General features: G+C 40.5%; 2 protein-coding genes across 14 annotated transcripts; one reads left to right on the top strand and one right to left on the bottom strand.

Annotated features, from left to right (window-relative positions):
* The first annotated feature begins 54,402 nt into the window (after window positions 1-54,402).
* On the top strand, window positions 54,403-106,529 carry ANKRD26 (ankyrin repeat domain containing 26). Of its 12 annotated transcripts, none has more exons than XM_051610818.1 (40): window positions 54,403-54,774; window positions 57,282-57,396; window positions 57,638-57,811; window positions 57,924-58,030; window positions 58,518-58,655; window positions 59,327-59,475; window positions 61,582-61,632; window positions 64,524-64,557; window positions 64,640-64,709; window positions 65,932-65,992; window positions 66,309-67,339; window positions 68,035-68,182; window positions 69,704-69,765; window positions 71,125-71,236; window positions 72,884-72,912; window positions 73,015-73,081; window positions 73,173-73,217; window positions 75,978-76,063; window positions 77,710-78,696; window positions 79,530-79,765; window positions 80,963-81,112; window positions 81,979-82,012; window positions 82,243-82,381; window positions 82,759-82,972; window positions 85,031-85,214; window positions 85,643-85,789; window positions 86,967-87,920; window positions 88,527-88,547; window positions 89,094-89,246; window positions 91,836-92,011; window positions 92,216-92,309; window positions 92,972-93,049; window positions 95,259-95,393; window positions 96,243-96,355; window positions 96,750-96,891; window positions 98,360-98,641; window positions 99,083-99,318; window positions 99,805-100,051; window positions 104,838-104,883; window positions 105,796-106,042. In XM_051610818.1, the coding sequence occupies exons 1-40, from the start codon at window positions 54,572-54,574 to the stop codon at window positions 105,942-105,944; spliced, it is 7,599 nt and encodes a 2,532-aa protein (XP_051466778.1). In that variant the 5' UTR covers window positions 54,403-54,571; the 3' UTR covers window positions 105,945-106,042. The 12 variants fall into 12 exon arrangements, 11 of the variants coding, with proteins under 11 accessions (XP_051466778.1, XP_051466804.1, XP_051466795.1 ...); XR_007888644.1 differs by having other exon boundaries at window positions 54,406-54,774; window positions 64,637-64,709; window positions 102,148-104,883; window positions 105,796-105,849; XM_051610872.1 differs by lacking the exon at window positions 105,796-106,042 and adding an exon at window positions 102,148-102,163 and having other exon boundaries at window positions 54,406-54,774; window positions 64,637-64,709.
* An 8,529-nt stretch (window positions 106,530-115,058) lies between these two features.
* Window positions 115,059-119,580, bottom strand: LSM8 (LSM8 homolog, U6 small nuclear RNA associated). 2 transcript variants are annotated; one of them, XM_051644094.1, is made up of 5 exons: window positions 119,496-119,580; window positions 118,483-118,523; window positions 116,914-117,041; window positions 116,034-116,142; window positions 115,225-115,310 (listed from the first exon to the last, which is right to left on the bottom strand). In XM_051644094.1, exons 1-4 carry the CDS (start codon window positions 119,524-119,526, stop codon window positions 116,046-116,048), a joined length of 297 nt encoding a protein of 98 aa, XP_051500054.1. In that variant the 5' UTR covers window positions 119,527-119,580; the 3' UTR covers window positions 115,225-115,310; window positions 116,034-116,045. The 2 variants fall into 2 exon arrangements, with proteins under 2 accessions (XP_051500055.1, XP_051500054.1); XM_051644095.1 differs by lacking the exon at window positions 116,034-116,142 and having other exon boundaries at window positions 115,059-115,310.
* Window positions 119,581-144,179: the final 24,599 nt, after the last annotated feature.

Genomic DNA, 144,179 nt, shown 5'->3' with positions numbered 1-144,179 from the left:
AAATTCTGCTATTGACTTTAAATATTTTAAGAAAAATAATTTTGGTAACTAATTTTGAAATAGCTTAATTTTTATTTTTTTAGCCCATGTTGTAATATAAGAAAATATTTAAAATTAAAGGCTAAGGGAAATATTTCTTTTTTCTTGAAATTAAATGTTTAGTATTAATCAAATAATATTGGGGTGGGTATGTTTGGCTTTTCTTTCCTTTATGAAGTACTTTGACATTTGGGAGTGCATTCCACCTTAGAAATGTAGCCAAATTTTGCAAATCTTGACATCTTTTGAAAACAGAAAGTCTACCATACCATACCAAGAACTATAGTCATTCCCTCTCTGCCTGGCTCAAATCCTTAGTCTGTATCTTGCATGTTGTGCTTTCTAAGCTGTACAAACATTAGCTAACAATGTTTGAGGATCCTCAAATCCCTTTGAATAAGACTGAATGTACAGCAAGCTATGTGGAGTCAGAAAACACATGGAGAAGGAAGGGAATGTGCAGGGAGGAAATTATAGTCACCTGGGATTAAAGTAATTTAAGAACTGAAAAAAAGTAGAACTTCAGATTACAGAGGTTTTATATTGTAGTAGAAGCAATTGCTACTGTAGCTCACTTTAGTACTTCTGAAAAAAATTCACCTCTACTAAAAGATGGTTCCTTCCTAGTAACTCTCCTTATGTGATCCTACAGTTGGATTCATAGAATCATAGAGTCATTAAGTTGGAAAAGATCTTTAAGATCATCAAGTCCAACCATTAACCTACCACTGCCAAGTTGACCATTAAATCATGTCCCAAAGAACAACACCTACACCACATATTTTAAATGTCTCAAGGGATGGTGACTCAACCCCTTCCCTGGGTAGCAGATTCCAGTGCCTGACAACCCTTTCACTTCCCTACTCCTGCTGGCCACATTGTTTCTGATACAAGCCAGGATGCTGTTGGCCTTCTTGGCCACCTGGGCACATTGCTGGCTCATATTCAGCCAGATGTCACCCAGCACCCCCAGGTCCTTTTCTGCCAGGCAACTTTTCAGCCACTTTTCCCCAAACCTGTAGTGTTGCCTGGGGTTGTCGTGACCCAAGTACAGGACCTGGCACTTGGCCTATTAAACTCATACAGTTGGCCTTGGCCCTTCAATCCAGCCTGTCCATATTCCTCTGTAGAGCCTTCCCACCCTCAAGCAGATCAACACTCCCATCCAACTTGGTGTCATCTGCAAGATTGCAAGTTATTTACCACAAAAGCACTATGAACACAATAATTCATCAGACATACTGGATTTAATAAGTGGTTAATTCATTGGTCTAGATTGCAAAGATCAGTGGTTTGGTTAAAATTAAAGCTTCTGACCATAAAACCACTTTATTCCAATGTGCTTAAATTCTTTAAGCTGTACTTCTCTGTGCAATATGCTTAGGACACCTATTTGTTCACTGATTTAGAAATTTCAAATGAAACATGCAATGGACAGATGAGTGATGGAAAGTACACTGTTTCTAACACTCTGACTTGAACAACAAAAGACCATGGAAATACAATCGTGTCACATCTGCTAAGATATTAAAACATCAGCAGTGTCTCATAGTTTTACCATTTTGTTTGGGATTGTTTGTTTGTTTGTTTTACTTTAAACCACAGCCAAGCCCTCTGAACTGAAGACAAATAAATAAAATAATTTTCATTTTCAGTTTCATCTGAAGGAGAAAAATACACACTTTTCCAAACTTTTTCTTTTCAAAGAGATTGAGCACCTGAATATGTCAAGGCACCCCTTGCGTTCCTGCTCCTCAAACTCGTCAAACTGGAGGACCTCACTATTACACTGCAGTTGCCTCCATGTGTGTGAAGCAAGGTTTCCTTGACATGAGAAATAGCATGCACAGAGGCAAAATGGGAACATGTCCAGGTCTCATCCTTATAGATAATGGTCACATGAACACTCAGACCTAGAACTAGGAAAGTTTCTAAGGACACATAAACTTGGTGTAGCCAAAAACAGATATCTGGCTTGGAAATAACTAAAAATATGAATAATTAAGAAAGAAAGGCTCATTAAAAAAATATTAAAGTCTTTTGTGATTCCAGCCATTCTTGTGATCTGGTCCTGGGCAGGACTGTTTATACTAGGGGCTAAAAACTGTAGGTCATCTTCCCCTGCCACACCAATGATGTGATGCAGATTGCGTCAATGCACAGCTCAAGTGGGTAGATGAGGAAAGCTGGATCACTCTCTGCAGTTCAAAGAACTCATGCTGCTTTCTATTCTGTGACAGCATAATGTTTGTGCTTCTTGCCACTCTACCAGCCACACTAAGTTTTCTGCAAAATTCCAGTGTAAAATGCACAGGATTTTTCAAACATTTACTCTTGCCCTTCCTTTTTTATAATTGTAAGACTCACTTGAAGTTGGAGAAGGCATTCGATAATTGACTGTATTTTTTTTCAGTCACAGAAAATAGAACTTCTCTTTAAAACATAGATTACAGGCTCCTCATTCTGTCTGATAAAAAGTGAGTTAATTATCCCAAAAAATATATTGCAGAAGCTCACACTGACATCTGGTGGCCTTTCATACCTGCTAAAATATCTCCCTCAAATTTCAGGAAATAATCCATGCAAGAATGGTAACAACACAACATACATTGTGGTTGTGCATCCACCTGGGTTTAGAGGGTATTATTCAAAACCTGAGTTAAGAGGCAATGAGTCCACTCCTCAGTACCACGCTGAAATACTGCGTTTTAATTAGCTGCCAAGTTGTCACTTTTGCTGCTGGCCCTGGCTGCAGGCATTAGAAAGCCACAAGCTTTCATAAACAGCAATTAAAGGTGCCAGAGCTGCCACAACCGCTCTGCAGCTGCTCTGGGAATTACCAGATTTCACAGTGACACGTTGTATTAAACAGAAGTACAGCCAGTGGGAGGAAAAGCATCTTATTGCTATTACTGCAATTGTAAGATCTAGGCTATTGTAGGATCTAGCAGATCTAACCATACAGCAGAGCCCTGTCACAGAAAGCACTATAAAAACCATGAAAAAGATAGGCCTACTCAAAGTAGGCTATAATCTAATTATAGGACAAGGAACAGCCAACAGATCGAAAGTGCTGCAGACCAACACATAAGACCCCAGCCCTTCAAGTGATGTAATTAAATAGGAACTTAAAAATAAAAATTAAAAAAAGTGTGTGCACCTGTGTATTTATATATACATACAAAAAAATAATGTCTCCATATGTTTTCAGGTTATCTTCAGACAGCAACTGTGAGAAGGAAGAAATGACTCCTTGTTGAGAAAGTGTAAATTTTGAGCAGAAAACATGTCAGGCTCATCTTTGGGGAGAATTACTTATATGACAAGAGGAGAAGATCCCCTAAAGATCTCCTGAGAAAGTGTCCATTTTGAGGGGAAAACATCTCAGGTTCATCTCTGGGGAGAATCATTTATGTGATAAGAGGAGAAGATCCCCTGAATTAGGTACAGAAGAGTTCTTGGGAGACACATTGTGCCATTAGTCCTGTTAAAAGAGAAAAGAAAATACTGCCTTTCCCCCTCTAAAAAAAAACCAGTATTGCGTGGTTTTGTGCTCACTATTGTGAGGGAGACTGCTATGATCATAGAATCATAGAATCATAGAATCATTAAGGTTGGAAGGGATCTTAAAGATCATCACGTTCCAACCCCCCTGCCATGAGCAGGGAACCCTACCACTAGATCAGGTTGCACAAAGCCTCATCCAATCTGGCCTTAAAAACCTCTAGAGACCGGGCATCAACAACCTCCTCCAGTTCCTGACCACCCTTATAGTGAAGAATTTCTTCCTAATATCTAACCTAAATCTCCCTTCTCTCAGTTTAAAACCATTACCCCTTGCCCTATCACTATCTTCTCCGATGAAAGAGAAACTTCTATGATGTTTCTATGGTTCTGAATATCTCTTCTTGGAGAGAGGGAGAAAAGCAATATAGACCACTTCTGCATTAACAAACTGGAAAAAGAAAACCAGATGAGCCTCTGCTGTTTGCTGTCATTGAGAATTCCATTTTAGCTCAAGAGAACAAAGTCCGGTCAGCAGAAGTTTTTGTGCCACTTCCCAGATGCTGAAGCTATCATGAAAAATTATCAAGAACTGAGGTGTCCATCCCAGAGAACCAGTGGTCTAGCAGAAATAGTATTAATCAATGACCTAAATGTCATTCTGAATCTGGCCAAGGAGACATATGTTGATATTTCCCACAGAAAGGACATTCTGAAGGGTATCTCACAGAGTTAAAATTCCTTGTTTCTTTTATGTCATTTTGGTTACTTTGATTTTCCCTTCTGTGATGTTTTAAGTCCAAGGGTGATGTAGCCAACCTATGGTTTATGGACTTCATCTACAATAATGCCTGAACATGCAGCTTGCAGCCTACCAGACTTTTTCCCCAGAGTCCTTCAGATGCATGCAGAAAGCAGACCACAAGTCTGAAGAAATTGTTCTCATAGCCCAGCACTTGCTTCCTGAAGCCTGTCATCATGTGGTCCCCCTTCATATGATCAAAGTGAAATCCACATCTGACTGCAAAACCCAACACCTACAAACACTTTCATCTCAGGGCTGCTATGAGTCTATTGCATGAAGGAACAAACACTTCTTTGTGGTGGCAGGACAGACATGTCCAGTGGAGTAACAGAGGAAGGATGCACCATTCTTTGCCCACAAGCAACACAGTGCCAGAGTGAGCATAGTACAATCCTAGGTATAGACTTTCCTTTGTTGAAAAATGTCACAAAAATCAGTACCTTTCTGGAAAACATTCCAATTTTGATAAAATCACCTTTTTGATAGAAAACAGTTCTGTTTAAATTGTTTCATCTAATTCCTGTTAATTTTTCAGCAATACATTAAGCATTTTATTATATATTAATACATTTTAAATGCAGGCATAAGACACAGCCATTCCTCAGAAGACTTTTACAATCCAGGTACACAATACAAATAGAAAGGGCAGAAGTGTCAAAAAAGTAGGATGAATGTACAAGAGGTCTACTGTTTAGTTCTGTGATTTAGTAAGGACTGAGAAAAGTGGGAAATCCTTTCAAAAACATGGACCATTCCCAGAATGGAGAAAGCATTAAAGCCTTTAAATTGAAAGGATTTGATAGGAAGGTGCTGGAAAGTGTGGCTGACTGGGAGAAGATGTGAGGTCAGGTTTGTGGGAGCAACTTTGGCCAGCATGAAGCAAGCAAGGAAAGGAAATAAAGGAGCTGAGAGGAGACACAGACTGCTTTGTTGGGGCCAATGGCCATGAGCCTGTAGTTTAAATTGAAAGGAAGCCAGTAAAAGGGCTGCAGATGATCCCAGGAGTGAGCACGGAAAATACTTTTGAAGCAGGGAAAAAGTTCTTCAGCCAGAGAAAAACAGGAGGCATGGCACAGTATCAGAAAATCAAAATCATAGAATGCTTTGAGTTGGAAGGGATCTTAAAGATCATCTAGTTCCAACCCCCTTGCACGGCCAGGGTCACCTTCCACTAGATCAGGTTGTTCAGAACCCCATCCAACTGGCCTTGAACACTTCCAGGGATGGGTTTTGCACAACTTCCCTGGGCAAGCTGTTCCAGTGTCTTACCACCCTCAAACTAAAAAGGAAATCTAGAGATAGACAACTGGTCTTTTAATGGGCATGAAAGGGAAACCTTCAAAGTAGGTGCTGATGTGATTGTAGAATATGACTGCATATTATGATTGCCCTTCAGGCAAATGACCAGTGACAGTTCTTCAGTTAAAGCAAAAAATAGGGATGGGGGTTTTTATAACCACGCACTGAAACAAACAGATTTAGCTTATTACCTAATCCAAATAAAATATCCTAGTTACTCAATCAAAATCAAAATGTTTGTGAATTTTCTGAGACCCCATTTCATGTTACCACATAGCACCTGCACCTGCAATAATCTTTTGCATTTAGTTAATCTTTGATTCTTACTGGTCCATAGGTTTTTTAAATCTTGTAGTTTGTACTATGTTACCTAGTTGATACTTATAATAAATTTATGTGCTTGTCAATATAAAACTACTTCTAAAGTGACTTTTTAAAAACATATATGAAGTTACCTTATTTTTAAAGGCTAATAGCAAAATCTTTGTGGTACATTCATCTGATGTATCTACTTTTTAACCAAGACAGTTCACTGGCTGTACATTTACAAGCTCTGAGAATCATTTTAAGTTATTATCACTAGTGTTAAATTCAAAGGTGTAGTGCAGTTGAAAAATGAATGTGTTTTATTCATGTGCTCATCTGCTAAAGCAGCAAAGCTGTTAGCATTGGTGAGAGACTAAATCACAGTAGGAAAACTGTGAAGATTTGTATTCATTGGGGAACACCTTCATCATTTTCAACATGAATATAAAACCAGGAAGTCTTCAACAAAATGTAGCAGATTAGAAACCAAAAATCAAACCTGAAGAGAACTTGAAAGTCACAACCACCTTCAAAAATCTATAGTAAATTTATAAAGAAAACTAAAAGAATTGGATACAGATACATTAGAGAAGTCCAATTCTTGCATATATCAATATACCGCTGCCTCAGCAGTATTTCTAAAAGGTAAATCTTGTACATAGATACTGATTTTCAAAGAACAACACAGAACACACCTCACAGAACCTGTAGTTCCAGCATCTGGAAAAAGAAAACATAAGGTTGAAACCACTGAGGAAAGTAGCATGATTTAATAGCTCTTTAACTTCTATAGCCTGAAGAGACTGCTAGAGAGAAGCTTTCGGCAAAATATACACTGACTTAGTCAGGAAATTCATATTGCTCCTCATCTCAGCTCCTCATCAACAAAAGTTCGTTTTATGGGCACTTAGGACAGCATATCACTCTGAAGCTCTTAAGACAATGAAGAGGGTTGTAGCTGAGTTATCTATGTGTTTTCTAAATGAATCAATTAAGAGAAACTACATTTGATAGAAAACTTCAGGCAAATATGTATCAAGCATTACTGAGCTATGAACATACACAGTAGCAGGGCAAAAGGGACAGCTGCCTGTATCTAATTGATATCTCATTAGGACAGAGTACTCAAAGGAACTTGCAGACATTAGTTGCATTACTTGATAAGGCTTCTTTCCCTTCAAAACTTAACTCCAGAAAGCTTCTTGAACTACTCAGGAGCAAGACAGATTAGACCCACCAGGTAGAGAACTCTTGCTTATAATTCACTGCAATGAACTTCTGGGCCTCTTTTGTTTTACAGCTTATACTGGAATGAAGCCACTGGAGTGCAGACATTGCCTCTGGCAGTCACTGATACAGCAAATATGGGTCACTCCAAAGGTCCAGCAGCACACCTGCCCACAAGACCTGGCTGCAGGACAAAAAGGCCTTTGAGCACCAGCTGAGTACCTGGATATTTTTATTTTCCTCTTTTACAAAAGCAGTTCTTTGGAGAACATCCACGCAGATTACCTAAAAAGCTGCACCTACAATTGCCATGCTCACGTATCTGCCTTCAAACATTAAAACCAGACTAAGTAAATTCTTTGAAAGAGAAAAAATTTATACAATCAGTCTCCCCATTATAAAAATTTATGTTACTCCAGGGGTATGTATCACACACACCACAATAGCAGAGTCTGTTTTTTATAGAGCGAGCTTAGATAAAAGACAACTATGGGTGAAAATTCTGTGGATCAGAGTGGATCAGTGGCCCCAGAAAAATTAAAAAATTGATATGTATGAGTAGCCACTTTATTTATTGATTACTCAATGAGAATAGGGCAAAAAGATCAGCTACCAGGAATTATTACCTCTTAGACTGCACTTTAATATTCACTGTGTTCAGTTTCTCAGAAGCAAGAGTGCACATTTTCCCCTGCTCTACCTCAGGACATTAGTTCATAAATTCAAATAATGAGTGTTAGAGCAGCATTAACCTCGGTGTACTTTCTGTTAGAAAACACTCCTCACACCTTCTTAACTATTATCATTTGCATTTACACAATATGGTAGAATTTTTAGCATTCCCAAATTAAGAATAATCTTTTATCTTTGGAAAATTTAAATTTCTCCTGTATAGCTTTATTTAATGAGATAAAGAGTCCAGGTAGTGCAACAATTTAAAAATTTACATCAATCAGTGTTTAAATTTTTAAGCATTAGACAGGTACCCATAAGTGGCAATGAGTAACCAGAGGCCAAAGTACAGCATCATGCATCAGTTATAAATCAGTTTAACATAAATTGATCTCTGCTTAAAATGGGTGAGAAAATTTCCTAAGAAAACATTCAGACTTAGGCCTCTATTCAGCCTGGCTGAATAGAAAGATTTGGCTAGAGCTCAGAAAGAAAAGGAGAATTTATGACCTCTGGAAGACAGGACAGGCCTCTCATGAGGAATACAGAGATGTAGCAAGGCAATGCAGGGAGAAAATTAGGAGGCCTAGAGCCCAGCTTGAACTCAACTTGGCTACTGCTGTCAAAGACAATAAAGAAAAATCTTTCTATAAATACATTAATAACAAAAGGCAGACTAGGGAGAATCTCCATCCTTTCTTGGATGGAGGGGGAAACATAGTGACAAAGGATGAGGAAAAGGCTGAGGTGCTAAATGCCTTCTTCATCTCAGTCCTTAGCAGTCAGATTGTTCCCTGGATGCCCAGTCCCCTGAGCTGGAAAATGGGGAGGTAGGGCTGAATGAGACCTTCATAATTCAAGAGGAAATGGTCAGTGACCTGCTACACCACCTAAACTTCTGTAAGTCTATGGGGCCAGATGGGCTGCACCCAAGAGTAATGAAGAAGCTGGCGAATGCACTCGCCAAGCCTCTTTCCATCATTTACCAGCAGTCCTGACTAACTGGGGAGGTCCCAGTGGACTGGAGGGTGGCAAATGTGGTATTCATGCACAAGAAAGGCCAAAAGGAGGATCCAGGGAACCACAGACCTGTAATTCTGACCTCAGTGCCAGGGAAAGTCAAGGAGCAGATCATCTTGAGTGCCATAGGGCACCAGGTAATCAGGTTCAGACAGCATGGCTTTATGAAAGGAAGGTCCTGCTTGATGAACCTGATCTCTCGCTAGGACAAGACAATCTGCCTGGTTCATGAGGGACTGTGGATGTTGTCTACCTGGACTTCCATAAGGCCTTTGACACTGTTTCCCATAGTATTCTGTTAGAAAAACTGGCTGCTCATGGCTTGGATGGGCATACACTCTGCTGGGTAAAACACTAGCTGGATGGCTGGGCCTAGAGAGTGGTGGTGAATGGAGTTAAATCCAGCTGGTGTCCAGTCACAAGTGGGGTTCCTCAGGGCTCTTTTTAAAATCTTTATCAGTGATCTTGATGAGGAGATAGAATGAACACTCAGTAAGTTTGCAGGTGATACCAAGTTGGGAAGGAGTGTTGATCTGCCTGAGGGTAGGGAGGCTCTACAGAGGGTCTTTGACAGACTAGATTGGTGGGCCAAGGTCAATTGTATGAGCTTCAACAAAGCCAAGTGTTGGGTCCTGCACTTGGGCCACAACAACTCTATGCAATGCTACAGGCCTAGGGAAGAGTGATTGGAAAGCCACCTAGCAGAAAGGCACCTGGGGGTTCTGATTGATAGGCAGCTGAATATGAGCCAGCAGTGTGCCCAGGTGGCCATGAAGGCCAACAGCATCCTGGCCTATATTAGAAATAGTGTGGCAGGTAGGACCAGGGAGGTGATCATCCCTCTGTACTCAGCATGGTAAGGACACACCTCAAATACTATGTCCAGTTTTGGGCATCAAGGTGCTGGAACGTGTCCAAAGAAAGGTGACCAATGTGGTGAAGGGCCGGGAGAACAAGTCTTATGAAGAACAGCTGAGGGAACTGGGGCTGTTTAGTCTGAAGAAAAGGAGGCTGAGGAAAGACCTCATGGTCCTCCACAATTATCTGAAAGGAGATTGTAAAGAGGCAGGCACTGGACTCTTCTCACAAGTAACTGGTGATAGAACAAGAGGAAATGGCTTCAAGTCAAGATTTAAAATACCCACTGCTTTTTACCTCCAGTAGTTCTCTTCTAGAATGAAACAACTCACGTGTTCCACCTTTTATTCTAAACCATGTCTTTTAAACTTCTGATTATTTTTATACTCTCTTACACGCTTTCTCCATTTTCACCATCTTCTTTAACATGAAATACCCAGTACTGGACACCAAACTGCAGCTGAAACATTACTACTGCAAAGCTGGCAGAATGGTTAGATTCCATGCCCTCCACACTAAACTTGTGTTAGCACATCCCAGAACTACACTTCCTGTTAATGGTTAAGCATTATGCTGTTTAGTCAAAGGCAGTTTGTTCTCACTCAGATCCTTTTTCCATGTTAAGTGTAGTACTTTGCTTTATACTAATTCTTAGCTGAGTCTTTGTTCTGGTATTTTGTGTGATGTCTTCTTGATATCCATCATTAAATCACCCTGACACAGAACAGTCGTATTCTCCTTATCTTTGCTGTGCACCCAGATGTATCACACACAAGGGAAGAGTGTTTGCAACATAATAATTTTACTTCCAAAGCAGCTTTAGCAGAATAATGAGTAAAATGGTAGAAATTACGCAGTCCAATAGATTCTAAGCCAGGGAAAGGAATGACAACCCATGAAGCAAAATCTTACCCAAAACAGTAAGCTTTACAAATTCATGAATATACCTAGACAACCAGGGCAAATAGAAACAGTGAATTGTTTGTTACAAAATGCAATTGGAAGCAACAATTTAATTGCTTTACATGATTACTTGTTCATGTGTAAAATATAAACCATGTTAAATTAAAACAATCTGAGAAAAAGGAGAGAGAGGCTTAATGTTGAAACACAGGTACATATCTCTAGTACATGTCCAGAATAAGGAATTTTATATCAGGATACCCATAAAACAGAACAGAGAAAGAGAGCTATAATAAAATGGAAGCGTCTTAACCAGAACAAGAGGTAATTAACCCCACTGACAAGGTAACAGTCTGCAGCATGGAGTTCAAAAAGAAAGGACAGAGAGGTGAAGGTGCGTTTAAAGACACAAACCATGTAAACTTCAACTTAAATGAAAAATAAATCATATAAGTCAGAGTTAGAATACAATCCAAGGATTATTTCTTGATATCACTGATACAGGAGCGAACATAGATAGATAGATAGATAGATAGATAGATAGATAGATAGATAGATAGATAGATAGATAGATAGATAAGCAAACATGTTTTCTTCCATGCACAGTATGGAACAGATGACGAACTACTAAAGTACTAAAGAGCATGACTGGCACACAAAATAATCCAGTGTCAAAGTGAGGATTGTATTATAATCTTCTATATCATGCAGTCCAAATATGCAGAAAATCTCACTGTAGTCAGCATACAGTAAATTGCCAGGGAGTATTCTGTGTCTTTTGAAAAGCAGACCTAGAAATGCCATCAAGACACAAAGACCGTGTTTCTGGCTATTTTCCTTTTACTTAACTATATTTTTCCTCTTTTTAGCTTTACTTTTGTTGTAAATTACATTCACTTATGCATTCTGGTAATTAAATCTTATCAAGCAAGAAAATATGCTTTTATTTTATGGGGGGAGACAAAGAAAGCAAGAGGATATGTTTTCTTTTTTGTAACTTATATTTGATACAGTGAATCAAACCAAGGACTTATTTAATAGTGTATAGGCTGCATAGCCCAGAGAACAGAACAATTTACTAAAGTTGTAAAAGAATAAGTTTCTATAGGATCTCCTCCAAAAATGCATTTACAGGAATCCTGAATGTGGATGTGTGGGTAAGAAGTAGATGTCATTTCTGATAATACAAATACACAAACATCAGGACTTGGCATAGTTAATTTGCTCAAGAACTGCTATACAGAAATATTTCTTTATGTCCCCATTTCAGTGTGCAAGTAAAGGCACTAAGATGAAACTGGGAGGTTCAAGGCTACACAGATATCAAAATTCAAGAATATTCAGCTCCACACAGCTTTCTTCAAGTCAGATGTTTTGGTTTAGCTATTAATCCAAAAGCAAAACTGGAAAAAAGTGGTTCTAACTCTAACAAGCTAAACTGGAATGCTTAAAAGCCTTCAGCAAGAAAAATAATCTGTTGTGTCAGGGTTAAGTCAAATTCACAGCTGAAATAGATTCACTAACAGCAGTAGTGACCAACTTTAATTTCTTAATGTCCAAGTGCCAGGGAAGCTTCATTATTTTCTCCAGTGTAGGATTTTCAGGACTCAACTATTATTTTACATTAGCTCCTAAATAAATCAAAGAAGACTTCAACCAAAGTTGAACCCTCAAACTGTGGGTTTGAGGATTTTTGCATCACAGAAAAACCCACAAGATTTCTCCATTGTCTCGTTGCTCGTTTAAGCTACATCTGAAGGTCTTCCTACAACCATGTTCACTCCAGAAGAGCAACAAATAAATTTACAATATTGTATTTCAGGTTACCATATCTCACTGGTCCCAATAAGATCTAAATTATTGAACTGGGAAGTCAGGAAAATGGAGAAAAATGAAAATACTTTGCTCTTGATCACAGAATTTAGTGTAAATTATTGGTGTATTCAAGTCACAGATTTAATATTGACCTCAGTGGAGCAGAAACAGATGCCTCAGAACAGTGATTTATAATCAAACAGGTTAATACTGTTGAAGACAAACCATTATCAGTCATTAAGTTCTCCGAAGAGCAGTGAGCTACTTTTTATCTTTTCTGTCTCACTATTTACTCACCAATTTGCCTGGAGCCTCCTATGAAGTACTGTGACTTTCATCCCAGCATATGATTTGTCAGCTGCAAAAGACTTCTTAAGTCTTCCTGTAACTACAGTTGGAACTGACAGATAAAGTTAAGTCCCTGCACTTGCAAATATTTTAAATGTTTCAAATTTTATTAAAATTCACTGTTTTATTCAATTTGTAAAACACAGGCTGAACTGAAATAATTCATAAAGTCTATGGAGATTAACTGTTTGTTTAAATCCTAAAGCAAAAAGTGTGTTTATGGTTTGAAAATAAGTTTAGCTGCATTTCATCTTAACATACATCAAAAGAAAAGTCAAAGCATTCCATTTAGCCAATGCTGAACAGAAACTGTGCAGCCTTTTACAGTTCTCAGCCATTTATCTTTATTGAACTATGGAATGGAAGCTGGAATGGGTTGCCCAGGGAGGTTGTTGATGCCCCATCCCTGGAGGTTTTTAAGGCCAGGTTGGACGAGGTTTTGTGCAACCTGATCTAGTGGTAGGGTTCCCTGCTCATGGCAGAGGGGTTGGAACTTGATGATCTTTAAGGTCCCTTCCAACCTTAATGATTCTATGATTCTATTTCAACTCATTTGGGGAAGGTTTGCACTTGATGTAACCAAAACTGCAGCAAGGGTGAAGTGCCTGCTTTTCAGGCAGGCATCTACTAATGTCATCTACCTCTACTCATGCACAAGAGAAATGGACTCATGGCTCTCCGTATCACCAGTTATCTACTGCACAGCATTTTCAGGTGTTCACTGAACCCCGTATTTCTAAAGTTATCATTTTGGCATGGGCAACAATAATGTGTAAGGAAGATAAAGGGAGAAAGACATCTGACATCAACCATTTCAAGCATGAGAATAGATGCCTTCAACAAGAAAAGAAGTTTTTAATGTGATGCTATTAATCCATACCAATGTCTTCTCTCTGTGACTATGACAGATTACAAAGAAGTCAAGAACAAGGAACCTGAGAAAGCTTGTAACATCTGGTGTTTATTCTGATTACATTAGTCACTCCTTGCACTGTGATAGCTACAAGTGGCATGTAAGTAGAAACATATTTCAGGAACCTCAGTCCAAATATCAGAATCTGTTCCAAGATAGCTACTATCTACTTGCTACAGATAAAGCAAAAATATTCTGTTAAAAAGATAACAATTGACATTTTTTTTTCAAAAAACTATTGAGCTTCTTGAAGATTAAGACATATTCAGTGTCTAACATGCTATCAACACTTACAGTAATATCTGCATAACTTGCATTTATTCAACACACGAATTATGTGTCTTGAGCAAGCCCAGTAGTACTTTGCAGTAATCAAAGGAGAGGTATATTCTATTGTCACTAGAGGCTTACTGAGCCTCTAATGACTTTAAGTTGCTTGTTAGCAACTGCTTGCTAGTAAGAAATTACATCATTCCTACTGCTAGAAACTTAAAATCAGACTGCACAGAATACTACAAAGTGCACTGTAGGAATCAATCCTGAATCGGCAGAAAAACTGACTTCAGAAAGCCTGATATACCATTTCATCTCTAACTTCTACAGTTCTTTGCTGTGGCCTTCATTGTTTCTTGTGGTAAGCCTGTAGCTGATCCTTAACACCATGTTTTCATGTGTTTGATCTGTGATGTTAGCTTTAATACTTCTCTGAATCTACCCTTACTTTTAAATATACCACTAGCTCTGTTCTGCAAGATGTCTTCCCCTAGGAATTTCTTATGAAAATTTTAGTTTTTTAAAAAAAAAATTAGAAAAAAACAGCATTCAGACAAATCTTCTCTCTCCCCCCCCCAAGTTAATCTCTTCTTACTTTGTAAGACCTACATGGTCATTCTACAAAACTGCTGCTAACCACTGGGTCCCCTTCAGGATGGGAGAACTGAGGGAAAACACTGAGACTGAAAGCAGTCTCTGATTACATTTAATTTCAATTAATAGTAAATTCTACCTCTATAATATATATTAATTAATAAAACATTTAAGCAAAACTATTTTAATTAAGATCTTATTATACTTGTCATACCACTTGACTTGATCCCACACATTAACGGAAGAATCTAACAAATCATTTTGCCAAATATATGGCAGAATAGGCTGTTGTTCATGGAAGAATCACTCTCAGTCAGTATTTAAAATTGCTCAGGGAATTATTTGTGACTTGATTTTAGCTGTAGAGATTTCTTATGGTTAATTCATTAATAGTTACCTAATGCTCAGCATTCCAAATTTAAAATTGTTAAGTTAGCAAAACTAGCAAATGTTAAAACTAAAAAACGTTATTATTGTGGTTTAGTGAGGGTGAAGAAATACTCTGTACAGCTTTGACTGCATGCTAGTAGGAAAAAGCAGTGCTCAGAACCTGATTTTGTCCCAGTAAAGTGGACAGGAGTTTTGACACTGAGTTCAAGCATGTGAGAATCATGGCCCAACATGATCATAGAATCATAGAATCATAGAATCCTAGGGGTTGGAAGGGACCTCGAAAGATCATCTAGTCCAACCCCCCTGCCAGAGCAGGGTCACCTAGAGTACATCACACAGGAAGGCATCCAGGCGGGTTTTGAATGTCTCCAGCGAAGGAGACTCCACAACCTCTCTGGGCAGCCTGTTCCAGTGCTCTGTCACTCTTACAGTAAAAAAATGTTTCCTGATATTCATCTTAAACCTCCTATGCTCCAACTTGTATCCATTACCCCTTGTCCTATCACTGGTCTTCATTGAAAAAAGCTTAACTCCATCGTCTTGACACTCACCCTTTACATATTTGTAAACATTGATGAGGTCCCCCCTCAGTCTCCTTTTCTCCAAACTAAAGAGACCCAGCTCCCTCAGCCTTTCCTCATAAGGGAGATGTTCCACTCCCTTAATCATCCTTGTGGCTCTGTGCTGGACTCTTTCAAGCACTTCCCTGTCCTTCTTGAACTGAGGGGCCCAGAACTGGACACAATATTCCAGATGTGGCCTCACCAATGCAGAATAGAGGGGGAGGAGAACCTCTCTTGACCTACTAACCACACCCTTTCTAATACACCCCAGGATGCCATTGGCCTTCTTAGCCACAAGGGCACACTGCTGGCTCATGGTCATCCTTCTGTCTACCATGACCCCCAGGTCCCTTTCACCTACACTGCTCTCCAGCAGGTCAGCCCCCAACCTGTACTGGTGCATGGCGTTTTTCTTCCCCAAATGCAAAACTCTACACTTGCTCTTGTTAAACTTCATCAGGTTTTTCCCCGCCCAAGTCTCCAGCCTGTCTAAGTCTCTCTGAATGGCAGCACAGCCTTCTGGTGTGTCAGCCACTCCTCCCAGCTTGGTGTCATCAGCAAACTTGCTGAGGGTACATTCTGTGCCCTCATCCAGGTCGTTGATGAAGATATTGAACAACACCGGTCCCAGTACCGACCCCTGAGGGACTCCACTAGTCACAGGCCTCCAACTAGATTCTACCCCATTGACTACAACTCTCTGACTTCTTCCTTTCAACCAGTTCTTGATCCACCTCACTGCCTGATCATCAAACCCATACTTGATCAACTTATCTACAAGGATGCTGTGGGAGACGGTGTCAAATGCTTTACTGAAATCAAGATAGACCACATCTACCGCTCTACCATCATCTATCCACCTAGTAATTTCCTCATAGAAGGCTATGAGGTTAGTCAAACATGACTTACCCTTGGTAAAACCATGTTGACTGCTCTTGATGACCCCCATCTCCTTGATATGTCTAGAGATAGTGCCAAGGACAAGTTGTTCCATTACCTTTCCAGGGATGGAGGTGAGGCTGACCGGTCTATAGTTACCCGGGTCCTCCTTCTTGCCCTTCTTGTAGACTGGAGTGACATTTGCTATCCTCCAGTCCTCAGGCACCTCTCCAGTTACCCATGACTTACCAAAGATGATGGAGAGTGGACTAGCAATGACCTCCGCCAGCTCCCTCAGCACCCTTGGATGCATTTCATCCGGACCCATCGATTTATGGATGTCCAGATTATGCAACTGATCCCTAACCCAATCCTCATCTACTATGTCCTCACCTATCTTGACTACTTCTGGGGTTATATGAATCTGGGGCTCATGGGAAAAGCCTGCAGGAGTAAAGACAGAGGCAAAGAAGGCATTCAGCACCTCTGCCTTCTTCATATCCTCTGTCACCAGGGCACCCACCTCATTCAGCAGTGGGCCTATATTGCCTCTGGTATTAGCTTTGTTGGCTATGTATCTGAAAAAGCCCTTTCTACTGTCCTTAACCCGACTTGCAAGGTTAAGTTCCAAGGAGGCCTTAGCTTTCCTAGTTGCCTCCCTACATTCCCTGACAACATTCCTATATTCCTCCCAAGTGACCAGCCCCTCCTTCCATGATCTATAGATTTTCCTCTTCCACTTGAGTTTCCCCAGCAGTTCCTTTTTTAACCACGCTGGTCTCCTAGCTCCCTTACTAGATTTTCTACCCATTGGGACACACTGATGCTGTGCTTGCAAGAAGTGGTCCTTGAATATTGTCCAGCTATCTTGAGCCCCTTTACCTTCTAGCACTCTGTCCCATGGAACTTCCCTTAACAATTGGTTGAGGAGGCCGAAGTTTGCTCTGTAGAAGTCCAGGGTTCTGGTCCTGCTGGAAATTCTGTTCCTCCCACACAGGATCCTGAACTCCACCATCTCATGGTCGCTGCAGCCAAGGTTGCCATTGACCACCACTGCTTCAATAAGGCCCTCCTTGTTGGTGAGCACAAGATCCAGCAGCGCTCCTCTTCTAGTCGGCTCATCCACCATTTGCATTAAGAAGTTGTCATCAATGCATTGGAGGAACCTCCTAGACTGTGAAAGGCTGGCTGTATAAGTCTTCCAGCAGATATCGGGATAGTTAAAATCTCCCATGAGGACCAAGGACTGCAGTTGTGAGGCTGCTTTCAGCTGCCTGTAGAAAGCCTCATCAACTTCCTCATCTTGATCAGGAGGTCTGTAGTAGACCCCCACAACTGTGTCACCCATACTACCCTGTCCTTTAATTCTTACCCACAGAATTTCAACTCGCCCCTCATCAGCCCCTGTACAAAACTCAATACATTCTAGTTGCTCTCTCACATAAAGAGCAACTCCACCACCTCGCTTCACCGACCGATCTTTCCTAAAAAGCACATAGCCATCCATGGCCACATTCCAGTCGTGCGAGCTGTCCCACCATGTCTCTGTTATTGCTACCAGATCATAACCCTTAGACCGCACACAGACCTCTAACTCTTCCTGCTTATTCCCCATGCTGCGTGCATTGGTGTACAGGCATTTCAGGAAGCAAGTAGAGCACACTGGTGGGACCAAATCCTCCTTAGCCCATCCTCCTACAGGCCCTGGTATGTTCCTCTTGGGCTTGTCCCTAACAGACCCAGTTTTCTCCCCTTCCCCCTTCACATCTAGTTTAAAGCTCTCTCAATGAGCCCTGCTAAGTCCTGCCCCAAAAGCCTTTTCCCCCTCTGGGACAGGTGCATCCCACCCGCCACCATCAGGCCAGGTGTCTCATAGAGCAGCCCATGATCAAAAAAACCAAAGCCCTGCCTTTGGCACCAGTCTCTTAGCCATTCGTTCATCATTAAACTCTTCCTGCTTATCTCTCCACCCATTCTTGCAGGAGGTATGGAGGCAAACACGACTTGTGCTCCAGACCCCCTAACTAGCCGTCCCAGGGCCCTGAAGTCTCTCTTCATTGCCCTTACATTTCTTGTAGTAATTTCGTCACTGCCAACCTGAAAAATCAGCAGTGGGTAGTAATCAGATGGATTTACCATACTAGAGAGTTTCCTTTTAACATCTCTAATGCGAGCCCCAGGGAGGCAGCAGACCTCCCTGTGGGATGGGTCAGGTCTACAGATGGGCCCCTCTGTTCCCCTCAGAAGGGAGTCACCCACCACAACTACCTTCCTTTCCTTCTTAGTTGAAGAAGTCCTAAGTCGTGGAGCTGAGCGACAAGTCATAGGCGGTTCACTAGACAAATCTGTCACTCCAGCTTCATTTTCCTTTCCCTGAAGTTCCAAGACCTCGTACCTATTCTTCAAGGGCAATTCGGAGGATGGACGGAGTTGGGAGGGTTTTTTCTTGCCTCTCCGAGGACGGACCTCCCTCCATTCCTCCATGTTCCTAAAGTTCTCTCCTTCTGTCTGAGAACAGGAGGGGAGGGGATCCATCACTTGTTCTAGCATCTCTTCCTCCTGCCCTTGCCTCAGGGTTTGACTCCACCAATCTATTTCGTTCTCACATTCTCTGATAATTCTCAGTCTTTCAACCTCCTCTGTCAGTCTAACCACCTGCCTGAGGAGATCATCGATTTGCTCGCACCTCACACACGCGGTGCCACTGGCTCCCTCTGGCACCAGTGCCAGGCTCAGGCACTCGCTGCAGCCAGAGACCTGCACGGCTGCGTGCCTGCTCAGAACCTCCGTCTGAGTTCCCATATCCTTCTTCAATACAGTTTTAGGGCGTGTTGCCACCATGCTAGAGAAATTTACTGGTGTTCTCTGCTTCCTGCCTCCACTCACGCCGCTCTCCCCCTGCCCTCGCGCTCCCTGCCCTCGCGCTACTTCACTTCCTGTGACAGCTAGCTGCCGCTCTGCGCTCTCACCGCTGCCGCGTGCTCTGAGGGAGCTGCCGAGATGGCCGCTTTTAAACCTTGCCGCGGTTCTCAGCCACACCCCCTGCCACGTCAGCCTTCCTGCTCCTCTCAGGATTCCCGCTCAGACTCGGGTCTCCTCGCTCTGCTCCGGCTTCGCCGTCTCCGGGAAGCCCGGTCTCTTCTCTAATCCTCAGTAATTAAAGGAGCAGCTCTCACCGCTGCCGCTCTGCGCTCTCACCGCTGCCGCGTGATACACACCAATTGTCAAGTGCACAAATTCTGAATCATAGAATCATAGAATCATAGAATATGCTGACTTGGATGAATATGAGCTTGTCAGTAAAATTTTATATCCTCACCCATAAGACAATGGACCATATCATGGTTTTTATTCTTCTTGCCGCTACTTCCAAGAGAATGGTGTGTCTTAATCGTGATATATTTTGTGCGAGATATTGTGCATCATGTACTCCATATGCTCTTTAGTAGCCTAAACTGAAAATCAGGCAGCCCTTTCTCTTCAACTAAGGCTGAAACCTAGCTATGGCAGGGCCAGATTTTTCTAGGCCTTGCAGATGCTAACATAAAATCAATTAATAAATGCAGTCATGATGATGAAGTCCATCATGCAAGTGAGACCAAAACTGTATATTTGGGGTGTTTTTTTCTTAGTACGATGTCTATTTTTTAATGCTCTAGCAACTACACCGTCACAAAACGATAATTTATTATTCGTACCATTGTCACCCATTAATCAGCAGTTGTTTTCATCTTCCAACATAAGAATAAGGAGCTGAACAAACCCTGTCTATAAATTAAAGTAACTCATTGAAAAAGAGTATTATTTTGCAAGCCTGAGTGCATAGGCATGAAAGTAGTCCCATTCTAAATGGGACATATGGATTCATATAAATGGGATATATGGATCATGCAACAGTTCACACTCCTGCTATGGCACAGAACCAGCAGGCTCCGATAGGGAAGCCAACAGCTTCCTGCTTTGCTCTGGAAGTTCCCAGAAATCCTGCAGATATGTTCACTGTTGTGCGTATATGCATGTACACCCGCACCAGATCAGGCCTCCTACATTGCATGAATACTTTGTATGAAAAAACGTAAGAGCCTGCCACGGCTGCCCCTTTGTTTCCACAGGTAGTAACAGAGGAATATATTTTTGAAGCCTGTAGTATCTTTCTTTCCTTATTTAAACTTGGAATACTCTGATTAGCACATCCTAGAGAGTACAAAATATTGATGTAATGCCCCTACTTCTAACAATCAATCAAGTCTTCAGTGTGATACGGGTATCTATTAATTATGTAGTGCTCCCATTTTACAAAATCTGTTTGCAGACTCCCTCTGGAATATTAATTAATTAATTAATTAATGCAGTACATATTATAGGCTTTAGTTCTCTCCAACCTACATACAGTCAGTCACTGTTGTTCACTTTGGTTATATCTATATTCCATTTATATTGTTTAACCCTTAGCTCTTCCCTCATTGTATTGTAAACCCTCAAGGCTCAGCTACAGGATCGCTAACCAGGGTTCCAGAAAGTGCTGAGGGTCAGTGCCTGGTTGATACTGGAGTGTGAAACTGAGGCTAAGGAAGGAGAACTTTACAGCTAGGAATACCTATGAGGAGGATGGTAAGATAGGAATACACATGAGACTGGTGGTAAGACCCATGCCACACCACAGAGGCAAAAGAAAACATCATCATACTAATCAGGCTCTAGTTCTTCAGAAAAATTGATATTTGAGATGAGGAAGAAAGAAGTCAGCTATTAACAAGGTTAAGAAATCCCACCAGAAACAACAAGGTCTGATTATTTAGTTAACAAGGAGCAGGAATACCACTTAAAATGCTTTTAAGCCATATATATGACACATAAGATATTACTGCAAGAGTTAGCTTGTTTGCACTATGTAATGTGATCACTCCAAAAGTCATTGTGGTGCTTTCTTTTAATCATTCTCCATTTAGTTAATGGATTTAATGTTACATACAGAGCAACACACAGCTTTAGTGCTACATGGGAAGCACAGATTTCCCCATAATTTCTTTACATTGGTGGATGCAATTAATTTAATTGCATCTCATCTTATGAAAAGTAGAGTTTTGTACTATATCAATTATATCAGTACTGTAATTTACGTGGAAGATGTCTTAGAGGTGTCACCCTTGACCACCTCCCCTTTGCTACAAGACACATTACTGAGAAATCTCTGATACAGTAACTTGTCCTAAGCATTTTTTTCAAGCTGTTTTCATGGAAGAACTCTTCAGGTATGCAGTTCTCACCTCAGTTTCCATTTTCTTATTTATGTTTTCCAACTCGACTTGCGCAGAAGTTTAATTTCACTAGGTCAGGGATCTAAACGTCTTTCTGTTCCATTTATACATCTGGAATATTTACAATTGCTCCCTCAGAGATATACAGATAGGTTCTCAGTCTATTTGTCCCTTGACAAGTTGTTAACACTATCTAAATTGCAGTATGTTCTTATTTTAGGTCTCCAGCTAGGTCTATGCCATAAGGTTATAAAGAATCACTAAATGAGCTAAAATTCAATGTCCCAGTTCCTCATTTCATAGGACCTGCACACAGTTAAGTTTTGAAGACTTGTTTCATTGTGTTCCTGTCAAGAAGGCATTTAAATTCCATAAGGAAACAATTGAATTCTTTGTGAAAACAGAGACCTATTAGTTCTTTCCCCTTCTTTCAGTGAGGTATTAGGTCAAAATTAAGCACTTCCGGCCAAGACTGACATTCCCTTCTGCCCTTCATTTCAGACACTATTTTTACTTTCTAAGACCATTTCTGGCAGCCTTTTCACAACCTGTGGGCATGAATATAAAATATTCATTGATCAATTTTCAGTCCAAATAGGACAGGTTACCAGAAGCTGGTGCACTTCTACATTATACCCTAAACATTAAAAGCCTTTCAGGGACTGCTCTTTCAAACACTTAACTGTGCAATCAAGTTTAATGGAGTTGCTCACGTGCTTGAAATTAAGCATCTACTTCAGTATCATACTGAACTAGACCCTAACTCTTCTTTATTACCAACAATTACTGAAGCCCCATTTTTTTTTTTCTTCTAATTTTACCTAGTCTGTCAGATAAACATACCCATAAAACCCAAGCTGTTATTGTCATTCCTGTGAACAATAATCCCCAGTTGATACCACCTGAACCTGGAGTAGATAATAAATAAAGAAGCTTATAACTGCCAGGGATAAAACAAGTCAGTTACACCAATGATTTTGGCTTTGAAACATTTTCAGTCTTTTTAGAATACAGCAAGTATAGAGTAAGAAAAGGAAAGCAAATGAATGCTGCCTTAGAATCACTGCGCAAGCTATCAGAGAAATCTCTGACATCATCAAACATACATTATGCCTGCAAAAAGGGCTCTGTGATGAAGATACAATGCTTGATGGTGTTGTTCATATATGTGCAAAATTAAACATTAATTTGTATAAAGTCATGACCCTGCAAATCTGTGAAAGTAATCAATTTATATTAAATTTCTGTGAGTTTATGAGAATGGAGAGCACCTGAATATTGAAGGAGGCACTCCGTGTCTTTCAGACCATCTAGTAATTGCCTGTCATACAAAATCACATATCTGAAAAATCAATGGGGCTTTAAATTCACCTTTGTGTTTTGCAAAAAGTCAGGGATGACATTTAAGGATCGTTCTTGTTAGATGCGAGCCAATCTACCGTTATACCTTCTCATTTTGTACTTTATCTCTTCAGGCTTTTCTCAAGCTTAATAGGCTGATACCTTCCAAAATATATAAATTCATACCTGCCAAAACACATGGAGTCACACTGCTGCCTCTTTTCACACTCCATCTGCTGCATTTGTAATTTCTGACCACACTTCCTGCCATGCCACCTCCCACATGGGCCTATTTGCCTGTAAATTGGAAAACATTTCTAACTGGGCTCAGCTCAGAAATTAGGAGTGATTCTTGCCTGCTTTTCTGCTCTACCTCTGCCTACGTTTCTGCCATTAGATGAAATATACATTGTCATCAGCCTTCTTTCTTCTGTGGTATAACATAGGATCTTAATCGTGTTGCTACACTAGACCTTCTGCAGAGGTAAGTGATGGCTCATTATGAAAAACTCAGAGAGACAAAAATGTGAGACCAGCCAGACCACCAGGCAGCTCAAGATATCACTCATGCCTAGCTCATTACTCCTCTCAACTGAAGTATGCACAGGTCTACAAGCAAATAATCTGTTTCCCAATTCCATCAGGAATCGTTCAAACTGATCCAAGTTTTGCAATGAGGATAGCCTTTCCACTATTTTTAATATTACTGTATTAAAGTGATACCCGTAAAACCACACAAAATTCAGTGTAATGTCTTCAAATAGTTACCATGGCAATACTCATTAGATGTTCTACACCAAAACAAAATGCTTCAGGGTACTATGAAATTGTGAAAAAAGCTTGAAATTGTTCAGTTTTGTCCTAATTCTGCCACTATAAGTATGACACAAAATAGGCAGAGCTTTGATTTTATTTTTTCAATCAACCTTTTACAGTACTATTTTCTCAAAATAAAAACTTTGTTTATGCCTCAAATTAAAAAGAGATGGAAAGAAATGAGGATGTATCATTAGGGACACAAAAGCAAAAGTCAAAATGGCACTAAAAAGAAGGAAGAAGTAGAAAAAGCACAGCAGTAGCTGAGAGAAAAGAAGTCTTATTTCACAGTGACATAAAAATAGAAAATCCTCTATAAAGGTAGGATATCCTTTGATTTATGTTTATGAGAGAGTAATTCAAATGGTAACAGGCTCAAAGAAGCAACATCACAATGATTCTGAGAATGAAGAATTAATACATCTTATGAAACAGGTTAAGTTCCTTTCAAATGCTTAACCTAGCAAAGCAACTACTGAAAAGGGGTATGATAAGCCTTTGTAAATACATTAAGACATTGCTATTTAAGAGGGAAGAGAATTATCTAAAATAAAGGATAATAAATAATACAGATACAAAATGAACTGCCTAAAAATTGGCCAGGAATGTGTTTGCACAGAAAATTAAAAGATTTCTTGTCTTGTGCGGGGCTGATCACCCTAAGATCCTATGATCTTTTCCAACAGGAAAACTAAGATGTTTAAAGCTGAGTGCAGGACAGAGATCCCCCACCTCATAACAGCTGCATGGAACCTTTGTTTTCCTCTATCATGGGATGCCAGGTTAGCAGCCATGAATCATCACACATGTTTTCCTTTCTTCATTTTGATCAGAGGTGAGACTGTTTCTGTCCCATGCAGAGTCAGGAAATTTTGAAAGGTGTTGCCCAACAGGTAGGAGCTCTAGCAAGGAGTCAAACTCACTTTGGAAAAGGCTCATTTAAGGAAATCTATGGAGGTCCTGTTAAGCTGCAGGTATTTTTCTAATAATGGGTTTGTATTAAGTGTGAAGGTTTTGTTAATGATTGCCACCAGGACTGTGCTATGACAGAGCAAAAGCCCCCAGTGATCCTAAATCTGATCTCACCAAGATAAACTCTTGAATATGATCTCCCAGAGCAGCAGAGGTCAGAGGCAAATGCCAGCTAACCATGGGGATATTTCTTGGGGGGGGGGGCAAGGAGGGTAGAGAAGGGGAGGGGAGTGTCAGATGGCTCCTCTCTGAGTCTAGGGTAAAGTTAAGGATTCCCAGCTGTGCCTGACCAAGCAGGCCCAGGACCTCTTCCTTCACTGGTCAACAAAACAAGCAAAAGAGCTCAGGACACATCTTCTGCCATAAATAGAAGGCATCCTCCCCTATAGGAGGATGTCTTCCTACAGCTGTGCTCATGCAACAGAAAGCACTGCACAATTCTAACAATAATGCACTCAGGTGAGTAAAATCCAGCTGACACCTCTTATATTGGTTTTGAAGTGCTAGCAAGACAAAAAAAAAAAAACAGAAAAAAATATTTGTAGCACTAGCAGGCATGTATATGAATGCAGAGGGGGATCAGACTTGCTGACTATTGAGGTTCTGTCAGGCTTCAGAGGACAGCTTCTTGTGCAACATTGAGAACCCCTAAATTTAGCACCCACAGTATTGTCCATCATCAATGCAGCAAATACTGCATGAGTGAGATCAGCACAAGCAATTTCTCTACAAGAGGCAATCTTTAATGCAGTGTTGGGTGAATAATACTTTTCTCAAATTATTCTCAGATCAAGAAAATGTTTCTTATTTACAGACAACATCACTGGTCACTGCTTTAATCTTCACCTTTCATTTTATTATGGATAAACCACAGCACATGGCCATAGGTCTCTCAGCCTGGGGATCCATTAATCTGGTGAGTTGAGAGGTGATTTATCAGTGGAATAGAGGAGTCAGCTGAGCTCCCAAAGAGTGACAATGCTACCACTGACTTCCTCACAGTTGTTCAGGCACAGTTATCCCCCACAGCTGTACACAGCCAAGCCTGCACCTCTCCTGCCAGCAATGTAATCTCCAGCCACAAGGCCGCAATGCTCAATTACAGTCCAGCTGAAAACTGGTTGTGTGAGGCAGAGAAATAAATCCCAGGCTCTGCCTCAAACCTCAGCAGCAGCAGCCTGCCTATACAGGACACACTTGCAGAAACATAGGCCACAGGTATTTTGCACCATAAGATACCAGACTTCTGTTCCCTGGGCTGCTGCTTTTGTTGAGGTGCAAGATCACTGAGGTAGTCCCTTGGTGTCACATGCCCCCAGTGTCCTCCTCAGGCTGTCTGCATCTCCCCACTACTGCAGCAGCACAGGTCCAGAGCAAGTTCTGCCAGCACAGTCCTCAAGGCTTCCTGGAGGTTCGTAGGTCCCAAACCATTTATCTTTTTGTTTAATGCATGAATCCCAAGCAGCTGCCTTCCCAGCCTTCCTAAAATTCCTAACACAGTTCTTGATGGACAAAAAAATTATGTGCGTTGAGTTGTCTAAATATACATAACCAAGAAGAATAGGCTGGATTTTCTCACCCAAAAGTACACATATTATTCAGTTTTTTCACAGTTTATGGCCATGTCAGTTAACTTTCCTGTTGTCTGCTACTGGAGCTGAAAGTGCTGCCATCCCAATTGCAAAGCCCTGGGTTAGAGCCATTCATGCTAGAAGCTTCTTTTATTTGAAACGGGGACTAAGCCTTGCTCCACAATGCAGCAGTCAGTTCTTTGGCTGAGTATCAGAAGCAGCTGTTTATGTAACAGCTTAATTTGCAGCTACCTCCTGATTTTACTTTAGCTTTCCTGCAGTGCCTGAAGTGTAATGAAAATAATAGCAGACAGCTGCCATGGAAAGGTTTGCAACACACAAGAACAGATTTAATCAATGGAAGGAAGGGTATATTTTTCATTTTCCATTAAGATAAATATGCCTTCAGCTCTGATTGAATGCAATAGTTTACCTGCAGCTCCTAAAAACTACCTCCAGCCTGAGAATTAAAGATTGCCCTGCATCGTTACGGATCTGATTTTTCCTGAGGCTTAAGGCCAGAGTTCATGTTGACTCTCCCATGAGCTCTGACTGGTCAGGGCTTCCTGAAAATATCTGATCCTTGAGACACAATTTAAGTAAACGCCGGTAATGGACTCAGTGGCTGTGCGCTGCTGCTCTCTTGTGGTCTAAAACGATGTGTCCTGGGAGAGAGCTGTGAAGCCACCCGAGTCAGGGGCGGATGGGCGGTGGACCTCTTTGGGAAAGAATGCTGTATATGGGCAGCGTCAGACTGCCAAACAGACACCAAAAACCCCTTCTTCTGGGGAAAGGAGACTGGAGGAGCAGAGGGCCAGGTGCAGAAGGAGAGGCCAGTGCTGGGATGACAAGCCCTCTCCTGTGCTCCCTCCCAAAATAGCAAGCAAAGGGCAGAGTACCCCGAGGTCGGGAGGAGCAGGAAGGGGGTGGGCAACCCATCACCCCAAACGAGCAGCTGCAGCAGCAAATCGATCTCCTTAAGATGATTCTCAACAGCCAACTCTGCAAAACTGCCCCAGCCCTACCTTGCCCTGGGCCCTATGTTGGGCAGACACTGAAGTCCAGCCTGACTCACAACTCCCTTTGTGCATGCATTTGTGAAATTGCTGCAATGAATTCCATATCCAGTGTTTTGCAGGAAACAAATGTGATTGCTGTTTATAAATTAATAAACACAATTGACTACTGAATTGCTTTGAGCCATGGTGGGTACAGTTAGTGGTAGAGCCTGGAAGGAGGTAGACAGCAGGAGAGTGAATTATCATTTTGTACCTGATGTTCTCAGAAAGATAAGTGAGTTAAGGGAGGAGAAACAGGGCATGTTAAGCTCCTGAGTGGAGTTATAATAGGAACTAAACAGCTTAGATAAATCTGGAGCAAAGAGGCAAGGTTGTAATGGACTGTTATATTTTAGGTTGTGCTCTGGCTTCAAATGGGACCATTTATTTAAGGAAGATATTATGACTAAATATGAGAGGAAAAATAAGGAATTTGTTACTAAGAGGTATAAGGTATATTCAAGTGGACTTCACTTCTACACATTCAGCCCACTACGGACTCCAGGTAACCACAGAAGGGCTGCAGAACAACAAGCATTTGCAAAATGTAAAAGACAGATACCAAAGTCACAGAGGAGAAAATCTGTATTTGTGAATTGGACTTCAGCTTCAAATTTGCATTTAATGAGCTTGTAAGCACCTGAGACTATTGGGCAGGAGACTGCAGCACAATGCAAAATATGGACATTTGGAAGCAAGGAGAGGCAAGCAGTTAAAATTCTTCAAACGGTAAAACAACACCGGGAAACTCATCATTCTTTGTAGTGTAGGTTTTCTTTTTACAGAGATTTTATTTATTTATTTATTTTCAAAATATACTGTGTGCTACTGCAAGCTCATGAATCCTCATCTATTCATTTTCCAATTTGTTTCCTAACTCACACAGAAAACAGGATACATTGACTACCTGGACATATAGCAGTATGTGCCCACTACACCTTAGGAAAAAATTTTGGAACAAGAGGGAGTGTGCCTGAAAATCCAGGTTTCCGTCTTGCTTTGGACTACTCACAGAGGAACCAGCATATTACTCCCTGAAGCTTGTTGCTATATGTGCTTCCAGCCACCAATTCCAAATGCAGAGGCGAAGCAGGAAGGGAACTGTGGCTCCGTGTGTCTCTAATTTAGAGCATCACCCACGTATCCATCATATTAACAAACACATCATAAGGTAGACTGCTCGAAAGCTGCTACAGTTTAAAAAAAAAAAACAAAACACCTAGAATGGTGATAAGTGTGAGTAAAATTATTTTATGACATTTTACATGCATAAAAATGTAAAATAATTTAAGAGTAAGCATGAAAGAAGAAGAAATTCCTGCATTTCAACAGAATATCTATCCTTGGACAGAAGCATTAAAGTAATAAAAAGCCTTTACTACATCAAAAGCACACAAAAGCTTTCAAGTATTGTATAGTACCATACTGGACTCCCTCCTCTTTCTAAAAAGTAATTGTCAGCAGAATAGGAAACACAAAGAGAACCCAAACATTCTCCTCCCAAAACTAGATTACTCACACTTCATGGATTTACCAAAAAAATCCTGGGCATTTTCAATTAGCAGAGATGATAAGTTTCATTATAGACAAGAAAGAACACATCTAATTATTGAATCAGTTACACAGATGAGCATGGTTTGCAGAAAATGCTAATTTGACTAATGCCTTGTTGCATATCAATATCTCTGCCATATGGTGAGGGTTGAAGATGAATTGTTGTTCCTGTTTTGTTAACAAAAGAGACATGGTTGAACTATGACATCAAATTATGATGAGACTTAAGTAGCACAGTGAAAATAGTGCACAGTTTAAAGTAATCTCTCTGTGTTGTCTGCAATGATAATTTCCTTAATCTCAAAAGAAGACAGCTGGTACCACATTTAGAGCAGAAAGAACAATTATGCCCAGAGGTACAAACTTATGCTGAAATGATTTAACCAAACATTTTTAAAGATTATTCTGAAATTGTAAAGAATTCTATAAAAGCAGAAGCCAGCATATTTGCCATTATGATACCCACTCAGATACAGCACATCACTTAAACTCAATCCTAGATGCATACTGTGATGTTTCATAACTGCCTCAGTACTCAAAAATCAAGCTTATTTTAACACAAATCCTGACTTGCAGAATTTTATAGTCCTATGTTTAAATAAAAGAGACTGACAAACACAAAAAAATGTTTAAAATGTTTTTATAAAAGTACAGGTATATATATAATAAGAGTACTCAGAGGTGTTAACTTCAGATTCAGGAGACTGAATTCCATGAATTCCAGAAAAAATCTGATGAGACTAAATAAATAATACAGACTGGGGAGAGTTTCCCATTCGCCAAATAATTCTCCCTTACAAATATAGATAAATACATATATGGGGGCAAAAAGACCTATAAAATATTGGGGTGAGGGAGATAAAATCAGACATGGAAAAATTAAGGAATGCCAGAACAAAATTATTTTGGCAATACTTCCTCTCCCTTATATCTGCATACTATGACATATTCTTAATTATATAGTCACCAACCACATTGCTCTAGGTTCTTACCTCTTCCATTGCACAGGCCGTACAATTTCCAAGGGAAGGATTATGGGAAAGAGAATGTAATTCTTCTATATGGAAGATGTACTCATGAAAAAGCAAACAGACCATCTTTACCTCTTTTCACATAGGTCCTTAAGTGGAAAATAGCTAGTAATTTAATTGAGCACTTTTAATGGAGGACAAATATAATAGATTCAAGCTACAAAATTCAGTTTGAATGTACTCATGTACAGAGTGGGTCAAAAATATAACAAGGTTACACCATGGCACAAGGTCACCAACAGAGATCAGAGAGCCTGATAGATCTTTGACATGATTAGCAGTTCACAAAATCACTTAGCTTGCTTATTTTTGGGAAGGAAGATGAGAAATCCTAGAAAAAGAATTTGTCCTGCACAAAGGAGAAGATGCCGTTGCTGCTGGTGTAAGCATTGAGGAGCAGTGGATGCATATGGAACTTTATGAGATGGCCACTATGGTGGCCTTTTTGCAGACATTGGAATACAAAGATTTACAAGCTCCATTTTAATTTTAAAGAATATAAAATATTTGTTTTTACAGCATACATGATGAAAAAATTGTGTAGGAAGTATTCTTTATATATCTACAACTAAGAACTATTTTTCTAAGAGGCTGTTCACTGATACATAAGACATGCTATATTTTTATATGGAAGTGATCTTATATAATGTCACCAAACACTTCAAGTGAAGGCTTTTCACCTCAGAGATTTGCCCATTTTGAGTCAGTATGTGAATGATAAAGAGAAAAAAGGACCATCCAACCCACATTTTTGCTATCCAAACTGTTTTTAAAAACTCTTTTCAACTGCTAAAATATGCTTAATGAAGGTGCACAAAATAGTAAATCAGATTAACTTTGCCTTTGTATTTCATAGAACAGGTATTTTTTGCTAGAAATCACTCATTACACTCTCACTAGCCAAAATATATCCAAAACCAGGTTCTCAAAAATGATTCTTAGTTGCTGTGTTACAGCAATCACATGCAATTGTCTTTAAGTGAAAGTGACGTAAAACTCATCACAAGCTTTGGAATACACTCAGATGTATCCCAAGAAATAATTCCTTCCTTCAACCAAATTTTGATTCAGCACCATATACCTGCCAAGCAGGGAGCTTTGTTCAATATCTAAAATTACTTTAATTATTCATGTGTGTTAAATCTGCAGAGACTCCAATGAGAAGTATTACGTGAAAACAACACAGGTGGAATATTAATTTCTACACAAGACTTGGTTGGGCAAAGAAGATCTATTACATCTTCTGAAGTGAAGAGCAGCCCAACAGCTTACATTTTCGATGAACTGTCCTGTTTTCTCCTTTTTAACCAAAACAGAACATTTCCTCCAAAACCAACCAATAAAAGCCTCACAGGGGTACCATCTCTGCCCTCTATCTAACATTTCAGAGAATGTGAAGACTTTGAGTGAGATTCTTTTACGTATGTTCACAAGACAAACATTTAGGAGAACAAAACTATATGGGAATTAGTTCTCATCTGTAAAGTAATCATTTCCAGTGGTAATTCTCAGTAAAATGAATGAGTTTGAGCTAAGAGTGGAAGGAACAGTCTGGAAAGAGATCCGCATCACTGCTTTACACTTAGTTGAGCTTTAGCCTTCCTTTCAGCTGACACATTTTTCTGCATGTATCCCAGTTAGAAGACTATCCAAACCCTGCCACATGAGGTAGAATCACAGCAATATAAAGTCATATTTCTGCAAAGGGAATAAATCCTGTAACAGATACTTACTCAGATGGTTCGGGATATTTTCAATTCAATGATGTACCTTTCACATCTATGTGTCAGAGGTGACTTGTTAGAAGACCAGTAGATATATTAGAAAATAAAGAGATAAAAACAGAACCAATTCACCCCTGACAGGCTTTGAAGGCTCTAAACATCTCTAGGAAAAGTTTGATTTGGTATTATCTATCATGTACTCTTAACCAGTATAATCTTCCCTGTTTATTAATTATTTACTCTTGGACATATAAATCCTTAGCACCACAGTAATAATATTCTGACATGACTTATAATTGAATTATACAGCTTATACAACTCTAGCTGATCTTTTAAAACATATGTTGCACATCTGGGAAAATAGCATACTGCAACACACACAGTTTAGTAGAATGGATATACACAGAAACAATAAATCAATCAGTGAAGATGATAAATTCAGTTCTCATGATGGGTGCATACAAACTCTTTGCTTTATGGACACTCTCCAAATAAAATAATGCTGACATTTAAAACTGAATCTCATAACATTACATGCACGTATTGCTTCACCAAAGCAGGTATTTCACTGCACTTAGCTGACTTGGAGGATGCTATGTTAAAAACTAATTTTGAAACTTCACTATGATTAATAAATGTCTGGGCTAATTTTAAATCACATATGACATTTTTGAAAAGTTAGATACCTTCTTTACCACCTCTACTGTCATAAATTCAGTCACAAGCTCAGAATTCAGCAAAGAAACCCAAGCATTTCCACATGAAACACAATTCTCAAGCAAATCAGAAATAAATATTTTTTATTTTTTTTTATCATTAGAGACTGATGCTTGTGAGTTTCTCCAATAGTTATCTTTCATGCTTAAGAAAGAGAAAATCAGAGATAGATACAATATGTTTTTGGAATTACATATTCATCAGTGACTACAAACTCCTGGAACTACTGACAGCAATCATCAGTTGTTGTTACAGGTGCCCTGATAGTATTCCTAAGGACCACTACTATCCATTCTGCAATGAAAATAAAACAGTGAGAATGATACAATGAAAAGAGTATTTACAAACTTATATGTAAACTCCAGAGGCTGCATTCTTGTTCTCAAAGAAACATTAACACACTTCAGCCCACTTCAGCCCAGTTCAGACTGGACAATGTTTTTTAGAAATAATCTGATGGATCTTCCCCTAGCAAATGCTTAGAAAAGCTAATAAAAAAACTCACTTGCATGCACCAAAAAATACTCACTCTTCTCTGTTTATTACTTGCTCTTAGTAACCAGGCTATTCATGATCCATTTGCTCCTTAAAATTTTCAGCTGTTCAAGTGAGCAGAAACAATATTGCATGACAGTGCCCAATCCCAACAGGAACAGGAGCAGGGCAGCTACCAAAGAGAACACTTTAGGGGTGATCCATGGGAGGAATGCCTTTTATTCAGTGTATCCAGATCATCAGCAAAAATCATGGCTAACTTCATCCTTATGTGAGGGGGCAGAGTGATAGGTAGGCTGTACATCCACATAACCAAGGTCACATGGACTGATGCAGGAGAAAAGTGCTACAGCAGCTAATGCTAAAATGCTAAGACCCTTGCAGCTTGTTCCACCTTGTATCTGTTCTTCACACTAGATTTGTCTACAAGCTGGTGGAAAATTTTCACAGCCACAGAGGAGTCTTGAGGTGATGTGGCAGAGCACTTGTGTCAAAACAGAAATGGGGCCACAGAGAGTCAAACACCATGTCCCTAGGGTTGGAAGATGGGGGTAAAGGAGAAAGAGATTCCCCAGGATTGAGGATAAGGAGCTTATGGAGACAGAGAGTTTGTAAAGGAGGGAGACAAGGTGAGGCAGCAGCTGGAAAGACATAGGAGAAATGCACGCTGAGGCTGCACTTAGTAACTTAAGTGAGCTCAGCCAACGGAAGCTATGAACTGTGCAGCTCACTGGTATTTAATACAAATAACTCTTAGAACAAAACTATTACAAGTCAGTGAGAAGGATCCAAATTTGTCAGGTTTATCCTAGTCCACCATTCCTGGTCTGAGCTGCTCTACTCCTTTCCATGCAGCAAGGCAGAAAAATACCAGCCATGGCTCAGCAGTTCTCAGTCTCACTGGTGTTAATACCAGACCCATTCTGCTGCTTATCCTTTTTCTGCCTAATGGAAACTGATCTGAGAAGTGAGTAGAGACATTGTGAACCAACAGATCTTGGGTTCCCAGAGCAGCAGAGCCATCTTCTTCAGTAGGAGCACTTCATAACTGTCAGTCATGGAAAAGGACATTAAGGTGTTCTTGCTATATAGCCAGAAACCAGGAACGCAGCACAGGTAAATTGATGCAGATAGATCAACATGCAAACACACTTCCACACCTGAAGCAAATCCCCAGTAAAGATTTCTTCTAATCCCATCACAAATTGTCCAACCCACATTGCCTTCTGCCTAAGAGGTAAAGATGTAGGTAAAAGTGTGGAGGCACAAAGCTAAAAAGAAAATAAGAGATCAAGGTCTGGTTGATAGCAACTCCCCTATAGCTCCTTCAGCAATCCAAAAATGAGAGTTCCCTCTTCCCTTAGAATTAACTTTCCCTTCTGTGGTGGAGGGAAAAGCTACTCCTCCCTGAGTAACAAAATATTTTCTAGCAGCTTTATTTTCTTTCCTTTCAATGTTTTATTAAGAACCTGAGCACCAGTTCTGCCTCCTTTAGCTCAACAGGCTCAGCTTTGTTTTGTGAGTACCTCAATTAGCTATTCGTACATTTCTCACATCAACTGCTTCTTTTAGATTCATCCTTGAAAGATCTCTGATGTATAGGAGAAGTTGGAGGGTGGAAATAGAGGACTGAGAGTCCTTTGTATAACTGAAGTATTCACAATAAATTATGTTGTTTCTTATTAGGCATGAGCACAGGTGTACTGGGGGAATCTAGCAGTGACTCTCCATTTAATCACATACTGGCATTCTTACTGACTTGCTGCTGCTATGGTTTTTACCATTATAATTAATGCTAATAATGGTAATAATAATATTACCTAGAGCTAGATAGAGCTCTCAATTAGTAGATCCCAAAATACTTTCTAGGACCCATTAAGTCCTTAGTTTGCTGTAAGAACAAATGGGACTACCTAAAGAGCCATTTATTTCTCAACACACACCACTGTGTGACACCATGGGACTGACAATGGACATTATCCATGTGTGTGACCATAAATACTTATGGTTGTTGTCTGAAGTGCTGCCATAAAATAAGAATTTTGAAATCTCAGATAATTTTTAATAAGTTGCCTGCCAGAAGAATCAGAAGGGAAATCATCATATTAACTCTTTAGAGATGTCATTTAGTCAGTAAAGTGTTTCAGTCAGTTCTTCATATACTTTTTTCTCCCAACTTGCAAGCTTTCCATAATTATCAAACTACTGTCTTATCAAATGTTTCTGTTTAAAAGGTTCCACATATAATTAGCCAATATCTGGTGCAAGGCCAGTGGCACCTCTAGGTTTGGGCAACTATGCACACCAGTCCTGACAGCAGTGCTGGTACAGGGTATCAACCAAATCATCAGTGACAGCCGCTTCCACAGGGGCCAGCCCAGCTCTGAAGATACACAGCTTGATTGCCCCTAATATGGTCTGCCAGTGAAAGTAATTAGCTGAAGTATAAGGCCACCTGAATGCAGGCTTTGAAGCTAGTGGGAACATTTTATTTTACACAAGTTAGGATATAAAGATACTGAAACAGTTTTGAAAGTCTAACCTATTGCTCCTTTTATTGTTGATATAAGAATGTATATTAGAAGACTAATTTTTGTATATGTCCTGTAAGATTACCTACTGGAAGCATGTTGCCAAGCAGAGTAGTAAGTTTAGTAATGTGTTAAAGTTTGCAGAATTATTCATACTATCTTCAATTCTCTTTTACAGTCAAGTAAAATTTGTCTTTATTATATTATGGTCATATATCATAAGCAGTAATTACATTTTTAATGAACAGTTGCAAAGTTAATTATACATTACAGGATTAAAAATAGACTAATATAACTAAAGTACCACACTGTTATGTGACTTATGTATTTCATACTGTAAAAACACACACTGAACATGGGGTTATAAAATTTACCCTGGGAATAATGTCGTAAAAATGAATACACAGACTGCTAGCTCAGTCACTGCTAAAGAAAAACAAAAAAACAAAAACAAACCAACAACAAAAACCCCAACAACAACAAAAAGCCAAAACAAATCAAAATAACTTTAACAGGAAGAGTGTAACAACAAACGCTCAGTTACGTGAAGGAGCTGGACTCGGATGAGGTTGATCTCTATGACCAAGCACTCAAGGTGTCTTTTTCTTCTGCAAATGAATAATTTTTACACCCTACTCATTACAGCTACTTAAAACATTTATTGTTTATATATATTTCTGCACACAAACTAACATATATATATATATATGTCCCTTCCAATCCAAACCATTTGATTTTATATATATATATATATATACACACACTGTATTATGGCCTTGGCTGTATCAAGTGCACTGGAATATCTGATCTGAACCATGAGTTTGTGAAGTGATACAAGCACACAGGTGAGTCTTCTGTAGACTCATCACAAAGCCCAACAGTGACCTAACTCTCTGTCTTCACACCAGCAACAAACATTAGTAAAATTTGCTCACAAAAGTTGTGGGACACCTGCATAGGACCAGACACAACAGGAAGGCACATAAGTGCTCTCTTTGTGTACTAAAAGAGCCACAGTACTTCCTTCTGCTTTATATATTTTGAATTGCAAGACTGGGTGTTCCATTAATGTGAATGTTTCCCCCAAATCTCTGTGCCAAAACTGCCCCCTCAACACCTCCCTTGATTATGCGTGTCACACTGAACTGGACTGCAAATAGGAAAAGTATTGTGGGAAGTAAATGCTGCAAAAGGTAATACTTAATTTTTTCCTCATGGACATGCTCTGGTTCTCGTGAACAGTAGAGCCGCATACTGCATGTTACGTTCTGGATGTTTTTTAGACTGAAATAGCCTATTACTAGTAGTTCATTCATTCATTTAGCACTGTGGAAACCATAACTCTACTTGTATGCATCACCCCCTTATGGGCACTAAATATTGACAGCACCTGCATTTAGCAAATTTCATTGCTTCCTCACCACTCCTGATGTGTAGGAAAGCACTGTGCACATCTAGACATACAAATGTTTACAGGCTTCTCTTTCTTTTATCAGACAAGGGCAGTTAATCCCCGGAGCAGAGGAGGCACAGTGGTTTTTTGGTTTGTTGTTGTCAGTCACAAACATGATATTCTTTCATTCTTTTCTATTCCTTCCCAAAGCAAACAACAGTTTGCCTGCTTCCTATTTGCCCATGGCTCTGTTATTTCAGGCTGCTTGTCTGAAATTCCTTGAGGAATCCTTTTTCTTCCAAACAGTCAGACTTCAAAAGAAAAGTATCAAGAGAACAATGGCTGTCATTCTGTGTAAATAAAGATTGCTCTTTTGCTTAGCATCATCCTCGTGTGTCCTGGTTTGAGCCAGGATGAAGCCAGTTTTTCTTTTGCTGATTCCTTTTTTCATTTCAGTGAGCTTTCTTCAACTAGCAACTGCGTGTTCTGCTAGGTTGATAAGACACTGGAATGTTTTTGTAATTGCTGGGCTCTCGAGGTCGTGCCTTTGCTCTTCCAGCTCAGACACTACGGGGGGATTTGTGGCCCCCCCGTGGGAGGCTGGATTAGACGGACAGCAAAACTGGCCAGAGATATTTCATTCCATATATCTACGTAGGCTCGGGGGAAGGTCAGAGATGACAGAAGAAAACTTCCTTCCTTCCTGCTTCGCTCTCTCTCCGCTTCGCTTCGCCTTTCTGTCTGCCTTCCTTCTTCTCTCTCTTTCTCTTTCTTTTGTTCGTGGCCAGCGTCTGGGAAAAACACCATCTGCCCATCATCGTCGGCCCATCGACCTCAAGCCCTCCTGACCCTCGTAACTCTCTGCCTTTCTCCACGAGCAGCTTCGGGATTCCTCGGAATTGTCTCATCTGAGGGGAGTGCTGTGGGAGTTGCTGGGGGTGGGGGGAGGCGAGAGGCTTCTACCACACCTTTGTATAATCACATTATAATCACATATATATATATATATACACACTCTTATATCACATATTAGTATTCTAAATAAAGTTGCACCATTCAGTTTTCAATCTAGCCAAGTCTCTCTCTTTTTTTCTCTCTCTCTTTCCCTACCTGGGTGGGAGGGGGAGGGGATCGAGAGCATTGTTGTCAAACTGAGTCAAACGTTGACATCATGCTTTTCCATACACTGAAATTTTTTCAAAACCTCAACTTCCTCTGTAGTTTGAAGAGTGTCTCCTCTCTCTGACTTATGTTTGTCTCCAGTTGCATGGAGGCAGAATATTGATGGGGGCACACAACTCTGATGATTACTGAGGGACCATCTAAGGAAGGGGTTGGAGATGATGTTCCTAGCACAAAGAGGCTGTTGTTGACAGATGCATGAGGCGAGGTCCTGAGGGACATGCTTCTGCTAGAAGGAGTGCTAAGGGGAGCAGGACAAGAAGATTTAAGGTGGGATTTTCAGAAACTGAAAAAATAGAGAATGATTAAGAGGATAATATGGTGGTGAAACTCAGTGTGGGGTGAGGAGGTGATGATAAGTACAATTAAGTTCCTGAAACAGGAATTAAGTGCTATTTGAGATACTCTGTGGTACTTCAGAAATCTTCATGGAACTGGCAGATAAAATACAGGACATGAGTGAGCTTTCCTGGACTTACAGGTGAAGATTTCCCAGGACATTCTATAGAATCATAGAATCATAGAATGGTTTGGGTTGGAAGGGACCTTAAAGAACACCTAGTTCCAAACCCCCTGCCATAGGCAAGGACACCTTCTACTAGACCAGGTTGCTTAGAGCCCCATACAACCTGGCCTTGAACACTTGCAGAGAAGGGGTCATCCACACCTTCCCTGGACAACCTGTTGCAGTGAATCACCACCACCACAGTAAAGAATTTCTTCCTAATAGCTAATATAAATCTAACCTCTTTCAACTTAAAACTGTTCCACCTCATCCTATTGCAACACACCCTTGTGAAAAGTACCCCTCCAGTTTTCCTGTAGGCCCCTTCAGGTATTGGAAACCCACTATAAGGTGTCCCCAGGAGAGGACTGTTGTTGCGGAGAAAGCTTGCTATATGACTGTAGCTATATAGGCCAAAGGACATAAGGCATAAGGTATAAATGTGTTGGGTGCAGGTGATTCCTCTATTTATGCATGAAGGAGTAGCAGGCTTTTGTTAGGAATGGCAGAAATTCTAATTTAGAATAAAATGATCTGCTCCTGTAAAGACGATGCTGAGTATTCCAGAATGTATTTTTTCTGTTCTAATATCCATTTCCATGTTTGTCTGAGAGGAGATTTACAGGGATGTAGGTGAAAGTCTTGGGTTTAATATTATACAGTTTTTCTTCTGGGGTGTTTTTTACATACAGAATTTGATATTTTAAAGACTGTTTTGTAAGGCCTAAAATATTCCAAATATCCTGAAAGTATAAAATACTGGTTTTACAAAATCATCCTTTTCTTCTGTACCATTATTCCACCTCTCCCAATCCTGAAAGGGTTTTGCTTATGTTTCACTTTTCTTTTGAACAATCTCACTGAAGACAACGCAATTCTTTGTATGTTTACCTCACTGCAAAATCTCATCCTCATTTCAGCTATTCGAATCATGGATACTACAGAAAACTGTTAGAGCATCTCGCTCCTATAACTGAACTTCAGAAAGATTGTAAGTAGAGATGAAAGGCTGGAAGACAGGTGATTAGGCTTGAAGCACATACTTTGCTTATGTCTAAATCCATCTTCCTTGCCAGCTGGTAAGAACAAACAAATGAAGGATCACAGAAAGTCTTTTCCTCAGCAGAAGGAAAGGGACAGTGGAAATGGAGCAGTGTCATTCTTTCACCTTAGATCAAGTGGGCACAGCTGGAGACATTGTGTATGGTGTTGGCTGGGAGTGAAAGAAAGCTTCACCTGGAAGAGAAGAGTTCAGGCATTCATGGCTAGAAGACCCAAACCTGAAGCTGCTGTATTTTCCCGCTGGAAACAAGAACTGCAGCGATATGGTCTGATTCAGGCCTGAATTCAACATTTTTCCCTGTGATTTGCCTTTGAATATTCAATTCAAACTCTGTTTTGATTCTCTTTTGATAAAGAACTTGGAAAATATGCTATTTAATAGCAACTCTGTTTGGATAGACTAGGAAAATAAAGAAAGATGGCAACTTAATGGAGTTTTTTTCGTTGCCAAACAGCATTTATAGATTTCATTACTACATTCAGTGCTAGTGAACCTGGTAAATTTTTTCTTTTAATATTCTTACCTTGTTCTATTAATATTTACAGACTATGCCTGTTTCAACATTTTTATATTTTGGTATTCACCAGACAAATTCAGCAAGGAAATAAATCATATTTAATACATAAGATTAACTAGAAAATCCTTGACTTCTTCATGGAAATAAGAAGGTATTTGAGATGCGAAAGAGATTCTAGGGGCTCATATTCAGTGGCTGCAAATTGTTTGCCCTAGTATTAAGTCTGTACAAAGTGCTGGTGTACTGGAAGACAAAACATGTTATGTATTGCAACCCCTAATGTCTCACAAAAAAACCAAAATTCTGTAAACATAAATTGTTGTGTTTAAGGCACTTTAGCAGGATACTGGATCTAGCATTGACCTAGCACTGGCAATTTCATGATGTGCAATCTGGACTTCATGGGCTTGTTCTTATGCACCTTTGTCCATTTTCCTTTCACTGCAAATCAGCTGTGGGGGAACTACAAAGTGTTTTGTAGCGCATGGTACCTGACAGAAGGACAGTCCCAGCTCTCGTGAGACATGTGACAGCAGCAATAAAAATAGTAAGGAAGGGTCTCCATAGTACCAACTATACGATCCTAATTTAGCCTAGGCGGCTACTCTATTAGTCAATAAATCTGAACTGCCTCCAGCTCTCTAATTGATAGGCAAGCATGTTCAGCCAAGGCAGGTGCTGTCCTGGTTTTAGCCAGGATGAAGCCAATTTTCCTTTTTACTGATTTTTTTTTTTCCTTCAGTGAGCTTTCTTCTAACTAGCAACAGTGTGTTCTTCTAAAGCTGATAAGACAATGGAATGTTTTTCTAACTGCTGGGGCTTCAAGGTCCCACCTTCACTCTGCCGGCTCAGACACTACGGGGAGATCTATGACCCCTCCGTGAGAGGCTGAGTTAGACAGACAGCAAAACTGGCCAGAGATATTCCATTCCAGGTATCTACGTAAGCTCAGGGGAAGGTCAGAGATCACAGAAGACAACTTCCTTCTTTCTTTCTTCTTCCATTCTCTTCCGTCCATGGCCGGTGTCTGGGGAGGACTCCATCCATCCATCACCATCAACCCCCAGCCTCAAGCTCTCCTGACCCTCATCACTCTCTGCTTTCTCCAGCAGCAGCTCCGGGGTTTCTCGGGACTGTTCCAGCTGAGGGGAGTGCTGTGGGAGTTGCTGGAGGTGGAGGGAGGCGAGAGGCTTTTGCTCATACCTGAACATATTTGTATATCATTGTATATATTTTCTTATATCATTCATTAGTGTTTAATTAAAGCTGTGTAGTTTAGTTTTCAATCTAGCCAAGTCTCTCTCTTTTTCTCTCTCTTTCCCTAAATGGGTGGGAGGGGGAGGGGATCGAGAGCATTGTTGTCAGACCTGAGTCAAACGGTGACAGGTGCCTACTGCTCAGCAAGGTAATACCCTCTGCAGTGAAATGCACCACATGTTTGGAGATGCCCTGTGGGCCTGAGTTGAACCAGACCAAAAGTAAAATAAGAAATTTATTTCAGCTGTTGGCTTCCTATTATGCTCCTCACTGAAGAAGGAGAGTGAGAAGAATGATATTGAAATAGAGTTTCTATTTCAGAATAAATGAGAACCACCCACAGATTCGGCAAAAAAAAAATCACTGTAGCATACAATCGTTTGATTCGTGTGAACAGCACTATTGGTGCCACCAGAACCACTGCCTGAGAACACAGGCAAATCTTTCTGGTTTTAAGAGTTTCTGTTTTCCACAAATAATTAAAGTAACATTAATTCTTAATAAATTAAAATGTCTTATAAATAATACCAACATGTTTAATTTGTTTTAAAAGCTCTTCCTTTTCACCAGACTATAAATGGGACAATATGTCTGTCAGAGTGTCACTCAGCACAGAACAATTGCTGAATATCATTGATAAAGAAGTGTCTAATTAGTTTACATTTTTCAAAGAATAATTGCCTGTCAGCCAGCTAAACCATCTTTCTGCAAACACATTTCCCAGGACAGCAACTGAAATTACAGGTATGTTCATGTGGATCCCTGATAGTATAAATCTTCCTCAAAAGCTGTCTTATTTATATTGTTTTATAGAAAACTGTGTTTCCAGTGCTATTTTATATTTGAAGTGTAGACCATAAAATTAAGGTAAAAATATATTTAAAGGTTTATCAGGGCTCCAGCAACAATACTGTGCAACTAATGTACAGTAGTGCATTTCAAATAACAAGGCCAATGACTTATTTTATGGCATATGATAAATGTTCTTAAACATTGCTGTTAGTTTTTCAAAAAGAGATAAAGCCCTTACATTAATATCGGTATGAATAATGTGAGCTTGAAGAAAAAGGGACTGAATATTAATGCTGTCACTCCAGGTAAAGATGGAAGCTATTTTTGGATCTTCCTTTTCAATTGTGCTTCAAGCAATAATGTTTTCATTATCAGACTCTCTGGGGACTTTTGCTCAGTAAAACTTATTCAGTCTGCAGTGGTACAGAGGTAAAAGTACCTTAGAAAACATAAAGCATATTTCAATAAATATTAGTATCTTTAGCAAAACTCAGAGGAGGTATTTTCCAATACCTCATTATGTATCATGCCTTCTTATTCTAACAGTAATTAGGCACCAGGGAAGGAATAGATGTGAAACTGGGATAAACAACTAAATTAGAGATGCCATATACTTGTTTTGTTCTAGTTATATCCTTCAAAATGAATCTGATATGATGTAATCAAGAAACTGCTAAGAACATAGCAGAGAACTCTGCTTATTTCTTGAACGTTGTTTTATATGACTTAGATTTGCATAACTCAGCTCTTCATGTAGTATAACTTTTACACTGTGATTTTACAAATCACTCACAGTGAATTTCTGTTTTTAATAAGGCCAGTGTTTTACAAACTTCAGCTTTACAAACTGAGGAAGTCTGCATGTTCAAACTTAACAAGACTGTCAGCAATTCAGCTTTCTACTAGATGTTGATTCTCTCGTCATTATCACCTAAAGCATTATGATATTTAACCACAGGCTACTAACATTTGCTGAGAAAAAGTCAAGAGTTTTTTGGTTTTTTACCTTATTGAAAGGCTAATTACAATATTTGCCTTCCCAATATATATAAGCAGAAATAAAAATCTCTAATTTTAGTAAATCTTTGAAGCACAGAACTAATCACTACTCTGAGGATTATATATTAGAAGCCAAAAAAACTCTTCCTTTTGCCATCTGAAGTGGCAGACACCACGTGTGGCTTTTTTGTGTTCATTTGCTGTTCCTTAGTGGAAATTTCTTAATGTCAGTGCTTAGGAGTAGTTCTGTCACTCTTATCTGTGAAGCAAGAATCCTGATTTTCTTTCAGATTTTCAATATAAAAAAGATTGCAGTGAGCTGAATTAAATTAGTGATTATTCTACTACAAGACCTAATGTGAACATTTGTCAAAATACTATGTTCATTCCTTTTGCTAATAAAAACCCAACAATCTGACCTTTGTATATTGCTTGTAGGTACCCATTCAAGTTTTACCTATGCTAACTTCAAAAATTTCAAATGATACCCCACTACTTATATGGCAAATACACAGTATAGCCTTGTAATTTCTTTTATTTGAAAACTATTTCTAGGAAATACTTTGAAGTGGTTTACATATGTTTTTCATGTGCAGGATCATTCAAAACATAATTGATTAAGAATTAATGGCCTCTGGGAAGAAAAGGTGATACTTAGTTAGCAATAATAAAAAATAACTTATTTCCACTACCTCTAAAGTTTTCATTACTGACTAACAAAACAATTAAGTCCACAATTGGACTTCTCTTTTCTGAATATTGATAGGGTATTACAGTATTATTCAGTAAACATCCTCTACTTCAGACTGTTTATCAGTATTTTACAATCTATTTAATTTCCTTAAGATAAATAAGTATGAAACCAAGCAGCAGTAATCTTCTCCCTGCCTCTGTCTTTCATTTGAGTTTCCAGGGCAGTATTTTAGCCATGGATTCCCTGGCCTGACCAATAAAGCCTCCCAGAGGAAAGTGTTCAGTAGAAGCTTGCCCAGCCACCTGAGCTGATACTCAGCATCAAGTTCCTGGCTCTGAAAAGGCATTTCCCCAGTTGTCTCTCAAAATTGTCTAAAACAGATGCCTCCTTTGCTCAAACTTTGCTGCAGTCACATCACTGAAATCAATCCAGACTTCAATAGATGCTGTTTGGTTAAAGCTGAGTGCTTTTCCAATCAAGAGGGGGTTTTTTATTGTATGAGAATATCCCTTTTTACTCCCCAGACAACTGATAATAAAGGATTTATTAAACTTGTTGATTATTTTGAACAAACCTAGCTTTCTTCCACAGAGAGGCATGAAAAAGATCACCTTTATTTAGCAATATTTTCGTTTTTAGGAGGCATGTCGCTATCAAGAAGACATGACACAGACAATCTGTGTCAAAGCTATTTAATTCCTGGAGCTGTAATAGCAGGCTGTCTCCACATTGCCAAATTAAATAGGTCATAACAACCTATACATACAAAAATTAAAAGAGGAAGAAACTTCTGAGGAATGCCTCACAAAGACTGCATCTGAAACTCCGTTACTTCTTTACACTGACAAAAACATGTACTTGCTTTGGGGCTCTTGAGTGAAGTGCTGAAGTAATTTACAGATTAATCTGAGAATTGAAGGGATAGTGAAAGTGGTGACATGAGTTTTCTCTCTTTGTTGAAACTATCAAAATTACATATAAGAAAATGTTGCAGAGTTCTGCCCCCAGACTCGTACACTTACTGCTAATCTGTTACCAGAGAATTTGTCTTTCCTTTTCTGTGCTGATCCCCTCAAACTAATGAATCTGCTTTTGAAACTTACCAAGACCATAGCACTTGACTTAGGGCCATTATCAGAGTATTTTCAAGGCTGGCTGTCAGCGCTGTCATTGCAAACTCCAAGCTTCACTTGAGGCAAGCAAAAATCCAGCACTTAGGTTCCTTCATTATTTGTCAGCTTGCATGCTGAGTTATAGCATTGTGTAGATGGGCACCCACTCATCAAATTGTCAGCACAGAACTATGGGTATTAACTGAATGAGGATTTATCGGTGAAGCATACCATCAAACCAAGGAGTAAAATAGCATAGTTTTTTTTTTTTAAAAAAAAAAAAAAAAAAGTGTACTACTCAATTAGAGACTTCGGAATAAGATTAATCCACTTTTCTCAGATTTTAGCTCATTTTTCTCTTCATGATGCATTTGCTTTTCATCTCTTCAAACTTCAGCGGTTCTGAAAAGAGTTGTTCTTGTCTCTTCTTCTCTTTTCCTTTCTCTGGTTATGTATTTTAAGAAAATGATAAAACTTTTCCCCAGCTGAACTCCTCATTACTGGGTTACTCTGTTCTTCATTGGCTGAATTTTCAGGAACATGTATGTCTGCCCTGTATCAGTCTTATCAGATCAAGTAGATATGGACTATGCCTACAGAGCACAAGCTATACCCAGCTTGTCCTGTGACTGAGGACAGACAGATTTTCAGGACGGTACATTTTTTCCTATGTAATCTCTTCACACCAGAGAGACCAGGTTTCAAGTCTAACTTCACAGTGAGTTGGCATCACTATGCCAAATCCTCAAGACAGGAATGTGAGCTGGGTCAGACAGGTGCCCTACAACTGCTGCCACTTTAAGTGTTTCCACCCATAGAGGTTAGAGGCTGGCTTCATCCTGATCTTCATAGGAGATCTCTTGGATGTTCCAGCTGGATTCCAAAGTGTTGTCACTGAGGACTTCTGGGTTACCCACACTTGATCAGAAGGCAATTCAGCTGGTAACAGATCAACACCGTTTGTAGCCCTTAGATGTCACCGAGTCAGGAATGCAGCCTAATTTTAAGACGCTACCAAAATGGAAACACCTATAAATAAATCAGTGCCTAAGCAGTGAGAACTCTGTCCCCCTCCATCCCTCCGCATGCCTCCTTCCATAGACCTCATGTCATACTTCACCCACCCACTGGCTGGTGTGAGCTGGGACTGGCCTAGAGCTGCCCATCGGCTGCCAGGCAAAAGTCACCATCCTTTTCCTCAGTAATGCAGATCTCTCTCCTCTATTTAGGGACCAGTCAGAACCAGACTTGTGGGAACTTAAAACTTGAGGGCTCATGCCCTGAATTCTTCAAGATGTGAACCCTGATCAAAATTTTGAAAAATTTTTAGGAAGGCAGAGAAGAACATAAAGAAAAGCCATTTATATTTTTTTCTTATAGGAAATCAGGCTACAAATATTTCAGATATTTTATATATAACATACCTATGTATGTACTAAAAAAAGAAAAATACTGGATTTATAAATATAACTACATTTTTTTTCATGTCAGGTGGACCATCAATTTTCCATCACAAACACACCAGTGGTATGACAGACACTTTGCTTTTGCCTTCAGAGGGAGCAGAATCCAGATGAGAATGGACAAATACATCAGACAGCATCAGGTCAGACTGCTTAGGTGAATGTTCAGCTGTAACTATACTTTGCATATAATACATATACATCCCCCTGGGGCTTACATGCTATTAACAACTAAAGTGGTAGACTTCATAAACAGACAAATTTGTAGGGGAATAGTGTTGGTTACACCAACAAAAGCTGAGAGCCTAACTGAAAAATACTGGCATACTACATTAAATGTAATGAGCAATATGTTAATAAAACAAACTAATCAGAAGTTATTTTTGCTGCTGTGAACTATGGCAGCAGGTTGCACACTGCTTTTATATAATTTTTAGAAGGAATTCTGGGGATGTCTCCCACTGTCATTCAAACGTGCCATTGGCAAGGCTTGGGATGTCTCTGATGTCTAACAGCAAATTGCCTGTGTAACGCAGTTCTGCTAGAGCCCACTAACTTGAGCTCTACTTTATCAAAGTGTTTATTACTAGTCTGAAGTTAAAATTATTGATTTGGTTCTCAACAGAGATGTTATAAATCCTCGGATAGCACTGAATTTTCTAGGTCACACATGGCCCTTCTGAAGAAAAAAAATCATAAACTTGCAGTCCCCATCAGAGTCCAATTTCTAGAAACAATTGTTCGGGCAGGAGGAGACAACAATAAAGAGTGGCATCCCATCCAAGAGATGCTACATGACACAGGGGTGTTAGCACAGGGAAAAGCACAAGAAACACTGCAATCATCCATGTAATTTCTCAGAGGACATACTTCACTATTATGTATTACTATTAATAATAATGAAAAACAAAGAAAAAGAAAAATACTAGAGAAGGAAAGTTTTTTTCAGTGACTGAGAATGAAGTTGACAGTGAATATAAGAACCAGTAAAAAGTCATGCCTGAAAGGAGTTACTGCGCACAAAATCAAATAGATGAGGAAATTGCCTTTTAGAGATGTTTCTATGCCCCTATTATAGAATCATCAACAATCGAGATTTAAATCTCAGGGTTTTTCACATTTATTGCTATGTAAATTGCTAATGTTTCGATAGGGGAAAAAAAAAGCCTTCAGTGCAGGTGAAGGAAGAGAAAGGCATGACATTTCTTAAAATAGGAACTTCTGTATTGCATCATGTAATGGAGCAATTATCTCACCACCGGGGCTCATGTTAGACTCTTACAGCTCCCAACATAATTGAAAAGGTTTATCTTCTGACAAAGAAGACAACTTTCACTGCACTGCTGTAAAGAGCACTTCTCACCTCCAGGTTCCTCTTGGCTGCTGTCCAGTAGATCACAGATAGCTGCTGTGCTGCACTACGCAGTGGAGTTGTAAGCCTTTTCTTCAGGGACCAGTAGCATGTACACTTTTGCCATTGCACTGTGTCATTACAAGGAGAGTAAGAGTTGATGCACATTGCACTGGCATGTATCTTAGATGAGAAAATGGTGTTTACTGCAAAATTGGTTTTACGATCCATTCAGTTCCTCAGAGACACACCTGGCATTTGCCTCACATGGTTACCTCAATCTCCATTTTTGCTTCCAGAGTACAGGCTGTATTCATAGCTGTAATATACTGTGCCAAACATCACATGGTCCCTGCACTAGGGAATACACACTTGCTCAAAAGGAGCTCTAGAGATTTAAGTAATCAGTACAAGTACAGAAAAATACCTGTCAGCTTTGCAAATGTTCTATGGGTCCCTTCTTGTTTACTGATTCACACCAGACAATAATGAAAATCTGCTTCCACTTACAGTCAAATAGAAATATGCTTTACAGTCAGGGAGCATGTTAGCATTCAGATTTGGATTTGAGTTTAAGCTTAAAGATCAAGTTTCAAATCAGACTCTGTAGAAAATGTAAACATCGATCTAATGATATTGAAATAACAGTGTGTGAAATGATGCTCCAAAATAGCTTAAGCCTCTACAGCTCGCCCACATGCTTACATCAGACTAGAAGTAAGGAAGACATTGTTTACAATGAGGGTGGTGAAACACTGTAAAAGGCTGCCCAGAGCAGTGGTAGGTGCCCCATCCCTTGAAACATTCAAGGTCAGGTTGGACGGGGCTCTGAGCAACCTGATTTAGTTGAAGATGCTCATTGCAGGAGAGTTGGACTTTGGAAGCTATTCCTCACGCATCCAGCACTGCAATAAAGAATGCCTGCTTTCTAAAACTTCAATATGAGTTTTAGAGAGTTTTCTTTGGATGGCTTTTATGGTAACAGTCTTTTCTTATCTACCTTTTAATTACATGGATAAAATGTAGTGGCCAATTGCAATCCTGCAATTTGCAGGAATGTTGGGAAAATCTTTCTTCAGACACCTTAGTATTCATTGCTAATTTACCTCTTACTCTACTTACTGAAAAGACAGTTGTCCTTCCAATAATTTCTGGTAGGCCAGTAAAATTATAAATGTCCATTTTCCCTCTAGTTATGGGTTAGACTTCTATAGGGAAAAAGCCTGGAAATGTACAATAGCATTGAAACACTCCCTGCCTTTTGCAGGGAGCTCTGGACAGACATTGCAAGCTAGTTTGCAATTCAAATATGAAATGAGAAACAAGTGGTTACAGTAACTGAAAAGACAGGGAAAAGTGGTAACAGAGAGCTAAATGTGTTCAGCACATTCTTCCTTACCAAAAAAACCATCAGAGCAAACCACCAGAAAACAGGGTAACTGCCTACCTCTGAGAATACCAAATACAGCCAGCTGAGCACCAGCCATAGAGAAGGGTTCTTTTACCATTTCTATCTACTTATTTTAATTTGCTATTAAAAAGCCTCTCTTCAAGAGAAAAATTTGCCAGTTCTTTATATCACTCCTACAGGTACCTGACAGTTTCTCAGCTTCTCTCAGATACTTAAAGGACCATTATCAGACTATCTCTGTGGGCAAGGAACAGAGCCTGAGACTTAAACCAGCACAAGATTTAATGACAACAAGCACAAGGAGCCTTTTACTTTCATTCTACAAGATTATAACATTAAACTAGGCAGCTTGAAAGTTTTTTATAGGGGAAGATTATTTTAAGAGTATTGTAAATCAGTATCCTGGGACAGAAGAATAAACTGAAGCTGAATTGAAAAAAACAAACAACCCAAAAATCTTAGATATTATGCACTTAGAGGCTTTGAGGCACCATAACAACACTTTAATGGGGCATTAGGTGCAGGTAAAAGAACACCATTCTTTAATCACATGACACCACTTAAAGATAAGGAAAGGGCTCTTCCCCCACCTTGGCACACTATGAAACCATGTCCCACAATAAATAAAAGAGGAAAGATGATCCAGAGTGGGCAATTTGGCTTACTTATAGGACTGTTTCTGTGGGCAAATATGCAACATTTATGTTTGTTGGGAACATTCTGTATTAGCACGTGCAGTCTTTGACATATTATGAAAAACATAGTATACCAATAATAAGCTTCACATTCCAGGTATCTTTGCTTTTGGTATGGTTTTTCTTTCTTCCTTTGCTAGCCTTCTCAAAATTCAGCTGAAGTTCTTATCTGGCAGTAATAGATGTTTAGAAAAAAATGCTTTTCTCAAGAAGGAGCATGGAAAAGACATTAATTCTTTATATTGTCCAGTATTTGGGCTATGAGTATTCACCCCTTCCTGGGTTCAGCTACAGTGGTGGACTTTGCCACTTCCAGCTCTTGGGTACTGGCCCTCTCTCAGAGTTACTATCCCATAGCTGGTGTAAGCAGAGAGTAATTTTGCAAACGGCAGCCAATACCCCCATCTACAGCTACTACCTGGAGCCTGTGGTTTTATTTGTTGAGTACTTCCTTCTGCTTCAGGCAGAATCCAGTCGATCACTTAAAAAAGGAAAGCCCATTAGGGAACTGCTTACAGAGGTGAAAGGCAACCTGTTTCCTTCTGAGTGGAAATAGCAAGCAGAGGACTCCTACAGCACAGACAACTTTGTACCACTCCTAAGAAGCGCGATTCTGAGTCAAACAGTACACTGATACGTTGCTACCACCAGATGGCAAAAAGCGCACATGGAAAGCAACAACAGCTTTCTGAGAGGACAACTGCTAGGCTCTTTCGTGCGTGAACTTCGTGCCTTCCTCGGGCGGCACAGGCAGGAAGGCAACAACAAGGCATCACAAAAGCTCTGTCCAAGCGTGCACGATACCTTTGTAAAGCTGCATTTGCCAATACTGCCTAATTATCTGTCTCCCCCTACATTAAGTTGTACCGTAAAGCTGGCTACAAAAACAAAAACAAAACAAAACAAACAAACAAACAAAAAGCTACCACTGGAGCCCCTACAGGGAGCACAGTTTGAGGACAGGGCTCAATATGGTTCAGAAATCTGACTGCAAGAGACTGTGAACCTCTGGGGAGAGTGCAAAACAAGGAGGAGAGCAGGAATGTGGACAGAAGCTTCACTAGCGAAACTAACAAAATCATCTCGCCCAGCCTAGGCCTGTGAACAGACTGCACTGTGGGGTGACCTGGGAAAACACTGGCACCAAACACTAATTACCACAGTGATGATGTCACACCGAATTTTCCTCAAACATACAGAGGAAACAAATTCCCGAGCCTATCTCCCCCTTCTGTACAGAGCCATCTCCTTTGAATGCCAGGCTGGATGGTGAGTCCTACTGCCATTGCATCTCTGAGGCCACAGAATGAGTGATCCTTGGGGGCTGAATGCTTGCAAGGCTCACAAGTTACATGGCACCAAGGACTTGTGCTATACACCCCAGCAGGTGTGCTACAAAGGGCCATGTTACTGGTAAGCTTCATTTCACATGGCACAGTGCACCAGGCAGAGCACATCTGTCCTCTTTTTGCACCTGCTCGCTTTCTTCACAGCAAAATGCCCTTTCCATACTTCTGGGTTTAACAGCCTCTGCAACACCTTGCAGAGCACAATGACACAAGAAAATGCAGATTGAAGAGATCCAGCTCTCATCTGCACTAGAGCCATGCTAGGACAATTGCAGGCATGTCAAAGGAAAGACAGCTGACATGAATCTAGTTTCTGATTTGTGCCCTCCATGACACCCAAGGACTACATCGCACCTTCCTCGTGCTGCCCCTGTACCAATGCAAAAGCTGGGTCCTGAGCTTCCCACTGTGCAGCTGTGTATAGTCCTGACACGAGTGTCTCAAAACAGCTGCCTTGAAAACTGGACATTGTGCTCTGTATTTGCATGGGTGGGGTCCTCCTTCAGTAGCCACCCTGACAAATGGGACACTGTCTGTATTCGATGAGGTCTTTAACTCATGTGTAAAAACATATGTTGAGAGAAAAAACATCGCTTTTGGAAATTACACAAAAAGAGTTAAAGTCTAGCCCAGTGTCAGGCAAGGGAATGCAATTGTGGTTGACAACTGCAGACAGATTGGGCAAGGCAATTGATAATAAAGCAGGAATCCATGCAGAAGTGATTGGCCCAGCTCCAGAGTGAAAACCTATTCCACCAGCAACTGGAAGATAGGCACAACAAGGAGATCATCAAAGAAAAAGAACTGAAGAACCAGTTTCATATTAAGTGCCAGGTATACTGATTTAAGAGAACAAGTCTTTAGATATGAGACTGACAAAGTAGAAATAAAGTGTGACAGTCGAGGACAGCAGGGCGGAGGCCTGCTGCAGTGCTCTGGATGCACTGAGGGCACGTATGTGAAGAACCAAGCATTCACTTTGAACTGCAGAAAGACTGCAAGAGGTGCTTTTCAGAATGGTAGAGATGTACCCCAAGCAGAAATCAAGCTTTATTGAACTCTGATGTAAGAAGGTGACTTGTTTAGGAGGCTACTTGATAGAATCCCTTGGGAAGTAGTTCTCAAGGGTATAGGAGTCCAGGAAGGCTGGGTACTTTTTAAGAAGGAAGTCTTGAAGACGCAGGAGCTGGCTGTCCCCATGTGCCATAAGGCAAGCCAATGTGACACCCATAAATCAGAAGGGACAGAAGGATGATCCGGGAAATTACAGCCCTGTCAGTTTGACTTTGGTGCTGGGGAAGCTGATGGAACAGATCATCCTGAGTACTATTATGCAGTACATGCAGAATAACCAGGTGATCAGGCCTAGTCAGTATGGGTACACGAAAGATGTGGTTTGGGCCTAACACAACAACAAAGAAACAGCCCCTTGGCTGCTCACTCAACTCTCCCCCAACACACACACCGGGATGAGGAGGACAAGGCTCATGGGTCAAGACAAAGGACAAGGAGGGTTCTTCACTGATTAAGGTCCTGAGCAAAACAGACTCAACTTGAGGAAAAAAATAATAATTTAATTTCACACTAGTCAAACACACACAGGACACAGATAACAAAAAGAGCAGGGCTTGCATATGTTACCCCACCCCTCCCTTCTTCCTGAGCCCAAATTACTTGGGCTCAAATTACTTTGCTCCTGATTTCTCCACCCCCCCAGCAGCACAGGGGGACAGGGGATGGGGTTTAGAGTCAGTTCACAGTCTGGTCGTTCCTGCCACTCCCTCCTTTTTAGGAAGAAGGATTCCTTACAGTCTGTCCCTGCTTCCCCACAGGGTCCCTCGCATAGCAGAGTCCTCCACAAACCTCTCCTTCATGAGTCCTTCCCACGAGGTCTGGAGCTGCTCCAGCCTGGGCTTCCCACAGAGTCACGGGCTGCTTTGGGAACAGTCACCTCCCCTGGCACCAGGGTCTTCCACAGCTATATAATCCCAGTCCACTAGCCACAAAATTCAAGCCCACTGGCCAAGTTCACCCTTCCTGGTGCTTTCAGGGAATGCTCCACCACATTCTTCCATTAGTGCATGGGGACAGCTGCCATCTCGCCACAGGTTGCAGGGAAACTTCTGCTTGGGCCCCTTCTTCACCTTCTTTCTCAGCAAACACCAGGATCTTCACCCCAGCACTGCTTCTTACGCCTCTAGCACAGCTCTTCTGTGTTTTTTTTCTGCTTGTTCTGCTGAGGTCTTATATCAGTTCTTTTGTGTGTTAATCACTGAGGTGCATCTATTGTCCCTCTAATGGCTCCTTGATTGGTTTTGGAGCAGAGGGAGCTTCTCAGCTTTTTATAAGAGCCACCCCTGGGCCCATCCCCCACTGCAAAAAAATCCCACCAAACCAACACAAAAGGCAGGTCCTGTTTGACAGATTGATCTCCTTTTACAACAGGGTCACCCACTTACTGGATGAGGGAAAGGCTGTGGATATTGTCTATCTTGACTTTGTAAGGCATTTGACACCATTTCCCGCAGCATTCTCCTAGAGAAATTGGCTGCTTATGCCTTGGATGGGCATAAGCTTTGTTGGGTTAAAAGCTGGTTAGATGGCCAGGTCCAAAAAGTTGTGGTCAATGCCGTTAAATGCAGCTGGCTGGTCATGAGTGATGTTCCCCAGGGCTCAGTACTGGGGCCACTCCTTGTTTAACATCTTGATCAATGATCTAGATGAGGGGATTCAGCGCACCCTTAGTAAATTAGCAGATGACACTAAGCTGGGTGGAAGTGTTGATCTGCCTGAAGCTCTACAGGGACGTCTAGACCAACTGCCTACAGGTCCTGCACTTCAGCCACCACAACCCCCGGCAGCACTAGGTATGGAGGAGTATTGAAGAGCTCTATAGACATAGTACTTAGGGATACAGTTTAGTTAAGGACTTGTCAGTGTCAGGTTAGCGGTTAAACTCGATGATCCTGAAGACGTTTCCCAATAACGGAAACTCTGAACCGCCCCGCGGGGCCCAACGGCGCCCGCCACCTCCTCCCGCCCTCTCCAGCCCGCGCATGCGCGGACGCGCCCGCGCTCCCCGTCCCGCCGCGCCTGCGCGGGGGCGGCTGCGGGGGCCCTGCCGGTGCCGCCAGCCGGGACGCCCGGGGCCCCGGCCCGCGGCCCTTTGCTCCGCAGCGGCTGCACCGGGCCGAGGCCGCTGCCGAGGTCTCCGCTCCCCTGTTCCTGCCCGGGGCCCGACACAGCCGCCGGGTGTTTCCCGCTGTCACTTGCCCTGCGGCGGGACAGCGGCCGCATCCCTGCCGGAGGATGAAGAGGATCTTCGGGTTCGGGAGGAAGAAGAAGGGGCAGCCACCGCCCGGCAGCGCCGCCCAGCCCAGCCCCGCCGGTGCCTACGAACTCCGGCCTAAGGACCTGGGCAAGCTGCACCGAGCCGCCGCCAGCGGCGACCTGGCCCAGGTGCGGCAGGGGCTGAAGAAACACGGCATCGACGGGCGGGACGGGGCGGAGCGGTAAGGGGGGAGCTGCGCCGGGTCGTCAGTGCCAGGGAGGCAGCTGGGGGTTTTGGGTCTTAAGTGTGTCCGACCTTTAATGCCTTCTCTGAAAAGACTCAAAACCTTCGTGGTACTCTGAAGAGATGCTGGGTTGGCCAAAGTAGCTCAGATTCCCAGGCTGTCTGTCCTGAAGACTGGACTTTTGTCAGCCGGGTAGCTGATTGCCTTGAAAACACCTGAAACCACCTAGGTTGGTAGGAGGGGCAGGGAGGAGCGTGTCCTTCGGAACTGTGAGCTGTCTGCTGAGTGGTACTAGTCAGTATGTTTTATGCAGCTGGAGATGGAGGATGCAGCTTTAAGGTGGATTGAGTGTGTTTTGTGCGTACCGCAGCTGCCTGAGGCAAGGTGCCTCATGGCTTTCTGGAAGCAGCTGCTCATTGTTTCTCTCTTTTTCTTTTTGGCGTCTTTATTCTTTCTCTCTGGCAGATGCAGTTGTCAGGTCTTGGCAGGCTCTGGTATGAAACTTAGTTTCTGCATTTTAAGTTCATCTTGTCTATAAAGCTTTGTTTCCTCTGGAAAGGTTTCCTCCGGTGTGCTGTATCAGTGTTAACACTAGTTAAATAAAGTAAAACACTGTAAAAAACACAAGAGACAAGGCACTGTATGAATGATAGAGCACTGCAATGGTTCGGGCATGACAGTGCCCAGTGCTGGACAGCTGACCTGAGGGAGATTAAGTGGACTGAGTCTGCCTGCTTTCTGCAGTCCCTGTACACAATACTAGTCATGAGGGCTGCTGGCCCAGCTGTGCCCTCTTGGTGCTTGTGGGTGCTCTGATTTGTGTCGTGGGTGACCACCAGAAGCAAGTTGTGTTTCAAAGCTTCAGCCTGTCCCCCAGGCACTGTAAGAGTCAATGTCCTTGGAAATAGAAGTAAAGAATAGCAGATGTGGGAAGTAATGGAGAAAATACCTGCATTGTTCATGTGAATATTTTGTCTGTGCTCCTCAGAATTTCCAAATGCAAAATCCTGTACAACTCCAGCAGGCTCCATGCATAAAGTGGGTCCTCTAGCCTGTAGGACCTTCCAAAACCTGTTCTTGGAACAGCATCAGTTAGGAGCAGGCAGCTTTTCAGAGGTGGTCTAGCAAAGCCTTCAGCCATACAGAAAGAGGTGGGCAAAATTCCACACAGAGTTGAAAGCACTTTAGGCACAGTGGCAGCTGGTCATGAATCCTGGTTCAAAAGTAGTCACTGAGAGACACTCGCCCTGTTAGCTGCCTGTCAGAGTGAACTGTAGAGCTTTTCGTTTTTTATGTTGTAGCTACTGGGTTGTCAACTCAAGTGCTGGAAGTATGTCCCCCCAACCTGTTTTGCCTTGTGATCTCCTAGTGGGGTTGTTTTGCAGCTACTCAGGCATCAGCAGTTCTGCCCCATGGGTGATCAGCATAGGATTGCAGCAGGAACAGAGTCGGACCAGCGTCCCCAGGTCTGGGTGGGCAAACAGCTTTGATGTTATTGGAGACCTTTTGCAGGGACAGGTGGCTGTGAACACTCTGATGTTCTCTGCCAGCCAGTTCCCTGAAGTGAATCTTCTGTGGAGCTCAGCAGGCCTTGATCCGAGCAGAGCCACCTCCTTTCCTGTTGGCAGACCTGGAGACTTGGCTGAGGAGGGCAGCAACAAATCTGCAGGTTTTCTGAAGGCTTTTCTGGTTACAAAGCTGGTAGTGACTTCTTCAGGTTTCTCATGTTTCCTAGTGCTTGCTTGTAGCAGCTTTTAGATGATTGTGGACCAGTCCTGGTTAGCTTTCAGATAATCTCAATCAGTTCTTTCTTCAGAGATGAAGAAGTATTACATACTTACATGGGAATTTCTCAAAAAGTGGTAGCAGTGGCTCTTGAGGGGTTCTTTTGTTGATGCTTCAGTGGGTTTCCTGTGGGTGGCGAGACATTACAAGTTCTTTGAAGTTTTATGTGTTTTTCTTGTCCTCATCCTTGTTGCAAGTATGTTGTTTCTGCTGCAGTAGTAAGCAAGCTAGAGAAAAAGCAGAAAATCTGCAAGTGCAGGGCAACACTAATATTCTTCCTATAAAATCCATCTCCTACATTCCTGATGCGCTTCTGGCACATGAATGATCATAGAAGAACTTAGAAGTTGCCACAGTCATCAGATTTCCAAGCCTTAGTGTCTGTTGCTATGCCCCCAATAGTTGTGCTGTGCTGTAGTAATTCTGTGCTGCATAGTCCTGCTGGATACAGTGACGAATGCCTGGGCACAGGAATCTGTTGGTGCAGATTTAGTTCTACAGTGAAGGAAATCTCGAGTTTACGAGTGGACTCTGTGGAGGTTATTTCCTCTGTAGCCTCAGGCATTTGGTATGCAACTGCTATTACTGGGAATGGGATGAGAAGTCCCATTAAGCTTGTTTTTGTGCAAAGCGACACTTCTGGTTATACCCATTTATCACAGCCTGAAATGATTTCTTTAGTTCTCTGTCTGTGCTAATTTAATACAGGTATTTTTCAGGACACCTGTGCATCTCGCTTGTGCAAATGGCCATGTGGATGTTGTTGCATATCTGGTAGAAAACAAGTGCCAGCTAAATCTTTTTGACAATGATAACAAGTCACCACTGATGAAGGTATGTGTGAGATGTTATTTTCTTCTAAGTGGGGCTTACTGATGATGCACTTGAGATGTATATTGCAGGATTCTTTAGACAGACCTGTGTAGAAAAATACATACCGTGATTGGCACCGAACAGGCTTATGTTAACTAACTTTTGAAAATGCTCTGTTTTCCAGCATTGAGGAGCTGGGGAAATGGTAATAGAGGGAAATGTAAATGCTGGAATCTTACCTTTTTGTGTGTGTTGTTGCCAGGCAGTACAGTGCCAGCAAGAAAAATGTGTGGCTGTTCTTCTGGAGCATGGTGCTGACCCGAATCTGGCAGACACTGATGGCAACACTGCCCTGCATCTGGCTGTGTTGTCTCCTAGTACAACTGTAATGGGGCTGTTACTTGATCACAATGCCGATATTGATGCCCAGAATAAGGTATTTTTAATATTTATTAAGGAGATTCTCTCAGAAAGTTGCATTATTATTTCTCTTGAAGAATTTTTTTTTACTTTGATTTTCAGTTTGATTTATTTTTCTGTCCTATCAGGAGGGATGTACTCCACTTATTCTTGCTGTCTCCGAACATCAAGAAGAGATAGTAGAGTTTCTCCTCAAGAAAGGAGCTGATGTGCATGCCCGAGATCAGTGTGAAAGGTAAGGGGTTTATCAAAATGGGTCCCTTTGGTATTCTTTAGGTTGAATTGCAGAGAGGCATGGGAATGAGATCTGAAAAAAAAGCAGAGACACACACATGGAGCTATTTCTGTGTAATTGATGAAAGCATGTCTGCACTTGGCTGCTGTCATACCTCAGTTGGATGCTTTCTGCACTGAGGATTGCAAGAGGGCATTGTCTGTCAGGAAGTGTTTCATAAGCTTAGCAGCATTGCCTCAGTTCAAAAAACCATATGCATAGCAGCATAGTTTGCAGGTAAGTGCTGTATATTTGGAAGGTTTGTGTGAACATTTAATTGTTTTGACTCCCTCTCCTATTTTATTGTTGCTTTTAATGGAAACTGCTTTTTCTTTCCTTCACTTTAAAGTAATGGGAAAAATACTTCTTTTCTGAGAGCAAACAGGAATGAAAAAAATCAGTTTCTGTGTAAAATGATCTATTTCTTGTCATATTTTGGATCTTTCAGAACCCCACTTATGACTGCTGCTTCTGCTGGGGAGCTTAGTCTGATAAAAGTTCTTCTTCGGTATGGTGCTGATGTTACCCATAAAGACACTAATGGCTGGACAGCTGAGGATTATGCTGTTATTCATGGATATTCTAGGTAAATTTTCAACTTTATAATTAGAATAAGTTGGCAGTTATCAGTGTGGCTTTTGAATATTTTTGGTAACAGCAGCAAGGTTTAATCATATGTTTAGACCTTTCTTGAAGCTGTGCTCAGTGATGTGTTCTCATGCATATTGTTCCCATGCTAGTGTTAATTTGGAAGTTGAGGAAAATTTCTACCCAGGATTCTCTGTTACATTTCAAGTTTTGTTGTCAAGCTCACATCTGCCCAGTGTCCTTACTGACTTCTACTACAATGAGCAAGAACTGTCTGCCTTTGGTTCAGAGGAGATCTGACTGATACCCCTTTTGTTAAAATCTTAAGCAGTTTATTCATCTTACGCATAGCTTTGTAGCCGTGGGTGTTCCTTCTCTAAGGTGGTTATGTGTGCTTAAAAGCCAGGCTGAAAAAATGTACTAAGCAGGAGTTAATGACTTCAAAGATATGAATATGCATCTATAAGATGATTGTAACTGTAGTGCTTATTGAAGTATGTAACAGTTCTGTGTGTATTATATTTAACAAATGCTTAAGAGTTTATGAATTTGTATGGCTATGAATATGTGTAGGGTGGAGAATAAGTGGCTGTTAACTATTCTGCTAAATGGTCCATTAAAGTATGTGGTTATTTTTACCAAATACATTTAATCTCTTTCTCCAAACAGTCTTAGTAAACATCTGGCAGAACATGCAGACTGGGAAAACACAGGAGAAGCTTCTGCAAGTGGTGCACAAGGCTTCACAGTACTTGGCACTCCTTACCGGGTAGGAGCCGCTGGCTTAACTTTGGGTGCACCTGCTGTCGACAGAGGAGGTAGGATCCTTAACTGTGGAGAAGCTCGTGAGGAAAATCTCAGTGGCCTTTTTTTTAGGTGGTTTGTATTGTTAACGCTTACTGTGTTCAATGTTGACTTGAGTGCAGGCATTAGATGGAGTAGCACAAAATGTTTTGGGAATGTGCTTATTTGTTGCTAGTTGGAGATGCTTCTTGTCAGGCTGTGAAAGCAGTTGTGATTTGTGTGCTACATGTCCACACACTGTGGTGTTACTTCCTACCTGTCAGGTTGCCCATCTCTATAGGTTTTTCTACAGAGAGAAAGAAGAGGGGCAGGGAATGAACTGGGCCAGAGTGGTTTTATTTTTTAGGTGTGTACTTTTACCTGTAAATAGCCGTTCAGACTATGCAAATGCAATTGCAAAAGCAGTAGATTCATCCCAAGTAGTTCTTCATCTTCCTGTAGTTGGGAAGCAGCAGATGAGTTAGCAGGAAGATACGTCTTGTTGATCTCCACGGAGTTTTTGTGTCTTTGTTTTAACATTAATAGTTTCACCTGATCTAAGCTTCTTTTAATGAGTCACCTCCACAGAGTCCACTCATAAACTTAAGATTTCCTTCACTGTAGAACTAAATCTGCACCAGCAGATTCCTGTGCCCAGGCATTCGTCACTGCCTCCAGCAGGAGTATGCAGCACAGAATTACTACAGCACAGCACAACTATTTGGGGCGTAGCAACAGACACTAAGGCAAAGATTCAGATTTCTAGTGTGTCTGCAGTGGCACCTTTTTTTATCTACTGCACTGCATGTTAATGTATTGTTCCCTCAGTGTTTCCCAGAGTCCCTGCGTAAACTGATGGTTTTTCAGTGTAAAGATATTGGAAGATAAATTAATGTTTCATTGTGATTTACAGCTCCTGAGGTCAGGAAAAGATGTCCTGTATCACCTTTTAAGAAAACTGAAAAATGGAAAAGGGATGAGAAACCACCTTGAGGTCTCTTTAAGTATATGTTTTTAATAGGAGTCCTTTTGCCACATCCATTCCAAGTATTTGTGGTAAATTCAATATAAGCAGCATTCCCTTCTGTTCTGAGACAACTCTTATGGCCTTGTCATGAAGAAATATAGTCGTGTGTAGCTGTAAGAATAGAACCACACCATTCATTTACTTGAAATACAACATTTAACTAGGCAGGATGGGTAGAGCAGGTGGATAGTGATTTATATTCTGAAATGTGTGTTCCATACTACACAGACACACATATGCACACAAACACATGTGCATGACTCATGCACCAGTCAGTGCACCCATTTTGGTCCAGTTGTGGCCTGCCCCGTAGCCCAAGGGGAGCAGGGTAGGGAGTAGACTGCTTGTCACGTTTGCATTCAGGCTGGTGGGCATAGCTTCTACATGGTCAAGTCAATATATGCAGGACTCTCTCATCTTCAGACTTAGGTAGGAGGGACCTATGTTTGTATCAGGCACCAACTGACACAACTGGTAAGGTGTCATTTAAGGCAGCAACTTTCAGTTGGCAACAACCTTTTTAGTGAGGGATAAGAGTTCTAAAACTGTAACTTGATTGAGTGTTAATAACATAGGCGCTCAAAGCTGCATGGTGGTGTGAGTAGTGAGAGCCAAGATTTCCTCCAGAATTTCTGGATAGTGTATCTCTAATGTTTAGTTGTTGGCACCTAAGGATTTTAGGGATGCTTAGAGGGAGGGATTTTTAGTGTGCAGTATGTATAAAGCACTCTGCAAATAAGAAGGAATTACATTTGCAGTCTGTGCTAGATGAGGACTAATCAAGTTGAGGGAAATAGAAAGTTGGCAGTGGAGTAAATTTCTAATAATCTGTTTCAGTATTTCACAATATTGGAATATGCATATTTTACATGGAGCAAGTAAATTAAGTTTTAGTGTTTGACACTGTCCCTTGAGAGTAGAATTCTGTAGATTGTGATTGCTTTTATTTCTAGCACTTAGAACTGTAAAGTAGGCTGATAGTCACAGTGCATTCTCCCATTGCCATAGCTTTGTTGGTGTACTGCTTATGTTTTCCACATCTCTGGAAATTCAGATTTGTTCTGATGTCATTGTTTCATCTGTCCTTTCCATGCCTTTTCCTAACTGGATATAGGAATGCAACAATCTCCTAACCAGACATCAAGAACAGGAAAATCAAGGAAAGGTATTCCATGCAGTAGCATTTCAAATATGAAACATGTTGTACAATCTATAAATATCAACACATCTATGATGTTAACTATCCTACCGGTCCCTGTTTTGATGGTTCTGGCTTTATAAATTAGATTTTAGAGCAGGCTTTGAGTACTTTTTGTTTGTTTGCATGTTTTTGCGTGGGTCCTTTATTATTGAATCGAGCATTTCCTTTGTGTCAATAGTGATAGTAAATAATTAAAAAAAAGAAATGCTCTTCTGGTACTCCGAAATGGAAATGGACTTCAGTTGAAGCGGAAACAAGCAATACCCAGAGACTTATTTTTTAGATCTCATTTGTATAGTAGGGCATCAAGGTCTGAAAGCTAGCTCGTGAACTTTCTTGCCTTGTAGAGGACAGTGTGACCTACTTTGATAATTGTTTAAAGTTACTCTACATTGAAAGCAAAAGTTCAGATAACTTATTCAGCTGGTCTGATCAATAACTGTACTCATTAAAAATAAAACAGAAATCACCTGTCAAGAGTTTATAACTGATTGGTCCACAGTGTCCACCTAGTTCTTAGAGACAGATTTTCATTCAGCTTGAGAGGTTAGCAGGTAGATTAGACTGCTAGTACTAAGTGAGTTAACAGAAAACTGCAGTATGTAAAACTAAGTCATATTTTTAAATGTTAGGTGTTTGTAATAGGAAACATTAAAAATCAGGGGCTGTGTTGGTATTTTAACTGTTTTAGCTTGTCCTGGCACTGGAAGTTTCAGCCTCTGTGTTTTGTCTACATGGTATGTGCACACTGCACATGTACACTGTATTTCATTGTCTGAAAGCCCTGTTCAGGTCAGGAGTTGTACTCATTAAAGTCTCCACATAAACCCTCTCTTTAGGACAGATAACCTTTCCATGCTCCTTTGTGGTTTACTGTTTGTAGAGGAGATGCCCTCAGGCATTACATAGGTCTTTGTTTTCTCTAATTATTTTTTCCAAGACCTCAGTTTAGTTCTCATCATGCGACTTCAAAGAAGGTCACCCATCTCCTGTTTGTAAGCAACTTCTTTTTGTTATGATAGCTAGCAAGAATTTGTTACTGAGAACCTGAGAAAGCTGAAATGGCTACTATGTGGAGGCTATTTTGCTTTGTTTTTTCCCTTTTGTCTTGGGAATTGAAGAACCCTTTAACTTCATTGTAGTTGGTAATTGAGAGGTTTTAGCACTCTTCAGGCTGAGTTCCTGGAATTCAGATTTCTTTAATACATTGGAGAAGTGCTGGAATGCTCTGCCATCAAGTTTGCAAATGACCCCATTTGGGGGAATCAGTAGCTACACTTGAGGGCAGCGCTGCTGTTCAGAGGGACCTTGACAAGCTGGGCAAGTGGACTGTCAGGCCTGTCTTATGAAATGCAGCAAGGGCCAAGTACCAAGTCCTGTATGTTGAAAGAGACAAGCACTTGTTATAAAACATGCTGTAGCTGCCTGGGTGGAGAGTTGCTTTGCTAAGACGGCCCAGAGGGTCCTGGCAGGGAGTGAGCTGAGAATGGGCCAGCAGGTTGCCCTGGCAACCAAAGTCAGCGGTGTCCTGCGCTGTACTAAGACCAGCACAGCCAAGGGACAGAGGAGAGTGGTTGTCCACCACTAATTGACACTGACTGGATTGTGTCCAGCTGCCTGGGTATAATTTTGAGCCCCCAGTGCAAGAGAGATTGGTCTTTCAGCAGTAAGCAAGTTCAGCAGCCCCAAGGGGGGCCATCAGACTTGTCAGGAGCAGGAGTACTTGCCCTTTGAGGAGTGGCTAAAGAAACCAGGCTGCTTCAACCTACAGAAGAGGTGACTTTGAAGGGGACCTAGCAGCAGCTTCCAGTACATAGAAGGAGAAGACAAAGCCAGGTGCTTCCTAGTGGCTCATGATGGGAGGTGTTGAAACAGGAGGCATAAATGGGAACAAGGAAGTTTCTAATTGGATGTGAGAAGCTTCACCGTAATGGGGACAGTAATACAGAGAGGTTGTACAGTCTACCTCCTTGGAGGTATTCAGGATGGGACTAGGTAAAGCTCTAAGTGACCTTATCTGACCTCACAGCTGAGCCTTCTTTGAGGAGGCAATTGGCTAAGAGACTTTCTGAGGTCCCTAAATGACCTGACTTATCCTACATTCAAGTTGCCTTCATGACACTGTTGAAAGCTTGACTGTAGTATAGGATGCCCTCTTTATGCCCCTTCTGTCTGTTGTAGAAAACTGCTGTTCTTCTTTTTAGTGTAGAAAACTGCTGGTGGTTCCTCTGCATGAGGTTAAGCTGTAGATCTTGATTATGCTTTCTGCTTTTCTTTACCTTTTCAGAATAATCTGTAACTGGGTAGAGCAACAGATAGTGTAGTGTATATAGCATAATGTTATACATGATGTTACATAAAACAGTAAAATCTCTGCATGTGAGGTGTATTCCTGTGTCAGGAGTGCTTTGAAGTTCCCTTTGCTGACTATCTTGCTAAATCACCACCTTTTTGTTAACTGTTTACTCATATAGCATATTCATGCTATGCTATTTCTTTGTTTTGCAATTTAAAGTTGTTTCTTAAACTTCTAAGTATAAGAGTCCAGAGAAGATAGAACTCTGGTTTTATTTTATGTTGTGGTTTTGTTGTTGTGTTTGTTGTTTGTGTTGTGGGGTTTTTTTGTTTTTATTTTTGTGGTGATGTTTTGGTTTTTTTTGTGTTTTGTTTTTTTAACTAAGTATGGCTTGGAAAAGCAGTTGTTTTAGAAATGCATGCTGTCTGGTGTTGAATTGGCTACCCAAAGTTTCATTCTATTATGACCTGTAGAGGTGTCCATGTTAAATGTTTATATGTACTGGTTAATTTTTAGCATGCCAAATCTAATTTCAACATGTCAATTAATGTTTGAACAGCAATAGATGACGTTTCCCAAGGAGACTCAGTAAGGTGAGTCATTAAAAATATCTAACACTTCTTTGAGGGATGATTTGAGAGGGATAGTACTCACTCTGCTTTGCTTTTTAAGAAGCTCTGAGAAGGAGAGGAGTGATGACAGTTGGCATACTTCTGAAGAAGAAGAACTTGATTTTACCCCCAAGGTATGGTGCATTTAGAGGAAAAATATCCTTTAAAAATAAATTATTTGAAGGCAAATTTTCTCGGATAGAAAGAAACTGGAGTTCCAGCCAATATTGTTTTCTCCTTAGAAGCAGTGTCTGGCCTGCTTGCCTTTCTTCTGCTGTGAGTTTTTTCTGAAGGACCTGTAGCTGTGGCAGAGCATGCAGTAGATTTCTGATTTGGGGCAAAAGAGCAATAGTTAATGAGATAAACACCCACATTGTTTTATTTCTTCTTGTTCATCTGGGTCAGATTTGCAGACCCTGAAAGTATTTAAGTAACTATTGTAATCTGTTCTGTTCTTCTCCAGAGATTATTATTGTTTCATGCAAAATTTGTTGATAAAATTCTAACAGACAAAGGGCATTTACTTATCAAGATCTGCTGAAATGCTTCATCACCCAGTTCTTTCCTTCTCGTGAGGTTCCTCAAGAGCTCTCAATGGATGAGTTACACAAATGGGTTGTCTTTCTTCTTCTATGAGATGGCATTTCATGGTTGCATGTAATCTCACACTCCATGTTCTCCCTCTTTTTTGAATGCTCGGGTAGTATTCTTTTTGTCAGCTACAAGCTCTTGCCCCTACTATTTTCCCTAATGTTCTGAAGAATTGCCAACTTCTGCAGTGATGTTAGGACCATCTGTTCTGTTGCACTGGGATTCTGCAGTGATGAGGAACCTGAGTGTGGTAGTTCAATCCACTATGTAATGCTGAAGATGCCAGCATGTTTAGTTTTAATGTTATTTCATTTTCTTGCATTTATTTAAATAGAAGTTATGCATTTTTCTGGCATGATACTGAAATGTAGGGATATTTTGGTAAGTGTATTTGCAGGGACTAATTTATGCATTACGTCTAGGGATCTTAACAGTTACTTAAGTTGTGCACATTCTGAAACTGCCATCTTAAAGATAGCTGAATTTTACTAAGTTTTAGATTAAAAAGTGATTTTTTGAACTGTTTCGCATGTAAGCATAGTTTTGTAAACAATTTGCAGAAGGGTGCCTGCACAATGTTTTGGGGTGAAATACTGAGTTGGATATGTGAGGAGTGTTTGTATAGCCAGAAGTATAGGATGGAGCCAGCACCTGAGCACTATCAAAAGGACAGCCTGATTATATCTATACTGTTCAAAGTTTGATGTGAACAAAGTATTTGTTGTTGTTACTGGGTTTTTTTCTTAAATAAATCTTCATTTACAGAAGCTGCAGAAGCCAAACTTGACTCTCTTAATGAATGCTTCCCAGCAGCTCAGGAAAAACAGTAAGCTTGTGATATACTGATCTATAAAAGTAGACTTGCTAAGTAGTTCTTTAATGTTTTTTTCTATAGTAAACTGAAAACACAGCACTTAGTCATTTGAGAAACAAATAAGCCATATCATTAAGATATTAATCCATCCTAAACCTTTGTCCCTGGTCAAGTCTGTCCTCCATCCTGCCCATCCCTTAGCTGTCTCCTTTTCCAGACATTCCCAGATGATTCCTCTCCTGTGCATTAGTCTGGAAACATACTAATTGCAGTTAATATAAATAACTCCTTTTGTTCACATGCATTTTTCCTTTTCTTGTGCTTTAAGTTGATGGTGACAGTTCGAAAATTGAAAGTCCTAAGTCACCAAAGAAAACCCCCAAAGAAAGAGCCTCGTCAGATGTAAATCTGAGCAGAGGAAGAGACAGAGAATCGCTGAATCAAGATGTCTCGGATACAAGCAACCTGGAGGAAGAAGAATTGGAGGAGGAGGAAGAGGAGGAGGAGGAGGAAGAAGGTGATGAAAATGACAGTGGAGATGATGAGGATTATGAGGAGGAAGAGGAAGAAGAGGAGGAGGATGAAGAACTTTCTCATAATGAAAAGGAGGAAGATGATCTGGAAGAAACTCAGTCTAATGACATACTGGAGGAAGAGCAAGGGGAGAAAACAGAGCCTAAAGAGGAAATTAATCAGAAATTGGAGTATTCCAGTAATGCAAAGTATGAAGGAGAAGCTTGGTGTGGAACTGGAGATGTCAGTGATGTGAAAATAAGTGAAAAACTTGATGAAAAGGTGGAGGAATCTTTTGATACTCCTGTGTCTTTTATAGCTGGGTGTTATGAAGGGTTGCAAGAAGATACAACTCCTGTGTCAACTGCTGTGTCTCCAAAGATAATGAATAATGAAGTATCTTGCAAGTCAGTACCAAAACAAGCTGTCTTTCCGAATCTAAATAATTTGCAAGATACACAAGAAAGCTGGAACCGGAAAAGCGTGATTCAGGAGGAGTTTCACAGAAATGCTGAGTCCTGTTTTGCAGAGTCTGAAATGACAGACTGGAAAAAAGAGATACCTCCATCTCTCACAGATAATTGTGATCGTAATGAGAGAAAGTCAAGTCTCAGTAATGACTCTGAAAGTGATACTAGTTCTTGGTCAGCAGCAAAAAGCCCAGTGCTTAAAAGTCAGAGAGCGAACTCTGTTGTTCTTGAACATGTAAACAATGAAGATACTGAAGCAGAAGAAGATGAAGAAGTAGATGATAAAGTCTGTGAAGCACTGACACATGAAAGTGAAAACTTGCCCTTAAATGGGTACAAAGAAAGATTAAGAGCAACATTTCACTCAAGCACCAAAGTAAGTATATAGGGATGATTCAATCACATGGGTATTTTCCAGGGGTAATATAGGTAATAAAAAATGGTAAACTGAATTTCTCTCAGTACTTATTCTTCACATACACACATCTTTGATTATCCTTTTTTGATATTAAAAAATGTTGTACTTCTAGCCAAAGCAGTTTCTTAGGTATAAGAATAGTATCAGGCAGTATTTACAATATTTTTTTCTATTGGTTACTGTGGTTTTGCAGGAAAAATAATAGGCAGTAGAATTTTTCTGGTGTCAGCTAGATTTTTCTCAGTTGTATTTACAGTTTTTATCTGTGAAGATGTACTGCCATTTAGTAAAGTTCATGATATGTTGGCTGAAAATTTGAATGAAAGCAGGAAGCTAGTGATTTTTCTTGGAGCAAACCAGGGGTAAAGAAGGAATGTGTTCCAGAAAGATGTAACTTAAATGAAGCTGGAGTTAGAATGACATGAAGAAGTCCTTGTCAGGGGCTTTGCAGAAGCAGGGGTGAGACTTAGGGCACTAGGCTTTTATTTCTACTCATATAGATTTCCATGGAAAAATGGAAGGCCCGGTAAAACAATGCTCAACAGAGTTTGCCTTTTGTCTTACACAAAAAAAGTATTGTTCAGGTTGTCAATGGATGGCAAACAACATGCTCTTTTCAGCTTCTTCCAGCTGTTTTGGCTTATCTCTTTTAGGAAGAATCACCTGAAGAGGAAGAAAAGGAGGAGGAGCAGGAGAGTGAAGACAGTGGTGAAGAGCTACAGACTGCAGTTGTTGAGGGTGTAAAACGTTCTGTTTTAAATGACAGCCATCAAGTCCACACTGCTTCAAAAGACAACACTGGTGAGAGAAATTATTTAGTAAATTCTCACCCAGATTCTTCTTCTGCAAATATTAATGCACAGTAAATGAACTGAAATGGTGACTGACTTCTGAGGTAGCAAATTTTTCCCTCACCTGTGAATCCTAGTGGACACTGGCAAAGTGGGAAAGCAGCTTTTGTTCCTTTTTAGTTCATGCCTTAAGAACTGAAATTGTGGTGTTGGATTCCAAATGAAGCAAGTGCCATTCTTGTTTTTGTTGCTGTGTTCCCCCTGAAATGATCTGAACAAAACGTGCTGATGAAAAAGAGGAAGACTAGAATGTCTTGGGTGTGAAAGTAGTATTCCCCTTTCTGGCCCATACTGTTGGATTGAAAAGCTGTGATTGCTCTTGGCTAAAGCCTGGGCAAGATTAGAGTCAAGCTGATTGCAGGCTGTTCTGTTCCAGTGCCTCACCTTGTCTGGTTTTAAAATGTAGGAGGTGTCTCCAGTACCATTCCTCTGTGTCAGAGTTCAGCGCTTTTGGTACTCAGCTCAGGTCTCAGCAGAAGGAGAAGGCACTCTTTCCATTGTCTGTCTCCAAAGAGTAGTTTGGTGTGGTTGTACCAGAGCATGTGTAGCTGCTGATCAGATGCTACACAGGGACCTTGGCAGAACCTGCTGTATTCAAGATTTGTGCCTATACATCCTTTTCTCTCTGTGTGCTTTTGACTGTACATATGCATTTGGCACAGGGTAAGTAGTGAGAGCCCAGGCTGGAACTAGCAGTTGCCCTCTTCTGGGATGGGTGCCCTTGCTCTCCAGCTCCTTCCCCCTCCTTTGAGCTCATGTCTCCACATGAGTGAATCCTCAACCAGTTTTACCTAATGAAGTAGCTTAAAACAGAGAAATGAAGATAGTCTAATATGGCCTGGAACCCCCAGAGACTGAGCCTTATGTTGGTCTGCTAGAGAAGAGACTTACATGTTAGCCCCCTGAAACAGGGTTTTTTTATGTTTGGGGTAAGTGTTTTGGGCTGTGAGCCTCTACTTATTTTTAAATGGCAATGCTTAGGTCTAGCTTCTGGGAAGGTGCAGTGTAACGCCTCACTGTCAAGGAAGATCTTTCTCAGTTGCACTATAAAAGGAACGTTGTTTCTTGGTGATTTTAGTGATATTAGTGTGAGGAAGTTTTGAGTAGTGTTTCTATGGTACCTCCTGTACAGTGGAAAGTGACAGTAAATGCCAAATTCTGGAACTGTAGGCTGGTTAGCAGGTGCCTAAACTCTATATACCACAGGACTGCAGCTTCCTGAATGTTACCCAAATGTATTGGGTGTTGTGCGTAGCCATCTGCTGGACAGGAGGCAAGAGGGGAGGTAGCAATGTAAAGGAAATACTATGGTGTGGCTGGGTGTGAAGAAACCCTTGAATAACACACATTTCTTAGTTTGTCCTTCAGCAATAGAACAACTCCATATCTTTGGGATGCAGGGCTTGACTTGATGGGGACTAGAAGAGTGAACTACAAACTTTCAGTGTCCCACTTGTTACCCCATTTGTAGGTGCCCTACCAGAAGTGGGAGCAGAGGAAGAGGAAGATTCTGATTCTCCTTGGGATTCTGAGGTACTTTCTGTGAAGGACACGGAGGTTCCCACCAACGGGAGAGGGTAGGAGTAAGATCCAGAAGCACTTGAGAGCTTACTTTTGACTAGGGTGCTACTGTTGATGGGCTTATTTCTTCATTTCCTGCTTCTGCCATTTTGTAACTGGGACCCTTTGAAATTCTCTTGCCCCTTGGCCAGCTGTTCAGTTAAGACTGGAGTGAAGTTAGGTCAGGCTAATGACTTGGGTCTCATAGCAACTGGCCTTTGAGTTTGGTTTCTAGTATAGTGTTGAAGCAGTAAAGTTTCTTGCTGCTTAAAATACTCTGAGCTTTTCACAGGGGCCAGCAGGATTGTTGGTTTTTCACCGTACAGCTCTATTCTGCTGACTTGGTCAGTGGTTGCCCTTAAGGTCTCCAGCCTAGGCAGCTAGCTGCTTTTGAATAGCTCCTCTCTACATTTTGTAGGTTTACTTTGGTCCTTTTTGAAAGTTATGTTCAACAGGTACACCACACATGCTGGCTGTGTTTGCCCTTTTAGTTCTTTCAGGCTGTGGTAACGGGCTATGAAAAAATGAGCAGGATCTGTAGCTAACCTGCTCTGGCTTTTCTTGTGAAGAAAACTGAATTCTTCTCCGGCCCCTTCTTAAAAATACAAGGCTAAAATATAATATATAATATGTATTTTTAGGTAGCCTTAGTTTCTGTAAGCTTTGCCTTGCTCATCTTGGTTCAAGGCAAATTGTCCTTGTGCTTGGGAGTAGCAAAGAGTTCACTGACCACTGCAGGATACATGCCTCAGGAACATGAGCACAAACCTGAATGTTAGGTACAACTTCAGTACAGAAGTTGAATCATCACAGACCTGCAGTTATTGGTTCACAACCCAAATCTTGAGTTATCATGTTAATTCTCTTTTATGGCTGGCTAGTTGGTCAAGGTTTATTAACATGACAGAATAGAATCATAGAGTGGTTTGGGTTGGAAGGAACCTGTAAGACCATCTACTCCCAACCCCCCCTGCCATAGGCAGGGATGCCTCTCACTAGACTGTGTTGCTCAAAGCCTCATCCAACCTGGCCTTGACCACTTCCAGGGATGGGATATCCACAGCTTCACTGGGCAACCTGGGCCAGTGTTTCAGCACCTTCACAATAATTTAGATGGTTGTGAGGATTTTGCCTAAAATCTGAAAACACACCCAGCTGCTGTGATTTTCCAATATACTCTGTCTTGATGTGTCCTTTCCAAGGTTCATATCCAAGGTTTTTGTATCTCTAGTACACTTGATAACCATGCTATGCAAGTTGGTTTAGCAGGAGCTTTTTGCACAGAATTGAGTTGAAAATGCATTTGTACCCATTCTCATGCATGTGTTCTAGATTATACAAACGGATTCTGAAAGTCTGAGAAAAGTATCATCCAGTGTGCTGCTCCCAGCTGCAGACCAACATGGAGCATGCTCACAGATTGGTTCAGGGGAACGCAACAATGGTAACATCCTGGTGGATTAAATGTTTGTCTGTTGTAAGCATTTATAGGCTAAAGTGAACAGTGTCTGTTTTGGAATGCTGTTACAATATGGGTGTGCACTACACAAATGCAGTGCTTAGTATTTTTTAATTAACACCAGTTATCACAGCTGACCACCATGTGAAGGAAGTTGTCTTGTTCGTGTTGTGTGTGTTCTTTGAACGTATTTGTGGTCTTTTTGGATTCAGGTACTTCTTGCATAGTGACAAAAGTGTATGTGGTTTAGGACTGAACTGTCTGAACATTTAAATGTTCTTAGATGACAATGCAGCAGAAGAAAGATGTGATCTGGCAAAGCGTTTTGTTTTGTTTTTCCTAGCTTAATATTTGATAGCTTTCTGTTGTGCTTTGCCTAAAAGCTAAAATGTGACCAAAAGTTCAGGTTTTGTTGCTAAGGGTTGCTGCCTGTATTTTGTGACACTCATCTCCTGAGCGTCTGGAGCACAGGAAGTTTTGGCAGAGAAGTTTTGCTGTAGGGGTAGAACTCTTTTCTGAAGGATTTCTCTCTTTACAAGTGGTTTGTCAGTCCTGCTTGTAGTATAAGTACAATGGAATAGCTGAAGAAACTATTCCAATTTTGGTTTAGTTAGCTGGAAGCAAAACTTTACAAGCTCCTAGGAGCTTGTAAATGTATGTGTTGAGTGGCTATTCTAGAACTCTTCTATGAATGATGCTACTATAAGTTTAAAACCAGCATGAAAAGGGGGTAGAAGGTGACTATGGTAATCTTTCAAAGGTATTTCCATACTGCTAGACCACCAGGTTTACTGAAGTAAGATACTGGAACTTTTAATGTTTTGGTTTGGTTTTTTAAAATATGAAATACTTGCTGTGGAGCCATTCTGAGTAACATTTCATATACTTCCTTCGTGAGAGGACTTAGACTGTAAGATAGCTGAAACAGGATTTGAGAAATGTAGGTGGGCCTGAGATTGTGAGAGTTTAAAAATACATTCTGTGTTGGACAAAATGTTTCTTAAAAATAAATAAATAAAATAAAATTGGAACTATGCTATAAATGCAGATTACAACCAAGCAAAGTTTGTTTTTTTGTTTCCTTGCAAGCTAAACCAGAGCAATCTGATGAGAGCTAGCTTGATTTTGCCTCATTGAACAGCATGTGTATGAGGTGTCAGTGTCTGCAGCCATGCTTTCTCTGTCCATCAAACAAAGGAAAATACTTCTCAATATTGAACTCCTATAGGTTAATCACAGTCAGAGCTGTGGGACAATTTTGTGTTCATTCATTACAGCAGACAAGCTTTGGCTTTTGAAAGAATCCTTAGAAAGGATTCAGCTCCTCAAAAGAACGAAATATTTTGATCTTGTTCTGCTAACAAGCCTGACCTTATTGCTTCACATGGATTGCACTAGATTTGTGACTATTATTTTTTAAATCCAAGGTGCACGATGGGAAGCATGCATTGTCCATTTCTTGGATACTAATACAAGTGCTGTATGATGAGGCAATTAAATGTTAGGTATCATACTCTTGATGCAATAATGCTTGCAACTAATACTTATTGTAAATACTTCTGATGCTGAATGGAGTAAAATATACCTTAAATTAAGTAAAATAACACTTCACAAAACATTTTTCTCCTCCAGGCTTTTCAGAGTCACTCAACAATTCACAGGTGAGTATTTATTATGTCAGACTGACTACTTGTTCTGCTCATTAAATCAAATGTAGTTAGTTTGAATTTAATTTTTTTATCATTGTATTTTGTCTTTCATAGCTGAAGACTCCTGAATCTGTTTTGGAGATGAATGAAACCTCTCCTAAAAAAGCACAACCGAAATCAGGTAATGTTTACTTCTTGTGGTACTGGACTTAGTGTCAAAGTCTTTCTGGAAAAGAGTATTTAATAAAGCATTTGATGTATTTGTTTTGCAGATCTATTGGAGGAATTTGGTTTAGGAGACACAGAGTATATTGAAGGTATTCAAAAAAGTCTCCTTTCATTGCTCTTTTATGGACCAACACATTGTACTTGCAAACTTTTTCCTAAACTTAATGGCTCTAGCAGGGTGTTCTGGGAGCAGGTCTACTGAAATATGCGTGTATGCATATGTCTCTTCCCTCCTCTAATCTGCCATTCAACACTGTAAAAACCCTTCGTGATGTAGGCTTCCTCCACCATACATGCTGTCACCTTCCCTTTTCAGGCAGTCCTTAAGTTTGTTTTCCTTCAGTTTCTTAAAAACACACTTCCTGACATTCTTGGTTCTCTGTGCTGTGGCCAATTCCAGGTGAGGGTTCTGCTAGGGTTCCTATCTGCCTGACCACCCCCTGCTCTTGGAGGAGGGAGTCTTCTAGGAACAGTAGAAACTCCAAGCCCACTGGTTTACCTAGACTTCTCTCATTCTAGGAGACATCGTAACCGCCTAAGAAGTTTATGTATATATTACCAACCCACTGGGTGTCTGTCTGTGCCTAGTTCTGCCCTCTTGAGTTATTTTCCTTTTGTTTTCTGAAAGGGTGTTGCAAATGAATGTGACATCTTATGCAGATATTTTTCCTGAGCTGCATTGGGCTCCAGTGCTTCTGGCCACCCCTTCCAGGTGGCACTACCAGAACTGTATGCTCAGTGAGGGAGGGACTTGGTGGTTCAAGTACAGCCACATTGCAGTTTTAGTAGGAAGGACATGGACCCTTCTACAAAAGCTGTGCATAACTGTTGGAGGAAAGGAAGATGCTGATATCCAAATTATGGAGGTTATTTGTAAGTGTTTACTTATTCTAAGCATCTCGGTAGTGATAATTTATGACACTCTATAGAGTTCCTTCTGGGGTGCCATCTACAAATATTCCTTGACCACCAGCACATCTGTCCTCTCCGCCAGCAAACAGTTTGGTAGTGGGATATCTACAGGCTAAATCTACTCTATAAGCTTGAAAAACAAGAAAAAGGGGAAAATGGCTGTTTTCCTTTTAGAACTTTATTGTTAGATAATTATGAATTATTGTTGTTATTATCTTTAATACTGGTCAGACTGTCTGAAATGCATCACAGTCATCAACAGATGGTCATAACAACCCTGTGAAGTAAGTGCTGCCAACCCACTAATGACTGATGTGGGAAATACCCCCCCAAAAAATTATGGAAAATATAGGAAATTGCAGGCACCAGTGATTGAGTTAGAAGGAGAAAGCTGCTATTCCACACTTGTGTAACTTGAGATTAGTAACGACCTCTGGAGACGTGTATGACTGACTGAGGAGCTTAGGTTCCCAATTCAGACACGTGGGTTGTAACTCTAAGCTTGTATCTAATCTTATCCCCTTGGAGAAAATAAAGCTTACAAAAGGAGTCACCTAAAGCAGAAAATGCCGAAAGAGAGGTTAGCCCTGTGACTCAATAATACCAGATCCTTTTTTATCTTTATGATGAGACCTATTTTCTCCCTTCTTGCTCACTTTTCTTGTAGAATACCTTTTCCTCCTTAGCAATGAAGCATTGTGTATAGAAAAGCTATTGCATATAGACCATAGAATTAAGGAGCAGGAAAGAAGGTGCAGAGTGATTGAGATGAAGAGTCTCCATCTTTGTTTTTAGATGCCACACTTGAGCTGGTGGGGCTTAAGTTTCTTTCTGAATACTTGTTATTTGAAAGTGTTCAGTGTGCTTTCCACACAAACAGTGACAATTAATTGCTGCTTCTAAACTGTATCTGGGACAATCTGGAGTCCAGTGCTCAGCTGTAACAGAGATTCAAGGTAGGCACCCACTAATGGAGGGTCTAGACGGAATGACTGTTTCTGAGGAGTTTGTGACCTGTCCAATATTACTTTGAAATTCTGAGAGAGGAAAGGGGGAAATCCAGTTTTCAGCAGTACAAGTGAAACGTCTGGATTATGGGTTGTTTCTCAACATTTCACAAGCCTGTCTTTCATTCAGCCTGCTATCCATGTCTTCGTCAACAGATGAGGCAACAGTTTGGCTGAAATGCTCGGTCCAGGTTTGTGTCTAAAGACAGAGTTGTTTCATGCATGGAGTAAAGCTGCAACCTTAGATATTCAATATTTCATTTTCTTTGTAATCTTCTGTGCACAACACAGAGAAATTAAAATTGCTAAAAATATGTAGCTAGCCACTGCATGGCACACAGTGTCTCAGAGGAGGAGAGATATCATAGAATCATAGAATCCTAGGGGTTGGAAGGGACCTCGAAAGATCATCTAGTCCAACCCCCCTGCCAGAGCAGGGTCACCTAGAGTACATCACACAGGGATGCGTCCAGGCGGGTTTTGAATGTCTCCAGAGAAGGAGACTCCACAACCTCTCTGGGCAGCCTGTTCCAGTGCTCTGTCACTCTCACGGTAAAAAATTTTTTTCTGATATTAACCTTAAACCTCCTATGATCCAATTTGTATCTATTACTCCTTGTCCTATCACTGGTCATGACTGAAAAAAGCTTAACTCCATCATGCACCTTGAAGAAACAGGAGTGGTTTATTTGTGACAATTTATATTGATATTCATTAAGTTTCCCTTTAAAATTAGAAAGTAAAATGCCATGGATTAAAGGCATTCACACAGATGCATATTAAATCTGTATTGTGATGATTTTCTCCCTAGCGGCTCAGAAATTTGAGGGGATGTCTTATTTTGTATTAAGATTTTTTTCACAGATATTCAAGTGTAAATAAGTAGCATTAAGCCATGCTGGTTATAAAAATGTGCGGTTTTCACTGTAGGTGAGTACTCAGGATCTGCCTTTCATATGTCATCACCAGCTGAAAATGAAGATGTCAAGGGTGCTATTGAAAACTATGGGATGCAGGTATGTAAAACCAAATATTTTGAATTAGAGTATGAATTGATAAATTGTATTATAACTGAAGGTAAAGAAAAGTAGCCAGTAAGTCAATAATGCTGAAGGGAGAATCCCATAGATGAAGGTTGTGTTAGTCTGAAGTAAAGTTGGATACAATCTTCTTATGATGGGGTAAAATTCATGTAATTCTGTTGGATACTTGCTGTTGTACTGCTTTGATTCCAGCTGGATTGCTTAATTTCTGGCCCATGTTTTCTGTGCTGTGTGGAGAAACAATGCGGTCAAACACATTTTTTTCCTTATGCAAAGTGTGCATTCAAGAGGCATGGGAATTTAGTTGCTAAAATGCTGATCTGTTTGATTAAGCATGCCTGGTTGTCTTCTATTTAAGAGAAAGTTCACACAAGAAAATTTGGATTTTATTTATTTTTCTGATGCTTTTCCTGCCTCTTCAAGATATGCGTTTGTTTGGCCATGTTAGTAAGTGCTTGAAAAGGGTTTTTTCAGAGGGTGTTCTACAGAGGAACTGGACAGGTAATCTCTGTGGAGCATACAGGACAGGGCTGGATAGATGGGTCTATAGTCTTCTGTAACACCTCCAGTGAGAGTGGAGCAAATTATTTCCACCTCACAACCAGGCACCATGAAAGAGGGACATGCTTAATTTTAACAGGCAGAGCACAGAACTGAAGCGTGTTGGAAGGTAGTAGTAGTTGGGTGATGAACTTGGTACTGAAGAGGCCAAGAGAGATGGTGGCTGGCTGAGGTGCTCCTTCTCTATCCTGAAAAGCGGAATTTTTGCAGAGAGAAGAGGGCCTGGCTAATGAGAAAAGAGTGAGGAGTTGGGTGGGGTTAGTCCACCAAGGCTGAAAGCCCTATTTAGAAGGCACTATGAGCTAAGGGATGTGGGGAGGGGGCATAGCAAGAGAACTGTGACCTGTGAGGGAAGCAGTGAGAACTGCTGAGCAACAGAGCGTGGCATCAGAGATGTGAGGAGACTGAGTGGGGTTGAGGAATGTTACCCTTTTCATACAAGCTGGAGTTACTGATTTTTACAATGAAGAAAGGGAAGGAATGGACAGGTTTCCCTAACAAATGGGGGTTTTGGGAGCTTGGAATGGAATTTAGTATTTTTGAATCTTGGATTAATAAATAAGCATAACTTAGCCAATTGTCCATGTGGTGGACAGTAAAAAGCTTGTCATGTTCATTCACGTTGTATTAGCTTAACTGGCAGGAGATTGTAAAATGCCAGACAGTAGAGAATGATGGAGGAAGAAGAGTGAGAAAATGTAGGCAGTTATAATTAAAAATGGCATTTAAGCAGTAAACAGAGAAACAATAAATTGCTTTCTGACAAATTCCACCAGTTACAGAAGGCAGGCAGCTTAAAAGGTAAAAGCAAACCTATTGTTCAGACAAACGTAATCCAAGAAAAACAGTTGTCTCTAAAGTAAGTCCTTCTATTTTGAAGAAAATTACGATTTAGTGAACTTTTAATTTACTATTCCTTGGGTTTTTTTATTATAAATATTGCTTCCAGAATGTCCTGTTTGTAGTATTTCTGTTACATGGATGCAACAGAACTTGCCTAAATTAACTGTAACTTCCTTTTTCTTGATAATCTTTCTGTCTGTACTTGTTTACTTAAGGATAAATATATTTTAGAAACTACCAACTTGGTAGAAAAAACAACACAAGAAAATCAGACTGACAAAGCGGAAATTTCACATCAGGACATCCAAGCAGAAAATGAGGAATCACACAGTGCTGACAAGCCTTTTAGTCCAAAACCTTGGGAAGAAAGATATGAAAGAATGTGGGTTGAAAATGAGAAAAGGGAATTGAAAACAAATTTTAAAAGCATTACAGCAGAGCTGAAGCTGCTGTTTGGTGAAATAAAGGAAACCGCTTCTCTTGTGGAAGGAATGTCTGAAGATGGCTTCAGTGAAGAATGGAAGAGTTCTTGTGTTGTTTCCTCTCGTGCGACAGAGTCAAGTAATAAGTTAGAAAGTAAAGGTCAATTTGGAGATGATAAACTTATGCTAGGTGGAAAAATACCCAAAATGGAAATTGTAATTCCGAGTCTTGGTGTCCTTCCTGATCAAAATAACTTAAATGCAAACGTGGAAGATAGCTGGAATACAGATGGAGAAGATGGCACAAATGATGCAGATGACACAAAGGTTCTTCCAGTAGAGGGAGAGGAAAAGAAAATGCTTGCTATGGAAATAGAAGAGAATGAAAATGAAAGTAGTAGAAATGTAGAGGAAAGCCCTGAATACTTTACGAAGCACAACTTTAAAACAAGTATTTTGGATGACGTTTCTAGTATTCTTCCTAAAATAAGACCTGTTTCTACAAGTGTTGAAAATACACTTTTTGTAACAGAAAGGAAGCTTGGAAAAGACTCTGGATTTAACAGTGATGTTTCCAGGGACTGCCTTATTGGCAATAGTAAGATAGGAGAAACAGAATCTGAAAGTCTTTTTGCAAACACTCAGCAATCGTGTAGCATGCTGAAAAGGAATCTTGATGAAGAACTAAAACAAGATATGGAAAGATTTAAGAGTAAGGTGGGAATGCTGCAAATGGTATTCCTGGCTTTGGCAAAGGAGAAAGTACAGCTGCAAAAAGAGGTAGAAGTTCACGTGCTTCTCCATATTCTTTAGTCCTTCTCCATATCAATGGTCCTGTTCACTTTAGCTATTCATCATTAAGGGAAGACACTTTGTGCATGTTGGTTTTCATTTTAATGGAAATAGATTACTTATGAATGAAGAGAGCAGTGGAGAGTTGTCCTTTTCCCCATTGTTGCAAAACACAATGCATTCTTGTTCCAGTTTAACAATAAGGTGGCACTCAGTTCTAGTGTAAGTAGTTATCGCTTTATTGCCATAAAAAGAAATGCACCCGGTGACATCAGATCTGATCTTGAATCAAATAATGAAAATAGCTTCTGAACAGGGTCTTGACTCATCTGTTCATTTGCTGTGATTTCTGCATGTTGTGTCTTCATTGCCTTTTTCTAAAATTCATGTTTGCTGTGAAACCCTTTCTGCTTGCGGTTTTGGGATCTTTTCATTTTACTTTTTTTTTTTTTTTCTGCCTCATTAAGGAATCAGTGGCCCAGCCAACTTCTGCTTGATTTGTAATGTGTTTTTACAACTAACATTGTGCAGTCCTGACTCTTTGTCCATTGGTAACACTTTCACTTTTCTGTTGTATGTGAGTGTTTTCCTTCTAAGGGCTGTGTTTTTGTTGTATCTTTAATCATTAGTTAACTCAAAGTGCTTTCAATTATTTAATACACTTTTCTAATTTCATTTTGTGAAAATGGTTCTCTATATGAATTTTTAAAAATTATCATTTTATGTTATTTCAGAGATAAACCCTGAATTACTCAGTCTTGGATGTTATGTTTCTGTCTTCTAGAAACACTGAGAAATACATGAGTACTTTCTTTTTGTAGGTTGAAAAGCAAAAACGCCAGGAAAAATGTTTCAAAATGCAGGCAGTGACAAAAGAAGATCTTGATAAACTAAATACACCATCAAGCAATGTTACTGATCAGCAAATGAAACAAAAGCTGACTCTAAGAATGAATGACTCTTTGAACATGGAGAATGAAATCACTCTAGAAGAAAAAGAGGAAACAAACTTATCATCTGAGGAGAGATCAAAATTGATTAAAATGCCGACAAAAGGGTAAACTAAGGAAATAATACTTACTTGTAGTAATACTTGGGTGTCTTTTAGGTCTCCTGATATTGTAGTAATTGAAGTAGTTTCCTCAATGCTGAAAGCCATACTGAATAGTCCACTGCTTCTCAAACATTTAAGGAAAACCAAAATCTTTTAGAAGAAATTAAGGTCATAATGGAAGTTCAGATTTATTGCCTGCTTTAAAAAAAAAAAAAAAAGTTAAAAATGGAAAAAAAAAAAATTAAATAAGCAAAACCTAATTCCTATGGATTTCTTGTTGATACCGAGGCAAAATGTGCCTTCAAAACCAAACTGAACACTGGAAAAAACAGTGATTTTTGTAGGAAATGGCCATTCAGAAAAGTAAAGTTGGAACTTGCAGTTTACATAGTTTTCTTCCTTTTCTAGTTGATTTAAGTGATCTCCATACAGTTGGTGTTTTCTTTTTCATTAAGTTCAGGGACTCTTTGTCAGAGAAAGGGAGAGAAGATGGTATTACCGAAACCATCTCAAAAGTCTAGTGAATGCACAGATATTTTCATGTAACCCTAAGCAGGATTTTTTTTTTTCCTGTCTGTCCTTCAAAGGAATCTCTCTGCTCTAGATACTTCCTCTGATGGGCATATTAGGTCTGTTCCAGCTTTACCTGAGTCTAGCTCAGTTTCCACATTTCCCCATCATTCCTAGGGGAAGATTTTTTAAATACCTGGGTATTTTTCACAATCTTTGAAATTAAGTCTGTGTTTTATCATAGATACTTTTATCTTAGTTGTTTCTGGACTTCATCTTATAGAATCATCTAGGTTGGAAAAGACCGTTAAGATCATTGAGTCCAGCCTTTAACCCCACTCTGCCATGTTCATCTCTAAACCATATCCCTAAGCACTACATATATAAGACTTTTAAACACATCCAGGGTTGGTGACTCAACCACCTGTCTGGACAGCATATTCCAATACCTGACAACCCTTTCAGAGAAAAAAAATGTTCTAATGTCCAGTCTCAGCCTCCCCTGGTGTAGCTTTAGGCCACTCCTTCTTGTCTTATCACTATTTACTTGTGAGAAGAAACCAGCACCTAGCTCTCTACAATGTCCTTTCAGGTAGTTGTACAGAGAGTTGTGGAGAGTATGTCTGTTTCACAGAGATATTTTCTGTGAAGGTACTCAATTGGTTATTTTTTTCTTTCTGTTTAATGCAGTAAATTTTCCCTGAATGCCAAAGTTCCGAAGAAAAATAGAGGACAGACTTCAAAACAGAAGGCTAACCAGCAGATGAGCTCTTCCAGTGGGAATCATTTTCCAGTACTGGAAGATAGCACTTTCAGTGAAACATCTGAAGACGAAGGAAGGTACTGAATATAAGCAATGTTGTAAATAAAACTTACATAATGATAAAAATAGACCAGAAAGCTAAAGGTAAGTTTTTTAAACCTAACATGCACAGTAATTCCTGTTCTTTCATGTGACTATACTAGTTGATGCCCTTTGTGTTCAAAAACACTTATTTTTTTGCCTAGAGAACTTTAAATGTAGTAGCTAAGCTAGTGATAAGGTAAAATGTGCACAGATTCTAAATAATTACTGAGTGTATGCACATATGTAACTAGAAATATTTTATATTTTTAAAAAGGGAGAAAAAAGACTTACAAAAGAGCAAAATTACGCTTCCACTGCAGACATCTCTGTTTTTTCTGCCTTTTTTTCCCCCCAGCTTTATCCCCTTCGGGCTCAAATATTTGTGTCTTATCAACAGTGTTCTGGTCAGAAGCCTTACACACAGCACTGTGTGGGCTGGTATGAAGAAAATTAACTCCATCCCATCAAGACCCAGTACACTAGAGAATCCAAAATTACAGTTCTTTGACCTGGAAGAGGCAGATTCTCAATATTGAAGAGAGCTAAACCTCTAGGATTAAACAGGAAATGCACATAACTGTATACCTGTTCATGTACATGTCTGTAGCTGTAAGATTCCTGTTGCTTTGAGCAAAGTGCAGAGAACAGTTATTTCAACTATTTCCCTCATACCTTGTGGAAAAAATAGCCTTCCAATAGACATAGTAGTTTTTTTCTCAGTCGTCAGCTACACCTAACAAAATTCTTACCTTACATTTTAGTGTAATTCACTTCTGAATGAAGTTTTGAGAGCGATGTTAGATATTGTTCATAATGCAGTATAAGCATTCTCGTACTGAAATATCTTTCTGTTTTCCAGAACTGCAGCAAAAACAGGGACTGAAAAGAACAAGGTACTGTAAAATTAGCTTCTTGATAAATAGCTTGTATCAGCTTTTAATCACTTAGATGGGAGTGGTATTTACATAGTGATTAACCAGATGCACAAATTGCTGCTAGTATGTAGCTTTATCATACCTGAGCCAGATCTAGGGGCTGTTAATGACAGAATGAATAAGTCATACGTTTGTGATGAACTGTATTACTAAATATTTATACACAGAAAATACTGTATTCTTTGTAGGTCAGCATGCAAATCGATGTAGCTGATGATGTGGATTTAACTCACTCATCTAACACAACTTCAGAGGATGCTGAATTACCACCTTCAACCTACCAAGAGGCTATGTTCCTCTTGGAACAGCTTAGTGTGGGTCATACCGGTAAGTCTTCAAATCACTTTGTCTCCAGCTGTTACAAGTTCCTTTTCTAAAACATGATTTCTTTGTATGCACTTCTAGGTATTTTAGTTCTGTATTTCAGTCTAATACTTCTTCATGATTAGAGATCCCCTTCAAGACCCATTAAGTGATCTCACCAAAGCTTGGATGTCTGCCTGCATTGTTAGCAAACATGCCTTACTTTATTGTTGGTTCTCTGTCTAGTCAGAGCTGGAGAAGCAGGTTCTTGCGAAGTACAGTTCAGCTCCTTTTAATGCAGTCATCCAAAGTGGTCAAGATTAGCAAAACATTAAATAATTTATACTTTGGCAAGTTTTTGTGCATATGTGCAGCTTTGTGTCTTTTCTTTCTGAAAACAGGTTCTGATATTTTGTTGAAAATTCGAAGCATACTTCTTAAATACGAACAGACAATAGAACGTGAAAAGAATCGGTATGCAGCTGTCTGTAGAGAAGTAAAGAAACTGGAAAGCAAAAAGGAGGAGTCACAATTAATAGCAGAAGAGACTCAAGATTTTAAATCCGTATTGGCTCCCCAGGAAGTGGAATGGAAAAGTGATATCGAAAACCTTAAGTATGAAACCTTGCATTCTGATGCTATGTTAGTTTGTCAGTTTTCATGTTCCAGAAGATGCTGATGGTACAGGTGATAGGATGAGAAGTTTCTAGTCTTTCGGGTTTCAATTTTAATCCTTGGGCAGGTTATACTATGAGGAACTTAATGTTGGGTGGAAGGGGAATAGGAATGCCTGGATATTAGCTCCATGTAGAATCTTCTGGATGTTGTTGTAAAGGTGTTTTTAGTAGCAAGAGAGGAGAACAAGAGATGTATGGGAAAATGAGCTTTATAAGAGGGAGATTTATATGAGATATTTTTTATATTTTTGTCTTTGTAGCTTCGCTTGGTGTATGATATTAGGAATTCTGGTAACTCCAGAGATTGCAACTCAGTAGAGAGCTTAGAACATTTATTTGCTTCATTTTAAGGTCAAATTTGAGATTGCCCCTCTCCCCATATTCCCTTCACACCCAGGCATTGTTTAATCACTGTTCACATCAGACAAGAGTGGCCCACAAGAAGATATGCAAAGCCCTGCACTTGGGAGGGAAGATGCCCTTGACCTCATGTACTGTGGGGTGGTCTGGCTTGCTGAGAAGTCCCTGACAGTCTTGGCTGAGAGCAAGCCCAACGTGAGCCAGTATGAGCTGGCAGCTGTGAAGGCCAACAGCATTCTAATCTGTGTTAAGAGCAGCAGAGCCAGGAGATTGAGGGGAGTGATTATCCATCCCTGTGATTAGAGCACAGGGTCCAATTTTTGGCATCCCAGTAGAAGAGAGATCTTAGTATGTGTGAGTTCAGCAGACAGCTACCAAGCAGGTCAGGGAACAGGAGCACCAGCCCTGCAAGGAGAGGGTGAGGCAGCTAAGCTTGGAGGAGTTGTGCTTCCCAATATGTGGAAGAGGATTAGGAGAAAGACGCAGTCAGTCCCAACTTGGCCTGGTTTTGGACTCCAGCTGTTTTTCAAAATTTTCAAGTATCTGTCAATTACAAAAAATTAATATTTCTGCTTTAAGTAAATCCTCAAGCAATGTTAACTTTAAGCTTATAAAAGCTATACTTTTTGTGAAATTACACTAAAAATTTTGTTTAAAGCTTTTTCTGTGCAATATAAACCATTCAAATACAAATGTTATTTTTCAGTCTTCCAAATAATTTATTAGTGGTTAGTGTTACTTGTTTTGCAGAATTTATAAAGCAGATTCTCAATTGGCAGCTCATTGGTCATGTTAATACTTGATTTTTATATTTTTTCTTGTTGACCATTGCAAATACATTTTTTAAAAATTCAAAATAATTACCAAACCCATAACTGCTTTCTTGTTTGGGTACTGCGGACACACCACGGACCATTTTTACCATGTTGGTGCTTATTGCTGATTTTTCAGTTAATAAAGTTGTTGACATTCCCTAAGGGTCTCATTATAAATTAGCTTCAAAATTAAATTGCTGTGGTTTCTCCCAGATTTTTCTCCATTACTATTTTAGTTATATTAAACTTCAGCCCTTTGCATTTCTGATTCTCTTTTTGAACACTGCCCACACTCTTGAGTAAATAGAAACTGCTTGGTCTTCCTTCCTATGTTGTTTAAACTTAGAGAAGACTTGCCAAAAAATGTTTGGGTCCGTCATAGTTAAGTGGTGTGCTGCTTCATCAGTAATACTTGCAATCACTGAATCCGTAATGTTTAGGCAATGCTCTGCATATTAAGTAAATGTGTATTAATCACAGTAAAAGTTCATGATGCTCTGATACGACAACAAACTCCTTTTTGGATCGATGTCTGTAGTATGAAGATGACTTCTAAAAAACTTTTAGAAATGTGCATGGTACTGTATATTTACCTATGTCAACTTACTTACAAATATAGTTTATTTGTGTATCTGTACACCTGCTACCATGGATAATGGAATGAAGCTAGAATTCTTAAATAAGTTAAAAATTACAGAAAAATAATAAATTGGAAAAGATTTAAAATTTTTATGGTTTGATTTTTCTCTGCAAATTCATAATATGGATTATCTAGCTTTGACTTCAGTGCTTTAGTTTCTCAAATATTCTTTCAATCCCAGATTTACTTTGAAACAAGAAGAGGAGAAGAGGCTCAGAGTAGAATCGCTATATGAGAAAACAAGAGAAAAACTCAGAAGGAAAGAAGATGAATATTGTAAAGAGATGGAGGAGAAACGGCAGCTTGAGTTACAGTCAGGGAATTTAGAAATGGAATTAATGACACTGAAGAAGTTATTGAAACAGGTATATTAAATAATGAGCTAAACATTTGTCTTCTTGCTTTTATGATTGCTTTATAATTGGCACTGTATTTCAGTATGCCTAAAAGAGGTATTTTGTTCATGGAAGAGGCATTGGATAACTTGCCAAATTTTGAGGATAGTTGGGAACAGTTAGTTCTTTGCAAGTTCATGATTCCTTTTCTCCTTTATCAAAAAATTAAGGTTTCATTTATGTTTCAGACAAAGCCTGACTTTGAGTTATTTTTCTAGATTACTACAAAACATTCTGTATTCTTAATTTTTCTGAAGGAAATTATAATGTTTTATTTATAGATCCATATCATAACTGTGGGGAAGCAAAAATATTTGCAAGAGCACAAAGGAGGACGGGAAGATAGTGCTAGCTCTGATTTTTCTCAAGTTGCAAGTAGTTTCATTGTATTCCTGTAGGTTGAAGAGGAGCGTGATGAAACACAGAGACAGCTCTCTTGGGAAAAGAATGCCAGAGCCTTGCAAGAAGGAATTTTGAATCACCACCTTCAGAGACAAAAGGAACTAGAAGAAGAGACAAGAAGGACTGTCGTAAAAAACTCGGTGGTAAGCAGATTGTTTTCTACTGAATGAAATTTCATCATGTTGGTTCTAAAGCCATAATCTTCCAGAATTGTTTTTCTACTTGATGGATTTTTTACAGTTTACCTGTGTTAACTTCACTGTGGAAATGCCTTTTCTGTTTCCCCGTATATTCTTGAAAGCAGCATCAGTCCTGCATGTACCTGAACTGCATGTGCAAGCAGGAAACTAATAGAAGACACTGTTTACACCATTTCTTATTTCATAGACACCTTGTCATCACTTTTTAAGGTTTCCAAAAGGGAAAACTTTTCAGGTTGAAACTTGTTTGACACTCACTCTTTGTGTTCCTTTTACTTGTTTTAGTTACTTATTCCATTCTCAAACTCACTTGTTTCAAATACGCTTTTCTTTTCCACATCCTAACATCTTATGAAGGAATATCAGCAATGAATGAAAATCTCTGAAGGAGTTAGAATTGTTGGAGGACAGAAAGCAATCATAAACAAACATATATATATATATATATATATATATATATATATATATATATTAAAAAATCTTGAAAAGAGTTTACTGAATTTGCAAAGAGTGTGCAGTGCTGGGAAAAATTATTTTCCTTGGTTGTGCTGCCCAGTAAATGTGGGGTGAAAATGTTGGTGTGGGAAAAATGTCTATATATAATAAATATGAAATACACGAGACCGTTGCATTTCAGGGATGATTGAGTTGTATATCTAACCATCAATAGAACAAAAGGATGTGTTTTAAAGACATTTAAGAAGGAAAATATGCTTTTCAGCCTTCTTTTTACCAGATTTGTAACACAACTAAATTAACTTTAAAGGGGGAATATTTTAAAGATGTGCACGTAGAAGTAAGCAATGTCATTTTGAAAGCTTTCTACTTCAGATATTTTAAATAATTTCATTATTTGGTTGCAGATTTAAGGAGGGGAAAGAAAGGTCTTCTCAATTTGTGATGTTTATTTAGGTTTTAAGGGTATATTACACTTCCATTGTGTGCACACATTATACAAGTACGTGGGTTCATAGAGTAACTTATGTGTTACCTGAAATTTCACTCTCATCTTTGAAGTGATGCTGCAGTATTAGAAATGTTGAAACATAGTTTTAATGTGGAAATGTTTGTGTAGATTCATTTGCCAGCTGGCTAATTATTCATGTTCTCTGTCATTTAGGAATCTGATGTTGAGAGAGAAAAGGATTTGTTATACAAAAATCAGTTACTACAAGATGAGATTGCTATGCTAAGATTAGAACTTGATCAAGCAAGACTTAGGCACCAGGAGGAAGAAGGGAAATACTTAGAAGAAAATGAAACTTTGAAAGAAAAAAATGAAGATCTCAAAAAGGAACTTAAGCTGAATGAGGAAGCCTTAACACAAACAGCTTTTCAGTACAATGCACAGCTAAACTTACTGAAGACAGAATCTGTAGTGCTAACTTCCAAACTTGAGCAGACCAAAGAAGCCAAAGACAGGTTGGAGACAGAAATTGAATCATTTCGTTCCCGCCTGAACACTGCTGTTCAAGAACTGGAACGTCATCAGTCCTCAAAAGGTGACGTTGAAAGAACGTTTCAGAGAGAACGTGATGAATGGCTTCGCTTGCAAGACAAGCTCCATCATGACCTCTCTACTGTGCAAGAAACCACCAAGAGCTTGTCTCAGCAGCTAAGTACAGCTGAAAGCAAAGCTAACAGTCTAGAGAATGAGCTCCACCAGTTGAAACAAACACTAAGAGAAAAAACATCTCTTTTAGAAACAACACAAAAAGAGTTAAGTCAAGCCCAGTGTCAGGCAAAGGAACATGATCAAGCTCGACAACTCGAGAAGGATCAAGTAAGCAAATTGATGATAAAGCAGGAATCCATGCAGGAGCGACTGGCCCAGTTTCAGAGTGAAAACCTTCTACTCCACCAGCAACTGGAAGATATGCAGAACAAGGGGATCATCAAAGAAAAAGTAGTGAATGATGTGCAGGACCGGTTTAATGAAATTTTCAATAAACTCAGAGCTGATACTGAAAAGCAAGTTCACTTAGTGGAAGAGAGAAACAAGGAATTAAGTGCCAGGTGTACCGATTTAAGAGAACAAGTCTTTAAATATGAGTCTGACAAAGTAGAAAGAGAGGTAAAGTACATACTATTAGCAGTGTATAAGACTATTAGCAGTGACCTGAGCTTTCTCTTCTGTATTTTATAATGTGCAGTAATATTAACTTTGTTCTTTGTGGCTCCGTGAAAGACTAATTAACTGGACAAGCCAGAAGGCTCATTAGAACAATCAGTTAAATTGTCTTGCTGCAAATTCACTCAGTACCCAGGTGTGAAACGTGCAGAGCACGGCTGTTAAGTTTCTGTGCCTCAAACATGCATGAGCCAAGTGTTGCTCCCATTTCTGCATGTAGAAGGTTTTTCACAAGAGGCAGGAGACAATGAAGATGAGGGTGGAGTGAGGAATAGGCACACAATTGAAAAAGCTGTAGGTAAGGACAGAGTGCATTGCTATATATGTTCCTTGGAGCAGGTATGTTTTTTTTTATTGAGAGGGTATTCTACTGGTCTGAGGTGGAGCAATGATTTAAAAGTTGCCTTCCCCATTTTGTTAATCTTCCGTTCCTTTCTGGACAATAGGAACTAGTCATACTGAGTGTTTCTTTAGACCCTCTGGTGTGAGGTTTGTCTCCCATAATGACTTGAATAATGCTTTAAAATTGCATTTCCTTCCTCATTTCAGATCCAGAATCTTTTGAGTGAGGTAACTATCTGCATGTGTCAGATAACCCTTTATTCTTCATTTGTCACTTTCTTTAAGGAGAGAGGAAGGGGGGGGGAGGAACTCCAGCAGTGCTATCACTTGTTTTAATCTGTGAATCCCTTTCAGACATTGGTATTAATTTAATTGTATTTGTATAATGGAGAAACAGAACCAAAAAGGATCTAATACAAAGTCCTGTTGTTAGTCATCAGAGTAGTATCTGCTGTCAAACTATGGGTCTTACATCACAACAGATTTCTTTGGGTTTTGTTAGGAAAAAAAACTAATTATTCCAGTGTATGTTTGTGTCTTGAGCCTGTTTTATGTATTAGGAAAGAAATCCCCATGAACAGCTGCTGCTAGTTTGGAGCTGCTTAGCTGAGAAAGGTGAAGAGAATTCATCACCTGTGCAGATGCCTGCTGATGGCAGGCAAATGTCATACCTGAGTTCAGGCCCGAGACAGGTCTAATTGCATAACCAAAGAAGTTAAAGACATATTTCATGTTCTTACAACTTTCTTCATGTTCATGTAACTATTTCACTAGGGCATGGTCAGACAGCTGCAGCAGGAGCTTGCTGATGCTCTTAAAAAGCAATCCATGTCAGAAGCTTCGCTGGAAGTTTCTACGCGTTACCGCAAAGACCTGGAGGAAGAGAAGTTGCGCTTGCAAAAGGAATTGGAAAAGGTTAAAACCAAGGTACATCATGTTGTCCTAAAATCCTAGAAAAAACTTCAAGGTGATAAATTGGATGGTGTGTGAATGGATGGCACTGTTTTATAAACTTGGTGTCCATGTCTTTGGCATGAGGACACTATGTCCTTACTTGGTCAAGGGTTTCTATCTGCTGAGGTGCTTTGCAAACCTTCTGAAGAACAGTAGAAATACTGGACTGCTGCATTTGGCCTTCTTTAACCTGGCTGTGCTTCCCCTCACACCTCCCCAGGTAACATGGAACCATAGAAGTGTCTGGGTTGGGAAAGTCCTTAAAGATCAAGTCCACCTGTTATCCTTGCACTGCCAAGTCCACCACTAAATCCTGTCCCTAAGCACCACATCTCCATGTCTTTTTATAACTCCAGAGGTGGTGGCTAAACCCCTTCCCTGGGCAGCTGGTTCCAGTGCCTGACAATCTTTTCAGTGACAACACTGTTCCTAAAATCCAAGCTCAACCTCCCCTGTAACAACTTGTGGACATTTCCTCCTGTCCTTTCACTTGTCACCGTTTGACTCAGGATCAGCATAGTAATGCTGATGATAATGGTCTCAATCCCCTCCCCCTCCTACCCAGGTAGGGACGGGAGAGAAAATAAGGAGAGAGAGACTTTCCGGATTGAAAACCAAACTAGGCAGCTTTAATTAAATACTAATGCTAACAGAAAATATATACAATTGTATATACAAATATGTTCAGGAATGTGCAAAACCCTTATTACCTCCTCCCACCCCCAGCAACTCCCACGGCACTCTCCTGAGCTGTGAGACACTTGCAAATGTCCCAGAGCACTGCCAGAGAGCAGCAGAGCAGATGGGAGCTGAGGGGAGAGTTACGAGGGTGCACAAGCCTGGGGGTCAATGGTGATGGATAGATGGAGTTGTCCCTGGATGCCAGCCATAGATGGAAGAGAAGAGGAGGAAGGAAGGGGCTTATTTCCATGATCCCTGGCTTTATACAGGGTCTATCAGTGGTATTCTGTGGAATATCAGTGGTCAAATTTGCTGTCCATCTAGTCCACTCCTCCCTATGGGAGGGTTGCAGATATGACTCTTCTGCTCCTTTAGCATCCAAAGCTAGAAATTCAGAAAGCAGAGCAAAGTGTCCTTGATCTCTTGGCTGTAACATAAACATTCCAGTGTTATTAGTCCATTAGCTGGAAAACTTGCCGCTAGTTAAAGGAGAGTTCTCTAAAGGAAAAAAAAAAAGAAGTAAAAGAAAAATTGGCTTAGTCCTGGCTCAAGCCAGGACATTTGTTAATTGGGAGAAAAGACCAACACCCACTTTGTTACAGCCTCCTTTCAGGTAGTTTTGAAAGCAGTGAGGTCTTCCCTGAACCTTCTTTTCTCTAGGCTAAACATCCCCAGTTCCCTCAGGCATTCCTCAGAAGCCTTGTGCTGTAGACCCCTCACCAGCTTCATTGCCCTTCTTTGGACGCCCTTCAGTGTCTCAGTGTCCTTGCAGTGAGTGGCCCAAAACTGAGCACAGCACTTGAGGTGTGGCCTCACCAGAGCGGACAGGAGGACACTCACTTCCCTAGTCCTGCTGGCCACATTGTTTCTGATACAAGCCAGGATGGTGTTGGCCTTCTTGACTACCTGGGCACACTGCTGGCTTATATTCAGCCAGCTATCACCCAGCACCCCCAGGTCCTTTTCTGCCAGGCAGATTTCCAGGCACTCTTCCCCAAACCTGTAGTGTTGCCTGTGGTTATTGTGACCCAAGTGCAGGACCTGGCACTTGGCCTGTTGAAGCACATACAGTTGGCCTCGGTCCATCGATCCAGCCTGTCCAGATCCTTCTGTAGTGCCTTCCTACCCTCAGGCAGATCACCGCTCCCTCCCACCTTGGTGTCATCTGCAAACTTCCTGAGGATGCACTCAATCCCCTTGTCCAGATCATGGATGAAGATATTAAATGGAGCTGGCCCCTGGGAACACCACTTGTGACCAGCAGAAAAATGGATTTAACTTCATTAACCAGCATATAGCTAATTCTGAATGCTTTTGTGACTTACTCTGCATGTATATCTATTTTTTTTTTCTCCCTTGTTTGGCCCTGCTGTAATTTCCCATCCTTAAGTGGCCTTCTTGCAAGTGAATTGTAAGCTACTTTCTGAGGTGGGGACCACTTCTTGCAGTGTTCTTAAAAAAACTGCAGATATATAGGCCTCAGAGTTCTGAAATAGAAATCACCTTAATCTCCTTATGAGTAGGATGTGAAATCACTTTAAGAGAAGGATGAACTTTTTAATTTATGTTTTCAATGGAGGAGCAAACAAGTGGATATAGAGTGTCATAAGTCACTGAAAGGATAGGAGGGGTGGTGTCTTACAACCATGCTATAGGAAACCAGTGGAGTCATGGGAGAGGCCAGTCTGAAAGAGGATGAAGTAACACAGGTTGTGTTCATTTACCAGTAAAAGTGAAGATTTGAATGTACGTTAAATGATTATGGTGCTTTGGGTAGAGGGTTTGTGCAGACATCTGCAGTACCTGAATTCTTCAGCAGCAGTTGACTCCTCTATATAAAAGCTCCACTGGTTGCTGTGGATTCTTACTGTGATTTTACAGTTGCAGGAGCTGGAAGAACAGCATCTTCAGTCTGAGCATTCTATTCATGACTTGAAGATTGCCTTGGATAATAAGGAAAGAGAAGTAAGAGATTCTTCCCAAAAACTGCAGGACCTCCTTTTGACATCTTCTGGGACTAACACTACTATAAAACAACTGGAAGAACATGTGCAACGGTGAGAGCATAATAATACAGTGAAGCAAGGTATCTGTGGCTTTTTGGGATTGTGTGAAAAAAAAAAAATACCCTTGTTGCATTACAGCAAGTTAATACAGGATTTTGAAGGATGCTTTTGGTTGAGATGATGGTATTTCACACTGTTCTTTGAGAACTGGTGCTCTGGTGGGTTTCAGTAATAAGATCTGTATTTCTTCTTAAGCCTCGAAATTGAAAATGCAAGATTGGAAGCTACAGTCCAGCAACAAAGCAAAAGGATTGAAGCCCTTCAAAGAGACCTGCAAGCATCTGCCTCGGTAAGCTGGTGCTAAACTTCCCATTTTGTGAGCTTCTGAGCCTAGTCACCTATTGCTGTGGGGAAATGTTAAGATGAGGTTTTCCTGGAGAGCCCAGGGCACTCAGTTCCTGCGTTCTGCTGAATACAGGCTGCTGGGAAAGCAGCCTGGCCCTTCCGCCATCTAAGAGAAGGTGCTTTCATCTGTGGCCTGTATGAAGCAAATTATTTTTTATTGTAACCATGGAACTGGGGTTCTTGTTATGACTGTAGTTGTTAATTAGTGCTGAAGAGATTTTGAAAATAACTGCTTGTGAAGGCTGAATTCAGTGTAGTGATACTGGTAAGAGAGGAGGGAAGACAGGCAGGATGCTGGTTCTTCCCCTTTGGTTAAGAGAACATAGTTTTCAAATGCACTGTGAATGAGAAAAGCTGCTCCTGTCAGCTTTCACTGGAGATCTTTTGTATCCCACATGGTGTTCTCGCTCCCTGGAGCAAACAGCAGAGGTGATGATTGCAATCAGTTTTACAGTGACACCAGACAATGGCCTTTTTGATCATTGGTGCTGGGTGTAAATACTATGGGAGCAAAGAGGTGGAGAGGTGTATATGATGTTTATTTTTGGTAAACTTCAGTCTGGAAAGTCCCAGTGTGTCTTCTTGCTTCTTCTAATGCTTCTGTAGGTTCATAATCGCCTGGAAGACTTGATAACTAGTTTACGGACAACCCAGGCAGCTGCAGAGGACAAGCACCAGCAGCAGGTACATGACTGGCTTCTGTGAACGACAGGCTTAGCCTTTGAATTTTTTTGTGTGCAGGAAATTGATGAAAAGATGAGGTGGGCTGTGCAGGCACAGTTCAGTCCACAAGTACCCTTCTGGTTTCAAGGCAAGAAGCCAGCACAGTTTTAGGGTAAGGCAGCACTATAAACTTCCATATTCCCCTGCTGCTCTGTTTTGTGTCTGTGTTGTGGAGTGCAAGATACATCAAGAGTTCATCAGCGTGATTTGTCTCACCATGAGGAGGGAGTGAGCAAGTGATTTTGGGCAGCTCTAGCTGCCCACTGGAGTTAAACCACAGCAGATGATAGACAGGATGAACGTTGTGGCCAGGGAGGAGATCTGTGGTTGCAAGATGAGAGAGCAGACTGGACCTGGGAGATCTGTATTGTCTTTGCAGCTTTTTCAGAACTTCCCCTTGAGAGCAGGCTGGCTTCTGTCATAAGACCCAGTGTTTCACCTATTCCATGAGGATACTTGGGAAAGCTGTACACTGTCACGATTTGATATTCAGATGTGTGGCAAATTTTTATAATCTTGCCAGGACAAAACAAAGATAACACAACATCGGGTGCACAAAGAGGCACTGGGGCTGGCGTGCGGTCTTACGAGAGATGGGGCAGAACCCCCTTGCTTTCTAACCCTCCTCACCACAGTGGGAGGCTGGGGCGGCTGGATTCTGCCTTCCCTCTCCTGGTAGAAGCCACATGGCAGCTGCATCCTTTGTTGTCCAGCAGGACCTGTGAAAAGGTTTAAAGGTGATCCCAGATGGTGAAATTAAGATGCAAACGAGGTGAGATGTCATGTGCACACCAAACTGTATTGGAGTAACACAACAAAGTCCCTAGAGCGGATAGGACAGGGCGGAAAACAGAAACAGAAAATAAAGAAGAAAGCAGAGATACAGAGGACAGCAAGTGAGAGAATGGTTACCACCACGGTCCGGCAATGTCGTCAGTGGGGAAGTGCTTCCCTGCACCCATAGTGTCCCAGATTTTTATACAGTTCTTGCCCTCTCCACCCCCCCTTTTCTCCCTGTACAGGGGAGAAAATCCTTCTGTCTTCTTCGTGCTTCTCCAAGATAGGAGGGGGGGTATGGTGCCAGGGTTATGTCCTGGAGATAGTCTTTGTCTGGCTAATTAATCAGATAAGCCATTGCAAAATAGGAGGTTGAGACAACTGGCACCACAGGATTAGTTTATTGCAGTAGAGGTTTGGTCCTAGGAGGCAGCTGGAGACTGGCACTCTTCATTTTTTCCTGCTAGGTTGGTGGTTTTAATGAAATATCAAGGCCTGGTTATCGCTGGATATTCTGCTCCCAGCAACAGCTGTAGAACCCCTTTGTCTCCAATCTCGGCATGTCCCACACTAAATTCCCCAGTTCTCAGGTACACATCGCAGGGGAGGGGAGTAAAACGGTTTGGTGGGTTGCTGAGACGTCTCTTTAGTCCATCAACAAATCTTGTATAACTCTTAGATGTCTCAAGACACAGAACAGATATCCTGAGTGCCTAAGTACACCACTTATCTCTTGGACTGTTTGAGACAAGCACTCTACATCCTGAATGTCACATACACCCTAAGGATTTTCTTATCCTAAGCCTCTGTGCTAAGGTTTTCATGACTTTCTGTCCATCTGTTGTGTTGTTTTGTTGTGGTTTTTTTTCTTACAGAATGCCATTAAAAGCAGCTAGTAAACTTGCGTTCTCTATACTTGAACTGAATCAGCAAGTTCTGTTCCACTGAAATGCATCTGCCAGGCAAATCTTGGTCCCCTTGGGTAGAAGCTTAAGTAGCATTGCTGATTTGAAAACATTTTCTTGCTCTCAGGAGATGCAAAGCTGCTACAGAAGCAGTGAGGCTATTTTCTGTGGTGGGCACTAGTGGAATTTTTATATTGTGAAGTAGGTATCATTATGAACTCCAGAAGGCCTCTGGAAGAAAGTTTTAGGGTGATTTTTTCTGTGTGTGTTTTCTTATCTCTCAAGCTGTAGCCTCATCTTGTCACTTATAGCGTGTTTGTTCTTTCCACCAGCTTCAATTGCTGTTCTTGGTTATGTTTCCTAAAGTATATTTAACCTTAACTGCAGCTCTTGGATGTAGTGAAGAAAGCTTAGGCCTGTTTCCATGTAAGTTACTGCTTTTTATTGCAGTATTGCAGATTTTCTTTTTTCCACTGTTTCTTTCTCAGATGCAAAAGCAGAACGTGCTGACTCTGACATCAAAGGACTTGCACAGCATGTGGGAAGAGCAGTTGAAGTTGAGATCACACCTTGAAGAGCGTGTTGCTCAGCTTGACAGGGAAAAGGCTGAACTCTTGGAACAGGTGAGTCCAGGAAATTCTCCAGATGACTATCCAATACCCAGGAGAACCTTGATCACCTTTTCATCAAGTACTTATATAATCAGCTTTTTCTGATATTTCTGCTATTCATGACCTTCTTGTGATTTAGGGATCATCCAGGAAACAAATAAAAGCTAGCTGGTTATCTTAGTGTAAATTCTGGAGCAGTTCTGTTGGGAAGAGCTCCCAGTGGGGTTTGCTATCAGTTGAGCACATCAAGCAAGGCTGCAGTTCCCCAGTTCTTTCTTGGATTCCTTCTGCTCACCTTCTGACCCCCTGGTTTCTGAGCAGGGTTAAAATGCTTCATGTTTCCACTTCAATGTATGCAGGAGCTACTGCATGTTTTCAGGATAGTGGTAGCTTAAAGCCTTTCAGGAAAACATAGTGAAGGAATTCAGAGGAGGTAAACTAGTGCTTGGGAAACAAGAAATGGTTGTCAGTTTCCAAGGGGCAGTCTTTTCTCCCTTTCTGTAGAGGAAAAATATAACTACAAAGTTAAAACAGCTGCCAGCTCTTCCGTGTTTTGTCTGAGAAAACACAAGGAAGAACAACTTGTGAACAAGTAAACACCCACAAAGAAAAGATGGAAATAATGGCAGAGGGCAATGAAACATTGAAGAGTTGCAGAATTCTTCCACAAGCCCTGTCTGCTGGTTGTTGGGAGATCCCCTGAAAGCTTTAGATAGACCTGTTTTCTCCCATGATGTACCATCCCTTCTGTGAGCAGACGGATTCCCACAAGTGTCCTCCAGCATCTTTGCCACTTTTTTGCCTTTCCTTTAGATACTGTTCCTATGCTGTGTGTGTCATCTGTCTTTTCTCTTTTGAAAGTGTGACAGTGAAAGACAGAAAGCGAAGAAGCTGGCAGAGTTGAAGCACTCAGTTGAACTGCGTCTGGACCAAGAAATGGAAAGAAACATCGAGCTGCAGAAAGACTGTAAGAGGTGTGACTTTTAATATCCCTGACTGCAAGTCAGACTTTTTTGAACTTCAGTGTAAAAACAGGTGTACATAACTGTTTGTGAGTGAATTCAAGCCTCCTGTCAGTTCTTGCAAGGCACTGCTGTATGTGAGGCTGTAGGCTTCAATAGCTGCCACAAAAGCTTCAAATCCAGGCTGCCCTGTGGTTCTCCTGGGAGGCAAGTCTGAATCCTTTTTTTTTGGGTGAACTTTGGACCCTCCAGGTGATTTTCATCAGAGGAATGCTGGTTCTTCTCAGTAATTCCAATTGCATCAAGCACATTAAAGATTGAGCGAGCCCTGTCTGTATACGAGCATATGTGAAAAAGGTCAGTTGTTCCTGTGCTTCATTGTTTTCTTGACTAATTTGCTGTGCAGGTTGAAGAGACTTCTGAGCAGAGCTACAGGGAAACTAAGGGAATATGAGGAGAGAGAAAAAGTGTCCCAGCTGAATTTGCAGGGAGAAATAAGGAACAGGTATTCTGAAATGGTCACTGAAGTTGGTACATTAAGAACAAAGGTGAGCTCTGATTTCTTTGAGGTTTTTTGGTGGTGGTGATTTTTTTCCTGAAACCTGTGTTATTCTTTCCCTGCACTTCTTTTCACGTTGTTGATTTTTTTCCTTGGCTGTCATTTGGAACTGGTCACCTTTTATTGATGCTCATTCTACTGTTACAGTAGTAGATTATTATAACTAACACTGGTGTAGTCATGATTATGCGTAAAGATGAAAACATGATGTGCAAAGCAGCATCTGCAAGGGCACATCAAGGGCAGGCTGTTTTGTAGAGGAAGGGAGAGATGAAGAGTTGCAGCAAGGCTGGCAGGGTCCATGACCTCGAGGGACAAGGAACTGCTCCACAGGCCCTCCCCAAGAAGAGCAGAACAAGTTCAGTGACAGTCAGTGGGATCAGCCAAGAGTGCAGATCGCCAGGCCAGTCCATAGGGACAGGCAGATCAGCATTCCTACCAGGACATCGTATCCCTAGGTGAGGGCTGAGTGCAGTGAGACCCAGCACAGGCCTGGCTGCAACTTGAGGCCGTGGCAGCATCTTCTAGGTCTGACAGAAGGATTCCTCCTCTAGAAGAGAGGGAAGTAACTCTGCCACAACTCGGAACAACCATCTTGGTTGGCTTTGCCCAAGATCACCCCTCAAGCCCCACATTAGGCACAACTGGAGCAGGAGAAAGTTCAGGGTATGCTTTTCTGAAAGGTGTTGTTGCTTCCCAGGGCACAATGTGATGAGGTGATGCAGAAGAAGTTCTGTAATTTCTTGCTCAGCAGTAGCAGTCTCAGCCCATCTTTCTCTTCTCATGGGAACCCAGAAGCAGAGTTCCCACAAGTGCTTTTGAGGCTGCTCTGGCTGTTCAGTAGCATGAACCCATTTATCTACTTCTCTCCCCATTATTCAGGTTTGTTTGACCTAAAGGGACTGTCTTCCTCCATCAGTGCTGGGAAAGCTGTGTTCTGAACCACTATTTACAGATCTTTCAGTGTCATGGAAAAAAAGAGTGTGTGTTTCTTGTCTTGTTAGTTCTATAATGAAGCCTTGACTGTGTTGACAGCATGTGAAAATTCCTCTAAAGGATGATACATGTTGTTTCTGAAGAAACCAGAAGTGCCTGGGTATGGGTGTGTTTCACTTCCCATGAGCATATGGGCATCTCACAGAACAGTAGTTTTAGTGCTTTTCCACCTAGCCCTATGGGTGAAATGCTGCCAGTTTGGTACCTCTTGGTGTGTGACCTGACCTACTGCAGAAGGACTGAGACGGGATGGGAACCTGGGGAATCCTCTCAGAAATGCTGTGAAAGCTGTTCTTGTTTTAAAGGAAGAGCCTGGTTTCACTTGGATTTGAACACTGAGTCAGCAGATGATAATTATAGTTTCAATGGCCAACCCTTTCCCAATTTTTCACAAATTGGGTGCTTTTAGATCCCTTTGAGTTCCTTTTTTTTTTTTCTTTCTTTCTTTTTTCTGTCTACAGGTTGCTGACCTTTCTCAACAGCTGGAGAGAGAGTCTAAAAAATGCATGCAGCTAGAAACACAAAATCAAGATTTGAGAGAAGAGTTGTCCACCATGCGTGGGAACCACAAACAACTGGAGAAGAGCAACTGCCAGCTGAAAGAAGAGGTGACTAACCTCAAACATCATTTGGAGACTAACATGGTGGATCACAGGCAAATAGAACAATGTAAAAGAGAGATGGAAGAACGAGCTGGACAAGAAATAAGGCAAATACTCCAAGAAGTCAATCTGTTTTTGCAGGTAAGTGAATTTCTCACGTGTCTGTAATCTCTATTACAAACTTGGAGTTGTCATGGCCAGACATACAGATCCTGCTTTGTCATTGCACAGGGGAAAGTGCTCAGAAAAGAAGTCACCAAAGTGGCAGGGAGAGCTGGAGGTGAGGGATTCTCCTCATTTCTTTGAGGAATCCTTTTCTGTATGCCCTGTCCTACAGAGACAGTGTTCTTCCATTAGTTGCTTTGATGAATAATGGCACTAAGAGGGGGCATTCCTTCTAAATGAAAAGACTTACTTAGCCTGGTAGCTCTGGGGTTCTGCCTTGGTTGTTGATGGTCGTGAGGAAGCACAGTTGCCTCACAGAGTAAAGCTGGGCCTTTGAAATTGGGTATGTACAGTTGGTGGGCAGGGAGAGTTCTGTCTTTTTCTTTGCAATGGTTGAAGGTGTGTTATCTGCTTCAGGCACAGGCAGCCTCCCAGGACCGCTTAGAACAAATCCGAGCCAGCCATCATGCTTCCCTGAGAAACCAGCTAAAACACAGAATTAGAGATCTTGAATGGGAATTGGACAAGATAAAAAACACCCAACAAGACAGTATTTTTCAAAAAGAATCCACTCAGACAGAAGTGGAGAAATACAAACAGCTGTATCTGGAGGAAGTAAAAAGTAGAGGATCCCTAGCGACTAAACTGGAAAGGTAAGTAGATGTTTCTTGGAGTGGTAATAAGATACTACTTTTTCCTCAAGTGTTTTCCTCCAAAAATTCTTCATCTGCATCTGGTCAGCATTGTGTATGTAAGTGTAAGATGTCATATTTGTGAGGAAAGTTCCTTAAGATGCTTTCCCTTAATGAGAACTGTCTTCATTTCTCTTTAGTGTTCCAGCAGTAGCACCACTGATCAGGGATTTAATAGAATCATAGAATCATTAGGGTTGGAAGAGGCCTTCAAGATCCTCGACTCCAACTGTAATCCAGCTACCACAACCACTAGCACCACATCTAAACACTTCGGGAACACTTTCAGCGATGGCAACTCCACCACCTCCCAGGGCAGATGAAATGCTGGTTTTGATTTAGTCCTTACTCCCTTCTGCTTTCAGACGCTGAACAAAGAGCTAGAGAGTGACTTTGTGGCAGTGTTACTCCCAAAGATGATTCTTTGTATATTTCTGAATGTTTCAGAGCTAATGAGAAACTAGCAGAAGCCAATGCTAAGCTCCTTCAGGAGCGCAACAGAAGAAAATCTTTAATTGCAAGTAGCATCGTCAGTGGAGGTCTGGCTGCAAGCCCAGTTCTGTATTCAACTGAACTGGGACATCTTGGCAACAACCTGGCACTGAACAGAAGTCTAAGTCTAGGAGGAAGCTTCCTAAGTGCAAACGGGAATGCATTATCATCCAGAAGCAGGGTTGAAGCCTATGTGGCTAAGGTAAGCATTTTGAAATACTGTTTTCAACTATGCTAGGGAGTATCCATAAGCAAGGATGTGCTTTTTAGCTTAAAGTTACAATCCATTTGTAGTGTCAAATGTAGTTGCTAGAGAACATGCATCTAAGTGGGTATTTCACTTAGAACTGCTGGCTTAAGTTACCTCAGCTGGGTGCAGTACATCATTAACAGTGTTTGAAGCCACACCATATGTGTGAGGAACTGAAAGTACAGGATTCCTGACATGTGCATCTAAGGAAAGACGATTGAATTGGAAAATAAAGCTTCAAGTCTGGAATAAAAGGGAAAATCTGTGTGTATCCCTCTGCATACGTTAATGGGTGGTGGGTGAATCTCCATCAGTTTCCAAATGCAAAATTCCTAGATGCACGGTCTGTGCCATCATTTCTGCAAGAGTCCTGTGCCATTCAGGAGGCAAATTGGAGCATGAGGAAGGAATTCAAAGATGACAGTTTTAGTCTGTTTTGAAGAGCTTTGCCAGTTGTGCTGCTTAGTACTCTGCCTGTTCACTAGATTATATAAAGATAGAAGAGTTTCTATTACTCTAAGCCACTTCACTGTTCACTTCAGTTATGCCTCAGATCTTTCCCAGTAGCCTGGTTCCCTTCTACAGAATTTGTCTTGCCTTGAATTCAAGCTGAGCAGTGCCTTCTGGGCTGGAGATTACAAATGCTTTTGCCACTGAAGCTTCTCATGACAGGGAGTTAAGGAGCTTAAATGGCAGAATACCTCAGGTAGTTGTCTTAGTTGTCTTGCACTGCTTTAGTCAAAGCTCTCTGTGCAAGTACTTCACACTGCTAATATTCAAAATGCTGGTATTTCTTCCTTGTCTGTGCAACAATGAGAAAAAAACAGTGGTAAGTCATGCTGAGAAAGAAGTGCTCCTCTGACAAGTGGACACATTTCCTTTAGACATAGCTAAGGAATTTGGAGTTTCAAGGCTTGAAAGGTTTCCAGTTCTCCTAATGCACTACATAACCTGAGAGGCAAATGGCAGTGATTATGCCTATAGCGTTACATTTTGAAGATGTTGCAAGCTCAGCAAAAAATAAGCATTTTCTTCTTAAGAAACACTATAAAGAAAAGTGCTCCATTACAGTATAGCCCCTCCCCCTTATCAAATATATATGCTACAGAAGTTAACCTTGAAATGGAAGTGAAAAAGTACCTGGAAAATACAGAAAGGTTCATAATGACACAAGGTCACTGACCAGTAAAATCCCAATCACATGCATATGTCTTTGGAGTGTTTGGGTTTTTTTGTTTTCACTTTTATTACAGCTCCAGGAATGAGGAATAAATTGCAAGTACTTGAAAATTCTGGTCATGTAATGACAAACAGTGTCTGCAGCAACCAGCAGTTCATTATGCTCTGGAAGGAGGTTGGCTGAAATGTATTTTGCATCATAAGAAGGATGTAGGTGTGTATTGCCTGTCCTTCACAGGAGTAAAGAGATCTTTGACAGGGTTTTTTTAATGATCTGGTCTTCTGACTCCCAAACTGCTCATGAATTGGCACATCATCATCCAGAACTAAATTGAATGAAGCAGATGAAAGAGAAATGTGAGGGACTGTTAGCAGTGTCTGTATCATCACCTGGGAACTGCTGCCTTAGTCTGTAGACTAAGGCAAGGAATGTCTGCTGCAAGGAGATTTTGGAACTGGAGTCCTGTTGGTAGGTTTAACAAATGTTTAAGCTGAAATCCTAACAATTGTGCTAAAGGCTGGTGAAAATGAATGTGTCTTGACTTAGAAAACAGTAGTGAACTCTGCTAGCTGCAACCAGTGTGAATTAGTGGATTTATGAAACCAGTTTTCTACAGAATGTGAGAAAGGGACTATTTGCTCCTACACTTTCTCTCAAATTCAATTACTTTTCTGATTTTCTTTTCCATCTGCACTCTTGTATTGTAGCAGTCTTTGTATTGTTAGCTTTTTAACTTTTTTCCTTTACATGTAGCTCATGTTATTTCTCCCTGAAGACCTTTGAACTTAAGGCCGTTTTTCTTTCTTCTTCAGCTCCTTAATCAACAATCTGTTCTCTTTTTTTTGTTTGTTTTTGTTTTTGTCTGCAGCCAGATACATGACAAGGTTTGTAGCCAGTATTGTTTAATGTTGGATGGTATTTTATACTGGAAATATTGTGTCTACTTATGCTGTATAGGTTTTGATTAAAACTTAGTGATGCATTCACATTTTTCTCATAGTGCCAATATTTTTAAATGGTTAGTGTGTCCAAGTGAAAGAATGGCTGCTTTTATCCTTTATGTATTTGTAATGTTATGGCTTCTGTGGTAGTTAAGGATCTGTAAGATGACAGTGTATGGATTTCACCTGTTATAGTGGAACTTCTTTAAACTATAGAAGTAGGCTTGTTTACCCCTCCTTGCCAGTTTTGTTACCCACTTGCCAGTAGTGTTCTGAAGTTTGAGTTCCTAGAGTATCACCTCATGGAGTCTTACACCATCCAGCTTACTCTGTGCTCAAGCAACCTGTGTGGGTAAGCAGTAAGTCAACACTGCTTTCTGAAAAGGAATTTGAGAAGGTGACTGCAGCAGGGAAACCCAGTATGAAGAGTTGTGCAGTGAGGTGAGAAGTACCTTCTCAGGAGGTTTGGGATAGCTAGTTGTGTTGTCTTTTCCAGGGGGCTGGGGAGGAAGAGAACAGTGGAGGCCAGTTATACTCCTCAAAGGTGTATTTTCCCTGGCTCTTCATTCCCCTTTCAGAAATCAGTGTGTTCTTGTTTCCACCTATTTCTCTTTCCTCAGGCATGGATAAGAATCATAAAGATGCTTGGGAATCTGGGGGATCCTTTTCTGAAAGTAGTTTCTTCTAACACAGCTGCTACTGCTTTGCTTAGGATTGCTGCTGTTTTGGGGTCACCTTTTGGTCTAGGCATTAGTTTTCCTGCTTTTTTGTGTCATCTGCATCCTATTTCACGTTAGGGGTCTCTTCTCCCCAGGGTTTTACTGCTGTTTGTACCTACTTGAAAACTATTAGAGGTTTGGGGATCTGGAGATTCCTTTTCCATTGTTCTTTCAGCTCCATGTTCCCCTCTTCTACCTGTGAAGGCACAGAGTATTCCAACAAGGTACCACTGAGTGGTTCTTCTGGAGGAGCTGGTGAATGTGCTTCCAGCTGTCCCTTTAGTCCTGGAGTGAAGGCCCTTCCCTCAGCTTTGCTGGTTTACGTCCCCACTTCTTTGGCCCATGGAGTTACTGCCTGCTCCTGAGGGCATGCAGAGTGATTCCCTTCCTGAGGCTCTTGCTCTCCATGGCCTGCTGAGTACATGGTACATGTTTCAGCTCTTTGTGGGCATGTTGCTAGAAATGCTTAATTCCCCAGGGCTTCAGTACTAAAGCAAAAGAAATGACGAATGGGTGAGGGTGGACGAGGCCTCTGAAGGTGATCTAGTCACACTCCACCCCTGCTTGAAAGTACAGTCGTCCGTAGCAGGTTGCTGAGGGTTATGTCCAGTCAGGTTTTGTACATCTCCAGGGTGGATACTCCACAGCATTTTCTGGGCAACTTCTTCCAGTGTTTGACCATATTTACAACTTGAAAAGGAAAGAATATGAAAAAATCCTTATGTTAAAGTGAAATTTCCTCTAATCTTGATTTGTGCCCATTCCTCTTATTCTTTTTCTTGACACCACTGAGAAGAGTCTGGCTCCATCTTTACTCCCCCCACCAGGTATTTATATACCTAGATAAGGTCCCCCTGAGCTTTGTCTATTCCAGTAGAGAAACCATCGCAGCTCTCTCAGCCTCTCCATGTAGCTCGTGTAGTCCAAGCCCTTCAGCATCTTCGTGGCCGTTGTAGGCCTGGAAGCTGAATGGTGCCTGTTTTGAAGTTCACTTTAATGAGTTACTAACTTGACAGAAAACAATGTGCAAGTCACATGTGTAAGCAACAGCATAAAGTGCTTGGACTGTGACTTTTCAAAAGATCTGATTTCTTCTTATGGGGACTTCAAAGTCAGAATCATAAGTGATAATATATTAATTGGTACTAGAAGTAACCACCTCCTAGGGAAGAGAGGAGTAAGTGCTCTTTTCCTGTGATCCAAGCTGATTGTGGTTACCCAGTAAAACCCACAGCACTTCTGGTGCAGAAGCTGTGGTTGCTGCTGTCTTTCCCAAGTACAAAGGTCACAAGAAAAAGCTGTGTCTGTTTTTATTTTTATTTCAGTGTGTCATGGCATTTGCAATAACAATAAATAAAAATCTTGGCATAATCTTTAGGATCTTTTTCAATTCTCCATCTTAAGGTGGAGAAAATAAGAACATCAGCTCATTCTTTTGTCTGGACAATGGTGTGTGTCAGTCCTGCAGCAGCTGCTGTTGCACCTCTTCTTTTAGGAAGTACAGAAGCCAGCCTCAAGGGAATTTGTCCCTATGGATGGCATTTGTCTATATCTGAGCATTTAGCTGACATTATTCTCATGCCTTTGATGATAAGACTTTAGCCACACCTTCATTGCAGTGCCTCCACTGTGCTTTCTCCTGTTTATTTTTAAATGCCTCCTTATAATCCAGCTGGTGAGTTGCATATTGTTTGGGGCTACAGTCAATGTTGCTCAGCAGTGAGAATGCTACAGCCTGGCTGACCCAAGAGTTTCCCTTCATTAAAAATCCAACCCCAAACCAAGATGTCTCCACTTGGGGTGATTTTTTTTAGATTTTATCACATTATGTGTGGATTTTAAGAATGTGTTAGAAGTATTGCCAAAATGTTAATTGCATATCTTCTGCATTATTCTAGATGCAGCGGAAACTGGATGAAAACATCTCTAAAATACTTGAAGAAGGTAATGTGTCATTCTGTTGGGAGTACTTTTAAGGCAAAAGGTGACTGCTCCTAACTCTTGAAAATAATGGCCTGAAAGTTGTCAAGTTCCTCTGCTAAGCATGGGTGTTTTTTTCCGCTAGCTTTCCAGTTGAGACTTGACTGCGAAAACTCCCTGTTGCCAAAATACTGTGTAGAATGTTACACAGTTGCCTGGAAAAAATCAAGTGCAAAGAAAACGAAGCCATTTCCTCCAGACAGACACACTTGGCTTAAGTTGAAGTCATCTTTCACTAGAGTTAGTTCGCAATCACAAACATAAAAGAACCACTGAGATGAATTTTTACAGACCTCAGCCATCACTACTTCCATGTACATTGATTGCATTTAGCACTAAAGCATAAGAAGCACATTCTCTGCTGTTCTTGGTTTTTGCTGCTCTTATCCACTTTGGAATAAGCAAGAGTATAATCTGTGACAAAAGACAGCCTTTCTTTAGGCAAAGATCATTCCACAGTGTTTAAGGCAAACATAAGAGGAGTTGAATGCTTGTACTACATGGCATAAAATATGCTCTGTAAAATGAGGCCAGGTGGCCAAAGAACACCTATTTGAGAATTGTTCCTCCCGAGTCACCACTTTGCAGTGACTGGTGCTATTTCAAAACTGGTAGCCTCTGAGACAATTGCCTTCTGTTCCTGTATGCTTTTAATCTGAAATCTTTCAATAGCTTTAGAAATACTATTGACTGAGAAGTAAATGTGGAAAAAAATGTTTCTTTGTGCCTAGCCCTTTCACTGTTATGTTCCCTTGGAAGTTTTTAAATCTCTTTCTGGATTTTAGTCTCTCCAGTTACCCATAGTATTTTTACAGTGACCTATCTGCCCCTCTCTATTGTAAAAGTAACATCAAGAATGTTGTCTTTTCTCCCTAGCCACTGCTGATCTTGAAACTGCATCTCCTGGAGCTTCTCCCATGGTATCTACTGATGGATCTTCAAAAAATTTCAATGCTGATCTGGATCCCCTTCACAAGGCAGTGCAGGAGTACCGTGATGCTGTGTACCAAAATCATAAGATTTGAACAAAATGCTAGGGAAAGGCTCTGGCAATCATTTTGTTTACATACTGCACCTATGGTTTCCCATCCCACAGTTCACAGTTGTTTTATTTTGCACTGCAAATATGAGCCATATCTATTTTGTCAGACTAGCAGACTGACTAATCTTGATTCTTGAGCTTGACAGAACTGTTGTATTAAGGTAGTCGCATTATTTTGCTATCCTCATGTTCTGTGTTTTACCAAAAGCATTCCATTTTTGTTAATAAAACAAGCATTTTTACTTATTTCAGTGAGTTGCCTGTTGTTACTGAAGATCTGTCGTTGTAATTTAGTGTCTGCAACAGTCCCTAGAGATCAGAAGATTATAGAACAAAATCCAAATTCTAGAAAAGTAAGAATGGTTGTATTGAGACAAATGGAGGCTGGAAAATTTGGGGCTTTTTCCAATCAATTCAAGGACTTGAGTTAACAGGCAGTGAGGAAAGCAATGAATGTCACTGTGACAGTGTTCCTTTTTTTATGAATACATTTTTGTGAAGCTAATGCACTGTATTTAATTCCAGATATTGTTTGAACTTGATATTTAATAAACTTTGTTATCTAGTATGTCTTTGTTTTATTTTTACCCTCCTTGACTTTGCTCTTCACTCCCTTTCCTGTCCATGTAACTGTCCAGAGCTCTCTTCTGCTCACTTCAGCTCTGCTCCTGGAGGTCAGGCAGTTGTCCAGCATGCATCTGTGTCCTTTTCCTCCAGGAGGGCTTGAAGCACAGTTGTGTCAAGATGGTGGACTAGAGATGAGGTATATGTGGCTTCTCCTGTGTTTCAGAGCAATCCTTGTGGTCTGGGCTGAAGGTGATGGGTGAGCTTCTGGTAGCCATGAAAAACCGGCAAATACTACAGGTTTTGATCCTGTGGGAAGCTGATCAATTTGTAGAAAAGATGTTAAAAACTTTCTCTGGCCTGCACCAGAGAGCTTGGTCAAAGAGAAGTTCAGCTTTTGGTACTTTCTAGACTCCACAGAGAAAGACGTGGGATGTCTGGGCCTTCACTTTGTGTTGTTGTTGGGATGAACTCTGGTATGACCTATTCTCAAGTTTGTTCCTAACCTGCTCTGTGCTGGAGTTGTCATTGAGAGGGGAAAGCTTGGCTGGTGGAGCAGCAGCACAGAAGTTGACCATTGGCATCAATCACCATGGGACAGGAGGTGAGGAATTAAAGGGAAGTCCAGTCAGTTCCTTCTCTTCAAAGTCCATCTCTAGTGCCACTGTGGGGACACTCTTGATGATCTTGGAGAGGGCATGGCACTTGGGATGCTCATGTATGTCTTATCCAGAAATAAAGTTGTATGACTCTCAGATTGATTATTGCCTTTATTGCTTTCTGCAGTGGTTGGACTTATGAAAAATGGTGAAATCTGAAGCATAAAACTAAAAACTAGTTGATGGATGTTATAAACTACGCAAGAAGCTAAACTAGTCTCTAGATAAAAACTCGTTCACCCACATAACAATCATAACTACCAAATATTTGAATTCTGTTCCATTTCTCATCAGAGACTGTTTCCACTTGGAACCTGACCATTTTAATTGAACGTGAGCTGACGATTCCTCAGGAAAGCAGTGTGCAATGCCAGAGAGCAAGCCTCTACCCCATTATAGTTACACAAAAGAATCTTAAGCCTGCTTTTTCAAGGACTTTGAGCATTTGCACTTCCTAGATTTAAGCTGCACTTACGCCTGACTCTTGTATCCAGGATGAGTTAGGACAAGCAGTAGAAGAAACAGCAAAAAGCAAGAAGGCTGTTTCCGCAGCATCTCTGAGCACACACTTTCATGCATTTTACACTTCCAGTTTAATCATGGAAATCATCCCACACACTCCTACTGCTAATGATCTGATAGTTAGGAGAAAGGTGGGCCCCAGTCCTATTGACTGTTTACATCTTAATGTGCCCTGTTTTTTACATCTATTTCCAAACTAACCGAGGTTCTATTGTGTGATATTTCCTCTGCAGGATCACACGTTGTCAATCAGCATCAGCTCCTAAGTCATAATCACTTCCTGCCTTGGCTGCTGTTCAGCATTGCAACTCACTGGAAAACAGCACTCCTGTAACTCCCATAGGTATAGATAAAATCGTAGAGATACAGAGGTACTAGGTGGCAGTTGGCAAGAACTGGTGTTATTTATTGGAAATGCTATAAACTGAGTTCTAAATGGTTGTAACAAGCTAGGGGTTTTATTGCTGCATGTTTGGTTCCTGGTCTTTCATATGCATGTTGCCTTGAATACAGTGACAGCAGTCTGTCCCCTGTATCTGAAGAGACTACATCACTTGCATGTCCCATTGGTGCAAAATGCTCCAGATTCTTGCCATATACCATCAGCAGCTCTGGGCAGACAGTTTGCAGAAACATCACAGCATTCATCTGTGTGCAATTATCCATCTGCATCATAAGCAGAGTTGGAGTCTGAAATTACAAGTGAGAATTCCCAATGAATTAAGAACTAAAATGCAAAGCAAGAACCGTAACTTAAACCAAATACTTTAGGACAGGAAGCTTCTGTTAAATTCTGGCACCTTAAAATATTTCTGAGTGGAGAATGTTTTCTCACAGTTTCTCAGTATTTCTCATAAAATGAATGACATGCACAATAATTGTATGTGTTAGAGAACTTTGTTATAAAGAGCATTGCTGTAAAACCTAACTTTTTCCACATTCAACAGGTTTCTATCTTGTTTATTTCTATTTTTTTTGGATCTCACTACTTCAAATCCAGCTTCCTTGATTTCTCCACCTGTGTAAGTTCCACTCCAGTTTCTGTGCAGAGCACTGTAATAATCACTGCTGCAAAAATTGACACTGAATCAAAGAGAAGATAAATCTAGATAAGATAAACAAAACAAAGATGGTGGGACTAATACATGCACATGCCCTTGCGTTCCCTTCAGCAACAAGCACCTTTTATCTAAAACTGCAAGTAGCATTCCACATGGAGTGAAATTTCTTGGCATTCAGTGCCATCATTACTGATCTAAGGCTAAGTGGCAGCAGCACGTTGTTCAACACAAGTTCCAGAGTTCCTGGAACGTGCTGCAAGGCTCCAGGAAGGAAGATATTACTGCTTAGATAAGGTCAGGCCTTTAGTGCTAGCAAGTAGTTCTTGGCAAAAGTCTGAATGCTACTTTGTTTTCAGCTTTGATTTCTACCTTCGTCAGTGAAGCTTTTATTTCCTTCAAGGAAAATGCTGCTGCAAATGTCAACATTTGTGTCATCACCGTAAAGTTTACTGTAAAAAAAAAGGCCCCTAAAAAGGACGCTGGTGTAGAATGTAACACACTGGAAGGGGCTATCAGGAACAGTATTTCCAGAAAAAATGCCTGGCTCTTTACAGTCTTCTGTCATATGTTTTTAACCTAAGCCTGGGATGTTTTCCCTCCCTCACCTTGAGGCCTGGTCTGTACAGATAAACACCTTCTGGCACATTTGGGTTTGGTGGGTTTTTGACTGTGAACACCTGCTTCATAAAGTATGCCTTATATGAAAAACAAGGAAGTTGAAACTGATCTGATACAGCTTCTCTTGATCTTGACTGTGACTGAGGAACTCTCTTCCAATAAAAAAACCCAAAAAAACAAACTTTAAAAAGCTCCTTAGTGGAGCTTCATGCAGCAGAGGCTAAACGGCAGAATCATGTTACTGCAGATACTGCACCTACTGAAGCATATGGGTCTGCTACATTTGTTGTGCAAGTAGTTTGGTTATGGCCATGAGATAAAACTCCCATACAAACCACTCATGTTTTACCTTCAGCTCTAGCACAGTGTGTTAGATGTCTCTCAGTTGCTTAACTTGTAAAATGGACTGAAGGATAAACAATAACCCTAGGGACTAAGGACTATAGTTGATAATGAAGGTTGAGTCATACTAGAAATCCTCCACTGTCAGAGTAAGTCCTCAAAATAAAATCTATGTTCTTTCAATCCAGTAATGTGCCTGGTGGCCACATAATATTTGATGAACCTACATGGCAAAAATGCCAAGTGGACATGGAAACACATCACATGGATTGCAATCAGGGGAGTTGCCCTTGGACCACAGAAGAGGCTTTCTGTGTTGCTTCATGCACACGGAATAAATTTATCTTTCTATAAGCCAGCTCAGTTGTTTCACTGGAGGCATCCTTTTCCAGTAATAGTCAAGACTTGTCCTTTCACTCAGAGATCTCTATTAAACAAACAAAAGGAGGAAGTGACCAACCTAAGACAATGCAGGAAACTTGATGGAATATGACTATTACCTCCAATTCAGCATTACTTCCTTTTGCCCTCAGCATCACCTTTCTCTGCCCTGCTCATTTTTGTAAAATTGGTTTATTAATCTGCAAGGACACATTGGATTTTACTGAACATCACTTGTTAATCAGATGTTTAATCTAGGTTCTTCGCAGGAAGAGACAATTTCAAGAACACTATGGACTATGACTCTTGTTTCCTATCTCTGCAGGGCTCTTCATGTACCCTGAAGAACCAGCTGACAGCAACATGGCCACTGCAGTCAGAACTCACTGACATTGCCTTCAAGTCTGAGGAGGGAGTTACTATTTTTTTTTTTTTTTGAGAGTACTTTCCCTTCAGCAAGAATAAAGGCTTTTTGCATACAATATTACTCCTAATCTCCTAGGAGATATTTGCTCTGCTAATCTAGTAGGATTAGTGGGAAGGAGCAAGAACCTTCACCCCAGCCAGCTGGCATGCTCCAATTGGCATATCACTGCTCAACAGAATAATGATCTGTGGTGCTCTTTTTCCATTCCAGTTCTCTTTCATACCTCCTTTACAGCTGAGATAATTTTTCCTCTCAAAAATTCAGCTCTACTTCTTAATTTCCTCTATGTTTTACCTTTACTACTTTCAAAACTTTTGCTACACAGGCTGCAGGGTGAGTTCACCTAGAGTCCAGACACAGCCTTCACACTGCCATCCTACATTCAAACTCCTCCTCTGGGGACTAATACCCTCTAGTTTTGAAAATTACTAACACAAGGCCGTCCCTTTATGTCCATTTTCTGGTTTCAGTCCCATTTATTTTTCCTACTTTGATTCACTTTATGAAAGTAAATTAATTATATTTACAGAATCACAGAATCCTAGGGGTTGGAAGGGACCTCAAAAGATCATCTAGTCCAACCCCCCTGCCAGAGCAGGGTCACCTAGAGCACATCACACAAGAAGGCGTCCAGGCGGGTTTTGAATGTCTCCAGAGAAGGAGACTCCACAGCCTCTCTGGGCAGCCTGTTCCAGGGCTCTGTCACTCTCACAGGAGAGAAGTTTTTTTCTGATGTTTACATGGAACCTCCTGTGTTCCAGTTTGCACCCATTGCCCCTTGTCCTATCACTAGACATCACTGAAAAAAGCCTGGCTCCATCCTCCTGACACTCACCCTTAACATATTTGTAACCATGGATGAGGTCCCCCCTCAGCTTCCTCTTCTCCAAGCTAAAGAGACCCAGCTCCCTCAGCCTTTCCACATAAGGGGCATGTTCCACTCTCTTAATCATCTTTGTGTCTCTGCACTGGACTCTTTCAAGCAGTTCCCTGTCCTTCTTAAACTGTGGGGCCCAGAACTGGACCCAATATTCCAGATGCAGCCTCACCAAGGCAGAATAGAGGGGGAAGAGAACCTCTCTTGACCTACTAACCACCCCCTTTCTAATGCACCCCAGGATGCCATTGGCCTTCTTGGCCACAAGGGCACATTGCTGGCTCATGGTCATCCTCCTGTCCACCAGGACCCCCAGGTCCCTTTCTCCTACACTGCTCTCAAGCAGGTCAGCCCCCAACCTGTATTGGTACATGGGGTTGTTCTTCCCCACATGCAAGACTCTACACTTGCCCTTGTTGAATTTCATCAAGTTTCTCCACACCCAACTCTCCAGCCTGTCCAGGTCTCACTGAATGGCAGAACAGCCTTCTGGTGTGTCAGCCACCCCTCCCAGTTTAGTGTCATCAGCAAACTTGCTGAGGGCACACTCTGTTCCCTCATCCAGGTCATTGATGAAAATACTGAACAGCACTGGTCCCAGTACCGCATCCCTTGAGGGACTCCACTAGTCACACACCTCCAACTAGATTCTGTCCCATTGGCCACAACTCTCTGACTTCTTTTCAACCAGTTCATGATCCACCTCACCACCTGATCATCAAGACCACACTTCCTCAGTTTATCTCCAAGGATGCTGTGGGAGACAGTGTCAAATGCTTTACTGAAATCAAGATAAACCACATCTACCGCTCTACCATCATCTATCCACCTAGTTACTTCCTCATAGAAGGCTGTAAGGTTGGTCAAACATGACTTTCCTTCGGTAAAACCATGTTGACTTTCATTGGTAACCTATTTTTAGATGGACTGCACAACAGGTTTGGTTCCATTAAAATACTGTTTCAGACTGGTTATAATTCAACTTCCTGCATCAAATACTGCCTTCCTGAGTGCTTTGTCTCCACCATATACTTAGAGGGACATAGCTATCTAGTATAGACTAGAGCTCCTGTAAGTTCACAAAGCTATAATTTCATCTTAAAAATTTTTAAAGCATATAGGGTGCCAGATTCATTTTCAAAAAACTCCTTATGACTGGGTGTCCTGGCTTTGATTCCTTCACCAGTACATCCAGAAGACCAAAACCAATGGCATAAAATGGGAGCAAAATTTGTTGCAGAACTTGTAGGACAATTTGAGTACAAGCAAAAAATCACAACTTTGAAAAGCTTTAGTGTTGCTGCCTAAAGGAGAAGGTAAGCAAACTCCATAGTTGCCAGTTTTTAGACAGAACTTTGGTTCTGAGCAAGATCCATCTTGGCAGGGCTGAGTTGGTGCCCACAATTTCGCCCAGACCTGTGAGCTGGCCATCCTTTGCCTAACTCATTGCAGAATAATCAGTTTGACAATGCACTGCGTATCAACCCATTTGCACTATGTGCAGCCAGGCTTTGTTATGATCCTTTTCTGAAATGCGGTTTAAACTTGTATTTCTGAATCCCTTGGAGGATGCCCAGGGCGTAGCTCAGCCTGTGAGTGGAGACACATTTTAACCTCTTGAAGCTGTTATCCCCTCCACCCTGCACACAATTTCACAGGTCCAGAAGGAGTGCACGCCAGAGCTGAGGTCACTCACCTGAAGGGAACAAAACAGGGTTTGCAATCTGTGTTTTAAAAACCTGTATGGAACTATTAATTTCCAGATCATATTTTTCCAGCTTCATCAATTCCTGACCTACTCTGAACTCTCATCTACTCACTCCCAGGAATTTACTAATCAGCTTCACCACCTTGGTTCCACAGCTTTCCATCTGAAATCATTACTCCAAGGACAGAGAAAATAGTTTCAACTAGCATCAGCAGCTCATCGTATTTTAAGTCCTCAACCAAGCACAGAGCCAGGGAGTTCTACTGCTAACAACGTTCTTGAGGCAGATGGTCTCCACATGCATTAACCTTCCATAACTCACCTAACAAACATAATTCCTCATCTACAACAGATTTCCTTAGTCCATCCAGTGCTTTACTAGTACTCAGCCTACGTAGTGCAACAGTAACTCTAATACATCCAAGGCTAGGTAGTGCATTTAAAATCAGCTCACCCTAATTCTACCCTCTTGGCCTCTGCATTTTTATTCTGCTGAGCCCTGGAGTTGATACTTTACACAATCTGCTCTATTTTCCAATAGAGTTCACCCTCCATACCTGCTTTTCTCTTGTGCCAGTATCAGTGTTTCCATAGCAAAAGTTTTTCATTATATACGATTCTGTTGACTGTCTAATGAAACTGGTCAAATCTTTTGACATCATGAATTACAGCCAGACTTTATCAACTTTCAGTAATCACAGAAAAACCCTGATTTGCCTGATTCTCTGTCTGCTCAGCAGACATTTCCTTGTGGAAATTTAGACAGAAAACAACAAGACTTTACCGGGTCACAAGGTGGATAAAGGAGAAATAATTTTGCTGGACTTCACATGCTCCACCAAAAACAATCTTGGAAAACAAACTAGAAGCTACAAGAATTGAGAACCAGAGAACAAATATCTTCAGTTCACTGCATTTGGTTTCCAAACTGAACTTGCAATTAAAAATATCAAATATATTAAACTCAATATATAAAAATGAACATTACAAGAACTATTTTTGACGGCACATTTATATATGGAGGGAAAAAAAAAAACAAACTGGACCTCTTGGCACAATACAGGACAAGGAAAACAACTTTGTTAAACAGTAGCAACTTCCTCTGGCTGCCACCATACCGGTGTTTCTGCTGGGTAGTTAACAGGACTTAGCCTAATACCACAATACACTGCACACAGCTTGTCCCACTTAACTTGGTTGTTGCTGATGTGTGAGAGGTCTGTTAAAACTACACGATTCTTATATGCAGTATTAATGCATATTTCATTCCAAAGAAGTAATTTCTTTATCTAAAGTACTCCTGCACCTTCTAAACTGTACTTTTGCAAGACAACAGTTACACATGAACAAATACACAACTCTGTTTCTACAGATTTTACCCAAAGTTTGAGCAACACAACAGCTGCTGAGAGAAGATACAGAAAGTGTTGGTCTGGAATTTAATGAGCTACAAATAAATATGTATATTTGGTTTAGGTTCTGTGTTTCTCCTCAAAAGTCTTTCTTACTCAAATTTGTCTGCAAGCATTAAGGCACCAAGAACTCCAGCACCTGTAGTTTAGTCTCGGGCACTAGAGAACAAGTTTCAGAAAGAACAAAACCCTTTACCACAATGTATCACTCATTAATTCAAACATAAAAGGCTTTAGCATTCTTGTTTTCTACACTACATAAAAAAAGACACAAAACCCAGAATTTTCTGCTTACAGCCAGAACTACAGTTAGAAATGGTTAAATTAATTGTTACAAAATCTACTTCCAAATAATCCTGAGTTAATACATAAAGTCTTGGTTTACCTTTAGGAATGAGATCTTATTTTAAGAATGAGATATATACAAAAAACAGGACTACCACTGATACTGCTTCCATTTCTCAGTATGTATTTTACAGTGAAATTATGCAGCATAAAACCCCAAAGGAAATTCAATGAAAGCGTCTTTAGTAAAATGTAGAAACTTTTAATTAACATGCAAAACTACAACATATTTGTAATAAAAAAACTGGTGACTAAAGAAATTAAACACAATTTGTAAAAATCATCCATGTTGTTAAATAGGTCTGTACAACCAAAGATTTACAAAGTCCCATTTTCTTCTTTTCAATGCACAACTGAGTTTAAAGGCTCTGCTCGAATATTCCCCAAGTCAAGAGCTGAATCTGTCTCTTCATCAATTTCACCAATGACAGCACTGCAATAAAAAACATGTCACCATATGTTGAAACTCTGTGGTGCACATCTGAAAAGCCACAAAATTAACTTGCTAGTAAAGACACTGTCTGTCCCTGCCGACCGCCCCCCCCCGCCCTTTTCTTTTTTTAATTGTAGAGCTCCATCCGTGAACTTAAGACTTTGATGGCCATAAGTACAGTCTCAAGGAAGGGTGGGGGTTTTTTGTATCTTTTTAAAGATACAGGGTTTAAGAAACAAATACTACTGGTCTGTTTTAGGCAGTAGGCCAGCCTCTGAAACAGGAACTGGTAACCTTTTAGAGAGAGATTAGCTTTTCAAGAGTAATGTCTAACTGCAGCAACCTGTAAGCACATACAGCATCAGATAAGCAAGACAATTTCCTTCAACACAGCCTACTGTCAGAGTTAGTGAATACAGAATTATTCCTTCTAAAAAATGTTTCCAAGTTTGTCGGGGTTACAAAAAAATAAAATACTTGTTATGAAAAAATGTTTTGAGTACACTTGATTAATGTGGCAGCCTGATATGATGAGAAAGTGAAGTGGTAAACAATTGTTTGGCTTTTTACACACATTTGTACTATTTTAATTAAGTTACTTATAGAGTAGCAGGCTTAGCCTTGCCTTTGTACATTCATCGATTTATGTATTTTTGCTTGAAAGCTTAAAAGTGATAAAAGCTTTCAAAAATTAGCCACTTTCTCAATGTTAGATAAACACACCTCGATGTAAGTCTAAGTCTTGATATTTCTTTGTACAGAAACACCCACGAGAATTAGAAGAAAATTCCTACTCAGGCTCACACGTTGGTCACTGTGACATGCTCCTTTTCTGGTTGTGATAAAAAAAATAACGTAAATTTTTTACCATCAGCTTCAGAAGGCTGCTGCAAAAGCCATCTTCCTAGCAGGCCCACTTACCAGGCATGCTTTCCATTTCTCTTGTAACATTCCTATCTGTTTGGCACACCAGCTACTTTTATCTGCATTAAATGAGCTTTTACTCCCATACCATGGCATTTTACATCAAATATCAACTTTGACCTGTCACTACACTGGCTTTGACAGCTGTTATACTGTCAAGTCAGAACCTTCATGCATCTTCCAGATTATAAAGTGGCCTCTGTAAATATCTGATCTACAAAAATTCTGTTAATAGTCAAATTTGTATACCAGATTGCTGATAGAACTCAAGTTCTATCTCATCTTTTGTTCATTCTTCTATCTTTTCCTCCATCAATGGATCCTGTCTTTCACAGATGAATAAAGAACATCTACACAATGGCTAGACTCAAGAAGGGTAAATGCTGAGCTTTATAATGAACTGTCCTAGATTGCTATTAGTACATGAGATGGTTAATTTACAGCTCAGTAAATCCAGACAATATCTTTACATTACAACGCAATCCCTTCTGTAACAGAAGCACACATATTTGCTATTTAATATGCCTCACCTTTGATAGTACCATCAGTGCTATCAAGAGATACAAAGATGTAAGATGTCTGAGGCTATTAAGATGTATACAGATACATCATGTATGTATACATATTTATTCACACAAATTTGTATTAATTGGTTTATGCAAAAATATGCTGTACTTACACATTATCACCTCTTACAATGTATAATCCCAGCACTACTTGCTCAACTCCTTGTGAAGAACTGAACACTCGTTCATGGCTTTCATCCAAAATCAAATTAATGGTCTGATCGAAACCTTTGAGGGTTCCCTAAAAAAAAAAAACAACCCACAAACAACAAAAAACAACACACACACACACAAAATAAAGTACTCCAGTTATGTTCTAAATTTATGATCTTTGTTCTCAAGGGTATCTTAAAACAAGGAGGCAATAAGGTACTAGAGAAGAGATGCTTAATTTAGGATTTTCTGTTTGATTTAAATAAAAAAACCTAGAGAATGGAACTTTAAAAGCAATACTCATTTTTTTAAAAAATATCTATATTTATTCCTGTGTGTTTATGCTAAAAACGACAACAATCTTTAGCATTAAAAGTAATAAAGTTTCCCTTTTACCTGTGATGGCCCTCTAGACAACTAATTTTACTATTTCTACACAGTCTTCCTTGTATGTAAGTTTCCAGAAATTAAATAAGTTATTAAATAAAAGAACAAAAATGTTGGATTCTTGTGATCAACAGTGCTGAAACTGTTCTTATCATGTGATTTTAAGTGGTGTCTCTTTAAAGAATATTAGCTTGGTTCCACCAAATTACTCAAAAAACCCCAACGAACGCACACAAAAAGACTTTCTGTGCCGCTTCAATATGCATTTGGAAAAATGATAATTGATTTGTGTAATTTAGCATTAGTAATTAAGAAATTTAAACTCATGTAAAACACCATCATTCAGTGGGAATACCCATTTGCATCATTTAATCATGTAACAGTAAGTCACATATACCAACTCCATTCACATATTTTTGGTGGAAAGTGTCTTGTATCACAACACAAAGTTCATCAGACTGACTCCAACCAGACACAAGATTTGCTGAAGCCAGAACAGTTCTGCTAAAAGTACTGATGTCTCTTTTCAGATGCCATATGAAGCTAAGTGCGAACAGACAGGAAGATATAATCTTCACTCAACAAGCATACTATTAAGTTAAACTTAAACACCAAAGAGTAAGAGACAGGATGGGGGTTGGAATTCAAGAAAAAAACAACACAGAAGCAGTAAAACCAGAACATTATATAGTCTAATATATAGCTTGCCAATCCTCAGCTTTTCAGGCTTTAAACAGAACCCTAGGTTCTTCAGCAGTTATCAGCTGTTGTTTTTCTATAATCATATGGGAGAAATGCTCTTAGGATGAAAGTTTAAGAACATACTGAACAAAAAGGACATTCTAGATGGAAATCGAATTACTGAGCAGTAAAACAAATGCATTTTCTTGTGCATTCCTGTAGAACAGGCCATTTGACGAAAAAAAAAAAAAGTCAATGCATTTTCATGCACAAGTTTATTGATGGACAAATCTAACAGGCAAAAAACAGGAAGTGTTTAAATGATGACCATAAAGCTTAAAAAGAAATAAGTTTGTAAAAGTGTGAACATTTAAGTGATAATATTCTATGCTCGTTTATTTATGGCCATGATGGGAAGTCTTTACAGGGGAAAAGAAAATGTTAAAAAATACAAGTCTCACCACAATCATTCTTCCATCAGAAGTAATTACTGCAACTGTACCTGATAGTGCATTAAGGCAAAGTTTAGAGATACCTGAAATAGAACTGTTAACATTTTCTGAAATATTTATACATAATGTAAGTTCTAAGATTCATGAACAGACAGAAAAGCCTATCAGCATTCCTGTTTTTTTAAAAAAGCAGGATGGTTGATAGTCACATTTGACAATGTTTGTCTGTTTTAGTTTTTCTCTACTCAGCCACGAACAGTTATAACCAAACATGAACAACATTAAAAAGCAGGCTGAAGATCTGAGTTCACCTCTCCTCCCACTGCTAACTGCACTACCCCACAACTGAAACAACCAGTTTTATAAATGCTTCAACCTTAAAAACAGTGGGGATCCCAAGTCTGGCATTCTACATCCCCTCAGTCTGAAGATCTGGCTATCTCAATTTGGAAATATCATCTTCAATGACTGAGTTAATGCCTTATTGTTTGTGAATAAAACAGAAAATGCCCATAGGTTATCAGGAGTATAAAAACCTAGGAAGGGTTTCAAGAACAATGCAGCTTTTGAGGAAACTACATAAAGCTGATAATTACACACGTTAAGAGCCCTTCAAGGGGCCAGGCCCGTTGTGAATCTCACCCCTCGCCCAGACCAAGCAAGAACAGGTTTGCAGCACTTGAGGCTACAGGGGACCCTGTTCTCTGCGTCTCCTGTAACCCGCGTTCTGCCTGCCAACCCAGCCTCAAGTGAAGAGAAACCGCCAGAGCCAGCCAGGCAGGCCCCAAGCAACGCAACCACCATGCACCGACAGGCCCCCCCGCAGCCTGCGCCGGGGCTGGGGATCCCCTCGCAGCTCACGCGATGCCGGCTCCGCTGCAGCTCTGACCCCCGCCCCGCCCCGCCCCGGAGCCGCGCTGCAGCCGCCGGCCCCCGCGCCCGGCCTCCGCCACCCCCGCGGGCGCGGAGAGAGGGGAGGGAAGGCCCGCTGCCGCCCCCGCCGCCGCCCGCCGGAAGGATACGGTTGATGTAGTTCTCCAAGGCAGAGGTCATGGCGGCGGCTCCCGCGCTCGGCCCGCACCGCCGCCCCCGCCCCCGCCCACCGGCGCCACCTCCGGCGCGCGCCGCTGACGCGCGGCTCGCCGCGCACGCGCACGCGCACAGCCCCGCGGGGAGGGAGGGGGAAGCCCCGTGCCAGGGCCCCGCGTGCGCGTGCGCGGCGGGCTCCGCGCGGCGGGGGCCCCGCGGGGGGGTCACACCGCGCCCCGCGCATGTGGCGTCACCCGTGGGGACCCCCTGTGTGGGCGGGCGGGGCCGCGGGCGCTCTGAGCCCCTGAGCCCCGGGGCCCTTCCCTGAGCCCGCCCCCTGCTACGGCGAGCGCCGGCAGCCCTGCGGCCCGGGGGGGCAGGGGCGCTGTCTCCCGTGCCCCGCCCCAGGGCTGCCCTCGGGCCGCGCTGCCTGCGTCTCGCCTGGCTGTGCTAGTCCCGGAGTCACGCATCCCGCCCAGCTTCCCTGCGGGCGGCCGGCGTCAGCCGCAGGAGGCCTGGCTGCCGCCCGGGCTCGGAGAGCCTGGCAGCAGGGCCGTGGGGTGGGTGCCCGGGGCAGCGTTACGGTGCTGCTCGTTGAAGTCCCGGGCAGAGGTGCTCTCTGTAGGAAAGGGGGGACGCTTGCCAGGCTGTGGTTGAGACATGGAGCTCGGGGAAGGCGGTTTTGTTGTGGCCGGAGCCAACACTGACGCATGAGTGAGTGACACCCAAGCCGCCTGCCTGGGCCCGGGCTGCCGCTGCAAGGGGAGGGCTGTGCAGCTGCTTTAAAGAGAAATGCAGAGGCCAACCTCCCCACAGTGCAAAACTGTAAGTCTTTTAAAAGTCGTGCAGTGTCAAGTAAGTGGGTGATTCTTATGCAGAAGTTTGGCTTTTATGCTTACAGGAATCTCCCTTCACCATAATCTCTACATGTTGGAATGGCACATAAAAATACCCCAAGGAACGTGGTTTTTCATTACTGTGTGACTGTACCTGTTGCAGCATTCTTCCCCTTCCCTTCAACTGGCCCATTCTTTCCTTGGATGCTCCCTGGTTATTACTGCCTTACATACTTTCTGCTCAGTCTACCCTGTGCACACAGTGTTTCCTCTGTCTCTTCAAAGTCTTGTGAGACAGAGGCCTGTATGAATTCTGCCTGTATTCAGTGGCAGCAGTGAAGGGAGTTAGACTGGTACTTCACATAAGAAGTATCTGCAGGGAAATTAAGTTCTGACATTCAGCAACATAACTAAATCAAGCTAAAAAACTAATTGTGGTTCTTCAGTCATCCTTGCCTGTGGGAGATAATATAATAATCATTAGCGTGCAACAGGCTTTCAGAAGCATTCTGGAATATGCTTTACATACAGACATCTTCTGCATTGCAATATATTCAAAGTCATGAATGCATCCCTCTAAAGGTATTTAATAATATAGCAGCTTGTTGGTGATAGCTGATGTCTTACACAGGTTTGAGCTCTTGTAACAGTCTACCAACCTTAAAGCATAAAGTCAATGTTGGTTCAGCACCACTGCTCCAATAGCCTTCATTAAAATAAATTTTCTTCCACCTGCCTTATTTTACAGTATTGGCTATTTATTGCATGGAATGCCAACCTTTTAAGATTTAACACTGTGTGGGAAATACTATTTCAAAGCATAAACACAGTATAAAGTGGGTCATTTCCAGTCACAGCCTATTGTGAAATGAAATGTTACATAAATTCTGGATTTAAAAAATATTGTAAGTTCTTGACATTCAGTAGAGAGAAAATTAGCTTGGTACTTAGTCCTGCTTCCTTTTATTTCAGTAGAGACTCCAGGAACAAACTGGCAAGAAGTGCAAACTGGAAATTGATGTCCAGCCAGTGGTTTGATTCTTGTGGGGAATACAATAACTGGCCAGCAGAATGCTGTTGTTTCATCTCCTCCTACTATGCTGTTTTTTTCTCTTGACATTGTAGCCATTGCAAGCACAGAGAAAGCAAAATAAAGTGTTTTAAGGCAAATTAGCCAGAAAAAATGGATAGACATTTCCTGGCACCTCTGAAGGAAACTACACCAAAGTTGTCTAATGGCTCAGTCTTTATCCAAAACATGACAGGAGGTGACAGAGAACATAAAATACTCTTGGAATTGGCCATTACATAATGACCATCCTCTTAAGCTCATATACAAAGCTTAACAAGTGCCACCAAAGCTTATACCAGCATTGGTAGTCATTATTTTATATTCCATGTAAGAGGCTGAAGATTTTTTTATGTAGGTGTTCTTGACATTTTCCCTCTCACAGAATCATAGAATGCCAGGTTGGAAGGGACCTCAAGGATCACCTGGTTAAAACTTTCTAGGTGATACGGCAGTTTATATGAGATGGCTCAGCACTCTGAGCCTCGTACTCTTCCTTCTCCCTATAAAAGATAGATATTTCCGAAGGCCAAGAATATGAGATCATTAGGATACCAGTATGTAGGACAAAATCATAAAATATTTGCATGGCAACATGACATCAATATCTGATCCCATGAGAATCTCTGATCTACATGTTTATTTTAACAGTGTCCCTGAAAAGCAGAAAATTACTGTTTCCCTTATTTTATAAAGAAGTACTAAGACCCAAACAGTAAGGCTTAGGTCTGGGCTCCTGAAGTTAGGTATCCTGGCTTTGTCAAACTAGGTGCTTAACAGAGTCAGCACTCTCAATTTGAAGGAACTAGGAAAAGAGAATTCCTGACTTCATATATACAGGCTCTCTCTCTGCCTGTTCCTGAATGCAGGCAGCTGTGCTCTTCTTCCCACAGTCCTAATCAAGATTCAGCCTTCTGTTTTAAGTCACCACTATTATTATTCTCCTTTTATGTAATAAACCTCCATTTAAGAGTTGGTGGGGTTTTTTGCTGTAGGGTTTTGGTTTTGTTCTTTTTTTTTTTTTTTAAACTTAGGTATTGCCTGCCTCTTCCCATCAGTATCAAGGTTTGATAGACTAAGTGGCCTAAATTTGCTCTTTTGTTGAAGCTGTGCCACATGCTAGGAAAACCGATGCATTAGGCTAGAGACCGAAGCACCAAGACCGAGTCTAAAGCTGTGGTTAAGCTACTTGTCCAGTAGGGGGAAGTCTTAGCCTCTCGTTGTTATTACAAGTTCTCTTTCAGTACAACAGTCCCGTGGCATTCTAGATTAAATTAATAAGCAGCCTTGAGCATTGGTTTTCTGTAGCTGGTCAAAATCACTTGAGTCATAACTTTAGATGTAGATATTCAGTACCCTAAGTCTGAGCATGTCACCCTGGTCTTCTTTGCAGGGAAAAATAATTAATTTTCTACTTCAGGATGAGAAGCATTTTCTTCTAAAGATGTCCGTGTTACTCCAATACCTATAAAGTGAGCCTAGAGTGACTAAATCAGACACAGACATTTCACAGATTCGCACTTCCATTAGCCACACAATTTTATGCTTGGTGACCACAGTTGCCAATGTGACACTGGTTTCAGGATCAGAAACCTGCAGCTAGGTAACCTTTTGTCTTTCTTCCCTTCAGTTGCAGTAGAGCTGCTCATGAGGGCTCTTTAAATGACAGTATGAGTATACACTAAATAACTGAATATTAACATAATGCCTCAAGCAAATCACCTTTGTAAAAAGGCTTTCTCTTTCTCTTATGTTGTCTAGATATACCTTACTCGCTAATGACATTTACTCCTGTAATTAAAATAAGTTGATTTCTGCAATTGATTCCTGCTATTGATTCTCCATACATTAAAGTTGCTGTGGCAAGTGATTGCTGTTATGTTTTCCACAGAATATAAAACCAACTAATCATGCCCTGGAGTATCTCTGCACACTTCCCTGCTTCCTTATGGTCTGCCAGGGCAGGAAGGAAATGCTGTGACAGTAGTTGCCGGGTGTATGTGCAAGCAATTACTGTGATTAAACTTATTTAGCCTAGGGCTGGTGAAATGGGTGAATGGTCTGTTGCTGCTGTCCCTGTATATTGCTTATCAGTTTTTTGTCCCCCAAAACACACTAGTTTCTAGTGGCTTTGCTTTCCTTGGTTATTAAGAAGTAGCCAGATTTTATAGACCCAGCTGGGCTTTGTGGAGTTCTTGTGAGAGGAAAGGCCTCATCAATACTGCTGTGCCATGGCATATGATCAGATGGAGAAAGGTGCACAACCTATTCCTCAGGCTTTCTTGAAAGCAGAAACTAATATAATCACCTGCCTGTTGGAACGGGAGCTTTAAGAGATTTCTTGTAACAAAACCCCCAAAGTTAGGAACATCTGTCAGTCTGCTAAACAAGAATTGCATCTCCTGGCTGCTGCTCAGGAGAAAATAGCACCTGAGGTGGGGAGTAATGGATCGAAGAAGAAGAATCAGATCTCCAGAAGAGAACCAAGTACCTCCAAATCCCACACATTTAATTTATTTAATCCTTCTAACAGCCTTTGTCATACTTTCTGTGATTCAGATTTGAATCTTGTTCCCAGAATGTCACTCCATAAAAACAGCCTAGCTCTTTAGCTTGTCTTTAGTTTATACATACCAAAGCTGGCTAAACATGATTAATTTCTGTTTATGTGTTCAGGAAAAACAGAAACATCCCTTCACCTCTGTTTTGTTCCTCTGAGTCAATAGAGACTCTAGGGATCCATTATCAGCAATGCAAGGACACAGATTTTGTCTGGTAGCTGGAGAAAAGTAGCTGCAGAAATATAGAAGGATCTTGATCACCTCATGGATGACTAGCTTCAGTCTAAGTTGAGATGTGTTTCATGTAGTATAATATTACAAATGACAGGGGTTTGCAATGCAACAACTGGAAAATACAAAAAGTTAACAGTCTGAAAATTCTTGGTAGACTCTGAATTGATGCTAAAATGCATTAGAATCAAATCTGTAGCATAAGTAATCCCAAAGTGTTGTTTATTTATCTTTAGAAACTCACTGTTAACAAAACACCTGATCTAAATTTTGTTTGTTATGATTGCAACTGCTGCTATCATGGGAAAGGTTAAAAAACCCTCTAATTTTACTCAAAAAGCTCCTTTATATGAGAACGGGTATATTTTTTCCAGAATTTTTTGCTAAAATATGTAAAACACTATAAAAATATTAATAAATACACTCCTACTTAATGTGTTAACATAAAAAATAACTTTGCATGTTTCTGTCTGCAGGAAAATGAACTGGTTTCAATTTGCCTTTTTTTTTTTTTTTTTTTTTTAACCAGAAGAAACTGAATACAGCTGTAGAAGTTCAGAACCGTTATTTTAGATAATAATTTTAGGGGATGTGATGAACTATAGGTAGGAAAAATGCCATTGCTAATGGGTCATGTTCCTACAATTATAGCATTACAGACAGAGCAAATGAATTCTTATCTGCTCTGAGCAGAATATTAAGACAATTCTGTTGTACATAAAATGAATAATAAGCTTCACATAACTGACATTTACTAGCATGTCAGGTTCATAATTTTGTACAGTCATCTGCTAAATTGCTGCCATGAAGCAGGCTTTTCATTCTGATAGATTCCCTGCTTCTCAAAGTATGATTCATCTTCCTGTAAAAGCACTGATCCTAATCTTTAGCCTGTGTTAAGATGACTAGATCTTCCAGTTTTAAATATAAGGTCCTTTATCTTAATACTCTCTGCAGGGATGCCCATTTAACCCCATTCCACTTCTTGTTTCATTTTCTTGTGGCACATGATCCCTGTGTAAAGGGAGTAGCACATGGTCAAAGGGCTCTGTTCAGAGGTGACTTACACACTGCCTGCTGCCAGGTATAATGTAGATTGCACTACAAAATCAATATAATTCTGCTTTGTAACTTATGTGGCATCATTATTTGGTGAAGTAGGTTATTCATTGTACCACACAGCAGCCTTTTGGCTCCAGGACCTTTAAACCAATTACGGAAGTGGAGAAAGAATATACTGTGGATTTGGTACTGCCTACAAGAGGTGCCAAATTCCTTCTTGTTAGAAACATGTGAATGAAAATGATCAACAGCAGGGGAGGATAAATAGAAGAATCTGCCTTTCCTTTAACTGGCACAGAACTGTGTTTTGTCTAATAAAAGGCATAAAACCAAAGAGCCAGGAGGAGGCCATATTTTATCAGTAGGCTGTGTTGTCAAAGGCAAAACTTGAAGCACAAGCAAACAGAATTGCACCAACAGCGATGATGAGAGGTGGTGCATGAGGATGGCAGATGCTGTACTTTCTTCAGAGCCTTGCAGGGGACTGTCTGTTTTTCATTCTTTCTAGCCCAGGATTTTGCAAGCTACTGCTCCAAGTGGATGTTTTCTTGTACAGCCCCCAGAATCTCCATGGTACTTGCAATTGGCATCCTTGTTCACCACCAGAGCATGTGCTTGCTCTTTCCCGTGGTGCTTTGAGGTACTCTCTTCACACCCTCTGGTTAGTGTTTCTGCTGGAACTTGAGATTCCTTCTAGTGATCCTAGAACCATAGAATCCTTCAGGTTGGAAAAGACCTGTATGATCACCCAGTCCAACCTTTTGATGAGTCTTTTTAGCTATTAGTGTTCAGATATTGGAGTCAGTCAACTTATGGGGAGAACACATAGCTTCAATGAGCTTGATTGCCCCAGATATAGTATCTCATGATTCACTCAGGAAGGCAATTGGCACCAATACTGACCTCAGTGTTAAGGCCTTCAGTGCCAAAAAGGTAACAGTATATGTGGTACTCTGGAATCTGGCCAGCAGAACGGTGTCTGGAGAGGAAGAGGGATCCTGATTACAGAGATTATTAGGGGTAAGGATGATCGGCAGTAGAAGAAAGTCTTTCTGTTGACTTGTTTGCACTGTTGGTCTGAATTGGGGAATACCTTTGTGAACAAAAAGAATAGGGCTTTAGGTCATAACGAGATGTGTTCTGTGTTTGAAGAGGTATCCCCACAGGTGAAACTTTTTGAGTGAGGTGGCTCTACTTCACAGCCAGAAGTTGCATTGTACTCACAAGCTGTTCCTTTTTCCTTTTAATCTCTCAGAATTTTTTCTCCTTGGATCTACATGATCACATGTCCAAGGCCCAGTTGGCTCTCTGGAGTGATGAGTGGCACAGGTGAACTCATATCCTGAAATTTCTGGGCTATTTGGATGTGTACATCTAATGCTTGAAAATGCAAGTTAGTTTTGCAGCTCTGTAGTGCTCTAGTAGTTGGGAGGAAAATGATAAAAGGCCTGGAGAAATGTCCTTCTGTTGGAGTGCAAGCTTGCCTGGCTATGGTGTGGGAGGGTTATGGTCACTCTGCAATACCTCTCATGAGAGAAGAGCAGTGTCTCAGAGAGCACAGTGCTAACCATTAGTAACTGCTGCCTTTTCATTATCAACCACTGTGCTATTGCATTATTGAATAATGCTGTTGAAAGCCATTCCTGCTGCTCCCTTATGTTCTTGCTGAACACCACTTACCGTATCAGCCACATCTAATTGAATAGCAAGAGGAATGAGTGAAATGTCGTTCATGAGAATGCCCTCCCTTTACAGTCATTGGCAAAAGCAGGTGTGTCAATGAACATTGAAACCATCCTGAAGGCCTCAAATTTCCAAATATAATGCTAATTTTCTTTATATTTTCCTCAACTTGTGTTAGATATGCTGCTGCTACTGATGTTCTGGAGACTTATTGTAGAGACTGAAAGTACTCTGTACATCTTAGTTAAGCATCATCATATCAGAATTATTTTAAAATATTATTCTAATCATTTATTAAATCTGGAAGTTGAATCACATCGATATTTACTGAAGTAGTGGAATTTCTTTTTAATTCAGTGGTGGAACTGTAAATAGAACTTAGCTAATTTTAAAATATTTGTATCACAATGAAACCAGAAGGCATAAGTCAATATTAGGGCCTGATTATGCTAAATTCCATACACAAGCATGTGAAGAGAGATAAAAGTCTTGGCTACAAGGAATTTGCACAGGAATAGCCAAGAGAAGATGCAGAAGGAAGGAGATATTAATCTCCATTTTACAGACAAGATGCAAAGAAAAGTGATTTGCCTGAGGCTGCTGTGTACCCCCAGTAGAAACCAAATTCATATTTTTAAACTATATTCTCAGCAATTTTCTCACAGTTTATTTTACAACACCATTTTGGTCCCTGAAAAAGGTTGCCCTGCTTCCCACCCCAGCATGTAATTTGATACAGAGCATGTGTGAGCATTCCCTCCCCATCTTGCCCCTTTCCAGAGACTCCAGTACTTTGCCAATCACCTTCTTTCTCTTTCAGCCTCAGGAGAAGTTTCGGAGTGGAATATGGGCAGCAATGCACCATACATGAGGTAAAACACTGTTATCATCTGCCTCACCTGATTGTCTGCCTTTTAATTAAAAGAAAAAAAATAAAATAAAATTAAAGAGAGAGGGAGAAAAATAGGGAATTAAGTACATCTGGAAGAAAAACATTAGGATGGAAATAATATTCATTGCCATTCCTGATGACACTGACTTGACATATTAGGGTGTTTATGTATCTTTCAAAAAATGGTGTGACTTCTTTTATGTCAGATAAGGGATGAGGCAGGTGCATCTCCTAGGAAAAACAGGCTGCTGCAAATTGAAGCACAATATGAAGAAAAGACTGTCATTGTGCAAGTATCTGCTGCCTTGAAGCTAATATGCACAATCTGTTTTTGCAAGTGCTTTCATATTTTTGTTCTTTATTATGAACATATATAGCACATAAGTGTTTTTAGTATTGGCTGACTCTGGTATTTTGTAGTCACGATTGTGGTATTTAAACAGGAGGTGATCTGTTCTGCACATGGAAAAGGGTCTGTGTTATAGAGGAAATAATTTTATAAAGTGTTGCTATTTTTTTGCAAGAGGGTGTTATGATTATTTTTCAAAGAATATACCCAGTGTACATTATATTCATAAACAAACCTATGGTGATTTGAATCTGATTTCTAGCCTGTACCTTGGGAGTGTTATCATTGTGTTAGAAATGCAAATATGATATTAAATTGGAAAGCTCTTACATATATATAGTCTCATCTATTTCTTTTTTAGTTGTTATACAATATTGGTCCCCAATTTCAGCCTAAGAGCTGTGATTACTTAGATGAAATGAGCAATGTCACTTAATTGCAAGTATTGTAAATAATGAACATCTTTTTATAACATTTCATCATGTTGTTAATATCCAAAATGTATTTAGTATGATAAAGCAACACATTGCCCTTGGTCAAGAAAATCCTTTTCAAAGAGTTTACCTGGCAGTGATTTTTTTAATGCATTTCAAGACTTTCTGAAGATCTTGAAATACAAGCGTGAGATGACTGCATTATGAAAATGTGTTTGGTGAGGGACACATAATTATCTTCAGTTGAACAAGAGCTGGTAACATCTCCAATCACTGCTAGAAAGTTGGTTTAGGCACTTACTGAATGCAGATTTTTATTTCTTTATTATTTTTTTTTCCTGCTGCACTACTCTTATACAGAGATAAGTTGTTTTTCCAGGAGGCATTGTGTCCAAGATAAATGTATCTAGATGAAAGTTGTCTGAAGTTAGGAAAAAGTCCTGAAACATACATCCCTCACATGTCAGGGATACAGTGTTTCCAGGAAAAAGCTCAGCTTTAGAAACTATACCGTGAAATCATTTGTGTATGTACTGGAGCACACAATACCAAGTATACATGCCAGGTTTTCTGAAGCAGGTATACTTTTCAGTTTAAAGCATTGTTGTGCCAAACTGGTGATTAATCAATAGTGTTCCAGCTGAACAAAGCCTCGGTTCAGAGGGTACAATTGCTGCTCCATGTTTAGACATTGTCCAGCAAGGGGCCTCTATGTGGTGTGAGGATTCCAAAGGCAAATGTTTGAACTCAAAAATAAAAAGACTGTGGAGGAGGCTGGCAACAAGATTATGCCAGTTAATGCTCCAACAAACAGATTTGAACAATGCTAGTGCATTGGATTTCAGGGATGGTTGGGTTACAACCTTGCTGTATTGGTTCATATTGAGTATTTTTTTTCTTATGCAAGTCTACATTTTTCCCTCCACAGGTTTACCACAGAATGCAAAGCAAGCTATCGCTGTGTGTCAGATGCAAGCAAGATCTAAGAGCTCTAAAGTGGCTGGGAACATGGATACAGCATCTTGGGTGTCAGGATGATGCTGTGCTGGTAGAGGAATCTGTAAGGGGCAGAGGCTTCCATTTCCTGCTGAGTTTTATCAGGATCCAGGTCTGCTGTATTATACAGAGAGAAAGTGTTGTCTGCAAGATGGGAGTGTGTCTCTACAGCACCTCACAGACTTGGCGGTGTCACCACCTAGAAGTACAGGAAACATGGGTTGCAGGGGACTGGTATTTTGGGATTGTGCAAAACTTACCATGGGACTTTTAAGGGAGGAACCATAAGTGGAGAAAGGGAGGGATAGAGGTGATTTGGGGAGGAAAAATCTTGGGAAAACAGAAGGATAAGTAGCTAAAATAAGGCGGTCACATGTAAACAGGTGGCTGGTTAGGCTTGTCTGGCCATGCACTGCACTTGATCAGCACAGTCTGTCCTGTCTTCTCATTAAACTCCATTTTTATTTTCCTGGGTGCAGGGCTCTTTTCTGTGTGTATGTAGGTCTGAGAGGCCAACATCTGGAGTGGGACCACAGGTTCAAAGGGGCCCCATCTGTGGTGTTAGCAGCTGGAGTGAGTGAGGATTTATAAGTGTGTGTTTGCTCCTGAATATCAGCCTGGGCTTGCAAATGTGTAGTTGAAGTGACCTGGAAGCCAGGTGTGGCCGTGTCTCTGAGAGTGAGACAACTGGAGAAGCTGATGGTGGGAAGGGGTGGGGGTTCCAGACATATGGCAGGAAGGCTGTAGGGTTGACTGAGAGATCAGACGTCCCCCATTCCGCCCAGCTGCTGGAGGGACTGAGTGTCTAAGCCCAGGTACTGGAGGCAGCTAAAGCCAGTTCTTCACATTTTACTTGGAAATTTGCATCTATGCAGGGTAAGCCTCATTCTGATCCTATAAAATCAGGGTGTTTCAATTTATCCCTCCTTTCTTCTCAGCCTCCATAGTGATATGTTTCTGTGCTCTATATTTGTAGTGATGATGCAGAGAATGAGATGCAGAGATGGCACATGATGTGCAAGTAAATGAAGAATTCTAAACTTCCTGCTTTTTACAGCCATTTGTTCTCACTCTACACAGGTAGAGAGTAGTGGAAAACAAGACCCTTTGTGTCTGCAATGCTTGACACTCCTTTTCAATATATTTTCTATAAATTAGACTTCCTTTCTGGGTACAGTTCACTTGCTGTAGTTTACCCATGAAATCTCTAGACTGAGAGCATCTGTAATGCACTGGGTTAGGCAGACAGTGTGTGAATTGTAACTAAAGTCCATATTTGTAAATAATTGTAAATTAAAAAGTCCAAATGAGGAGAGGAAGTACTGACTTGTTTCTTCCCCATGCTCCTGAGGAAAACCCCCTTCATAAAGAGTTGTATGAAATATACACTGCCTAATGACATGTCTTGCAAACAATAAATCTGTCACAGTGTTGCTCAAAGATTTCTTCAGGATTCTGTAAGAGGTCATTAATTACTGTCAAGTCCAGTCTCAAACAAGAACCAGTAATGCATGGGTATATTTGTGTAAGGTGTGGCAAAGCATATAGACATATGTATATGCTTGTATGTTAAATGAGTTTCAATATATGGTAAGATTTGAGCAGTCCCTTACCAAGTGAGAGAGAACATTTTGCTTTAGCATGGACTAATGATTTTTTTAACATTTAGTGAAATCCAGAGAGTGGTTCTTATGAACAGGCACTGCCTGCAGGAAGGAGAAGGATGCCTGCACCCAGCTGTAACAGGCATACCAGCCATTTGAGGAGCATAAAGCAGTGAAGATTTGGGGGGAGTGAGTATTGACGTTGTCTCCTGAGTAATTTAAGAATCAGTAAGTCTCTTGAGGGGGAGCAGGAGTCAGGGTGGAGATGAGAAGGATGAAGCAAAAAAGGCTGTAGAGGTGAGAATTAATCCAAACAGATAGAAAAGGCTGAGTAGCCTTTACTACATTCCCTGGCTGTGATCTTCTTTAAATTTGCTTCTACAGGATATGATGAACTTGCATAAGGACTGTGTTCTGAGCTCCATGGTCAAGGCACTGGCTTGACATGACAGAGTGTAGGAAGCTTCTGCGTATGAACCAAAGATAGGTAAATACAAGCACAGTCAACTTTTATTTCTGTTCAGCCATTTTGTGAACTTCGTTTCAATTCAGGAACTTTTAAGTGAGAAATATAGTGCCCTAGACACCATTTCTTACCAGCAGATGTGTCCTACCAGAGGGTGGTATGTATCCTGAAGGAATCTAACATTCCCTCTCACTCCCCCCTCCACACCAAGTTCAGTAAATCAGTGCACAAAAGCTCTTTGGAAAACAACCAATTCAAAACAAAACTTCATTAGTGTTGTAAACAGATGAATGATAAGCAACACCTACAAAGAAGCAAACTGTGTGGTGGTGGAGCTGTTGTGTCCTTTCAGAAGCATGTAATAGAGTTCCATTTAAAAAGAGAAAAAAAGAATAACAAGTCTAGTCTACAGACTTACCAAAGCAACTTTCTATGATGGTTTGAGAGTTGTTTATGATGACAAACTCTTCATTATCACCAGAAAGCGCTCCTGCCATAGGCATACAGTTACTCAGTGTTATACCATGCTGAAAAAACACAAAGGAAACTGTTACACTCGTGTGGGTAGGTGTGCAAACCAAAAAAACACTGAACTTCAAAGACACTATTCTGTCATAGATATTAGTCCATTTGGCCTCAGATGGTGACATAGAATTGTGTAGTGTCATTTGATTTAGTATGCCTTTGACAGTCTGTGCTTCTGAGGCTGTGTGCCAACCAGAACATCGCTGTCTTTCAGTTCATTTAAGTGGGAGATGGGTAAGATCCATCACCCCATCCCATGTCTTCTGGTCCAGGCCTATCCTGGAGAAGACAGGGAAATGTGTGCACATTGGCTAGCACATCACCACAGCAGGCACAGCTCCAGTGCTAGACTGTAATCCTTATCATGTGTACGTTGGTAATTCCTTTCTTTCCAGTGGAGTTTCACTGCTGCTGTGAGGAACATTGGCTACAATTAGTAAGTGTAGGAAAGCAACCAGAAATTTGGTTTCTATAGATAAAACAATAATTTAAAACAGCAGTGGTCTTTCTCAGATTTACTAAGTCTTTGAATGTCAGCAGGAAGTTTGATCTATAAACCTAAGTTTTATGGCTTTAATCTTTACAATTTTAATATAGCCATATTTATAAAATGGATCTCATTAATGTAACCACTGTATAGAAATGTTTCACAGGCACTGTTAATTCCTTATCCAGGATTACAAATATACCTCAGAATAAAATGGAAGTAGATGTTATGGTATTAACTTATGCCTTTTTGGAAAACATCGAAGTCACATAACCTTATGCCTAATGGTTTCATTTAATTATGCAGTTATACATTTTCATCTTCAAAGAAATCCACAAACAATGACTAATTAATCCTTGTAGCAGCCCTTTGAAATAGGTAGATGGACATGATTAATCCCATCTAACAAATTCCTTGCCGAAGGCAATCCATTTAGTCAGGGTTTAAGCCAAGATTAGAGCTCAGTCTTACTCTGTCATCATTTCACTATACTAGCAGTTCCCAAGTTTTCATAGATAGACATCACTCCAACCTAGCTGTGGTAGTTTAGATGGACATATGCCTTGGCCTGCACCAAGCCTTCAATCTCTATCTTCCACCTCTCTACCAAAATGCTTCCTCTCCCTGTTTCCCTCAAAAATTACTTCCACTCCAGTCAATCCATGTGTGGAAGATCTAACTTTTCCTTTCCAAAATCCTGTACCCAGCTTTCACTTGCTTATGCTTATCACTGCCTGAACGACTGTAGAGCCTTTCTTCTGTGCTTGGTGTGGGCATTGGCATCCTCCAGGGGAATGCTGTCTCTCATCCTCTGCTTCTGTACTCATCATTTCCTTTAATTAATAGAAAATGTTATATATTCATGAGACTACAGGAGAGAGACAAGAAGAGGATACACAAAGGACATGAAGTTCTCTAGCAGTGTTGCACTGTATCTGAGGATATACTCCAAACCCAGTGCACCACTGCATGATTTATCCCAACATCCCCCAAAGTGTGATTTTCTATGGGTGAGACTGCATAGTTTTATCTGCTTCAGGTTTCCATTTTCTTTAGAAAAACATTTGATGCTCTGCCCCATACTTTTAGGCTCTCTGCTGCTGTTTAAAGTGGTGAATGTCTTCCTAAAATCATCTGCTCCAGCCACACATTTATTTGGCTTGATTAGATAGAACTATACATGATATGGGCAGCCAAATGCGATTGTACTTGTCTGGCTTGGCTTTGGATCATTGGATTTATCTGGGTACTAAGTCTCTCCATTCAGCATGATTCAAGAGAGTAAAATCCAGGGCTCTATTAAATAGGAATTGTACATTCAACCAAGTGGAGAATGGCTGAGTATAGACATATGGCAGATTCATTTTTTCAGGCTGTTGATAATCTCAAAGAACATCTAGTAACAGAACAAATCAGCATGTTGGTGGCAGTTCCCCCGCCACCCACAGTAAATGGTATTTTGGGGCATAAAAATAGGAGTCAATTACAATAACACATCCCTTTCAATCTGAGTAAATTCTACTGAAATCCAAGATGACTACTGTCAAAAAGAGTGGTACAAAGACATAGCATTCTTTCTGCTTTAAAATAATTATATACTGCAAATTCATGCAAATTACTTCGGGACTCTCCAGGAAGAAGTAACTTAGTGGAAATGTGAATATCTATTACTTTTCTGACACAGTTTAAATGTTAATTGACAGATAACCTAGGATCACCCAAACTAGATGGCAAAGCTTTATTGTATCATACTGTCTGACAACAAAATCCTGCATCTTGACAATTTAATTAAAACATTTCTTTTACAGCCATATTGAAGGTCTATGTTCTGATATTTTCTCTTGCATTTACATTACTACAAATGTTTAACTTATACAGAGACAATGTAGCAGTGAAGATTTGCTGCATGAAATCTTGCAGGAAATTTTCTGCTAGTCTAGGAAGATATTTTTTTTTTATCTCTGGAATTGAGAGCCTGAGGACAGCGTAGCCTCACTGAAGTGTTACCAGGTACTTGCCCTGTAGTGAACAGAATCCTCTTAAGATGATTCAGTGGTCTTTGTCTCTCTCAAACAGAGAAGGAAAAATGAAATGCCCTCTTTCCATTATGCAAATTTTCACGCAGTTTCCTGCTTTTAATGAGCTGTTCTAGCACATGCAGATGAACACTTCCCACTCACTCTCCACAGATCTGCACAGAGTAATTGCCTGTCCTATATTTCTGTGCTATATAATGGCTTCCCGGCTCATAGAAACGCAGCCCACAAACTTGTAACCAAGGTCCCTAAAGGCTTCAGTTTGCTAAAGGTTCAATCTGTCGCCTCCCCACAGGCCAGGACATGGGAGGCTGACTGGTAGTGATATTTGGACATGTCTTTGAAAATGTTCTGACTATCCTACCATTACTTGGAAACAAAAGGTAGACCTGAACCTTCTCACAATTATTTTGTCTTGCACCTGGAGAAATTGTTCATTTATATATAAAATAGGTAATATATAATATGTGTATATATACACCTTGTGTAATGAGTATATAGACACGTACACATAAATGAACTGCATACACTGTCATTGCCTCTAACAGAAATGTACTTCAACTGCAGTCCAGACAAAAATTTAAATATATTTTAAGGAGGGGTTCATTATTTAAGCTACCAGCCTTAAGACATTGCACATGCATGCTTAGCACATTGTAAAGATTAGAATGTTTAACTATCTTTAGTTCAGTCTGTACAAATGAAAATATCCTAGATCACCAGACAACTTTGCAAATTTTGGTCTCATAGATTTTTATTCTGAAAGTGTAAGCTATTTAAAGTTGTATTTTTAAATGAACATATGTTAAGTTAGGTAGAACATAGAAAGTTCATTGACTTTTTTTTAGAATATTACCAGTTTTATAACATATAATATCAAAGATTTTATTTCCTAAGTCAGGGACAGAAATACAGTGGTTAAGTTTCATATTCAGTAATTAACACTTTAGTAGCTTGGTTGATTCCCATCTTCTGGAGTAAACTGGTTTTATTAATCTTTGAACAACTTAACTAACCAAATAACTTATTTCTCACTTAAAGTTTTTTCTACAATCAGCTCTGCGTGTAAATGTTAAGCATCACTGGGAATTTTTTTAGCAAGGTCAGGGCAGAATAGTTTTTCCAGTACAAGAACTGTCCAAATGCATCTCTCTAGATTCATACGCTATCTTTATTATAATAATAACAACAAAGGTTTAGACTGAAAATGCAGTCACTGATATATTTCACCTGGCTTTTAAAGGCAATTAGGGAAGTACTGACCAAAGCATTGTAAGTTTTTGCATTCAGCATCTCTACCTTTAGAGCTACTGCTTGGTAGAAAGAGCATCTGATTAAGGTGCTACATCTCTGAGTTCCACCTATAGCCTATAAAGCAACTGACTCCAGGTCAGGATCAAAGGTATTTGATCCAAGAAACCTTCAGAAAAAATAATCAATTTCAGTGAACTTTAAAGGGCAATAAAGAACAGCTGTTTAACCTAGTTGTTTAAAGTTTGAACATTCTGAACATTTCTCTGAAAACTTGCATTTAGAATTAGTTTTGGTTTATACAAAAAGAAAATAAGCCTGCTTTCAGAAAAAGAGCATATGAGTTTTAGTTTGCAAGACACTGCTGGCATCACCAATGGAGTCACTAATAAGGAAGTGTACAGTCAATTTGGGTAAATTAAGATCTCATAGTGGAGAATTGAAGGGGAGCCTGAACCCAAACCTCTGTGTAGATATCAATCTCGAAACACGAGTGTATTCTTTTCAGGGATTAAAACATTTAAATGCTGGAGAAGAAGTTGAAAAAAAAGGAGGTATTATTTCCCAAAAAAATACCTGAGTTGCCTGACCTTCATTTGCAAACATTCCTGTGAAGTTTTCAGAGCTTTTCTTATAGCCTTATTTTGCCTGCTGTGCTAGAGGAAATTAGAATAGTTAGACATTTTTTATACCTATTTACTTCTCCAGCTACAACATGCGTCCATTTATATTTTTCAAAGATATGAAATAGCCCATCTGTTTTTTATTCCGTGGTGGCTTTAAAGAAACTTGCCCACTAGAGGGCAAGATAACAGCTGTAAGCCTTTTGAAATTCAGTCCTGCAGATGTTGAGGTTGATGAGAAATTATCAATTCCAGTGGTGCTGACACAACCCTTAGAAATCTGTTCTCTTCCACAAATACTTAGAAATTTCCCCCAAATACTTAAATATTTTAAAAGCTATCTAATTTAAGCTAACATGTTATGAATAACTGCTAAATGTGATTAACAAAAATTATATATATTATCAATCAGTTTTATAAAACAAGGAGATAGCAGTATCACATCACATGTCCTTCTGAAATTGTCTATAAATAGCAGACCTTACCAATTCTGTGATAGTTAACTGTTTCAACATATGTACATGCACACACATTCATGTCTACACATACACACAGATTTACCTCTACATTAACAATATAGATGGATTGCTGAGCAAATATGGAGAAGCTGAATTTTATTGCTAATACTGTTTTATTGTTCCCTAGAGCTTCGAAAAACACTTTTAAAAATACCTAATGTAGTCCTACAGCCAGAGGCTTTGAGCTTGTCAGATGCCATAAACAAAGCCATAGTGGTCCTGGTCAGTATTTGAATGAGAGGCCTCAGAGGCAAGAAAGGAGTCTGTGGGATGCATGTATTTTCTGCTTTTAATCCTGCTGCTATTTCAGTCTCCCACAGAAGTTCTTGTATTTCAGTTTGTTCTCATCGTGAAACCTTTGTTTCCTTTTCTCCTTACATTTTAAAAAGAAAATTGTATACAAACAGTGGGATAAACCCTAAATTACCAGCTCATTTTTTATTTCAAACATTACTTGCTTAAGGGTTCAAAGGAAATAATGAGGAGTGTTTGAAATAAGGTCTTTAGCATTTGGCTCATTGTTTGAAGGATGCTGTGGAGAGCATTTCAATTACCAAGTTACTGTGGCCTCAACCTGGAACGGTTTCCTTTTAATTTTCTCCCACAAGTGCACATAGCTATGATAGCACTTTTTTCTTACATTTATGCAGTATTCTTTGCTTTACAAGTCCCTAAACACACTTCATCAGGCCTACAGCATGTTGACACATTAAAGGGGTTTCCTCCTGCAAGAAGTGGACATAAAGCCTTGGAAAAATATTGCTATTAACAGAGTGAAGGGGAAAGGCTCCAGTATGTTGGCTGTGGAAATCAATCTAAACTTCTCCATCCTATTGAGAGTCCAAATTTGCCATGTTTTCACATGATTTTGCCTCAGGGTTGACCAAGGAATCAGGATGAGGGGGAGCCTACTCTTAGGCTTGGAGAAAAGTTTCAGCTCAACGTACATCTTGGAGGAAGTCCAGGCATGTACTTTCCAAGAGTGACTAGGTCCTGGTGTACTCTCCTAGATCAGTTCAGTCTTACACATATTACTGAAGATGTACTGGAGAGGAAGTCTGATTTTCAACACAAGTTTTTTTGAGGCTTTGTCCTGGTTGAACATCTTAAAGCTTTGAGCTCTTCTTACATGGCAGGGCAGGCTTGTAAATCATGTGTGTCCCTACAGCAACACCCTTTTAAAACCCCAGCCTGGTGTGTCAGGCCCAAAAGCTGTAGACTTATGTGTCTGATGATAGATCCTTGAGGGCAGATCATGTTCTCCACAAACCCAGCTGAGAGAACTGTCCCTCCTCTGCATGACTCAGGTCCCAGAGGATCTCCAGAAGTGAGTATTCTGGGGCAGCCAGCTCCTGCACAGCACAGGCATGTTGACACCACCTCCCAGGGGGGTTGTGTGAGGCCCGACTCGCATCAAAGTGACATCCTTGGGGCTTGGGGAAGCATAATGACGGGCTGTTTAAGCAGAGGTGGAAATTCAGACTTTGTTCTATGAAAAGGGTGACTGTGGAGATGTTCTTTGTCCCTGTAGTCTTTTCTCTTGCCATCAGTCCCTGAGCTAATCCAGCTGCTGGCAACAGTGGAGCCATGAGAGGCACAGGCAAGGGATGCAGAGGGGAGTAGCATGCTTGTGATCCAAAAGGGGGAAGGGAGATCCCCCTCAAGAAACTCCTGTTTGTGAAACCCTGAGAGACCCTCAATTGCTGATGAAATTCTGCATATGGTGATTGCAGTGCCCTGTGGGTTAATACTGGCATTCAAGACCAGACAGCTCTTACAAGCTAGCACAAACCACAGGTGAGCCTGTTGGTTTTGGTAGGTTTCTGCAGCACTGGGTCATTTATTTGATGGATAGTTGTACTGCAGGTGTTCTTCTAAGGAGCTAGATCTGTAAGGGGCAGGGTATTGCACAGTTATATGGCTTCACTCTGTAGTGGATGAAATTTCCCAAGTGATTTGGGGAGAAGTGTTTCTTTAGTTTCTGTGATTTTTAAGTATTCTGTGTATGATTTTCCATCACCACTGTTAATCATGCATGTTTTAATAGTTATGTGCCCAGTACATCAGGTGGCTAGATAGGGTAGTAGTAACTATGGTCATTAGAGCTAGTTGGGTAAAGTATAACTACTTGCATTTTTCAAAAAAGTTGAAGACTAATAGCTATACACAGACACATGCACACACACATTCTGTGAAGGGTTTTCAGTGACTATTATTTTATTTTGAAAGTAATAGTTAATTCTCTTTTTGGCCTGGTTGCTCCATTTACCCCATGTTTGATTACCTACCTGTTGCTGAATAGGAGCATCACTGGAGTTCCTGGCAACAGTGCACCAGGGGAGATGTGCTCAGGGGAGCAACCCAAGCAGACAATAATAAAACTCATGGGACATTTCCTTGCATTTCCAAACATAGGATTTTGACATTCAGATAAAATGTTTTGTCTTTCAATTTTTCATATTTCATAGAAAAGTCAAATCAACTTTTAAAAGCAGACCTTGGAAAATTAACCAAAGCTCTAATTTTCTGCAGTAAGACTTCTTTGGTAGGAATATTTTTATCAAGCTGTTAAAAGCATAAAACCCCCTGCTGATTGAATATATGCTCTGCTCTGAATTGTAAAAATTAGTATAGAGTATTAGATATTTGCATACATACTGAAGGTACAAGTCAGGTTCCAGTGGAAGCTTGTCTTGAATCAAGATGTCAGTCCCTTGAACTCCACTGAGAGCTCTTCATCCGAGGTGATGCCTGGGAGATCGGTTTCCAGCTCTTAATTTTCCTTTTGGCTCATCTCTCTGTTAGTTAATAAGAAGCTATTTACACTTCATTACCAAGATACTACTGTTAATATTAAAATATAATTGATCCTTCGATTCACCATTAACATCAGCTACAAAGTGAAGTATATATTATCTTTTCGTAACGCTTGCTTGAACTGAGAAGTGCTTTTCATGATGTTCTTTACTTTTTCTTATGCTAATCATATTCTTGCAATTTCCTTTGTAATATAAATTAGTTATCAAATATAACAATCATGCTATGTTTTTGAATGGAGTATTTCAAGCCTCCATTTATTAACCCTATTGTCAAACAGTGAGCAAGAACCATGACTGGTTTCTCTTAGATACTGTTGCTTTGGAAACTAGTTACATGTCTTGATTTGTAAATGTCTGTTCTTCAAATAAGAGAGTTAATAGAATCTGGTTTGGTTTTACTTTATTTTTTTCTTTCTTTCTCTGTTACGATTAATATTTCAAATTGGTGGTCTACAGCTTCAGAGCCATCCAAGACAGCTTTCTGAAAGCTAATTAACTCATAATTCATTTTAGAGCAGGCATTTACCAGCAGAAACTTATAATCGGAAAGGAAGGATGGTGTAACGATTAATGAATTCTTGTTCCAAGGTCTTTACTAGCCTTCTTCAGCGACCTTAGCAAATCTCTGTGTAAAAACTATCATTCTCTTTTCCTGTGCCTGGTTTATCTAGAGAAGTATTTCGAGCAAGGACTATTGCAGTACATGAGAATAACTTCAAAGTGCTGCTGTCCTGACAATATTCTTCAAAGATGCTTCTTGTTACCTTTGAGTCAGTAATGGAACTCTGGAGTTTTCCCCAGACTAACCAGGTGGAAGGGTCCACTCTTAAACTCTTGCAAATAAGAAGGCAGAAAGCATGGAAGAATATTTCAGAGTCCATGATAGTACAGTCCCCACTATGAAATCTTAATGCAATATATTTGTGAATATTTAATTGTAGATTTTAAATGATATTTTTGTTTGTTTGTTTGTTTGCTTGTTTTAAGATGTATCCATCTATTTCATGAGAATGAAGAGGAATTTAAGTGGATATCAATTAAATCAATGTCATTTTTAAAAACAGTTGTTGTGAAACAGAAAATATAGAACAGGTACACAGCCATCCCATGACTTACCCTTTAAATACACTGTTAAAATACATCTTTATCTAGCATCCAGTAATTGCCTCATTAACTCTAGAAAGCTGTTAGGGTGCTTTGTCTTCTGTAGCATACTCAGAAGTACTGAGTTATTTTTACATTAGAAGGCAGCAGGGAGTCTGATTTCAGTACTAACTGTTCACCACAGTGCAAGATTTCTGGCATTAACCTGAAGAATGCTGTTTTATTGGAATTTTTGTCAGGAATTGAAATGCTCTTGAAAGTTACCAAGGTGTCAACTCTGGAGACTGTCGTCCTGTATTTATCTTTGGACGAGTACTACATGGACAGGGACTACTCAAGCTGCCCTGTTTTGTTTCCTTGACATATACTCCAGGCAGATGTATAATGTCCACCCATAGAAAGGAGAGATGCAGCCTTCATGACTTCATATTGAAAAGCAGTAACAATTCTACATGGCTTCTGAATGCTAAAATCCTCTATTGCAATGGCACTCAAATAAGCAAGTTTATTTTCATGTAAGTCTTGACTAGTACCAGTTGAGCTGGTAAGAAATTTGGCCAAAAAAAGATATTGTTCTCCCCAGTCTTTTTATAGTCAGTAGATAGAAGTCAGTTTTGCCAGAGGAAAATTCAGAGTAGGAGCCTAAAGTTGGGTGCTGCAAATCTCTAATGTTACTTCCCACTTCCCATCAAATTGCCTAAGGTTGGTTATCTCTACAACAGGCTTGCAGCTCATCCCACCAGTCTCCCTATAAGTCATGGAAGTGCATTACCTTTTGGCATTCTCCTATGCTACCTGAAAGGAGGTTGTTGCCAGGGGTTGTCATTCTCTTCTTCCAAGTCGAAGTGATAGCATGAGAGGAAATGGCCTCAAATTGCACCAGGGGAGGTTTAGATTGAATATTAAGGAAAGTTTTTATCTGAAAGGGCTATCAAGCATTGGAACAGGCTGCCCAGGGAAGCAGTGGAGTCACCATCCCTGGAGGTATTTAAAAGCTGTGTAGGCGTGGTGATTAGGGACATTACTTAGTGGGACTTGGGAGTGTTAGGTTTATGGTTGGGCTCAATGATCTTAAAAGTCATCTCCAAACTAAATGATCCTATGATTCTAAACTTACAAGGTTCCAGTCCTCTCCCCAGGAAGCATGTACAAGAGAAAAGTTATATGGATAATGCTGGTCTTGAGAATACATTTTTCCATTTCCAGCTCCCCACACACCTCAGCAGAGGAATGCCTTAGTACTTTTTTAATATGCTGGAGCAAAGTATTTGCGTTTCTCTGAATACTGCCCAGGAGACTGACACGAATAACTAGTACATCCTTATAGTACTGGTATATTTTTATTTTACCCAGCTATTCTGAATCTGTAATGCAAGAGAGATTAAATTTAAGCAAACAAAATTACCCGTTTAAAAAGTGCCCAATAAACACTTGTAAATATTTAATAACAGCCTGCTAACAGGAGTTAAGAAAACCTATACATTAATCCTTAGTTTGTACATTTAGCTAATAGGCCATAGACACTAACAGTTGAGAGTCTATATGATTAAGGACACATACTTTGTACATAGCGTCTGCAAATAGGTTGCTTTCGGAGCAGATGGGATGTAAATGATGGACTGAGGAAGAGTGGATGCATTTATTTTTCATCCCTTCCTTAAAGTCCCTTGGAAGGGAGTAGGAAGGGACAGGGACTGGGATTTCCATTGAGATTTCTACTTCCTTTGTGACCACTAATCCCAGATTAATTCAAGATGGACTGGAAGATAAACTGCTTTCTTCTGGATGGAAATGTTAATGCCCATTTTACAGTCAACCCCTCCCTCGGTGGAAAACATGGCTTCTTTACCATGGCTTCTCTAAGCTACTAGTAAGTCTTTACTGTAGTGAGAGGTAAAATGCTTTTTCTACCCTAGAAATTTGTAGAATTCAACATGAAGCCTTTCTATACAGGGCACCTTATATTTACTGCAAACATGTACAAACATGGGATTAGAGCTGCATCTCATTACAAACTCTCTTTTGGGACTAGCAGGTTTGATAACCAGTTTGAGATTCCCAAGCCTTCTGCTGATATGGTACACTGATACTACTACCTTTGCATAAACATTCACATTCCTTCCCCAGCCAAGAGCCTGTTCATGCTTCTTTGATAATTAGCCTCACCTTTCTTAAGAATTCTATTCAATTTACTACTACAAGATACATGCAGCCAAGGTTATGCATGCAGTTTTGGGCACCACAATATAAAAAGGACATCAAGCTATTGGAGAATGTCCAAAGGAGAGCCACGAGGATGGTGAAGGGTCTGGAAGGGATGACTTATGAGGAGTGGCTGAGGTCACTTGGATTACTCAGCTTGGAGAAGCGGAGGCTGAGGGGTGACCTCATTGCAATCTGTGGCTTCCTCACGGGGGAAAGAGATGGGGCAGGTACTGATCTCTTCACTCCTGTGACCAATGACAGGACTTGGGGAAATGGCAGGAAGATTAATCAGGGAGGATAAGGTTTTTCACCTAGAGGTTGATTGAGCACTGAAACAAGCTCCCCAAGGAAGTGGTCACAGCACCAAGCCTGCCTGAGTTCAAGAAACGTTTGGATGATGCTCTCAGGCACATGGTGTGATTCCAGGGGTGCCCTACACAGGGACAGGAGCTGGACTTGATGATCCTGATGGGTCCCTTCCAACTCAGCGTAATCTATGAGTCTATGACTCTATGTGACATATAAACATCAGACACTCAAGACAACATCTGGAAATTGTAACGACCAGAATTACTGTTCCATTCTCAAGTAATAATTCTTAATTATGGTTTAGGATCTATATACCCACATATTTCACAGAAAATATTTTGTTAGTCTTTGAACTACAAACTCCTCTGGTCTCCAGCGGAACATATACTAAAGGATGAAACTAGATGTTCTTGTGAAGGCTCAAATCAGCAATTTTTTTGGAGATTTTCTTTCCTAAAACTATGCTTCTTTGTCTGTAATATATATACTCCCCACTTACTGCAGTATTAAAAAAAAAAATACATCCCAAATGTATTAGAGAGTTTTCAACAACACAACAGAGTAGATATACTTTTATAAGTAGATATATTTTTTATAAGCATTAGCTACAGAAACTT

This window comes from Apus apus, chromosome 1, assembly GCF_020740795.1.
Source record: "Apus apus isolate bApuApu2 chromosome 1, bApuApu2.pri.cur, whole genome shotgun sequence".
Taxonomy (NCBI): Eukaryota; Metazoa; Chordata; class Aves; order Apodiformes; family Apodidae; genus Apus; species Apus apus.
This window is presented reverse-complemented; position numbering and strand designations above follow the sequence as displayed.

Coding starts and splice junctions, on each gene's coding strand:
- ANKRD26 (XM_051610812.1), top strand. CDS start 54,572: ATGAAGAGGATCTTCGGGTTCGGGAGGAAGAAGAAGGGGCAGCCACCG. Junction 82,382..82,758: donor GCTTAGTGTGGGTCATACCG/GTAAGTCTTCAA, acceptor TTCTGAAAACAG/GTTCTGATATTTTGTTGAAA. Junction 93,050..95,258: donor AGGACAAGCACCAGCAGCAG/GTACATGACTGG, acceptor TTTCTTTCTCAG/ATGCAAAAGCAGAACGTGCT.
- LSM8 (XM_051644094.1), bottom strand. CDS start 119,526: ATGACCTCTGCCTTGGAGAACTACATCAACC. Junction 117,042..118,482: donor CTGATGGAAGAATGATTGTG/GTGAGACTTGTA, acceptor TTTTTTTTTTAG/GGAACCCTCAAAGGTTTCGA. Junction 116,143..116,913: donor ATTGTAAGAGGTGATAATGT/GTAAGTACAGCA, acceptor TATCACAACCAG/AAAAGGAGCATGTCACAGTG.